Source organism: Vombatus ursinus, unplaced genomic scaffold, assembly GCF_900497805.2.
Source record: "Vombatus ursinus unplaced genomic scaffold, bare-nosed wombat genome assembly UNPS02014832.1, whole genome shotgun sequence".
Lineage (NCBI taxonomy): Eukaryota > Metazoa > Chordata > Mammalia > Diprotodontia > Vombatidae > Vombatus > Vombatus ursinus.
In genome coordinates, this window is record NW_020954610.1 from 51784475 (window position 1) to 51928653 (window position 144179).

Genomic DNA, 144179 nt, shown 5'->3' on the forward strand with positions numbered 1-144179 from the left:
TAATACTCTTCTCAAAAGGGGATAGGCAACTCCAGTAAAGCACATACTGTGACATTCCAAGGTTTGGTGTGGTCAGGTAAAACCTGGGTTATGCCTGAGACTATAAATAACAAAATTCAAGCTCTCCCTACTCTTACTACAATAAAAATGCTGCAAATATCTTTATGATTGTTGGAATACTGGAGGGGTTTCCTCCTCCCCCTGTTCATTTTTGCTCAATGCTTACATCCACTCTATCCAATCATAAGGAAGGGGGCTGAGTGGGAATGAACAACAAAATGCCTTCATGAAAGCTAAGATTGGTAGCATAAGTTAGTGTACTACATATCACAGACCCTAGGCTCCTATATGAATTAGATATTGCTTCATTTAATTAGGGATTTGTTGAGCTCTGTGGCATCACATCCAACCTTGCACATTGCAGACTGTTGGATTCTGGTCCTAACTGTTTAAGGGATCTGAAAGGCTATTTACTTTGCTAGAAAAACAACTGCTAACTGCTTTTCAGCCTTCCAACAAGAGATGTCCCTCAGTGGCCCTTTGAACATCTATACCTGTTAATGGGTAGATTGAGAATTGTTTGACAAAGCCCCCTTCTGTGGTTACACAAACTCCTACCCTGATTAAATGGCACACTTAGCTCAGTAGAGCTTTTTGTCCAATTACATGATATTCAAAAAATTATTGCTGATTATGCTCTTATCCACCTGGCTACTGCACTGTTATTGTTATGTAATATAATTACCCAGTACATAGACTGGGTACATTGTGTGGTAGATGAGGAACAATGCTAAAAAAAAAGAAAGAATCAATCTGGGGAAGACCTTCAGGGTTTCTGTAATTATTTCTATTCCTATTTAAGCAATATGGAAATAGGTTTTAGATGATTGCATATATATAACCTATATCAAATTGCTTACCACCTTAAGGAAGGAGGGAGGGAAGACAGGGAGAGAGAAAATTTAGAACTAGAAATTTTATAAAAACAAATATTAAAAATTGTCTTTACATGTGTGAGAGGTAAGAAATGATTATATTTCCATATAAGGAAATTGAGAGAAACGGTAGCTCTAGGTCAGAGGTTCTAGAACTGGCTGAAAGTGGATGAAACTGGTTGTTTGGTTAAAGAGGCTGGAAGTAGGACAAAAGTTAAACTTTACTTAGAGTGCATATGCATAATAGGTTCATTAATACTAAATTCTCCACCCAGAAGGGAGCAATAGCATAAAATTAGGCACATTATATATATATTAAGGGGAGGGAAGACTTGTTAAGGAGTAATATGAAGTTGGGGTATCAGGAAGATTGTAAAACCCAGAAAGGCCTGGACCAATCCTGGCTCTGAAGGGAGGGACAAGAAGGAACTAACTGCATAAAAGGCTTGCTCTGGCTTCTGTTGGTGTGCGAGTCCCTTCAGGGTATCCATACACCTGCTTCTTGCAAGAATTGTAAATAAACGCTTCTTTCCCTCACTTTGGTTCAGTTTTGTTTCCTAAAGGAGAACAGAACTCTGACGGTTTGCAACTAGGGAAGCAGTGGGCTTCCCTTGTCCGTTCAGCTTGTCCATACCTCCCTAACTCTACCAAGGAGTGTCTAAACCCCGTTTCTAACACATGTAATTGGAAAAAAATAAAAATACAATTAAAAAGAAAAAAAAAGAAATATGGGCCATCTAGAGGTGAGATAGATAAGAGATAAATTCAAGAATAACCAGGTGATTTGCTATGCTTTGGTGGATAACAATAGGTCCCAGCCTAAGCCCCACTGGTCATTGTTTGGGCCCTGATAGCAGCAGAGTGAATGTAAATAGCAATTGTTTCTATTTTGGCCAAAACCCCTGAGGGTCTTCTCCTCCCAGATTTTTTTTTTTGACTAGGTAAAAGTGGCCATTCTTTGCCTTATTTCTTACCTAGCCTTAATCACTGAATGGGGTTGCCTCAGTTAAACTGAGACCTGTTAAAGCCCTTAGTTTAAAAAGGCCAAGGTCTCCCCCTGCATCCAGGGCCATCTCCAGTTTTCCTGATCTATATCCTGTCACTGGACCCAGATGGCTTCAGAGAAGAAAGTGAGGCTAGTGACTTTGCATAGCCCTCCCTCACTTAAATCCAATTCACTTTCAAGTTATGGCATCATCTTCTTGATACCATGGTCGGCTTCAAGAATGAAGGACAAACAATAACAACAAGAGCTATAATTTAATCAGCATGAGAGTTCCTGCTATCAACGAAAATGACATACAGAGAGAATTGATGAACTCTGAGCACAGATTGAAGCATATTTTTTCACTTATAAAAATGAATGTTAAAATCATATCACATCCATGTTTTCTCATCTTTGTTTCTCCATAAATCAGCCAAAGAACATCCCTTGGACACCTGAGCATGGTGGAGTGAGAAGAATTCAGGGGCTGAAAGGAAATGCATGAATCAGAGGCGGAAGCTCAAATTTCACCTCCCTAAACAAATGGTTAAAGTGTACAACTAGTAAATTGCCTATTGCCTGGAGTTGTAAATCTGGGACTTTGTGATTCTTAAAAGAGAAATGCTAGGTAGAAACAAGAAGCTATGTTGTCACTTTTATGATTCTCCTTAAAATAACATTTTTTCTTCCTGAATGAAAATTGCCAAAGTGATGTATGTTTCAAAATTAAAACAGTATCAAACCAAATAGTAATCTGCTGGAAGATTTAAGTTGTTTATTACCTCCCTTGCACTCCTCAAATGCAATATGGACCTTTTTTATGCATTTAGTTAAAGGAATACTATTTTTCAAACATTTGGCTTTACCTTTCTCTTGTCCTGCGGTCATATTTTAGCCTCATGCTCCATCTTCTGGAGAAGAAACAATGTGTAGTGACTATACAACATATTGGCTAACATTCAAAATCTCTCTCTGGATCTGTCAAACAATTCCTTTCAATGTCTCATGGTGAGTTTATTTTCTTCTGTTGGAAATTATTTCACTTCTCTTGGGATGTTATTTATTTTCTCTCTCAAAGAATTTGAGGGTGCAGTAACAGTAGATTTCCCTTCTATACCTACATTTTTTTTTTCCTCAGTGAAAGACCAAGTGAAATAATTTTTTTCCTCCTACTATGAACTTTCTTTGATCTACAATATCAGTAAATAGGTACTATGAATTATTTTCTCACTCTCTTGAGAAATCAACTTCTCTGCCCTTTTGTTACATTTTATTCGTGCAGACTTTATTCCACAGTTCCTTTGTGAATGCAAATTTTAGGAAATGTTATATTTGCTTCGTATCCTTGAAGAAACCAATATTGATCAATTATTTTTTTTCCTAATTTTCAGTGTACAGGCTAAGGGCTTCCTGTAAACAGAGGAGATTCGGAGAATAGATTGGTCCTGTCAGTAAACTTGTAACCACGTTAGGAATTTATAAAGTTTCAGAGTATGTCCACTCTGCTTTAATAAACCTGAGTGTAAAGTGATTTTTTTTTTAAAGCTCTCTCCTCTTCTGTTACATATGCTCTAACTAAGGAAACTGCATTTTGGAGCTATAACTACCCAAATTTGCTAACTAATTTTCCAATTAATTTTGCATTACATATTTTATTACATTACTTTTAGAAGTACAGCTAGCGCCTGTTTAGTTTAGAATAATGTATCCTATGAAATGGTCACATTATTCAAATTCTGTCTGTAAATTTTCATTGGGCCACAACCAATGACTATATTTTACGTAGCTATAACTTTGAATAGTGTGAAGTTTAACATATGTGACCACTTTATGGCATTTGTTATTTGTACTAACCAGGCCCTAGCAATACTGAAGTACTTTTACCAGGCTAGGCAAACTGAGGTTCTCTCCTAGGACACTGAAATTTATAGATCCCTAGGACTTACATTCCTTAAGCAGCTGGAAACAAATCATTTTAGTGCATGAATAATTAGTTAAAATGGGAAGCTCCCCAAAAAACTGGAAACAAAGTTTTTTGTTGTAGTTTGTCCTTTGTTTTTAAAAAGGACCAATGACATCACTTAAATCCAATTCACTCATGAGTCATGACATTACACAATGGTATCATAACTCATGAGTGAATTGGATTTAAATGAGTTGTGAGAAGTCTCACTCTTCCAAAGTCTCAGTCTTCCAGAGTCATCAAAGTCCAGTGGCAAGACAAAAGTCAGGATGACTGGTGTTGGCCCAGGATACAGTGGATGACCTCAGCATCTTTGATGTCTGACCAAGCTCTAAGTGGTCACAGCTCCTGCTTCAGCTGCCTTCATCTCAGGAAGCAAATTCTTCTTACCCACTCATTCTGCTGGGGGATGTCTTCTCATGCTTGGGGAAGCCACCCACCAACTCACCAATGAGTTTGAGGCCTGTCAGTTACCCTCAACCTGGTTTGGCCTGTCCGCTGAGACAGTTTACCAGGGTGTGGCCACTAAGCAAGCTGTAGCTTCTTGGAACCACAGGTGAGAGTTGAGTGCTAGGTGGACACCAAAGATTGATAAGTAGGGCTGAAAAAGGGTTGGCAAGCCCTAAAACCAGAAGTGCTAGTCTTCCTTGAACACTCTATTCACCCCATGAAAACAAAGTAGATGCCCAACGACTGAGGAATGGATATACAAATTGGGGTTCATGAAAGCATTGGAATATTACTGAATTGTAAGAAATAATAAGTATGAAGAATTTAGAGAAATATAGACATAAATTGATGCAGAGTGATGGAAGCAGGTATAAAAAAATACACAACGATAATAAGGTGAATGGAAACAACAACAACAAAAATGCAGCTAAATACTTGTAATTTTAATGACCAAGCTTGGTTTTGGAGAAAATTTGAGAAAATGTACTTCCTTCCCATCAATGCAAAAGTGGGGGACTTTGTGAGTGTAATATTGCATATACCACTAGATACAGTTGATATGCTGACACAGTGCCTAGCACACAGTAAATGCTTAATAAATGTTTACTGATTATTAGTTTTGCTGAATAGCATGCTTTTTCTCCTTTCATTTTTCAGTCCTGATTGCAAGAAACATATTTCTAGCTAGGAGAGGAGGAAGGGATGTATTTTGAAATGAACATGATATTTATATCATTACATCATAATCATTGATACAAATAAAAATAAGATAAAAACAAATAGTAGTCATTCATTATTTTAAAAAAATAACACTTTGTTTTTTCACAATTACGTTATCAAGACAATTTTTAGCATTCATTTTTTACAAAATTTTGAGTTCCAAATTTTCCTCCTTTCCTCCCTTCCCTCCCCTATTCTGAAAATGGTAGGCAATTTGGTATAGGTTATACATGTGCTATGATGTTAAATGTATTTCCATATTAGTCAGAGTTGTGTATACCGGCCGCACGCCGACCTTCTGCCAGCCGTACGCCGGTACCCACTCCTTCTATAAGGAGCACACTACCAGAGTCTTACTTACATTCGAGTCTTCGGTCCTCTGCCGGATAACCACACAGAGACGAGCCATCGGGAGGCGCCAATACCAGAGCTTTATTCAGAGGCCAACACAGCAAGCCATCATAGCAAGCCCAAGCAGCAAGGCCAGAGCAACAGGGCAGGAGCCAGGGGAGAGCGCGTGTGTGATCTGACCACGCTTGTTCTAAGTACCTACTTAGCCCCTCCTCCCCAGCCCGCTTACTAGCCAAAGATTGTAGGGTCAGATACCGGAAGGGGCTGTCTGAGTTTAGCACACCAAGGGGGAGGGAGTGACGTAGGAGGCTAGGACCGGATACGGGGAGGAGGCATCTGGGATTGGCACATAGACAGAGTACATGACCTAGGAAGTCAGACTCAGGAGGGGTCTGGGGTCAGTGCTGCACAAAGGGACCCAGGAAGTCAGGAAGGTCACAAGAGGCGTCTGGGGATGACGTTGCATATAGGGAGGGGACTAAGCAAAGGGAACTCAGTCTTCTCAAGCTCCGGCTACTTCCTTGTACCCAGCTTATCTCACAAGCACCGCCCATTGCCTCAGGGCTTCTCCGTATCCAGCCCATCCCAGTTCACCACGACTCTGCCTACCACAGCCCCTGCCTCGACTTCCAAAATACCCAGATCTTACCCTACCCTTGCCACAGCGCCCAACCTGGTAGCTGCCAACATCAGACAGTCCCTCACAACTCCCCCTTTTTGTTTAATAGAGGGGTGGAGACAGGGTCTCCATACTAGGCCTTCGGTTCCGAGTGTCTCTACAAAACCTCTAAAAATCCTAAGAAAACCTCCTAAAATAGTGGGTAGTAACAATAACAGTATGAATGCAAAAAGAGTTATAAATGCCTAATGGGTTACAAAGGAGGGGATGGGGAAAGACGTATGCTTAATCCAGTCACTAAGGTGATGAACAATATCATCAGTCTCGTGTTGGTGCCAAGTGTCAGATATGTTCTGCGCCAGTCTAATTAACACCCGCAAAGCCTGGAGTACAGAGGAAAGATTTGTAGCCTAGATCTGGAAAAAGGCACGGGTAACATTACATCAAATAGAAAAGAAAAGAGAGTGTCATTATACTTTGTGAAACGGTGTCACAAGTGGCGTTATGGTTTAAGGGTGTTACTCAAATGGATCAATATCAGCCATCGCATGGCAACTGCTGTCTCAATTCCAGCTACATAAGTTCATTCCCAATGTCCTGAGTAGCCAATGCTACTTTTTTGAATCTGCTCCTCCAGCTGCTGATCAATATCAGCCTGCACTTGGAGGGCTTGGGCGAATTTATTGGCCAGTTCCTCTGTTTTTGAGGCAAGCAATTGCTGTCCACTATATAAGTCCTGTATCTGGAACTCCTCGAAGATGGATGCTGCCAACGCCAAGTGCCCCCAGCCATTCTCTCGTGTCTCAGGGCACTGGAGCTGACGCAACCTGTGGCAAAGTCCTGATCGCGCAAAAAGTGAGAACAGTTTACTCAGTTTAGACATCCTAATTGTCTTTTCTTTCTGCTCTCTCTGAATTTTCTGTTGACTGTGTTTCTTCTCCCATCCTTGTTGTCTCTCCCGGGGCTTCTTCAACTCGTTTTGTTCTTCTTTCTGGTACCCAGTGGCTCTGGCCATCAGAATCTGTAAGACACAAATACCCCGGCCCTCTCCACAACACTACAGATGGGCCTTGCCAGTTTCCCTCATCATCCTTCCAGAGGACTTTCTGGTTAAGGGATGGTGCATGTAGTGCTGTTTTTAAGGGGCCAGATGAATTACAAGTGGGTGGTGTTATTAGCTGTAGCATGCTAGGGGATAGGCCTGTGTCTCTATCTAGACAGAAAAAATCGTATGTATATAAAGCTTTATCCACATCTGCTTGGGTAGGCCACTGCCCAGAGCCTCGACCTCCTACTCCTCCTTTTTGTTTACTGAGGGTAGCTTTCAAGGTACTATGGGCTCGCTCAACAATAGCCTGACCTGTGGGGTTATAGGGGATCCCTGTAACATGCTTAATGCCAAAGGATATAAAAAAGGCAGTCATTTGTGTAGATAAATAGGCAGGCCCGTTGTCAGTTTTAATGACATGAGGGATCCCCACAGAGGCAAAACAATGGTACAGATGCTTAATAACTGATGGGGTGTTCTCCTTACTGGATACAGTGGCCATTATAAATTTGGAAAAAGTATCAATGCAGACATGGATAGTGACACGGCCAAGATGAGTGACATCCATTTGCCACAAGTCATTGGGAAAAAGACCTCGTGGGTTAATCCCCTTACTGGGTGGAGGGGGCAGAAAAGGAACACAGCACACACATCGCCTCACAATTTGTCGAGCCTGTTCACGAGTTAAACCATACAGGCGTCTCAGGGAGCTCGCTGGTAGGTGTAAAAAATCATGGGCTTGCTCACGAGGAGTGAGGACCGGCAGTAGGGAGCACTGTAAGGCAAGATCCGCTACATTATTGCCTTCAAAAATGCCTCCTGAGGTGGACTGATGAGAAAGAAGAAACAGATCAAAAGGGAAAAAAAAACATGAAGGAGAATAAAGTAAGTGAAAAAAAAATGTGCTTCCATCTGCATTCAGAGTCCATCAGTTCGTTATCTGGATGTGGATAACATTTTCCTTTGTGAGTCCTTTGTACATGTCTTGGATCATTCTGTTACTGAGAAGAACTGAGTCTTTCATAGTTGATCATCACATAATGTTGCTGATACTGTATACAATGTTTCCTTGGTCCTGCTCATTTCATTTTGCATTCATTTGTGCAAGTCTTCCTGGGTTTTTCTGAAATCTGCCTGTTCATCATTTCTTATTGCACAATAATATTCTATTACATTCATATACTACAGCTCATTCAGTCATTCCCCAATTGATGGGCATTCTCTCAATTTCCAATATTTTCCTACCATGAAAAGGGCTACTATAAATATTTTTGCACTGAAGGTCCTTTTTCCTTTTTTATGATCTCTTTGGGACACAGACCTAATAGTGGTGTTGCTGGATCAAAGGGTATGCATGATTTGGTTGCCCTTTGAGTATAGTCCCAAATTACTCTTCAGAATGGTTGGATTAGTTCACATCTTCACCAACAGTACATTAGTATCCCACTTTTTCCACATCCATTCCAACATCTATCATTTCCCTTTTTGTCATATTAGCCAATCTGATAGGTATGAGGTGGTACCTCAGAGTTGTTTTAATTTGCATTCCTCTAATCAAAAGTAATTTAGAGTATTTCTTCATATGTGTATAGATAGCTTTGATTTCTTCATGTGAAAACTGCCTATTCACATCCTTTGTGCATTTATCAATTAGGGAATGGAAATTTGACTCAGTTTTCTATATATTTGAGAAATGAGGCCTTTATCAGAGACACTTGCTATAAAGATTGTTTCCCAGCCTCTGTTTTCTTTCTAATTTTGGTGGCATTGGTTTTGTTTGTACAAAAGCTTTTTAATTTAATATAACCAAAGTTATCTATTTTACATTTCCTAATGTAAATGTGCTCTCTATCTTTTGTATTGTCATGAAATCTTCCCCTCCCCATAGATCAGACAGGTAGACTATTCCTTGCTCTTCTAATCTGCTTATAGTATCAGTCTTTATGTCCAAATCATGCACCCATTTTGACCTTATCTTGGTATATAATGTGAGATGTTGGTCTATACCTAGTTTGTGTCCTACTGTTTTCCAGTTTTCTCAGAAGTTTTTCTCAAATAGTGAGTTCTTATCCCAAAAGCTGGGTTCTTTGGATTTATCAAACACTAGGTTGCTATGGTCCTTGATTACTGTGTCTTGTGTACCCAATCTATTCCACTCTGTTTTTTAGCCAGTACCAGAGTGTTTTGATGATTGCTCCATTATAATACAGTTTAAGATTTGGTATTGCTAGGCCACCTTCTTTTGTATTTTTTTTTCATCAATTCCCTCGATATTCTTGACTTTTTGTTCTTCCAGGTGAATTTTGTTGTTACTTTTTTTTTTAGCTTGATCAAATAATTTTTTGGTAGTTTGATTGGTATGATACTGAATAAGTAGATTAATTTAAGCATTTTTTTATATCCTACCTTTCCAGTTGTTTAGATCTGACTTTATTTGTGTGAAAAGTGTTTTGTAATTTTGTTCATATAATTTCTGAGTTTGTCTTGGTAGGTAGACTCTCAAGTATTGTATATTGCTTACAGTTTTTTAAAAATGGAATTTCTCTTTATATTTCCTGCTGCTCAGCTTTGTTGATCATAAACAGAAATGCTGATGTTTTAGGTGGGTTTATCTTATGTCCTGCAACTTTGCTGAAGTTGTTATTTATTTCAAGTGGTTTTTTTTAGTGGATCCTCCAGAGTTTTCTAAGTATACCATCATCATCTACAAAGGGTGATAGTTTTGTTTCCTCATTGCCTATTCTGATTACTTCAATTTCTTTCTCTTCTCTTATTGCCATAGTTAACATTGGTAGTACTATATTGAATAATAGTGGTGATAATGGACATCCTTGCTTCACCTGATCTTACTGGGAAGGCTTCCAGCTTATTCCCATTACAGATTATGCTTGCTAATGGTTCTAGGTAGATGCTGCTTATCATTTTAAGGAACACTACCTTTATTCCTATGCTCTCTAGTGTTTTTAATAGGAATGGGTGCTGTTTTTTGTCAAAAGCTTTTCCAGCATCTATTGTGATAATCATATGATTTCTGTTGGTTTTATTATTGATATGGTCAATTACGCTGATAGGTTTCCTAATATTGAACCAACCCTTCATTCCTGTATAAATCCCACCTGGTCATAGTGTATAATCCTTGTGATATAGTGCTGTAATTGCCTTGCTAGTATTTGTTTAAAAATCTTGCATCAATGTTCATTTGGGAAATTGGTCTATAATTTTCTTTGTTTTGGCTCTTCCTGGTTTGGGTATCAGCACCATATTTGCATCATAAAAGGAGTTTGATAGGACTTTTTCTTTGCCTATTTTGCCAGATAGTTTGTATAGTACTGGAATTAGTTGTTCTTTAAATGTTTGGTAGAATTCACTCATGAACCCATCTGGCCTTGGGGATTTTTTCATAGGGAGTTCATTATTCAATTTTTTGTTCAATTTCTTTTTTGAAGATGGAGTTTTTTAGGCATTCTATTTCCTGATCTATTAATCTAGGTAATTTATTTTTTTGTAAATATTTGTTGATTTTGCTCAGATTGTCAGATTTATTGGCATATAATTGTGCAAAATATTTCCTAATGATTGCTTTCATTTCTTCTACATTGGTGGTGATTTCACTCTTTTAATCTTTATATTGGGTATTTGGTTTTCTTCTTTCTTTTTTTTTAAATCAAATCAAAAGTTTATCTATTTTATTTTTTCCCATAAAACCAGCTCTTAGATTTATTTATTAACTCAGTTTTTTTTTAAACTCTCAGTCTTATAATCTCACCTTTGATTTTCAGGATTTCTAATTTTGTGCTCAATTGGGGATTTTAAATTTGTTCTTTTTCAAGTTTTTTTTTTAGTTGCATGCTCAATTCATTGATCTGTTCTTTTTCTATTTTGTTGATGTAAGAATTTACAGAAATGAATTTCCCCCTAAGTACTGCTTTTGCTGCATCCCATAAATTTTGATATGTTGTCTTATTGTTGTCATTTTCTTTAATGAAATTATTAATTGTTCCTATGATTTATTCTTTGACCCACATATTTTTTAGGATTAGGTTATTTAATTTTCAATTAATTTTTAATCTGTTTTCCCACTGCCCTATGTTGAGCATAATTTTTATTGCATTATTATCTGAAAAGAATACATATAATATTTATGCCTTTCTGCATTTGATTTTGAGGTATTTATGCCCTATCACATGATCAATTTTTGTGTAGGTTCCATATGCTGCTGAGAAAAATGTATATTCATTTCTGTTCCCCTTCAGTTTTCTCCAAAGGTCTGTCATATCTTTTCTAATATTCTATTTACCTCCTTAGTTTCTTTCTTGTTCATTTTTGCACTGGATTTATTGTGTTCTGAGAGGGAACAGTTGAGGATTTCCACTAGTATAGTTTTGCTGTCTATTTCTTCCCGTAAATCACTTAACATCTCCTTTGAGAATTTGGATGGTATACCACTTAGTGCATATATGTTTAGTATTGATATTGCTTCATTATCTATGTTACTTTTAAGTAAGATGTAGTTTCCTTCCTTATCTTTTTTAATTAGGTCTATTTTTGCCTTTGCTTTGTCTGAGATCAGGATTGTTGCCCCTGCTTTTTTTTTTTTATTTCAGCTGTAGCATAATAGATTCTGTTCCAGCCTCTTACCTCTATTCTGAGTGTGTTTCTTGTAAATAACATATTGTAGGATCCTGGTTTCTGATCCACTCTGCTATCTGTTTCTTTTCTTCTGGGAGATTTCATCCCATGCACATTCACAGTCATAATTACTACCTGTGTATTTCCCTCCATCCTCTTCTTCCTCCCATTTGTCCTCTCCTTTCTTTTGTTCTTTCCCCGCTTGACAGTGTTTTGCTTCTGTCTACCACTTCTCCTGGTCTGCCCTCTCTTCTTTCAGTTCCCTTTCCCCTGTCACCTTTACTTATTCTCCTCCCCTCTTACTTTCTTGTAGGGTAAGATAGATTTCTATATTCAACTGATTGTGTATATTATTCCCTGTTTGAACCAATATTGATGAGAGTAAGGTTCAATCTATGCCCATCGCCCACCCTTCCATCTTCCCCTCCACTGTAATAGGTCTTTTGCACCTGTTTATGTGAAATAATTTACTCCATTCTATCTCTCCCTTCCTTCTGCACCCAGTGTATTCCTCTTTCTCATCCTTCAATTTTTTTTATGTCATTCCCTCAAATTCACCTTATACCCGTACTCTCTGTCTATGTACATTCCTTCTAGCTGTACTAGAGATGAAAACAATTTTGCTTTATTGAATCTCTAATGTTTTATTTTCCTTTTTTACTTGGTTATGCTTATTTTAGGTACTGATATTGGAGATCATATTTTTGATTTAATTCTAGTCTTCTTATGAAAGCTTGAAATTATTCTATTTCATTGAATGGGCATTTTCCCCCTTGATGTATTATGCTTAATTTTTCCAGGTAAGTGATTTTTGGTTGTAGCCCTAGCTCCTTTGCTTTCCAGAATATCATGTTTGATGACCTCCTATCTTTTAATATTCCAGCTACCAAGCCCTGTGCAATCCTGATTGTGACTTCTCAATATTTGAATTATTTCTCTCTGGCCACTTGTAATATTTTTTCTCAACCAGATAGTTCTGAAATGTGGCTACAGTGTTCCTCGGAGTTATTTTGGAATCTCTTTCCTGAGGTGATCAGTGGATTCTTTTATTGCATATTTTGCCCTCTGGTTCCTGGACATCAGGGCAGTTTTTCTTGATACTTTCTTGAAAGATGCTGTGCAGGTTCTCCTTTTGATTATGGCTTTCAGGTAGTCCAGTGATTCTGATATTGTCTCTTCTGGATCTATTTTCCAGGTCCATTGTTTTTTCCATGAGTATTTTACATTTTCTTCCATTTTTTTCATTGTTTTCAATTTGGTTGATTCTTGATGTCTTATAGAGCCATTAGCTTCCAGTTGCCCAATTCTCACTTTTAAGATGTTGTTTTCCTCAATTAGCTTTTGTGCTTTCTTTTCTATTTGGCCAATTGTACTCTTAAGGAGTTATTTTCTTCAGTGGATTTTTGTATCTCCTTTTCCATTTGGCTAATTCTACTTTTTAAGCAGTTGTTTTCTTTTTCCAAACTGTTGACTCTTTTTTCATAGTTCTCTTGCATCACTCTCATTTCTTTTGCCAATTTTTCTTCTACGTCTCTTAAATGATTTTTAAGCTCCTTTTTGAGCTCTTCCAATGAGTTCTTTCTGGACTTGAGATCACTTCCATTTTCCTTTGGGATTTTTGACAATATTATTCTCTTCTACATTTGTGTCTTGATATTCCCTGTCACCATAATAACTTTCTATGGTCAGGTTTTTTTGTTTGTTTGTTTGTTATTTTTTGCTTATCTTTTTTGGCCTTTTTCCTTTCTTTTAAATTTGAACTCTTTACCACTTCTAGGTCTGTATCCCAAAGAGATCATATGAATGAGAAAAGGACCCACATGTAGAAAAACATTTCTAGCAGCTCTTTTTGTGGTGGCAAAGATTTGGAAATTGAGGGGATGCCCATCAGTTGGTGAATGGCTGAACAAGTTGTGGTATATGAATGTAATGGAATACTATTGTGCTGTAAGAAATGATGAGCAGACAGACTTTAGAAAAACCTGGAAAGACTTAAATGATCTGATGCTGAGTGAAGTGAGCAGAACTAGGAGAACATTGTACATAGTAACAGTCACATTATGTGACGATTAACTTTGATAGACTTAGCTCTTCTCAGCAATGCAAGGATCTAAGGCAACTCCAAAAGACTCATGATGGAAAATGCTGTCCACACCCAGAAAAAGAACTATGGAGTTTGAAAGCAGATCAAAGCATATTATTTGTTCTCTCTGTCTCTCTGTCTCTCTCTCTCTCTCTCATTTGTTTCCTCTTTCTCATGGTTTCTCCCATTGGCTCTAATTCTTCTTTACAACATGACTGATGTGAAAATAGGTTTAACACGAATGTATACATTGAGCCTACATCAATTTACATGTTGTCTTGGAGTGGGGGAGGGGAGAGATGGGGATAAATTTGGAACTCAAAATCTTATGGAAGTGAATGTCGAAAACTAGAAATAAATAAATAAATTTATTTAAAAACAAACAAACAAACAAAAAAATAAATTTGAACTCTTCTCCCAGGGTAGAAGGGGCATTGTCTCAGGTTTCTTGTGCCAGGGGCTCTAGACACTGGCTGTTTACCTGGTGCTGCATTAATATTGCCCTGAGACCCGCTCAGTCCCCTAGTGTCTGGTGTTGCACTGAGGAGGTGGAGTGGGGGTGGCTGGTGCTGCTGGAGGCAATAGGGATCTAGCAGCTTATCTGGTGCTGAGCTGGGATCCTAGTGATGGTGTCTGGCATGTGTTGAGGCTGGTGGGGTATTTTTGTATCTCCTTGGGACTACAATGAAGCAGTGGCATTCTGGCTGCTGGTGGCTGTCTATTTGCCCAGCTTCAGCTTATGCTGAAGCGCCGGTAGCTGCCTATTTATTTAGGTACCTGTAGGGTTGGTATCTACCTTTTTGCCCAGGACTACACTGAAGCCCATGGAGTCTGGTCACTGGAGGTTGTCTCTTTGCCTGGGGTTATGCTAAAGTACATGGTGGTTCTCAGAGCTGGAGTCTGCCTGTTCTCTTGCCCATGCTAAGGCATGTGCGGGATCCTGGTGTTGTCTTTTGCCTGTTTCACCACACTGGGGCTCAGGATCTACTGCTGGTTTACTGAGATGATGCATCTCGGCTCCCAGAAGTCTCTGTTAATTTTTCAAAAAATACGTAACTACTATATGACATACTTGTCTCCCTACCCCCTTAACCAGGTTTTATGACTCAGGGTACATCTTCATCCAACTGGATTCTTCTTAAGAATTTGATATGAGGGTATGTTTCCTACTGTTTGCTGTGGGATATTTTGTGAAATTTACCCAACATTCCAAAATTGATTGTTATAGTTCTTGTCAGGGCTGAAAGAGACCTTTTAACTATCTGTGAAATGAAGAAAATTAAAACAAAGGTTAGCTTGAGAAGCTCCTGATGAAAGCTAAAAGTAAACACTGCAAGAAGAATAGAATTAGAATTCTCCGTTGCTCTGATGTCAGGGTTCTACAACCTCTGAGTAAAGTTTCTGAGAGTTCAGAAACAGGCATGTCTGCAAGGAAAGGACTCAGAATGTGTTGTCAAAGACATTAATATCTCTGTCTTTGTGTTACAGTGTCATTCTCCTCCAGCCCTCTGTGTTAAAGCTTTATGGGAGCTTATAGCCCAGTGAGATATTATGTCACAGATACTTAGTCAGCTAGGTGACCCAGTGGATAAGGGGTTGGATCTGGAGTCAGGAAGACCTAAGCTGAGATCCTACCACAGACACTTACTAACTGAGTGACCTTGGGCAAGTCACTTACCTCCATTTGCCTCAGTTTCCTCATTCATAAAATAGAGATAGTAATAGCACCTACTAGCAAGGGTTGTCGTGAGAATCAAATGAGATAACATATACCAAGCTTTGAAAACCTTGAAGCATAATATAGATGCTATTATTATTAAATTGTAATTTAACATACTAGCTTTGCAAACCTGGGCAAATTACTTAACCCTATTTGCCTCAGTTTCTTCAACTATAAAATGAGCTGGAGAAGGAAATAGCAAACTACTCCAGTGTCTCTGACAAGAAAAACCCAAATGGGGTCACAAAGAGCCAGGCACAACTGAAATGACTGAACAATCATAAAATTAAATTATGCATAAGATTTCCCTAGGAAACATACAACATAGGGGAAAACAAACAGACATAGAGGGAAAGTTATTCAAGTAACCAGACTCCTGGCCACACTACTTTGTTATGAATAGCTTTCACTTGGTTCTCTTGCTTTTCATTTTCTATTGGTAATAGCTGTTCCTTTCCTGATTCCACACATTGTGGGCTCTGCCCACCTAGTTGTGGCAACACTATAAATGTAGTGGAGAAAGCAATGGACTTGGATACAGAAGAAATGGGTTTGATTTGTGTCTGTGCTAATGATAAGAAACATGGTCTGACATAAATCAATTTCTCTAACATTTAGTTTACTCTCCTACAAAATAGATAGGATATCAGTTTCACAATATTAGTGTAAGTATCATTATTGCTAATCCTTCATTTCAATGACCAATGACCTCACGGGATGCTGTCTTGAGTGTGAGTTGGACTTAAGTAAGGCAGAGTTGCACAAAGTCATCAGTCTCACTCTCTCTTCCAGAGTCACAAAAGTCCAGTGGCAAGACAAAAGTCAAGATGACTTGGCAATGGCCCAGGATGCAGTGTGTGACCTTGGCATATTTAATATCTGATCAAGCTCTAAGCGCTCTACAGTGCTTGCTTATGCTGCCTTCTTAGCCAAGCAAATTGTTCTCATTTGCCCATTCTGCCAAGTGAAGTCTTCACATGCTTGGAGTAGACACCCCCTTAACTCACCAACAGATTTGAAACCTGTCAGTTACCCTGGTTTAACCTATCTACTGAGATGGTTTATTGGGGTGTAGCTGTTATCATGCTACAGCTTCTTGGAGCCACAGGTGAGAGTTGGATGAAACATGGACCCCAAAGGTGGATGGGCAGGGCTGAAAAGGGGTTGGCAACCCCTCACACCAGAGGTGCTAGTTCTCCCTGAACACCTCATACATCCCTGATAATATCAAATGAGATCATGTATATGGAAACTCTTTGTGAATTGTGGAGAACCATATTGATATAAAAAGTTGTTGCTTGTGATAATTACAATGCTCAGTTTATTGCTGTGAGTATTAAAGTTGGATACTTTTTGTTGCTGTATGTTAATGCTCATTCAAACTTACATCTTGTAAACTGGATGGCCCATTTCCACCATATTTTGACATTTTCCCTATAGCATCTGGACTGTCCTTTACTCACCAACATTGGCACAATCCAAAAAATGACTTTTTTTTTTTTAACAAGGAGTGGTAGTAGAATCTTGCTGAGCTATCCTCTGGTTCTATTTATTCAACCTTGTGGCCAGTGTCATTCATTTGCAAGAAAGAAGTCATGAGTACTATCTTTATACTATATATAGTATATCTATCTATCTATCTATCTATCTATCTATCTATATGATGTTTATACTATATGTACTATCAGAGAAGAGTTTTGTTTTGTTTTGTTTTCTTGAAAGAACTAATCTAATTCTCAGATTAGAACATTGGGATGAAGCTAATAGGATGTAATTGAATTTGAGGAAATATAAGTCTTGCATTTGGGTTCAAAATATCAACTTTGCAAGTACAAGATGACAGGGGGGTAGATAAATAACAGTTTATTTAAAGAAATTCTATCAGTTTTGCAAGCTTGACATGAATTAACAGCATGATACTACTGTTAAGGAAGCCATTGTGATCTTAAATTCCATCAAGAGAAGTCTAGTGTCCATGGTGTCCAGAACTTGGGAGGTGATAGTCCTGTATTCCGCACTGTCACACTACATCGTAAGAATGGCACTTCAGTTCTGGGTGTCCCATTTTAGGAAGGACATTGATAAGCCTGATAATATCTAGACAAGGGCTGACTTGAGAGGTAGGGAGAATTCTCCCTGATTAGAAATCTTCAATCAAAAGTTGAATGTATGCTTGTTAGGTATGTTGAAGAGAGGATTCTCATTTAGGAATCAAATAGTCTAGATGACCTTGCAGAGTGCTTCCAATTCAGAGGTTCTGTGGTTACATGATTCTGTAAAATGGCAAGTTTAGCAATGACCTTATTAACACCAACGCAACTAACACAATTTTGGTCTATAAAGACCATTTAATGAAATTTCACAAGAAACACTTTAAAATGCTCATTTTACACACAAAACAAACCTTAATCTGTTTTTTGACTCTTATTCTTAAATATATCCAATTGTTTACTGAGCTGAGCCATGTCTTTTTCTAGCACACCTCAATAAAGTTTCCCCATCATGAAATAATTGGTCCACTCACCCAGATAGTTTTGGTTTGTTTTTTTTTTTTCAAATCCGAGAGTGAAGGACAAATATACCTTTTTCTAATGCAATAAAATGCTATATAAGCAAGCAAGCAATATAGAAATCTTCCAAGTGGAAAGTATTTAATATAAGATCCTTGATAGCTTTTTATCCCCAAGGAATCAAGGTAAAGCATTACAGTAAGTCCTTCGTACCTTGCTCCTAGGTAGCCAACATAATGAAGAGTGGATATATAAGTTAAAAAAAAACACAACAAATTAAACAATATAGGGCAATTTTCCATTGTTGAAGCTGTATCTAGCTTTTGTGAAGCATAATTGTTTTCATCAGATAAAACTGACTAATTAGTTAGGCCAGGCTGCTGATAGTCATTGTATCCAAGTCACATAGAGTGGGTCCTATTGAAGAATAGATTTAATACTTTTCATTTTCTTGCTTAGCCAAGGCATTCTTTGCTACTTGTCACTTCAAGGGAATAGAAGGACTATAAATAGATTAATAAGTGCCACATACAAGCTATCCATTGAACCAGGTAAAATGTAAACATTTTATTGTCTTTTGAACTGAATTGGGAATATAAGAGAAAAGTGGAAGTAGTCGAGAGTTGGAAGACAAATGAGGCTTGCAAGTAACACATTATGAGGATATGGTTACAGCAATTGAACAAGATCAGAGTTTCCCATGAGAAACCAAATTCTTATAGTCCTTCTGGGTAGAAGTGTCTAACCTATCCATAACCTTTTGCAGTAATGTTATGCTTTCTAGAAGCACAACAAAATATAGTCCAGGAGCCTAATTCTACAGTCCAATTCTGATAGGATTTCTCAGAACTGTTGGAGGTGTATGTGGGGTGGATATAATGGATTTCATCTTTTAAGCTGAGGCTAAGCAGAAAAGAACTTAGGTCAATTATAGCCAGAAACTTGAACTCTAAAGCACATTTTTGTCTGTTGATGATCTGCCTTTCCAGACCTTCCCCACTCCCTCTTCCAACTGATGAGCAGGAATAGTATTGTTTTTCCTTTCTCTCCTGACCCTGATCTCCTTTCTTCTTGAACTTACTTCCCATTTACTGTATCTACTTCCCCCTAGATCCTGAACTCTAAGTTTCTGGAAATCTATTCTGACCCCAACTGCTGGTAAGCTGACCCCCAGCTCTTAGTTCTCTTTGCTTGATAGTTTGGTTGTAGCATCATTGACTCTGGATTGTATCTCAATTTCAATGCATCTAGTCACAGCAGGTTAGCAAGAAAGACCTAAACCCCTAGGGTAAATGGAAAAAGTACGTTCCTGACTTAAATGTTGTCAACTCATATGGCCCGAGTGAATTATATCTTGTGTTACTGAAGAAACAAAACAAAGGGCAGCTAGGTGGTGCAGTGGATAAGATACTGGCCCTGGAGTCAGGAGGACCTGAATTCAAATCCGGCCTCAGACACATAATACTCACTAGCTGTGTGACTCTGGGCAAATCACTTAACCCCAATTGCCTCACCAAAAAAAAAAAAAAAAAAAAAAGAAACAAAACCCACCACCACTCAAACCAGGGGTGGGGAACCTGTGGCCTCTTCCTCTAAGCCTCATGTGGCTTTCTAGGTACTTGGATGTCTTTATCATTCTCTTTGTTTTCTAATGTGCATATGTTAATGTTCTCTCTTTGATATTTAAATTCTGAATTAAAAAAATATATAGTGCGTGGAGTAAGAGGGGTCAAGTGATAGTTCAATTATACTATATCCTAGTCAAACTTGATCTGGAATATTTTGTTCAGTTTCTTACCCCACATTTTAGAAGATATTTGCACAAATGGGAGTGCATCCCAAAGAAGGTGACCAGGGTGGTGAGGGAACTCAAAATTATATAATGTGAGAATCAGTTAAAGAAATTAGAGTTGTTTAGCCTGGCAAAAAGAGGATGGGGTGACACAAGCAATTGTTAATGCTAAAGTAAGGGCAACATAATAGATCATCTTTATGTAATTGAAGGGTTAACAGGTGGAAGAGAGATTAGATGTTCTGCTAGGTATCAAATAACAAAACTAGGTCCAGTGAAGGAATTTAGAGGGAGGGATGTTTGAGGGAAAGTCTCAGCAATTGGAACTCTCCAGTAGTCAATGTTTTTTGGTCCTTAGGTTTCAACTTACCTTTCCAGTCCTTTTCAGCCAAAATGAATTTCTTGCTATTCCAAGAATACTCCCCACAATTTTCACTTTCTCTCTTCTGTCCCTGGATCTTGGGAAGGTGTGAGTGATGGATAAGAACTAGAGGGATCTCAGAAATTCCTCTCCTCTTGTTTTCAGTTTGTTGTATTATGCCTGTTCTGGGAAAATATTGCTTTGACTTATGTTTTCTCATGTCTTCAACATTCTAAGATGTTCTGAGTCTTTAATATCCTCAATCAAAATAACTTGAGATCTGGAAGATATCATCTGGTCAAGACATTATTTTATAGATAAGGAAACTAAGGTCCATAAAAGGAAGGGATTTCTCCAAGATCATGTAACTAAAATCCCTTGTGGCAGTGGCATTAGAACCCAAACCTCCTACCTCTCTATCCAGTGTTATTTCTATTAGAACCAAAAATGTTCCTTAATGCCTGACATACTTCAAAATGGAAAGCTCCATAAAAGCAAGGGCCTTGTCTTAATTATCTTATCATAGATCTGGAACTGGAAGGGAACTCAGAGGACATTATCCCAATCTTCTCACCTTCAGATGGGGAAACTGAGGCATAAAAAGGGTAAGTAATTTGTCTAAGGTCATAAAGGCAGGATTTGAACCCAGTTCCTCTGACTCCACTGCTATTGTGTTCTCTTCCCTGTACTATTCTGTCCCTTGTCTCCTATCACCTACCATAATATGACAATAGTAGATGGTTAATAGCTCATTTTGTGGTGGTAAAGAATTCGAAACTAAGGAGTTGCCCATCAATTGAAGAATGGGTCAACAAATTATGGTACATGAATGTAATGCAATAATATTGTGGTCTAAGAAATAGTGAAAGAAATAGTTTCAGAGAAACATAGAAGATTTTTATGGACCTTTTATGAATGCAGAGTAAAGTGAGTAGAACCAGGAGAACAATTTATAACATAACAACATCATTGTAAAAAGAAACAATTTTGAAAGACTTAAAAATTCTGACCATGCAATGCAGTGGTCATCTATAATTTCAGAGGATCAGTGATGAAGCATGCTGCCTATTTCCTGACAGAGAGGTGATAAACTAAATACACAGAATGAAACTCACATTTTTGGACATGGACAATATGAGGATTTGTTTTGCTTGACTACAGATATTTATTACAAAGGTTTTCTTTTTCTTTTTCTTTTTCTTTTTCCAAATAAGAAGAAGTGGGAGAGAGAGGAGAAAAAAACTTAGTAATTGAAAAAGAAAATTGAAAACCAGTAGAGGCTTAAGAGATGATTGTTAAAAGGACACTGAGTATCCTTCATCCAGAAAACCTGGGTTACAGCCCTATCTCTTTGGCTTACTAGCTGTTGCACTTTAGACAAGTGCTTCAGTTTCCTAGTTGGTGCAGTGAATAGAGTGAAGGGCCTGGAGTCAAGAAGACCTGAGTTCAAATACAGCTTCAGACATTTGCTAACTGTCTGACCATGGGAAAGTCACTTAATTATATTTGCCTCAGTTTCCTCACCTGTAAAATGAACTAGAAAAGGAAATGACAATCCACTCTAGTATCTTTGCCAAGAAAACCCTAAATGGATTCATGAAGAGTCAGACAGGACTGAAATGACTGAACAACAACAATAAAATGCAGGCAAAAATACCTACACAGTATATACCACACAGTGTTGCTGGGAGAAAAAAATTGTAAATGGTAAAAATGCTCTATAAATATCAACTATTAATATGGTTATTATTTTTTTGGCTTCCTGATAAAGGTGGTGTCTGGAACGGCCAGTGCAGAAACTTTCTTTGTTGACACAGCTGGGCAACTACTCTGTTGCTTAGAAAAATAAGAAGTTTCCTGGGGCACTGAGAGGTTAAATGACTTACCCATGATGAAATGGCTAGCATGTGGTAGAGGCAAGAATTGAACTCTGGTCTTTTTGACTCTGACAGCTGGCCCTGTATCCATTATGCCACACTACCTCTCTTGTCATTTGTATGATGATTACAAATTAATGTCTGCCCCTAGAGATTTCTGTTGGCTTATCTCTAGTCAAGGGAGGCCCAATTTCTGAGGCTGCAAATAACTCAGCACTGCCTTCCAGCTTCCCTTTTTTACACTGGCTTTTAAGTCCATGCTTTGCACACGGCTGCATAAAATAGATTGGACAAAATGACTTCCATTATTCAGTCTTGATCCACTTCATTGAGAGGGAATAGAATGAACTGGAAACAGTGCTCACTTAAAAACAAAAGGCAATTCATGCTCACATTTTTCAGATTTCTACAAAGCACAAGGTCAACGAAATAACACAAACATTGAAGATTCAGACAAACGTCCTTGAGGTTGGATGTTTATGTTTAGATAATCACAGGATACCACCCCAAATCACATTTCTTTGGGCTAAACTCAGATATTTGAATTAATGTGATCCTAAAACAACACTATTGGGCTGAGATGACCTTCAAAAGCCATCTGAGAAAATTCTAGTGATGTCATGCCACTGGGCTGAGTTTCCAGGGAAGCAGATCCATCCTCATTCTCTTCCCTCTGAGGTTACCTTCCACTCATGCTATATATATCTTCCTCTACACGTTGCCATTCCCCATTAGAAATTGAGCTCCTTAAGTGTGAGGACCAGGTGTTCACATTTTTTTTTCTTTTTTTAAATCCTAAGTGCTTAGCATAGGGCCTGGCACATAATGAGCACTTAATAAATGCTTGTCAACTGACTGATTCTCTCACCTAGTCAGAAAAATATCGGCAAGTTCTTTCTCCTCTATTGTCTGTAGTTTAAAATCCAAACTACGTTGCTTAACATCCCAGGTCTTCCCTGACCACTAGGTACTGCTATCAGTACTAAGGCACACCTTGGTTAGGCCAGACTTAGCCATGGCCCTGCCAGTCTCCCTACCGCTAGACTTAATGGGTCCATTACTCTCTTCACCTTCTCTCCCAGTGAGATCACCTATCTTTCAAGATATCAATTTTATTTTGATAGAGTCAGAGACAAAACTACAGTCAAGATGCTCCCCATTTCTTGGGGCCTGATCTTATTATCCTGTAACCAGGAGACAGCTCTCTCTCATCACTGAGATCCACCCCAGCTTCTTCATAAGAGAGCTTTCAGGGTCTCTAGAATTTCTGCCATGGTCCCACCTCATTGCCTCATTACCTTCTATTTCTGGTTCTGCCAGTTACCTAGTGAACTCATCGCTATGTTTAGTTCGCCACTCAGTCAATCTAGGTATTCTCTTCACAGAAGGTTTTGAAACCATCTGCTGAAGTGTGGAAGGTTTGTGATCTGTGTGTGTCTAATTAGTACCCCTAGTGAGTGTTGTATAGTTAAAAAACAAAACAAAAATCTGAAGTTAAAGACCCTTGATCTGGATTCTGGTTCTAATACTTTCTCCCTATGTGATCTTGGGTAAGTCCTTAACTTGAGGGATAAACCTTGTTATCTATAAAATGTAGATGGCAGATTAGATGACCTCTAATGTCTTTTTCAGCTCTGAAATCCATGGAAAATGACATTTTAAGCGTGCCTCTTTAAAAACTCTTAACCTTAGAGGGTAATGTAGATGACCTAAAAACAAAAGATGTCTATAAAAATTGATATCTTAAAGGAGCTGATCTGCCCTCTCAAGGAGTCACGCTGCTCAGGAAATTCCTTTTCTCTAGTTAGAAAGCCAAATTTCAGGACTCTTGAAGTTGGGATTTCTTTCAGGCATCTCAGGAGGCTGGTGCTATGCATGTAATCTTCCTTCTATTGCTAGAAGGCTAGATTCTGGGATCCCCCCACTGGGATCCCGTTTCTGGTACAGGAGCAATACTGTTCAGGATCTCCTCTCTTGGTCCTTTTAGGTGAATGTGTATCACTTCTAAATGCTTTTCCAGTATATTCCACCACTTTCCTATCTGCTATCATATTTTATAGATGAGGAAACTGAGCCAAACAGGGTTAAGTGACAGGGTCACAAAGCTAGAAAGTGTCTGAGGCCAAATTTGAATTGAGGTCAGGAAAGTCCTATTCTCAGATTTCCTGTCTGCCCTGAACTCAGGAAAAAAAAAAGAAAAGAAAAGGAAGAAAGAAAGAAAGAAAGAAAGAAAGAAAGAAAGAAAGAAAGAAAGAAAATTAGGAGTAAGCCAAAAACTGTCCTCTTCTATGTATGGGTGAACACATGGAGCTCCAAGGGCTTTTTCCCCAAGGGATCCATGAATGACTCCTGGGACCGGGAAGAAATATCTTCCTTCTTCTCCCTCCCTTCCCTACCCCCATATCTTCAGAAGAAAGGTAGAAAGAAAAAAAAAGCTAAAAAAATAATGACCAGTAGGGTCTATCAGTTCCATTTTCTGAAGAAAGAGGATGTGACCTTTGGAAAGAAGATGTGCCCTTCAGAAAGAGGATGTAGCCTTTGGAAAGAGGATGCAGCCTTTTGAAATAGTCTGAGCCAACCAATTCATCTAGGGTATCACCAGGAGTTCTCTTTTACTCTCTTAAAAAGAGAGGTAGCCTGACCTATGATTCTTGCTGCTGTGGAGGCTGAGGCTGAGGCTGGTGGAGCCCTTGAATTTGGGAGTTTGCAGCCGCAGTAGGACAGTCTACATTAAGTCTGGCAGCAGCACGGTGAGCCTCCAGGACTGGAAGGTCAACAAAGTATGTAAGGATGGACAAACTGTTCCAGGTTGGGAAGGAAGCAGATCAAAGCTTCCTTGTTAATAATAATTTTCCTCCCTGACAATTTTATGATTAATGAGGTGATAGAGTCTTAGTGAACTGGAGGGGCAGTTAGGTGGCACAGTGGATAAAAGCACCAGGCCTGCAGGCTGGATTACCTAATACCTTCAATTTCTTTTTCTTCTCTTATTGCTAAAGCTAATGTTTCCAGTACAATATTGAACAACAGTGGTGATAATGAACATCCTTGCTTCACTCCCAATCTTATTAGAAATGCTTCTAGCTTGTCTCCATTACATATGATGCTGAAGGTTTTAGGTAGATGCTATTTATTATTTTAAGGAAGACTCCATTTATTCCTATGCTCTCTAGTGTTTTTAATAGGAATAGGTGCTGTATTTTGTCAAAAGTTTTTTCTGCATCTATTGAGATGATCATGTGGTTTCTGTTAGTTTTGTTGTTAATATAATTAATAAACTATGCTGATAGTTTTCCTAATATTGAATATTCTTCTTGTGATAAGTTGCTGTAATCTATTTGCTAATATTTTATTTAAAAATTTTGTATCTATACTCATTAGGAAAATTGGTTTATAATTTTCTTTCTCTGTTTTGACTCTCCCAGTTTAGGTATCAGCACTATATTTGTATCATAAAAAGAATTTGGTAAGACTCCTTCTTCACCTATTTTCCCAAATAGTCTATATGGTATTGGAATTAATTGTTCTGTAAATGTCTGATAGAATTTGCTTGTAAATCCATCTGCCCTGGAGATTTTTTTCCTAGGGAGTTCATCAATGGCCTGTTCAATTTCTTTTTCTGAGATGGGGTTATTTAAGTATTTTACTCCCTCTTCTGTTAATCTGGGCAATTTGTATTTTTGTAAATATGTATCCATTTCACTAAGATTGTCAAATTTATTGGCATACAGTTGGGCAAAATAGTGTTTTCTTTTGTATAACTAACTGCATTGTAAGAAGCAGCCATTTTTTTCTCTTTCTTCATCTCATGTAATGTACAAATATTGTGTTGTTCTCATGCAATGAGAGAGTGAATTCAGGGAGTAAAAGATTACCCAAGAGCTGGACTTATTTCTCAATGGATGAAGCTTTATTGTCGCAAAAGCAAACGGAACCAAGCTGTGTAAGGAAGCTGGTTGTTTGGGTGGAAGGGGCATGTGGACTTGCTTATATCAGAGCTAAAGGGGGAGTAACTTATGGAAATTTGCAATGGCATAATCTTTGTGCTATGCAAGCAAAAAATAAATAAATAAATAAAAAAGACTTGCGCCTGTGCTTTACTGGGTCTTCCGGGTGGCTATGGTAAAATAGCTATACTTTCACTCTCGAGAGTCCCTTCATTGCCATATTCATAAGAAGTTAATGGAGACTTCAACATTACATAAGTTACTATGGGGCACTGAGGAGTCTTATTGCACTTATTCGGTCTTGGGAAAGCCCCTTGACCACAAGGTCACTGGCAATAGGGTGGGCTGAGGGTCTCTAGACCACAGGATCACTGGTGAAAGAGTGGGCTATGGAGTGGGGGGGTTGCCTATTCAGCATATGGGGAAGTAGTTGTCTGCTCAGCATATAAGGCTAAGAATATAGGGGAAAGGGTTGCCTAATCAGGATATAGGGAAAGGATGGGGCCTCAGTGCTCTGGGGGAAAATTAGAACTTTACTGTCCCTACTCCACTTATTCAGTCATTTTTCAGTCACATCCAACTCTTTGTGACCTCATTTGGAGTTTTTTTGGCAAAGATAATGGAGTGGTTTGCCATTTCCTTCTCCAGCTCATTTTATAGACGAGAAGATTGAGGCAAACAAGTCATTTATAATGACTTACCTAGGGTCACACAGCTAGCAAGTGTCTGAGGACATATTTGAACTAAGGAAGATGAGTTTTCTTGATTCCAGATCCGATACTCTATCCATTGTGCCACCTAGCAGCCCTCCAAATATTACTAGCTGAATTGTAAAGGATACTGTATCCTTCCACTTGATGGTGGACTGTATCTCCCTCTGAATGAATAAACTGCCATAATCTTGTCTCCATGTATGCTGAATAGTTTATTGGAAGTAGTTTATCAACAGATTCAGGAAAAACTCACAATAGTAACAATGGCAGACTCTGATGTTTAAGTGTTCATGCTGAGAATTTAACAATGGGCTCAAGTTGATGTAGTGATTGAAATTGATAAAGACTGAGGAAATGAAGTTCTGCAATCGGAAAAGCTAGCAACTGCCAATAAATGGGATCCAAGGTTCCTCAGAAACCAAGGATGCCATCTGGGAGTAAACAAAGCATTCTTACAAATAATAATGAGGAAAATAAAAGAAGAATGAAATTACAAAGTCACAGGCATTATTGAAAGTAGGGAATTGAGAGTCAGAAATTAAGGAATTAATCCGTTTATACAATCTCAGGCAACAATCATTCCTTTTCACTTATCAGTTGAGATAGTATAAAAGCTTTTGATTAATGTAATATTTTACATCAATATCTTTTGATAGCAACTATCTTGTATAAATTTCTCTGAAACATGTGTAAAGCTTCTGACAGGAATAGAGAACTCTAAATGGGGAACTATTCTCAGAGCGATGTCAACAAAGCTTTTACAGGAACAGATTAATTCAAGAATATAGATTGCAAAATGGAGAACAATGACAAGATGGGAGTCCGATGATTAATCTAATAATCAAAGTGAATTAAATTTAGATTTCACACTGGTGGGTACTAATTGGCTCTAGCACACCCTTGCATCCATGCCACAAAAAAGGTTAAGAACCCCTGTCATAGAAGAAATATGGAGCCACTGAGGGGTGTTTGGCAATGGTCAGATTGGCAAAGTGACATAGTCGGATTTGTGCTTTAGGTAGACTATTTTGGCAGCTGGGTAGGGAGAGAATGGAAGCTAGGAGTCTAGGTCGGAGCCTGTGGCAGTAGTCGAGTTGAGAGGTGATGAGGGCCTGAACGTCCACGTTTTTGTTTCTTCTGACGTCCTGCTGAGTGAGGACCCTTCTGTTCTTTGGCTCATACACCCCCCTTCTAAGGAATATTTCCAGAACCCAAAATCAGGACACATGGTGAAACTTGTGTTTGTTTTGCAAAACCCCCCCTCCCCCCAGCCCCAAAAAAGCATGCTTTCTGTTCCCTACAGTTTCCCTGGAGTCCAGTACCAATACTACTTTAATGGCTCCTTTCACCCTCCCCCTTCTAGCTCTACTCCCAGCCCCACAGCTAAATTCTTATTCCTTCAGTGTGCAGAACTCAACCAGAGATTAGGAGCCAAATAATCCAATTTATCTGATATAGGAGGATTCATTAGAATTGCTATGACCCTCAGAGGGCCAAAAAATGGATTACAATTGGTTTGTGGTGCTTTGGGGGTAGACATTAATCAGACCTCTGGCATAGATGACTGAGAGTATGTTGGCTGAAGATATGATCCATTGTCTTATTGCAAGAGGAGAGAAAGAAGCAATATATGTTACAAAAAAAGCTTAAATTTGGTGAAGCCATTTAAGTTCACTTATACTAACCTGATGTAATTTATTTGAGTTCAAAGACAATCTTTGGTGTGAAGACAGGATGGTAAACATCCAGATGAAAAGTGAAAAATTCTGCCAGTCATCCAGATGTAGCCAAAAATCAAGGTTTTTGACATTGTGTAGATAACCATCTTGGTGATGAAAGGAATTCGTGTTATGTATGTGTTCTATACTAGTCTCCTGCCCTCAGTTTTCTAAGATATGGCACAAAAGAAGTTTCAGCCACCTATACAATCTTCATTTTGTGTTTGAGTGCTTTTGCTGAGTCCTTGTCTCTTCTCCTACTATAGTATTAGAGGCAGGCCTAACACTAGCACCTTGTTAATTTAGGTATGGTATTGGGTCAGACGAGTCATTGAGCAATTAATAAAAGGAGATTTTCTTTTCCCTAACCCAGCAATGATATGGTGGCATTTCACTTCTCTGGATGCAGCCCTTCTCTCCATATGGAACTGTGCCTGGTCAGCAGGGCAAGGTATGGTGACTTTTGTGGTCTTTAGAAACCCACAGAGCAAGTTGGAGAGATACTGACAACAGGGAGGACCCAGGTCCTGTCATACCTGGTGAATTGCCATCAACAGCCAAGCAGGAAACCTGAAGCTAACTTCTCTTTCCTTTAGCCTTTAGCAGACCTTGAATAATTAATTCCTCAATTTCTCTCCTTAGGGACCTGTCTGATTCTTTAGCTCTCTGGGCCATTTGCCCAAGGCCAAAAGACACTCCGCTACCACGCTCCCAGAAAAGTAACCAGCAATCCAAAAAAGTTACATAGCTTTCTCATAAAACTTAGTTTTATAATACAGAGCTACGGACTGGACTTATTATTTTATTAGTATAGGACCATTGGGGAAGATTATATAAAGAGTAGGTGAATAATAATAATAATAACAATGATAACAATAACTAACATTTCTGTAGCACTTATTGTAGTCTAAGTACTGTGCTAAGTATTTTACAATTATTATCTCAATTGATCCTTAAAACAAACCTGAGAGGTAGGTGCTATTCTTATACAGATATATTTTTTTAATAGATAAAGAAACTGAGATGAACAGGGATTAAGTGACTTGTACAGGATAATATAGCTACTAAGTGTCTTGAGGTTGGATTTGAGCTCAGTTACTGAGCCCAGACCCAGCACTCTATCCACTGAACTACCTAGGTAGATGGTGCCATAGCTAGAAAAATGGATTTGGAGTATGGAATGACTGAATTAGAATCCTACTCCTGTCATTTACTAGCTGCGTGACCCTCAATAAGTCACCTATCTCACTTAGACTCAGTTTCCTCATATGTAAAATGTAAAGTGCTTTATCAACCTTAAAATATTATAGAAATTCTAGCTATGAGTCTTAGAGTTGAAAGTGGCTTTAGAAAACACTGAGTTCAATTCCTTCATTTTACAGAAGAGGAAACTGAGGCAGATAGAGGTTAAGTGTAGTAGGTGTCCAAGGGAGGATTTGAACTCCAGTATTCCTGACACTGGGGCAGCTAAGTGGCAGGCCGGTAGTCAGAAAGAATCATCTTTGCAAGTCAAATCTGGCCTCTGATATTTACTAACTGTGTGATCCTGGGCAAGTCACTTATCCCTATTTGCCTCAGGTTCCTCATCTGTAAAATGAACTTTAGAAGGAAATTGCAAACCACTCCAATATCTTTGTTAAAAAACAAACAGATAACAGCAACAACAACAACAACAAAAACCAAACCCGAATGGAGTCACAAAGAGTCAGATACTACTCAGACAACTGGTCAACAACAATTCCTGACACTACCACTTAGCTGCCTAAATAAGTTCTTGGATGAACAAACCCTCTCTACATTGTCATTGTTGTCATGTTCTAATGACGGTGGTTTTTTTTTTTTTTTTTTTGGTGGGTGGAGGTGGGGGAGGAGGGAGAGGAGGCAATCTGGGTTAAGTGACTTGCTCAGGGTCATACAACTAGTAATTGTCTGAGGCCACATTTGAACTCAGGTTCTCCTGCCTCCACAGGCCTGTGCTTTTTCCACTGTTCCACCTTGCTGCCCCCTAATTATGTTTTCATGACCCAGTCTGCTGCTAATAAGTGAGTCATTCTTGCAAATAAGAATAATATTTCCAAGTTTGTACTCATAGTACATTTTATATTATTTAGGAAACTAAATGGTACATTGGATAAAGTGCTGTTACTGTAGCGAGAAAGTCTGGAGATCAAATCTCAGACCCGGGCAAGTCACTTAATCTGTTACTTTCAGTTTCCTCATGTGTAAAATGAACATAATAATAGTACCTGCCTCCTAGCGTTGTTGTGAGGATCAAATGAGATATTTGTAAAGCACTTAGCACAGTACTTGGCACATAGTAAGCACTATATAAATGCTAGCTATTATTATTATACAAATTCTATGAGTGGTGTTTCAAGAAATAACAAGTTTGGGAAACAAAGTAAGCTCTTAAATTGTAATTTCTGTGTAGTGACGTTCATTTTGCTAGGAGATCAAGTGTTACATTATTAGAAGACTACCTAATAATGTTCACTGGCATTTTCCAGGGTTTGAATATTTGCAATAGGTTACAATGTTTTGTAAAAACTACTAAACTTAATATTTCTTATTTATTAAACACATCTTTAAAAGATATCCATATAAAGAATAAAGTGTATGAAGACCGTCATTCTGAAGAAGATAAAGGAAAGCAGTCAACTTATTGCCAGATATGTTTTAATAGCCAACATTTATATAGTATTTACTCTACATCAGGCAATGTGCAAAGCGCTTTACAATTATTATATATTGAATTGTTGTCATAAAATATTGGTTTATAACAATAAATCATACAATATTAAGATATGGATTTTTAGTAAAACTCCTGAAACTTTTAGTATAACCCTATCACATAAAAGGGACAGCTAGTGGTACAATAAATAGAGTACTGGGTCTGAAGTCAGAAAGATATATCTTCCTGAGTTCAAATCTAGCCTCAAACATTTACTAGCTTTGTGACCCTGGGCAAATCACTTTCCTGTTTGCCTCAGTTTTCTCATCCATAAAGTGAGCTGGAGAAGCAAATGGCAAACCACTTCAGCATCTCTGTCAAGAAAACCCCACATGGGGTCATGAAGAATTGGACATGATTAAAACAACTGAACAAAACCAAATATTACATGAAAATTATTATGGCCACTCATTATTACCTAGTAACATATAAACAAGATGTTATGAAAAATACAGAATTTATGACTCGAGGAATTTCCAGGAATTTAAATCTCTCATTCTAGAATCCTGAAGATTATTATCTATTGGGAATTTGGAAATACTAGTTTCCTCTGTCACCCCTACTGTCTCACTAATCTTTAATTGCTTTCTTTCTATTGGCTGTTTTCCTGTTGACTATAAACATGACCATGTCTTCCCTATCCCCCCAAAACCTCACTAGACACATCCATTCCTACTAGCTAGTATCCTATGTCTTTCCTTCTTTTTGTGGCTAAATTCCTTGAGAAGGTCATCTACAATAGAATCCTCCACTTTTTTTCCCCTCACTCTTTTCTTAACTCTTTGTAGGCTGACTTCTGATCTAACCATTCAACAGATAATATTTCCTTCAGACTCTCAGTTTGAGTAGGACACCCAGTGAATGTACCTCATCATTTTCTACCTGGCTTACCTTCTAAATTTCATCATCTCTAGAAACTCATCATTCTGCAAAATGAAATAAACTCTGAAAACTCATACATCTTTAACATCCCCTGCCCTTCGCATTCCTCCCTCTCTCTGACTGGAGAAGGAGAAGATTGGACATTGGAGATGAATTCAACTTTAACTCACACCTCCTCAAATCATTTCCCACCCCCCTCCAGGACTTCATCACATTCCCACACTGTGTACTCTCACCAGACCCTCCCCCCCAGCTTCTTTTTATGTATTATCTTCCCCCATTAGATTATGGACTCCTTGAAGGCAAGAACTGTAATACCTTTCTTTGTATTCCCAGGCATAGTGCCTGGCACATAGTAAGCACTTAATAAATGTTTATTGACTCTAACTCTATTATGGATTTTCCTTTTATTTTGGCTATCCACTTTATTAGATCTCAAGTCATACAGATCTGCTGGTGGGTAAGATTCTTTCTGGGCAATCAAATCAGTCAGGTTGAGAACTAATGCAACCAGCAGAAACACCATATCCAACAGGGTATTTCCAGAAATTGAGTTCCCAACATCAGTGGTATCAAATTCAAACAAAAACATGGACCTTAAACCATATGTAAAGATCCTTGTGGGAGCATATTAACTTAGAAAACCACATATTAACATTATCTGTGTTTCATTGTACTTTTATTTATTTTGTTAAATATTTCCCAATTAAATTTTAATCTGGTCCCCTGGTCTACTTGGAAGTGTTGTAAATTGCACGTGGCTGATTGGTGGCATGTTAGACACTGTCTTTCATTAACAAAAATCTCAGATCTGGAGCAATAAGCATATACCTAAACAACAACAATAATAACAAGCATTTATATAGCATTTTGAGGTTTGCCAAGCACTCTACATGTATTGCCTCATTTGATTCTCTGCATCATTTCACAGAAGTCTTCTCAGGACTCTCTGAAATTATTCCTTTTGTCATCTCTTATGACATAATAGTATTTGATTATATTCACATGCCATAATTTGGTTAGCCATTCCACAACTGATGGGCTTCATAAAATCTTTTGGAGAATGACCTATGTGGGTTTTCTGACCTTTATCTTTTCACTCTCCAAAAGGGGTAAAATAGAAGTCCCCTCAATGTTATCTGGAGTTACTAGATTACTTTTACTCTCAGAGTATGAACCTGTGGGCATTCCTTCTCTGCTTCCACTCCTCCTAAAGACATAAAAGAGAGGGCCTTTCAATGGCATTGGAAATATTGTGGTCTCTGTTTTTAAAATGTTCTGTTGCGAGCATGTTAACTCAAGGAGAAGGGAGGAGGCTAGGCTGCTCACTGAATGGAGAAGGATTATCATAGAAAAAGCAGATAATTGGAGAATTATTGTGGGATGGCTGGAGATACTAAAAGTGAGACGTATGTGAGTTTACAGGCCTAGATGAAAAGCTACCTGTATGCATGATAGGGATATAGGGTCCAGGGTGATAGCTAAGGAGAAATTAAGCAGTAAATGAACAAGCACTTACTACACATATACATTATGCACTGTTAGGTGCTGAGTATACAAATATAAAAATGAAAATATCCCTGCCTTCAAGGAAGGCATTGTTCTGGGAGGTGAAGGAATATAATAATATCTTCATAGATAAATAAATGAAGGATATATAAGTGCAAGGTAGGGGGAGCTCTTCCCTCCAAGAGGCCCCATTCCCAGTCTAATATAGATTGAGTTTAGTACTGGAGGAGCCTGAGTGTTCTCTCTCTCTCTCTCTCTCTCTCTCTCTCTCTCTCTCTCTCTCTCTCCCTCTCTCTCTCTCCCTCTCTCTTTCTCATCTAATGCTTTCCTTCTTCCATTTCTTTCTTTCTTTCTTCCCTTCTTTCCTTGTAAATAATCAACAGGCAAGGTGCTAGTATTAAGGGGAAAGATGAGAAGGGAGAGAATTCCAGGCATGAAGAATGGCCAATAAAAATGCAGAGAGGGGCAGCTAGTTGGTGCAGTGGATAGAGCACCGGCCCTGAAGTCAGGAGGACCCGAGGTCAAATCTGGCCTCAGACTAAACATTTGACACTTACTAGCTGTGTGACCCTGGGCAAGTCACTTAACCCCAATTGCCTAAAAAAAAAAAGTGCAGAGAATCCAGAGATGGAGGATTTATGAGAGGAACAACAGAGGCCAATCACTGGATTGTGCAATATGTAGGGTGGCGGCAGGAAGGTATAAAGAGAAAGGAAAAGTCAAGGGGAAGGAGGTAATGAAGGATATGGAGTAGGTAGATGAACATGAGTACTGTGAGTTTGGGGAAAACATCTCCATAAATAAAGTAATCTCTGAGGTGACTTCCTCCCTATCGTCAACATCAGGATGAACTAGAATGATTCTATTTTAAAACGGGCCTCCACTGTCTTAGAGATTTCAGGCCAGTGCAGGAAATCCTGATAAGACGACCACAGAGAAATATATTTCCCACAGGAACAAACCTGACCTTTATCAGCTCCTGCAATCCCAAAGCATACACGCTGTAGTTGTTGTTGCTCAGTCATTTCAGTTGTGTCCAACTCTTTGCGACCTCATTCCTTGGCAGAGATACCAGAGTGGTTTGCCATTTCCTTCTTCAGCTCATTTTACAGGTGAGGAAACTGAGGCAAAAAGGGTTAAGTGACTTGCCCAGGGTCACACAGCTAATAAGTGTCTGAGGTCAGATTTGAACTCAGGTCTCCCTGACTACTGACCTAGCACTCTACCCACTGCTCCACCTAGCTGCCCAAAGCTCACGTACTTCCTTCATTTTTTTTCTGCCTCAGAATTCACTGATTGCCCTAAACAACTGAATAGTAAACCATTTTCTACACTGATGCACAAAGTGAAAATTGTCTACTCCTTCTGAAGAGTCATAATCTCCTTTTCCTCTACTTTCCTAGCCTAGAAAGAGGGCACAGTCACTTTGTGATTCACAGTCTGAGTGGTAGACATGATGCCATGCTTATCTTAAGTAGTCCTTAGAAGCACCTGGACAATGACTGCAAGCTCTTGCTAGGCTTTGTAGATGTCTCGATGATCCAAATGGGACACGTTCTACACAGTTGTTTTCTCTCTCTACCCTGTCAGTAGCTCTACATATTAACTGTGCTTATCTTCTTTACTCTCTTGGTTCTTAGAGGTTTTTTTTTTAATTAAAAGAATTTTTAAAAATGTTTTGTTGATGCCTTTGTCTTTACGTTAAAGTCACCCCTCCCCCTGCATAATAATAGCCAGTATTTATATAATGCTTTAAGGTCTGCAAAGTACAACTAGTATCTCATTTGATCCTCACTACAGCCTTGAGAGGTAGATGTTATTATGACCCTCATTTGTAAAATGAAGAAACTGAGGCTGTGAGAGGTAAACTCACTTGTATAGGGTCACTTAGCTAGTAAGTGTCTGAGACTGGATTCAAACTCAGTTCACCCTGACTCTGAGGTTAACATAACATCCTCTATGTCACCTAGCTTGCCCTTCCCTCCTATGCGACAAAATAAAATAAAATAAAGACCTCCAAAGTAATGACTATATCTGACAATGTATATAATATTCTGTCCTATTTGGCCTCTATTTCTCTTACATGATAAACACAGAGGCAAATTCCATTATCTGTTCTTCAAGACCTTCTTTGTTGCTTTTTTCCCCCTCATTACTCAAAGTCCAACCTCCTTTTTGTGACTTTTTTCATTTTTAGTTATTATCCCTTTCACATTGTCGGGGTTTGGGGTGTGGCTCCCCCATGATCTGTAAGATCCATGTGAAAGTTTTGGGCCCTCCTTTTGTAGCAGAGAAGAAGTCTGATTTTTTTTTTCTTTTATGAGTTGTTTACAGTACCTTGTTGCAAATTTTAGGTTAAGTATTAAGAAATTGTATATATTAAAAGATAAAATATATTGATATTATGTAATACTATACATATGTTTTATGCATTTCTGAATCTCCAAACTTTTCCTGTGTCATCTGCTGACCTTTGCATGTCATCTGTGGCTTCTACAAAACTTCCCCAAATTTCTCATTTAATTTCTTATGTTTACCCGTAACATTCCAAAACTGTGAAGGGGAAAGTTATATGTGGAAGGTATAACTGTACATTATCACAATTGTATATATTATTCTCATTTCGTTCTGTGACTATTCATACAAATCTTTTCATGCTTTTCTGAATTCTTTTTTTCACTTCTTAGTACAAAATAATTTTGATTATATTCATATGCCATAGTTTTTCAGTCATCCTCCAACTGATACTGTTGCACTAGAATTGAGAATAAGCCAAGGAAATAAATTCAAGTAAATCAATTTATTGGCAAAGGCATGTAATTTGCCACAAATCATGTCTTCAGCTACTCAGTAAGCAAAAAAGATCATGGGGTGGGGCTTACATGACTTCTTATAGTTTAGGGAAGTAAAAAAAAAAACAGAACAAGATGTAGGCAGGACATAGGCTCAAGTCATCTAACTTCTATCGATGGAGAGGATGATAGTTTTTTCTTATCTCTATGGAATGCTGATTGGTTGTGCCCACCTGCATCCTACAAGGATGGTTAGTAGTACAGAGATAACAGTTTTCCTTGACATAAAATGGAAGACTGAACTTGTGAACTTAACTCAGAGACAAAGAAATATGACTTAGGCAGTTAAACAAAATGTCAGTGGAGATACAGAATAAAATCAATTACAAAATAAAATCAATAGAAGAATCAACTTGATTTTATCAGTTTTTCAATGGGCACCCACCTTGTTTCCAGTTCTTAGCTATTCCAAGGAATTCTGCTATGACTATGTTGGCATATATTCAGGCTTTGTTTCTGTCTTTGACTTTTTTGTGGTCTATGTCCAATAGTAAGATCATTGTGTCAAAGGGTTTTTTTTTTGTACAGATCTGAAATGATGTCCACAATGGTTTGTCTGCTTCACAATTCCATAATTGCTGTATTCATATGCCTATTTTCCCACAGCCCCATTGACTATTTCCATTTTTTTCCAGTGTTCATCAATCTGCATGGTGAAACCTCAAAGACATATGAATTTTCATTTCTCTTATTATTAATGTTTTGGAATATTATTTTCATGTGGTTATTATTAATTTGCCCCCCCCCCTTTTTGGTAAAAACTATTTGTTCAAATTGTGAGAAGTGGGTAGATAAGGTACCAAGAAGGACATAAACATCACAAGTCAGGTAGTTTATTACTCACATGAAAGACATGCAAGTATGTGGTTCTTCAGTCCTTCTGTCCCATAGTTAAGCAGGGGTTTTGATGTACAGTTGTGCCGGTCGCGCCGTGCACTCTCCTTCTAACAGGAGCAGGCTGACAAGGTCATACTTACCAGTCTTCGGAGCCCACCCGGATAAACATAGAGATGAGCCGATCGGGAAGTGCAAGCACTCGAACTTTATTCAGAGACCATCACAGCAAGGCCAAGCAGGAAAGCAAGAGCAGGAGCAAGAGCAAGAGAGAGCGAGCTCTGACCCCTACCGCCCCTATATACCTTCCTAGCCCCTCCTCCTCAGCCTGCCTACCAGTGAATGATTGTAGGATCAGATACCGGAAGGGGATGTCTGGGGTTAGCACTGCACCAAGGGAGAGTACGTGACACAGGAAGCTAGGCCTGGATACAGGAAGGAGACGTCTGGGGTTACCGCTGCACAAAGGGAGAGTACGTGACACAGGAAGCTAGGCCCGGATACCAGAAGGAGACGTCTGGGGTTAGCGCTGCACCTAGGGAGAGGACTAGACAAAGGGAGCTCGTTCTCTGCCGTCCCACTCCCACATGGCACAGCCCCCTGCCTCAGGAGCACATGCTCCGGCTACTTCCCCGTATCCTGTTCCTGCCCCAGTTCACCACGGCTCCACGTGGCACAGCCTCCTGCCTCAGGAGCGTGAGCTCCGGTTACTTCCCTGTATCCAGTTCCTATCCCAGTTCACCACAACTCCACATGGCACAGCCCCCTGCCTCGGGAGCATGAGCTCCGGTTACTTCCTAATATCTTGTCCCTGCCCCATCTTGCCACAACCCCCACGTGGCATGTAGCCAACATCAGACAATCCCTCACATACAGTAGGATTCATTTGCCAGTCAAGAGCTCAGAACTCTGGATATGTCTTTATATTGAATTTCTGTGGCTGAGCTGATTCATAAAGACTTAATGAGAAGAGATCCTTTGGGTAAATCAATCAGTAAGCGGTCTGACTTGACCTCCCTCCTCAGCCATAAGGGCATCATGATTAGGAGAGCCTTACATCCCTTACATACCTGGCCTACAATAGGTCCCAGCCCAAGCACCACTTAATGGTCATTGTTTGGGCCCTGATGGCTCAGAGTGAATGTAAAAAGTAATTTGTTTCTGTTTTAGTCAGAAGTCCCAAGGGTTTTTTCCTCCTAGATTGATTTTTTTTTTGGTTAGATAAAAGATAAAAGATCATTCCTGGGCTCATTTCTTAATCAGCCTTAATCACTGAATGGACATTGCTTCTGTCAAAATGAGAACTTGAAAGACCTTAGCTTAAAAAGGCCAAGATCTACCACTGTACGGGGCCATCTCCAGTCATCCTGACCTATACCTTGCCACTAGATCCAGATGGCTCTGGAGGAGAAAGTGAGGCTGGTGACTTTGCATAGCCCTCCCTTCACTTGCAAGTCATGGCATCATCCTCCTGATGTCATGGTCCTCTTCAAGAATGAAGGACAAACAACAACAATAACAACAACATCAACAACAACAACAACCTGGCCTTGATGAAGTTTGCTAAACTGATTATGAATAGGACAGCCTTTCATGTCTTGCCTAAATGAAGCTGGCTAAACCCATTATTCGGCACATAGGAGATTCCCAAAACATAGGTGGTCCAATTAGTGGTCAAACAAGGAGCTGCTTATGTCATCTAGGGCCTAGAGATAGGCTAATCCTCTCACATATCCTTTTTAACCATTTACCTATTGAGGAATGGTTCCCTGTATTATATATTTGCATCACATTCTTATATATTTTGGATATCTGACTTTTATCAGCGATATTGAAGCAAATATTTTCTTATTCTTCTATTTCTCTTCAATTATTAATTTTATGTAAACAAGGCTTTCTACATATGTGCCGTCAAAATTGTGTGTTTTATAAGAATATTACTCCTAGTCACAGTTTTGAAAGATAATTGATCTTTTTCTCTTCTAATCTATTTATGGCATGACTTTTTATATACCTATTGCATAAAGATACAAAATTTCCCCTAAGAACTGCTTTAGTTTTGTCACATAAATTTTGGTATGTGATCCCAATGTTGTCACTTTATTTGATGACATTTTCCATTTCTATGATTTGTTCCCTGACCCATTAATTCTTTATGATTGTTTAGTCTCCTTATTTTTAATTCTTCCTTCAAAGACAATTTATTAAATATAATATTTATTGTGCTATGTTTAGTAAATGATGTGTTTACTAGTTTTGCTTTTCTGCATTTTTGATGAGGTTTTTAATGTAACATTATCTGCATCATGAATCCAACCACTGTTTGTTTTTTTTTTTTTAATTCACCAGCAGCATAAGAGGTTTTGCTTCAGCCTCTCATTTCAAGTCTACATGAATATTTCCGCTTTAGGTACATTTCTTGTAAACCATATATTGTTGGATTCCGCCTTCTAATCCATACTGCTATTCTCTTTTTTTTAATGAATGAGTTCTTCCTATTCACATTCACAGTTATGATTATGTTATATATTTCCCTTTACCCTGTCCTCATACTTTCCCCCTCTCTTTGTCTCTTTCCCCTTTACAAATAAAAAGGTTCACCTAGCACTTTTGATCTACAAATTAAATGGTCTGTTCACTCTTGGTTGCTCCCCTTCTCTTTTTTTTCCCCCATTGTAGGTTTTTGCTTTCTTCCTTTCCTTTTAATCCTTCCTTCACAGTTGCCTCCAGTGTTGAAGATTTTTTGCTTATGATTATTTCCTTAAACTCCTTCCCTCTCTCTTAAATTGTTCTTTTCCTCTCTCCCTATCCCTCTATATTTCCCTTTTGAACCATACTCAAAGATGGTTATTCAACCTTCCTTTATCTATTTCAGATGAAAGTAAGGTATATGGAATGCTTCCACACCCACTCTTTCCTCATTGTATGAATATATTTCATAACATGTACCACTATTATGTGAGGGAATGAGTTTCCTTACCCACCTCCTCCTTTTCACTCCAATATAGTCCCCTATCCCTCCCATTTCGATCTTTTCCTAAGACCATCAAAATAGAACAAAATTACCCCCAGGTGTTGTCCCTATCTTATTTAATTTTATTTATGGCCTTTGTAATCATTAGGAATCAGAGATGGCATTTGTTTCTCTTCCTGTCATTGTAAACATGTGTGTACTTTCTACAGTCCTATTGACTCCTACATTTCAATTTCAAAATATCTCCTCAATTTTGGCCTTTTCATAAGAAATGTTTAGAAATATTGATTCATTGGAAATAATAATAGCTAGCATCTATATAGCATTTAAGGTTTTCAAAATGTTTTACAAAGATTATCTCATTTGATCCTCACAACAATCCTGGGATGGAGGTGCTATTATTATCCCCATTTTACATAAAAGGAAACTGAGGCAGAGAGTGGTTAAAGTGTTTAAGATCACATTTGAACTCAGGACTTCCTGACTGAAAGTCCAGGGCTCTATCCACTATACTACCTAGCAAAGAACATTGGATTTGAAATCAGAACAATCCTGTTCCTGGTATTTACTAATATGTGACCTTGGGCAAGTCACTTAACTTTTCTATGCTTCAGTTTCTTCATCTAAAAATGAGTCAGATAATACTTATAACAACAATAACTCAAATTTATCACTTCAGATTACAACCTACTTCAGCGTTTTGGTTTTTTTTTTTTTTTGCGAGGGACATAAAATAATAAAAATGTATTCTACAATCAGATGATGTAGCCAGGAGCTCACTTGTGTCACTTGTTTCTTTCATTCTAAAGAATTCCAAAATCTTTAACATCTTCATATAAAGTCAGCTGCTGATCTTGCTGAGGCCCTTTAGAGAGACAATGAGAGACAATTTCTGTCTATCAGGGCTGGACAGATATATGGTTCATTCAGTGTGTACATTATTCCCATATATTAATTTTCTGTCTAGGACAACAGTCTAACCAGATGAAGGAAACACGGGGAGCAATTAAAAATATGGCACATTCTGGTCAAAGAAATCCAGAGAAAAATAATTGCAAAACTGATTCCAAATGCGTTGCCAAAAGATGACTCATATCAGAAAAATAAAAATCTGTAGGTCAAGTGGGAGAGAAATAGAAATGTCTGAACAGAGCAGAGTAAGAGGCCAGAAAAGAAAGGAAGAAAAATGAATCCACTAGTAGGCAGTTAATAAATGCTTGTTGACTCACACAGGAACGTGAACACCGATGAACAGAGGCATCAAGCGTGTGATAGAAAGAAGCTCAGGGGCTTAAGCAATTAGGCAAAAGTCCAGATGAAAAGGTCGGAGGCTGTTAAGGATTTGGCAGCTCAAGTAAACCACATGCTTTGTCTGTGATTTATTGCAAATAAGTATTATCAAGAAGGGAGTGTGTACAAGTGTACCTGCAGCTTGCTTGTGAAGAAGAGAGAAAGTCAGTGGGCACAGATCCTTCCCCTTATGGCAGGGATTCTTTATCTGGGGTATAAAGACCATGGGTTGGTGAACTTGGATGGGAAAAAAATTACGTCTTTTTTCCACTACATTTTGGTTTTCTTTATAATCCTATGCATTTTATTTTATGAATTTAAAAACATTATACTAAAAAGGCATCCATAGACTTCACCAGATCACCAAAGGCATCCATAACACAAAAAATGTTAGAAAATCTGTAATTTTAGGAATGGTTTTAGTGTAGTGCTGGTCCAATGGTGAGTTGTGCTGATGTCTGTGGAAGGTATTCAGCTATATGAGGAACTAGGAAAGAGAAAGGTATTTGTTGTGGGGAAAAGGTGGAGATATTTGCTCTGATTTTACTGATGGAAACTCCGCATTCAAAACCTGAAAACAGTAAGTTACTATGCCTAGGCAAGAGAATTGAGTCTCTCCTCTAGGAAGTTTTGTCTGATCCTTCATGGTTGGAAATAACCATTTCTTTTTCCAACCCCAAGTGGAATTTTGTGCCTGTCCTTAACCTTTGGTTGTGCTTTCTTTTACATTATATAGTCAATAAATAATTTGCATATTTGTGTGTATGTGTTGTACTTACCCTGCTAGATTGTGAGCTTTATGAAGGCAGATACCATAGATTAATCATCTTTTTGAAATCTCCCTACCACAATACTTTGCACGCAATAGGCACTCAATAAATGATTTTGAAATGAATGACAGAATCCTCAAACTTATGATCTTATGTGAATTGGTAGAAGAAAGAAGGGAACACAGCCCCAATAAGGGAAAGAACATTAGATTTGTAGTCAAAAGACCTGGGTTCAAGTCTTATTGCTATTATTTACTTCTTCCATGACTTTAGGCAGGTCACTTAATCCCTATGAGTCTAAGTTTCTTCACCTGTAAAATGGGTATAGTAATGCTTATTGTATCTACCTTGCAGGGAATGCATGAGTAGCACCCCGGATACTCCCTTTCACATATGGGTCCCTTGGAAAATGAACCTCAGTATTGAGGCACTTTGTGGATCAGCACTCAATCAAAACCATAGCTTATGAGCCCCATTGATGAAATTATATTTAAACAGTTACCAGAAGATACGTTAGCTCAAAGCAAGTGATCTTTAATCAAAGAACAGAGCAAATAAAGAGACAAGAAGAAAACCTCCTTATACACATGGAATACATTTTCCATAGGCTACCATAGCACGAGTGAGGGGAGACTATACTTGTTTGGAACACATATGACCACATAGAGTATACGGTTGCTGACCTTCTGCTGTTATATTTCAAGCTTTAATTCTTAAAAATTATCTGATAGGTTTTCAATTCTCATTTGCTAAGGAGTAGGGATTAGAAAGCCTCTCCCTGATAAGCTCAGGTCACCGGCTCTTCAAACATAGCCAATGACACCTAGCTAAGGGGAGTCAGCAAAAACCAACCATAGTGCTCTTGACTGAGATTGTCTATTATTTGGACTGTCTGTGTTTGGGAATGATTTAAGATTTTTTTTTCCCCAAACAATTATCTGGTTTAGGGTTGGAGCATCCTTATGATCCATTTAATGATTTATGGAGATCCTGTATCCTCTAAGCCCATTTTAGAGAGATGTGATCCCTTCAAACAAGAACAACAATAATGACAACAAACAAAAAAACCAACCCATGAGAATATGTAGTACCAGTTTTGTAGTTAGAAGAACAGAGATCAAATTCCAAGTAGTAGTTACAGCGACGAGCCCATCTTTGCTCCCCAAATTGTCTTTGGCGTGCAGTAGACCTTGAGCAAGAACAAAAGTTAAGGTGGAAGGCAAGGTCCAAATGACAACTTTTTACATGTATAGCTTCAAGTAACAACAAGAACAATAAAGCTGATTTTTGTGCTGTATTCTAGCCAGCAGAAACCTTTCTACCTCCCTATGTACATGCAACAGTACCTCTAGTTCAGGGGAGGTTGGGCATCCACTTCTAAGGGCTCTCAGATCTTATACGAAAGCTCATACAAACTTCTTCCAGTCCTGGGAGAACCCTGACCTCTAAAGAGATGGTTCTGGCTTTTTCTTGTTGTCTTTGGATCATTATGTCCTCACTAAAGAGTAGAACTCTGATGAGAATCACATAATTAAAGTGTAGGTTTGACTCAAGTCTAGGATCTCCCCGAAAGATATTAATAGGGTCCCTTCCAGAAAGGTATTCAGTGTACAAAGCAGACCAGGTGTAAGGCAGTTATTTGTTCACTCCAAACCAAAAGAAATGTTTAAAAACAAAAGACTTATCAAAATATATTGACAAATGCTTAAGACATGAAACCATAACTCATATCTCCTACTACACTCTCATAAGAGGTTGATATTGAAAACATCAGAATATAACCCATTCCATGGGAATGGTGAACAAACATGTTTCCCTTCACCTTAGATCTGCATTGTCTGAGCAACTCACTTAAGATCTATAACATCTGACCACAAAGTATTTACGACTCATTCTCCTGTTCGAGGTTTCCTCTGAGAAAGTGTAGCTACTGGTAGTAAGTCACATTGACCTCTCAATGATGCTGGGTCTCTTCAGTCCACAAAGTAGCCACCAAGGCTAAAAAATATTATTTCAACATTACTGTCTCAAGAGGCAGTGAGGCTATTGTTATCCAGTCTTAGGCTCATCTAGACAAGCACATATTGTTGCTGCCATGTAAGAACAGCCCTGGTAGCTACTTGGCACGAACGAGAGACTTGGAGAGTCCCAACACACTTACCATATGATAAAAGGGAGAGCTTGAGAAGAAAGTCACTCTTTTTAAAGCTTACTGAGTGAACTGCTCCTCCTGTTTCAATGTCCTGGTTCAACGTACTATTCTCTGTTACAGCCCTCTCACATACCCTGCCATGGCCGTGGCAAGGAATGAACCATTAAGATTTGGCTGCAGTGTCATCCCAATTTGGAAATCCTTCAGCTCTGAGTAAGAAAACGTGTCACCAGAAGTGGCCAGGAGAGCTCAATTCAGACCATTCCCCTTCCCCCATCCCCTTCCCTGGCTCTCGCCTCCACCACCACCCCACACACACACACACACACACACACACACACACACTGTAGGGTAGGGTAAACCTTAGGTCCATTCCCATGAATGAGCTATGGGTTTTACTCCGGCTGGAACAAATGGTGGTTGGAGGTGGGAGAGAATGTCTGAGCAATTACTACCATCACAAGCATAAATGCTTCATAAAATTTAAAGAATTATAGAAATAGTAGTAATCATTATTGGTGATTATTAAATATTAATAAAACACCATATAAATTACATATTGATGACGATTGATATGATAATTAATAATGTTAACTATTATTGTAATTATTACTGTTATTTCCCCTGAGCCCTAAAAGAACCTAGTCAGCTGTCTTGATCTTCAGATAAGGTCCGTTTAGCACCTTTACTTCAAGTGAGACCTTTGTTCTGTGACTATATGATATCTTTCTGTTCCAGAAAAACCTTTGCCATCTATGAGATTTGACGTCTGTGCTTACTCCTTCTACGTGGTCTGGGTAAGATTTCCCACTGAGCCTAGTGTGTGATACCAAAGACAGTTGGGCTTGCCCCAAATATTTTTGCCTCTTGGATGACCAAGAGATTAACCGGGACCATCTTATTTACTTCACGGTTTTTGTCTGGAATTCATTATCATGATGCAGTGGACATCTGTCCTAGAATAATCTTTCTTTGTCTCTAGTTTTATTCTGTTCACCTTAATTCCATCTAACGAGTATTTTTTTTTCAATTCAACTAAAAAACATTTATTGAGTACTTAATATGTGTAAGATACTATTCAAAGATGAACAGAGATACAATTTCTGGCCTCAGTGAGCTTACAATATAGCAGGAGGGAAAGACATACACAAGTTAGCCACAAAACTAATTTAAATGTGGTAAGTGCATGGGAGAGGTAAAACAGAGAGGAATGAGATCCTTGAGGAGGAGGAAGCACTTTTCACTGGGAGAATCAGGGAAGGCTTCATGAAAGAGATAATACCTGGGGGCAGCTAGATGGCGCTGTGGATAAAGCACCGACTCTGGAGTCAGGAGGACCTGAGTTCAAAATCGGTCTCAAACTGTGTGACCCTGACCAAGTAACTTAACCCCAAATGCCGAGAGAGAGAGAGAGAGAGAGACAGACAGACAGAGACAGAGAGAGAGAATACCTGAACTAAGCCTTGAAAGAAGGAAAAGACTGCAACAGGAAGAGATGTGAAGGGATGCCTACTGGCATCAACATCTGTGAATGCATGGGAGAAAGGGCAGAATGAGATCAAGGATGGTTAGTAATCTTGTTTGTATTGAACTTTAGAGCTTTCAGTATTTCTACTTAATAGTGTGCAATTACCCAGGATGTTTTGAAAATCCTCTTACTCCTCAAAGCTTTCCCCATGCCTCAGGTGTTTTATGGACAGACCTAAGGAGATGCCCTTTATATGTGAGCACAGGAACTGATGAAGTTGAGCACTTACTGAAATTACTTTCTCTCATCAGGAAGAGAAATATTCATGAGGCCAGGCATAATGACTTACCCTGGAAAAGGTGATGAGTCAATGTTGTTGCAGCCCACATCAGCCCTTGCTGGGTATCAAGCTAAGCTGGCAGCAGTTGCTTTTGCAAATTTATGGGTTTTTTTTTGTTTTGTTTTGTTTTGTTTTTGCTAAAGGCAGGGACCAGAGGACAATTCGGGATCTCTCTGTCTCTGTTTCTTAGTCTCTGTCTTTGTCTCTCTGTTTCTGTCTCTGTCTCTCTTCCTCTCTTGGTCTCTCTCTGACTCTCCCTCTCTCTCTATGTCTCTGTCTCTGTCTTTCTATCACATATTCCCTGTTTCTGTGAAACCTGGAAAGAACTCATGTCAATCAAGGTAATTACTACCAGGTCTTTTTCTTTGAGGAGGCTGGATTTAATTAATAATTAAACCAACAATTATTATTCTTCCAAAAGAGAGGCAGGATGGTTTAGGGGCTAGAGAGCTAGTCTAGAAACCAGTAACACTTGGGTCCAAGTCCCACTTCTGATACATCCTGGGCTCGCCACTCAACCGCTCAATGCCCTAGGCAAAAGTCTGACTATTCATACCCCTTAGAACACGGACCTTGCTTCCAGACTGGTCCTTGTGACCACTATTGTGAAAAGTAGCCTTTGTGGAGCAGGGGCCTGCTATACCGTCTTTCATTAACACCAACCACTGACCACCTGTTAAGAGCTCCCCCAATTCCTGCTTTCAGTCTGGCAATGATTATCTAAAGGAACAAACTTTGTGTAAACAGGTCCCACCATCCCCACAACCACCAGCAGCAACTGCTAACCAACTGACACTGACAGGAAGGTAAGCCCCAAAGCTCAAGAGTAGCACCCTCAGACTGTTTCCAGCCTGGCTTAGTTGGGGAACAGGCCTCATTTCTTACCTAGCCTTAATCGCTGAATGGGTGTTGCCTCAGACAAACTGAGACTTGGGAAAGACCTTGGCTTAACAAAATCAAGGTCTCCCATTGCATTGGGGCCATCACCAGTCATCCTGATCTATATCTTGCCACTGGACCTAGATGGCTCCAGAGGAGAAAATGAGACTGGTGTCTTTGCACAACCTTCCTTCACTTGAATCCAATTCACTTGCAAGTCAAGACATCACGTTCCTGATGTCATTGGTCCTTGTCAAGAATGAAGGACAAACAACAACAACAACAGTTGGGGAACAAGCCTGATGGCAATTGTCTTTTCAGACGCTGTAGCTCCTGCCTCCTCGGTAGCCACAGCTCCTAAAGACAAAACAAACCTCTCATCACCAAAGTCCTTGGCACCATCAAGTGGCTCAACAGTAGAAACTGATGTTTAATGGAAATAACTTTAACAAAAATGATTACCATCCACTCCGTCACTGCACCCTAAGGAGCACGTGGCTTTTTCATCTGACATCTCTTACGTATGTTGTCTCCTCTTATTTGAATATGAATTCCTTGAGAGTCAGTCTTATAGCATGCAGATGTTTCCTGCCTATTTTCAGTCCAAGCTGCTGTGTGGATGACTCGAGGTTTTGTATCAGGTCATGACAAAAACCTCTCTAATTGGCTGCTCCTTCTATTCTTCTCCCTTGAGCAGTGGCCAGTGGAAACTCCCATCCACATCCCCAATTACATCGTTTTTGTTGCTAACAATGTGTATCCAGTTGCCTGTCTCCAATTTTGAGTAAAGGAAAATCTTGCCTCAAGATACACACACACATACACACACACACACACACACACACACACACACACACACACACACAATAGGCCAGGTACTGAGATAGGGGTTGCCAATATAAAGATAGAAGAAGAAATAATCCCTTTCCTGAAGGAGCTTACGTTCTATTGGGAGGAGGGGAGGAGAAATGACCCCCCAAAAATAAGTATATACAAAACATACACAGAATATACATAGTATATACAGAACATATAAAGAAGGGAATATGGAAAAGTCTCATGAGGAGGTGACACTTACATTATGCTTTGAAGGATTTTAGGATTTAGAGGTCATCTGGTCCAACCTGCTTATTTTACAGATTAGGAAATGGAAGCCTGGAGAGTTAAATGACTATTCCTAGGTCACATAGGGAACAAGTGTCAAAGGTTGGATTTGAACACAGGCCATCTGACTCCAAAGTCAGTGGAGATGAGGAGGGAGAACATTCCAGGAATGGAGGACAGTGAGCAAAAGGAAATAGAGATAGGAAATGAATGGAATGTATGGAAGAATGGCAAGTGGGCTGGGTTGGGATGTCGAAGGAATGAAGAGGGGTAAGGTGGAATTGGTTTAGAAAGATTGCAACCAGACTGTGAAATGTGTCACACATAGACAATGATGAACTCTTGCTCTGTCTACTTTTGTTCCTTGTCTTCCGTGAAGACAGAGAATTTCTAGTGAGAGCTGTACACTTTTCTTCAACTTGAGAATCATCTCATTATCATTACACATTGTGACTGGGAGGCCTTGTGGTGTCCTCTGCCCCCACTGCTTCATGTCTCCTCTGGTCCACTATTTTAGGTTGGCCCTAGTAACACAACTTCATTCCTTATCTCCCCAATTCTGACACTAAGATCAAAACAACTTTGCCTTGTTCCTTGAAAGGCTGTCTCAATCTAAGGTCCCACTGAAAGAAACACTTCTTAATTAAGATAATATTGATTATCCTATTGATTTATCTTAGTTTATTAGGCCTAATTAAGATAGCTTAAAGATTTATAGTTGATACAGTAAAAGAATAAGTTCCCTATTTATGCAGAGCTGAGCACCTGCAAAGCTGAATTGGCATGCCCAATGCTCTATTTTGGGTGAGTGAAAGTTCCCTATTTAAGGTTAAATTCCACATTTTCTGTTAGTTCTTTTAGTTTCAGCTAGCTCAGTAATTGCATGATGTCAATTATCCCACTTGTCACAATTTTTGTAATGCTATAAACCAACCAGATAGAAGTGTTTACTGTTTGATGATTATCATGCCCACGAACATATCCAGCAGCTTGATATTGCAAATCACCCAAATTTCTCCTTCCAAGATTAGTTAATCCCTAACCAATCAGAAATTAAAGACTTTGTAGTCTTTTGATTCCTCTCTATTGACTATAAAAATGCTCTCTGTAAACTCCTAAGTTTGTAGGACAAACTACTAGGACAAAGGCTACTAAGGATGGCAATTGCTAGCCTTGCTAATAAATCATTCATGCTTGGAACTCTGTGCCTCAGTTTCTCTTTATCACAGATTTTTATTGTGACATCGCTCACCATCTCTCTAAGCTAAGAGCCCTTCCCTTGCCACTATTCCCCTATAAGAATGTAAGTGCCTCAAGTGAAATGTTTTTGCTTTTTGTATTTGTATCTCTAGCACTTAAGATTGTGTTTAGCACAAGGTAAGCACTTAATAAATTTTTTTTATTCATTCATTCACTCATTTATTCATTCATTCATCCATCTATTCATTTATATGTTTCTGATGATAAGAGCTTAGATTTGTCATCAGAGCACCCGGGTTTAAATCCTGGCTTTGCCACTTACTACTTGTGTGACCTTGGAGAAAATCTTTTAACCTATTTGTATTTCCTTTTCTGTAAAATAAAGATGCTCCCTTAGTTAAATCTATAGGATCCTAGGATTGGCTATAGATATGTGACTTAGGGTCTAGAAAGCACCACAGAGTTCACGCTTAAAATTAAACTTCTAATTGGCTGTCATCTAGTGATCACGATCGTTTTGACATTTAATAATAGATGCTCACATTAGCTTGCATCTATAATATAATGTATCTGCTGATTTTAATAGTTTGTTGTTAACCACCAGGGCCCATATTTCCTCCCTTTCTCCCTGCAATACGATTCTCATATCTTTTTTGCATCTCAGAGGTCCTCAGATCAGTATGTCTTAGAAGTCTAACATGAACCTTCCTGGGCTCCTTTATTTCTCCTCCCTTCACGCTTCCCTGAGGCCATTACTCATCCTTTTTTTTTTTTTTGGCTGCACTATGATAATGAGGCTGTCCTTCCCACACTAAACCTATGTATAGACTAGCACATGAAGCCGTATTAGACAGCCCTAGCTTGAGTGGACCACTACAGTAAAAGACTTTGAACAGTCAAGGAGCAGAGTAAAAGAACTGTGTACACAGGAAAAGGCTCATAATAATACAGTGGTTACCATATGCCAGAGATGTGCTAAGTGCTTTACAGTTGTTGTTGTTTGTCCTTTGCTCTGGAAGAGGACCAACATAAGTCTTGACTTGCAAGCGAATTGGATTTAAGTGAGGCAGAGCTGTACAGAGTCATTAGCCTCACTCTCTCCTCCAGAGTCATCAAAGTCCAATGTCGAGACCAAAATATATCCCAGGCAATGGCCTGAGTGACTTCGGCCTTTCTAAATTAATGTCTTTCCCAGGTCTCATTTTGCTGAGGCAATGCCCATTCAATGACTAAGGGCCACGGAAGAATTGAGACCCAAGATGGCCTATTTTACCATGACAAAAATATCAATCTTGGAGGGGAAGTTTCTGGCTAGAACAGAAAAAGTGACTAATTACATTCATTCTAAGCCTAGCTACATTCATTCTAATAAAAATTTAAAAAAAAAATCTCGTTTGATCCTCACAACAACCCTGGGAGGTAAGTACTCTTGTTATTTCTTTTTTGCAGATGAGGAAACTGAGGCAGAGAGGTTAAGTGATTTGTCCCAGGGTCACAAAGCTATGAAGTATTCAGATCTTCCTGATCCCAGGCCCAGTGCTCTATCCACTGCATTACCTAGCTGCCACTAGAAAGAAAGAAAAACCCTAATGGACTCTAAAAACAACTTCCACCTATTTACTAATTTTTCCTATGACTGGTTTTGATCTTATTGAATCGGTGTGTGCCAATTCCTCCTAACAATTTAAAATTCAAATTTAAAGGGGTTTTCCTCATCCCCCTCCCAGTGCTAGACCTCCTCTTCTGCCCTTATTACTCTCTCTCTTCTTCACAGTTTATCAGTCCTCTTCTCCTGGTATTCTCTTCCTTCTTGTCATTTAAATGCTTTGATGTGTTCCTGACCCTCTCTGGGCATAAAATTCTGTGATGCACTGGGTAGGCTTTCTCCAGTGAGCAAAATTGGCTCAGCATTTTGCAATTGTTATCTGAAATGACAATGTGGGGGTTTCAATCTAATCTGTGTGCCAGTCCTTTCCAATATACTTAACAGGTTGCCTGATGAACTGACTTCAGAAACATCAAATTACCCTTGCACAATACTACAATATGTGCTCCCTCAGCTGGCGGGAGAGATGAGATGGCTAAAAACGGCTGGAGTTTGTGAAACCCATAAAAAAAGAAATCTAAGCTAGCAATGCATATTAGCATTCATTCTGCACTTAATGAAACCAGCAGTGGCAGCCGTATCTAAACAAGGAACATAATGAACTCCACTCTTCTCTTCCAATTCCTTTTCAATATCAAGGGAATGGGTGTTTGCCAGGTGGGGATGGCCTTATATATAGACAGAGTAGGTGGCTGCTTACATAGGGATGCTAGAATGTATGCTAAAAGGCACCCTTCTTGAATTCCAGGATTAGAGATTCTTTTGTCACTGTGAATTTCCTAAGTACTAATGGTCTGTCTCCTTAGCCTCAATACTGCTGTAAAATTGCTCTGTAGAAGTGGTTTTGTTAAGCCCCAATTTAGCAGGCAATTCTTATCATAGGCTGACCTCCACTAACCCTAACTCCACTATCAAAGTTTGGCCTATAGACTGACTGGTTGATGCTTATCTTCCATTATGAGCAGATAAACAGAGTTCCACAAAGGTCTCCTAGGGAACATTGATGCAACGACTTTTCCAGTTGCTGAACCAGTGGCCTAATGTGTCCACCTCAGACAGACACATTGACTCCCATGCTGTGAAGATGTTAACAGCCTTTCAAGAGGGGATACAGAGTAGCCAGTTGGTACAGTTTGGGGATCAGTATCTCCACAAAGAGAGCTCAATAGCTTTAGAAACATTTGCAAGCAATTCAACCCCATTGGATAGGGAATTCCATGTAGGATATGTAATGGGAGATTATAAAGCCAAGGCTTGTGGGTGATAGATACCAACCCTTCCATCATTCTGTAGTAGCCCAGTAAAGATTATAGCAAGGATGAGAGAGACCAGTGAATGAATTACCTTGTGGCCTGCAGAAGAGTCCATGGTGTCTTGGAAAAAGCCAGGTTTCCTCTTATCCTTAGATGAGTGCTTTTTCCTCCTCCTTTATTTGAGGGAATGGGTTTCTATCACACTCCAAGGCTTTGTTTTGTTCTCTCTCCCTGGGAAAGTAGGCATACTAATTGCATTGCATCTACCCAAGGCTGCAGAAATGGTTAATGAATGGAATTTATGACACCAGCATTTCCAAGGAGAATCAGCCCATAAGAATAATAACGTTCAGCTAAGCAATCAAGCATTTATTAAGTACAGTCAATACTCAACATTACTCTGTTTTCACCCTGTGTCTCATGTGTACATATATGTATATGTAGCTGCCCTGCAGCAGAAGAAAATAGGCTGGAGGAAATGCATAGTTAGTAATCGTAACTGTGAATGTAAATGGGATGAACTCACAATTACAATAAGGGGCTACAGCAGAATCTATTATACTTTACCTAAAGGTAAAAAGGCAGGGGTAGCAATCATGATCTCAGATAAAACAAAAGCAAAAAGAGACCTAATTAAAAGAGATAAGCAGGGAAACTATATTTTGTTAAAAGGTACCATAAACAATGAGGTAATATCAATACTAAACATATGCACCATATGAGGTATCTAGGTGGCACAGTAGATAGAGTACCAGGCCTGGAATCAGGTAGATTAACTTTCCTGAGTTCAAATCTGACCTCAGACACTTACTAGTTGTACGACCCTGTGCAAGTCATTTAACCTTGTTTGCCTCTGTTTCCTCACCTATAAAATGAGCTGAAGAAGAAAATAATAAACCATTCTAGCATCTTTGCCAAGAAAACCCCAAATGGGGTCACAGAGAGTCAGACATGACTGAAAAATGACTAGACAAAAACAACTGAACAATAACAACAGAATCAAAATGTGCCGAATAGCATTGCAGACAAATTCTTAAAGGAAAAGTTAAATGAATAACAAGAGGAAGTAGTAAAACTATACTAGTATAATACAACTTCCCCCTCTCAGAGCTAGATAAATCTAACCATAAAATAAATAAGGAAGAAGTTAAGGACATGAATAAAATCTTAGAAAAGTTAGATATAATAGAACTCTGGAAAAAACAATGGAATAAAAAGGTATATACCTTTTTAACTAGCTTTACATGGCACCTACACAAAAATTGACTTTGTATTAGGGCATAAAAACCTCACAACTAAATGTAGAAAAGTAGAAATAGTAAATGCATCCTTTCCAGACCAAAATCATAGAAATAGTCAATAATTTCATCAAAGAGTATGACAACAATGAGACAACATACTGGAATTTGTGGGATGTAGCCAAAGCAATACTTAAGGGAAAATTTCTATCCCTAAACACATACATCAATAAAAGAAAGAACAGATTAATGCTGTGCCATGTGATAGACAAGATACATCATGTGATGGACACACCATGCATGCAATGTGACTGATGCACCACATCATGCAACAAGCATGATGTGCCATGTGATGGGCTGGCACATCATGTAATTACATGCTTTGACATGTCATTGACATGCCATGTAACAAATACTGTATCGGTGACCAACATGTCATGTCATGGACATACTACACAGCAGGTTATATCACGCAGCGAAATGTGATGACATGTGATTGTCATGTTACATGATGCAATGACATGATCTGTCATGTAATTGACATAGACCATGCGTCAAACACACTATGTCATTGATAAACATGTCATGTAGCAGGCACTCTTCACAACACACTGCATCACATGGTAAACATGCCACATCATGTGGTAGGCATGCTATTTCACAGAATGGCATACTCTGTCATGTGATGTATATACTTCATCATGTTTTAGACACACAACCATGTGACAAGCACACGGTGTTGTTTGACAAACACACCATATCATGTGATAAACACATCACACAACATGCTATGTCATGTAACTGAATGCCATATCATGTGATGAACATGTCATGTCACATGGCTGCTGGCATTTTGTCATGTTATGGGCACACACTTCATCATGTTATAGGCAGTCTAGTCACATAACAGATCACAAACGTGCTACATTATGTGATATGCTTTGCCATGTGTTGACATGCTTTGTCATGTGGTAGAATAATACATCATGTCATAACCCACACACCATAATAAGGAGTGGGTATTTGTTGGCCTGGAATGATTCCATATCAAGATTCGGTCAACATTCTTTAACATTTACCCAAAATGTACTTCAAGAAAATTTAAACTCTAAATTACAAAGGGTTAAGTAAAGAATAAACGGTGAATCTTTGTAGACATTGGGTGTAGACAACATTTTTTTTTTCAAAAGTTTGTCTTTGAAGGAGGAAGAGAGAGACAGGACAATCCTTGGAAAAGGTAGGAAGGTCAAAGGAAGGTTGTTTAAGTTTGAGGACATGGTAGCACATTGGTCACCAAATAAATCAGTAGAAAGGAAAAGACTGAACATGCATGAGAGAGGAGGAATGATTGTTGGGATTGGGTCCTAGAGAACAGTAGTTCACATTTATATCACATTTTAAGGTTTGCAAACCACTTTAAATATGTTATATCATTTGATCCTCACACAACTTTTGTGAGGTAGGTTTTATTATTATCCCCTTTGTACAGATGAGGAAACTGAGTCCGAGTGAGGATAAGTGACTTGTCTAAGGTGACCCAGCTACTCCATGTCTGGGGTGGGATTCAAACTCAGTCCTTCCTGACTCTGTCCAGCATACCCTCCACTGTATTGAGAAAACACCAATAAAGAGTTTTCCCAGAGCAAAGAATAGTGATACATCTTCTTCTGTGAACAGGGAAGGAGGAAGGAAAGGTGATGATTTTGAAAAATGGGAATTAAGGATGGGAATTGAGACGGCTATCTCAGTCTCCACAGTAAAGAACGAGACTAAGTTGTCAGTTGTTAAGTGTGGGGATTAGGAACTTTGGGGAAGAGGAAAGGGTTTGGAACAGCTACTGTGGGGAGTGAGATAGTGAGTCATAATAGGAGAGTAGTGGAATGACTGAATAGCCACGAGGGCACGGCTAAGGCTATGCCCCATAGAGTTTTAGTGAGTGAGCTCCTTAGGCTTAAACATTACTCAGGCAGTCCTTGAACTCATGAAATTAAAGGCTCCTTCCTAGATCCACTAGGCTGTGTCTTATTTTACACTTAACAAAAGAGAATTGAGTTCTTGCTGAAATTTTGGCTTCAGCACCCAGAATTTAAATTTATACTTCTGTTGAGGAGTCTATACTATTATAGAAATAGAAATATAGAATTTTGAGTGGGAAGGAATGAGAGAGCAGTCAGCCCACTCTCTTCATATTACAGATGAGGAAATTCAGGCCCAGAGAGACTACACTTAATTCAGCAACTCAATTCAACAAACATTATTTAGCATCTATGATGTGCCAAGAACTGTGCTAGAGAGACACAAAGAAGAAAATGGTAATAGTCATTGACTTTAGGGAACTTACACTTACTGGGGATACATCCCTAAGTCCTGCCAGCTATTTCCCAAATGTGTCCTCAGTCACAAGAATCAGCAATTCATTTCTTAAGGCTCTGCTAATGTGCCAGGCTCTGAATTAGATGTTGGAGAATTCAAAAACAAAAAACAAAACAAACAAAAAAACAAGCCATGCTTTGTAAAAACATATTTTTTATTTTAAGAGGCAGTGTTGCCTAATGGATAGAGGGTTAGAGTCAGAAAGACTGGGATTAAAATCCTACTTACTACTTTTGTGATCCTGTACAAGTCACTTGGTTACTCTCAGTTTTAGGTTCCTCATCTATAAAATTGAGATAATTACAGTATCTACTTCACAAAGCTGTTGTGAGGATCAAATGATAATATGTGTAAAACATTTTTCAAACTTTACAGCACTATATAAATATGATGATGATGATGATGATGATGATGATGATGATGATGATGATGATATCAGTGGAGTGAGCGGAAGGTAGCAGGTCCTGTGGTCGGTGTAGATTCTGTCTTTTATGCTTACCACCTGCATGACTTGAAAATATAAAAATTAATATTACCTCCAATTTTTCCTGTATTGATTTCTATTGTATTAATTCTACAATGTAACTGATTTTATGCTGTATTAATTTCATAATTAGATCTGTATCCACTTGGCTTGAGTTGAGCTTGGGAATCCAGCTTAGAGATAGTTTAAAAGAAAGGTTATCCCTCATGTGATATCCTGCAGGATACTTCATGGATATCCCTTTGTTTAGCCCCACAAAATTACAATCCTTAAAAAATATGTTGTCTGTCCTTTCCAATCTTTGTGTAGTTAAGGGAGTTTTTAATCTCTTCCAAGGAGACAGAAAGTCTGTTAGTTGTGATCCCCTAGCAAAGACTACAAGATACAGATGGGTCCCATAAAACAATTAACATTTCTTAATTGTTACAGAGGGGTGTGATTAGTCTCACCTGAATGCCAGTCTGCCTTTCTCAGTATAGTCAATTGTAAAGTTCCTGTTCCAACCCTACAATCTACTGTATTTCACCACATAATCGTCATACCTTATGTTGTTGTTGTTGTTTCCAGTCCAAAAATTGGATTATACATCATCATGTGATAGTCTCATGGTATAATTCTGTTTGTCACACTGCTTCAAAGATAAATAGAGCAGCAATGCATTCACCAGTGGCATATGGATATACATTTATCTCTCACCCATTGCGAACCTCAAACCTAGAATTCTCAGCAAGGTGCATTGTCAGTATTCAATTTTAATGTATATTCACGAGTATTTTGTACATCCTAATCTTGCAACAAAGACAGTTTAATAATAAATGATTTTTAAATAATACCGGCACAAGTTTAAAAAAAAGTTTCACATACTGATCACACCCTACTTTTTGCAATAAAAAAAATTGGCATAAAATCTATGATGATTATGTGGTGAAATATGGTATCACCTTTTCTCCATGCTTACCAAGACTCCTTCTTTGTTCTATGTTAATAAAAAGGGTCCCCTCCTTCTCTGGAGGTCACTGGCATTGGTGAAGTTGCCAGTATGACCCATTTTGTTAACAGTTAAACTGATCTTGCTTGGAATCTGTATCTCAATCTACCTTGATTAAATTTACTCGAGACAGACTCTAGGCAAGTCACTTAACCTCTCTGATCTTAGTTTCTTCATCTGTAAAATGAGGGAGTTATATTTGATGGTGTCTAAAGTCACTTTAAGCTCTCAATCTACAATCCTACTGTACCAAGTATGAGTTGTAATGACTTGGTGTAAATCCATCCCCATTACTGGGGAAACAAAAACAGCCCAAAGAAAGCTTGCTATTGAGAGTGAGTCAAAAACAATGTTCTACTTCCCTGGAAAGGACAGTCAGCATAGGAATGATAAAAATCAGGATGGTGGCAGGGGGAAGGCCCCTTAATCTACCCTGGGGAGAATAAGCCATTTTGTTGCCATATTGGCTAATCCCAATGATTAGGCAGTTCTTTGTTGTGAAGTTGTTGGCATCATTGCTCCTGACAATTGAATCTGCTCCCAGACCTGTCACTGGCTTCATAAATCATCACAATTCCAAGCTCTGGCAAGGCTGCCTAGAAAAAAAGAATTGTTCATTCCCCTGGGGGGGTGCCCTTTGAAGTCTGTGAACAGAACTGGCTTTTGTGGCATTTTCAGTGATTCATTCCAGACATCAGTAAGCCTATGCAATGGCATAACTAATGTAGCAGCAGTATAATGCCCAGCAAAGAGCAAGACATTGGCAAAGATGTTGGAGGACACCTCTAGTTTCCCCAGAGAGACTGTTGGATTTTCCATTCCTGTTTTAATCCTTGTCTAGAGAATTGAAATATTTATTTGATACCTGGTGTTTATTGGTTAGTCATTCCACTAGGTCCCAGTGGGGGTAATGAACTAAAGTCAGTATGAACAGAATTTGTATTTGCTGAAGACCTCCAGCAGGCCTTGGTATGATGTGGCACCAATTAAGTATTAAAAGTACAGTGTCTCCTGGGGAGAATGTTTTCACAAATATATACAGTTACTGGACAAACCTATTGTTATATAAATTCTGGTAAGCTAAGTGAAATCTCATCCTAAGCTAAGTCCTAACCAAGGCTTGTCCTATGCATAGGAGAGTGGAAGCTTTCCTGCTATGATTTGAGAATGGTACCTTCCTGACCACTAAAAATCTGATCCAGTCCCACCTTCTCAAAGAGAGTCACCAACTCTTAGAGTTGTAAGTGACCTCAAAAGTCATCTAAACCAGTCCATGTCCGAACAAGAATCTAATGTATGATATAATTGACAAGATGTTGTTCATTTGCCTCAAGGCCTCCAATGATAAAGGCAGACTGTTCCACTTTTGAATAGTCTTAATCTTTAGGCAACGTTTCCTCTTAAATCACTTAACTTCTCAGATTTAGTTTCCTCATTTTTTAATTTGTTTCTATGCAACTGCTCTCTTACATTAAATTTTATTTTTGATGAACAGAAATCTATTTTCTCTACTTCCCAACATCCACCCCACTGGAAAAAAAAAAGAAATTTCTTGTAACAAAATGCATTGTCAAGCAAAACAAATTCATTGGCTGTGTCTAAAAACAAACAAACACTTCATTCTGTACCCTATATCTATCACTTTTGTTGGAAGGTGGATATAACACTTCATCAATAGTCCTCTGGAACCATGGATGCTTTGATCAACATAGTTCCTTTGGTTATTGCTTTAATCACAGTTTTTACAATCTTTAAGTTTCTTTGTTTTTACACTGTTGTAATTGTATACATTTGGTTTTGCTCATTTCATTCTTCATCAGTTTACACATATGTTCAAAATTCTTCATTTTTACACTACTGGTGTTGTAGTTCTTCATTGATGTACTTCATTGTTCTCCTGGTTCTTACTTCATTCTGTATCAATTCATACACATCTTTCCATGTCTCTTTGAAATTATCTGTTTCCTCCTTTCTTAAAGCACAATAGCAAATCGTGGCACGTTAATGGAATGGAATGATATTGTGTTTTAGACCCTTTAATTAATGTTGGTGTCTTCCTTCTGTTTGTTATCTCCAATTTATTCTATATGTATCTAGTTTGTACGTAGCTTTTTTTATGTTATTTCTCCCATTAGATTGTGAACTTCTTGAGATTAGGGACTCTTTTGCCTTTCTTTATATCCCTAGCACACAGTAGGTCCTTAATAAATGCTTGTTGTTGATTGACTGACCAACTGTCAATTCCACCAATTGTATTCACTTTCTGGGGCCAATCAGAATAGGTCTTATCCAGGGGTGGTGAATTTGTGGCCTCAAGGCCACTAGTGGCCTTCTAGGTCCTTGGGTGTGGCCTTTTGAGTGAGTCTAAGTTTTAGAGAACAAATTCTTTTATTAAGGGGATTTGTTCTCTGAAGTTTGGATTCAGTCAAAGGGCTGAACTTGACCACTTAGAAGGCCACGTGTAGCCTCTAGGCCACAGTTCCCCACCACCTGGTCTAACCTCTCTGCCACCAGGACAGCATTTTAAATATGTAAAGATTAGCACAGTGAATGACTCCAGCTTCCTCCCACCTCCCAAAATAAAACAAAACAATTCCTCTATTCCACCCTCAAAAAAAACCTCTTCTGTTCTCCAGGCTAAATATTTCCAGTTAATATGGCAAGAGAGACAACTTGGTGAAGAAGATAAAGTGATAGACTTGGAATCAGGAAGACTGGGGTTTGAATCCCAACTTTTACACTTAGTAATTATGTGACCATGAGCAAATCTCTTATCCTTTCTGTTTTCAAGTTTCCTCATCTATAAATGAATATATAAATATAAATATTGAAATATCTAAAGTACTTACCCTAACAGAGTTGTTAGGGATCAGATAATAAAAAATATATAAAGCACTTTAAACATTAAAATTAATATATAACACATATATTATGTATATGTGATATATAATATATTATATTTATATATGTGCAATATATAATATAATATATAATATTATACTAAGATTAAAGTGTAATATAAATGCCCATGAGACAATGAGAGGCATTGTGGTATAGTGGATAGAGAGGTGGTAGCAGTTGGGAAGAACTGGGTTCTAGTTCTGCCTTTGAGATACTGGCTCCATGACCCTGAAGAAATCACCTAAGCTTCTTAGTGCTCCAGGAAATCCTCTCAGACTAAAAACAGCAAAACAGCTGGCAGATCTCCACAGACAGAGAGAATTTACCCATTCAGAGTTTCCATAGGTCTGGACCAAAAAATAAAAGTGAAAAAGAATGTCTATTTTTATCTTATGGAAATTTTTAAATTTCCTTTTATTATTTGTGTCATTCCTCCTGCAAATTTTGTTTAGCTAAGTCTGTCTTGATATTAACCTCACTTGACCAAAACCTGACCTATAGGATGTGAGAATTTACTTAGAGCCTTAAACATTCCTTAGATAAGAAGCCAGAGGGATACTCTGAGCTGTCCCTGACTCCTTGGTGACATGTACATCTTCTACTTCAATCAGCCTATTTGTGGAACCTCTAAATGTAGCTTAATTAGTAACCTGACTTAGTTTCCTATAGAGTTTGTTTGACAAAGTTTGTTTCCTTAGGGGAAATTATGACTCTATTTATCTAAGTTTGTTCAACTTTTATAGCATTGAAGGATTTATGGAATAATGGATCTATTTTCTCTTTAACTTTTATGGCCCAAGAGGAATGTACAAGATTGCAATATGTAAAAGGATGATTTTTCTGTCATTCTGACACAATTTTGCTATAAGAAGCCTTGCCAGAATCTCCAGATTATTTAGGTTTTTTCTGAGACCTGAACAAATGCTTTTCATTGTTCCGATGTTTTTCAGTTGTGCATGGGAGTGTAGGGTATGTTCAGGGAAGACTATTACCTCTCTGGTGTGAGAGCTGCCAAGCCCTTTCCACCTTTGGTGTCCTCCTGATCCACCTAACTCTCACCTGTGGCTCCAAGAAGCTGTGGCATGCACAGTGGCCACACCCCAGCAAACTGTTTCAGTAGATGGCCTAAACCAGGTTGAGGGTAACTGAGGGGTCGCAAACCCATCAGTGAGTTATCAGAGTGTCTACCCCAAACATGAGAAGTCTTCCCTGGTGGAATGGGTGGATGAGAACAATTTATTCCAACTGCCATGAAGGCAGCTGAAGCAAGTGCTGTGGAGTGCTTGAAACTTGGTTAGACATCAAAGACACTAGGGTCATCCACTGCATCTTGAGCCATCACGAGTCATCTTGACTCTATAATGCCACTGGACTGTGATGACTCTGGAAAAGAGAGTGATGCCAACAACTTTGTGCAATTCTACCTCACTTAGATCCAATTTACACATGAATCAAAAGATATAACCCATATCATTTTACCATTTTTATCTATCTTAAAGTCCTGTGGTGACAGGCAAGTGACGAAGCAGCAGGTGTGGATACACTGGGAGCTGTAGTCACAAACCTGCACACAGGCAGCCTAGGCCATAGGATTGTTTTCTTGTTATAAGCAGCAGTGGGATTCAGCAGCCCCCAGGTGTCTGTGCAGCCTTTTAAGGATTGCACTGCTCACTTCCTGGTGTGAGGAAGGGGCTAGAAAAGGTGTCCTAAAAATTGTCTGCTTACCCAACCCTGGCCTGATTACTATGGGAGGCAGGGATCCCATCCTGTGGTTGAAACACAAAAAAATGTACAAAAACTTCTGCAAAGATGATTCCACTCAACATTGGTATGTGGAATGTGCACACACTTATAGACGACACAAAATCTAGTGGACCTGAAAGACGAACAACTCTTGTTGTGAGAGAACTAAGTAGGCATCACGTCCAAATAGCAGCCCTGAATGAAACAAGGCTGGCAAATAAAAGCCAGCTTACTGAAGTCAGAGCTGGATATATGTTTTTCTGGAGTGGCCACAGTGAAGGGGAGCCCTGATGGTGAAGGTTTTGTAATCAAAACGAATCTAGTCAACAAACTTATATGCCTACCAAAAGGAGTAAATGACAGGCTTATGACGATGCAATTGCCACTTGCAGGAAAATGCCTTGCCCCCATCATCAGTGCCTATGCTCCACCATGATAATGCATGATGAGGTTAAAAAGAATTATGAAGACCTGGAGACCCCTATCAGCTTATAATTCTGGGCGACTAAAGCTAGAGTAGGCTCAGACTACCAGACACAGCAAGGAGCCCTTGGGAGGAATGGAGTTGGAAACAGCAACCGCAATGGTCCCTTACTACTGAAGACTTGTGCACCTCTTAACCTTCTCATTACCAACACTGTGTTTTGGTTGTAGACTATGTAATTGTAAGGGTAAGAGACAGACAAGATGTGAGAGTGACAAAGGCAATGTGTCATACAGAGAGGTGGACTGATCATAGATTTATTCTCTCCAAGCTAAATATTCACATTTAACAAAAGCAGTGGCCCCAAGGCAAAATGAATACCAGAGGAATTAATGTCAACATATTAGAGCACTTCTCTGAGCATGAATAATTTGCTGCTAACTTGGAGAGAAAATTGAGCCAACACACAATTGTCAACAATGGAGCAGAAAAAGAGTGGGCAGTTTTCAGAGATTTGATGTACAGTATTTACTTATCTGAGTCAGAACACTCACAAACATCAAGACTGGTTTGACCAAAATGATGGGGAAATTCAGAAACTCCTAAAAGAAAAATGAGAATTCTACAGGATTTACAAGCAAAACAATCCATCCATCTCTAAGAAGGCAGCATTTAATTCCATCAAAAGTAAAGTACAAACAAAGCTGAGAAATGCTCAGTAAGAGTAATGACTCAGTAAGAAGGCAGATGAAATTCAGTTTTATGCTAATAGTAACAATCCAAAGTGCTTTTATGATGCCCTGAAGGGTATTTGTGGGTCAAAGACCTATGGTGAATCTCAATTACTCAGTGCTGATGGTGCCACATTAATTAGTGATACAGACGTGAACCTAGAGAGATAGGTTGAACATTTCCATAGTGTTCTCAACAGATCATTATCAATCAATGCTGAAGCCATAGACCATTAACCTCAGGTTGAAGTCAATCCCTAACTAGTCAAACTTTGAACTAAAAAATTTTTGAATGCCATTTGGCTCCTCTAGTATGGCACTGGATTATATGGTAAGAGGATGTTATCCTCTAGTTTAAGGACACCTCCATTGTCCATCTCTATAAAAGTACAGGAAATAGATTGTCTTGTGACAATCATGGCGGGTTGGGGAGTAAGGGGTCTCTCTCTTAGTCATTCCTGGCAAGATTCTTGCCAGAGTCCTCCTCAATAGGCTGATCCTTCACCTGGAAGATGCTCATCTACCTGAGAGCCAGTGTGGCTTCAGAAAGGGCCAAGAAATGGTCGATATGGTGTTTGCTGCCTTACAACTCCAGTAGAAATACCAGGAGCTGAACAGAGGTCTGAACACAACATTTGTAGATCTGACCAAGGCCTTTGATACTATCAGTCATGAGGGTTTATGGAAAATTATGTCAAAATTTGGTTGCCTGAATAAGTTCATCAGTATGGTGGGTCAATTTTAGGGAGGCATCCTTGCCTAGATTTTGAATAATGGAGGCTGCTCTCCTGCTTTCCCAGTCACCAATGGAGTGAAACAAGAATGTGTGCTTGCTCCCATGCTTTTTAGTAAGATGTTTTCAGCTATGTTGTCAAAAACCTTTAATGAGGATGAACACCGGCATCAAGGTCAGCTACTGCACAGATGGTAAATTCTTCAACTTGAAAAGGCTACAAGCCAAGACTAAAGGGGAGGGAGTGTTGGTGCATGATCTTTTGTTTGCAGATGATTGTGCATAACTGCAGGCTCTGAAGCTGAGATACACAAGATATGGATTGATTCTCTGCTGCTTGTGCTAATTTTGGCCTGATAATTAACATCAAGAAAACACCGATGTTCCATCAGCCAGCACCATACTATCTGTATGTGGAACCATCAGTTACAACAAATAGAGGAATTTTAAATAGTTTGGATAAAATCACTTACCTTGGCAGTATACTTTCCAGGGATGTACACATTAATTGATGAAGGCATTGTCAGAGCTAGCTCAGTGTTTGGCAGGCTCCAAAGGAAAGTGTGGGAGAAAAGAGGTATTAGATTGAGAATGGGGGCAGAGCCAAGTTGATGGAGGGAAAGCAGTGACTTGCTTTCCCTCAAACCCCTCCAAATACCTATAAAAAACGGCTCTAAACAAAATCTAAAGCAGCAGAACCCACAAAAAAATCCAGAGTAAAACAAATTTCCAGCCCAAGACAACCTGGATGGCTGATTGGAAAGGCATATTGTGCCGGATGGGGAGAGGAGTGCAGTTTGGCGTGGGCATGCAGGCTGCAGCAAACCTGGAGCAGGCCTCAGAGGACTGAATCATGGGCAGCTGTGGCAGTTTCCAGACTTCTCAACCCAGGAACTCCAAAGACAACTTAGACGGTCAGTGGGAAAAGTCTGTGACTGAGGTAAGAGAAAAAGCCAGGTCTCAGCCACCCCTAGGGCAGCGGCTGCCTCCTGCGCTTCCAGCCCACAGACTGATGGGGGAACTGAGTGACTGATCAGAGGGGGATCGCAAGGATGTCTTTGCCAGTGCTGAGGCAGAAATCTCTTGCTTTGCCGGTGCTTGGATCTGGGTCACAGTTCTGAGGGGTGGTCCTGGGGTGAGGAGGAGCTCTGGTGTGGTGGAGGTTGTTGTGGCGGTGGAGAGGAAATACCTTGCCCCTTATCATACCACCTTGGAAGAACTGAAAATTTTCAGGTCCCTAGAAGTATCTCTGAAAACAGCCGTACAAACCCCCGAAACTTGGGACAGTACATTCTCCACATTGGAAGCAGACTCTTACCTTAACAAAGAGTTTAAAACTCAAGTAATTTGTTGGGATCATGAGAAAGCACAAAAAGAGTCAGAATATATTATCTTACTTTGGTGACAAAGATCCAAACATACAACCAGAAGAAGAAAACAAAGTCAAAGCTCCTACATCCAAAGCCTCCAAGAAAAATATGAATCAGTCCCAGGCCTTGGAAGAGCTCAAAAGGGATTTTGAGAAGCAAGTAAGAGAAGTAGAGGAAAAACTGGGAAGAGAAATGAGAGTGATGCAAGGAAATCATGAAAAGCAAGTTAACAGCTTGCTAAAAGAAACCCAAAAAAATATTGAAGAAAATAACACCTTAAAAAATAGCCTAACCCATATGGAAAAAGAGGTCCAAAAAGCCGATGAGGAGAAGAATGCCCTAAAAAGCAAAATTGGCCAAATGGAAAAGGAAGTCCAAAAGATTACTGAAGAAAATACTTCCTTAAAAATTAGAATAGAGCAATTGGAAGCTAGTGACTTTATGAGAAATCAAGACACTGTACAACAAATCCAAAAGAATGAAAAATTAGAAAACAATGTGAAATATCTCATGGAAAAACAACTGACCTGGAAAATAGATCCAGGAGAGAGAATTTAAAAATTATTGGACTATGTGAAAGTCATGACAAAAAAGAGCCTAGACATCATCTTTCAAGAAATGATCAAGGAAAACTGCCCTGATATTTTAGAACCAGAGGGCAAAATAGAAATTGAAAGAATCCACCAATCTCCTCCAGAAAGAGATCCCCAAAGAAAAACTCCTAGGAATATTTTAGCCAAATTCCAGAGTTCCCAGGTCAAGGAGAAAATATTACAAGCAGCCAGAAAGAAACAATTCAAGTATTGTGAAAACACAATCAGGATAACACAAGATTCAGCAGCTTCTCCATTAAGGAACCACAGGGCATGGAATATAATATTCTGGAAGGCAAAGGAGATAGGATTACAACCAAAAATCACCTACCCAGCAAAACTGAGTATAATCCTTCAGGGGAAAAAATGGTCATTCAGTGAAATAGAGGACTTTCAAGCATTCTTGATAAAAAGACCAGAGCTGAATAGAAAATTTGACTTTCCAATACAAGACTCAAGTGGAACATGAAGAGCAGGACAAGGATCTAAGACATCTCCAAAGGCCTCATGATGGAAAATGCTATCCACATCCAAAGAAAGAAGTATGGAGTTTGAATGCAGATCGAAGCGTACTATTTGCAATTTTTTTTTCTTCTGTTGTGTTTTGTTTCCTTTTTCTGGTGGTTCCTCCTATTGGTTTTAATTCTTACTTACAACATCACTAATGTGAAAATATGTTTAACAGGAATGTGTATGTATAGCCTATATCAGATTGCGTGCCATCTTGGGGAGGTAGGTGGGGAGGGAGGGGGAGAAAATTTTAAAACTCAAGAGCCTATGGAAGTGATGGTTGATAAATCAAAAAAATTAATTAAAAAAAAAGAATGAAATCAGTGGGGCCTGAGCCCAATAGTATGAGTACCATGACATTGTTAGGGGACATTGGTCCTGTAGTATCATAATCATAAGAGTTGTCCCTTCAAATGTGTGTTCCAGGCACACATGTTCCTTACACATGTGTTCTATCCATTTTTTTGGACATGACCAATGAGGGAATTTGATTTGCTTCATTATGATTACTACAAAGCTTTCATTTTCCTTTTTCAATGGGAAGACAGTGTAGGTAGGAGGGTGGGAGGGAGAGAAGGTGGATTTTTGTTCATTAAAAAAATTTTTTTTAAATGTCAAAAAAACCAAAGGTATTAGGTTGACTACCAAACTGAAGGTCTATAGAACCATTATGCTGACCTCTTTGTTGTATGCCTATGAAACCTGCACAGTATGCCAGCACCATTCTAGGAAACTGAATGACTTCCATTTGAATTATCTTAGGAAGATTCTGAAGATCACCTGGCAGGATAATATACCAGGCACTGAGGTCCTTTCTTGAACTGAACTGCTAAGTGTTCAAACTCTACTATAGAAAGTGTAACTCTGATGGGCTGGCCAGGATCAAATGCCAAACGTACACTTGCTTAAAAAACTATTTTATGGAGAACTCACACAGGACAAGCTTTCACGCAAGGTTCAGAAAAATTGATACAAGGAACACTCTCAAGGTCTCTCTTAAGAACATTGGAATTGTTTGTATGACATGGGAGACACTGGCACAGGATTACCCAGTATGGCATCAGAGATGGTGCTGTGCTATATGATCAAAGCAGAATTGAAGTAGTTCAAAAACAACTCGAGATGCACAAATTTAGAGAATCCATCCCAAATGTTCACACAGACTATTTGTGCCTGACCTGTGGTAGAGCATTCTGATCTTATAATGGTCTGATCAGCCACAGTCGACACTCTGTGACTTGACTCTAACATAGCCATCTCATTTTGGTCCTCTTTGAGAATGGGGTTTTCTTAGCAAAGATATTGGAGTGGTTTGTCATTTCCTTCCTCAGTTTATTTTACTGATGAGGAAACTGAGGCAACCAGGGTTAAGTGACTTGACCCAGGTCACACAGCAAGTAAGCCTCAGAGGTGAAATTTTGATGAGATTCAAATAGAGCGGTCAAGAGAAGTTTAGGAGACAATGATATTCAAGTAAGCTGGCCAATGAAATCCAGAAACTAACAGGGACTCCTCCACCCCTGTGGTGAACAATGGAGGAATAATAATAATGATAATGATAATGATAATAATAATAATAATGATAATAATAATAATAATAAATAATGCCTGAAACTCTGAAACTACTGTCCCTGATTACCTCATCTCCCCACCCCCTAGCTTAGGTGTCTCTGGTCACCTCATCTCCCCGAAGGTTTTACTGTATGAGAATCCCTAGCCTCTCCTGGCTAGTGGGCATCTTCCTTAATTGTAGGCCATCCTCCTTAATTGAGTGTCTTCCCTTCTCCGTTGGGAGCATTCCGTTTGTTCTAAAGACTCCAGACTCAATTCAGAATTCAGCCCAGGACTGGGCTTGCTGAATTCCCTCAAACAAGAGTGCCGTGTAACTCCTGTGTTTGCGTTGTAATATCTTTGTTTCTATAGAGTCTGTGAAAGCCGATCTTCTCCTCATCCTGTTTGCACATTTGTATAAACCAATAAACCAATTCCCCCCCCTTCAACCCCCTACCCCCCCCGTCCTGTTTTCCTATCGAATCTGTGGGAACCAAACTGTTAGCATTTCTTACACCCTCTCCCTGGGTGGGTAGGGGTGGGGAAATTGCCTTCAGCTGTGGTCTCCCTTGAGCTGCGTCTCCGTTAAGGGGCAGAGGAACCTACTTGGTGTGTGTTGTGTTGTGTTACCTCCAATAAATGGAAAATTATACTTGATTTGGAAACAGCTCGAGCAAATTCTTTTGGGATAACCTCACACCCAAACATTTTGGGGTGATGCTGAATCTCCTCAATTTCAACTCAGGTCTTCCCAAATCTAGGCCTGATGCTCTACCTACTATAATACCTAGTTGCCCCTAACTATCTATGACTTAATTCCAAATTCTTTTTCTCCTCAGGTCCTTCAGTTCAAATCTTTCTCATTTAACACTAGTCCTTCTCCTTCCTCTTCGACTTGACTCCCCAGATTTCTCCGCCATAGTTCCTGGCCACTTCCCACCTCTAATCCTATCTAGACTCTCCCTTGGCCACATGGTCCAGGTCCCTGGCATTCAGTTACTTCATAGTCACCCCAGCTTACTGGCTACTCCCATCCAGCTCCTCTCTAGACTCCTCACAGTCACCTCAGACTACTTGGTCACTCCTAGATCCCTCCCACAGTCTTTCTATATATGAGATCCATCTTATCTTCATTAAGGTGCTCAGATTCTTAAAATCTAGCCAATAGCACAGACTCACTAGGAAGCTCTCTCGCCTCAATCAATGTTCTAATAAACTTTGTCTTTGGCTTGGGTTGAATTCATTCGGGCAAGACCTGTGTCAATATTTCAGGGTCCCAGCACCCCTAAACCTCAACACTAACAACGTAATAAGTATTAATAGAAAGAGTCCCATAATGGGAGCAGAATTTCAACTAAGAAGCAAAGAATTTTATAGTTGAAAGGCCTACAGAAATCACTGAGTCCTGTTTTTTCCTTGAAGAACATAACCACTGTAACACACTTGATATATTTCTGGTGATTAATCCATCCATCGATCAACAAGTATTTTTTTAGTTAAAAATATTTATCCTATTGGGAAATTCTCTTATTATATTGTTAGTATATTAGGCATTGATCAAAAATATGTAGTTTTTCATGCCCAGAACAGGGTCTTATATGCTGCGCTTGTGGGGCCGTCTCAAAGAATTCAGATTCAGACCACCTCCAGTCTAGGCAAAGGCATTTATTGGGAGTGATACCTCTAACAGGCTGAATTCCAAGAGGAACCAGCAATTTAGTAAGACAAGACAGGTAATTTTATAGTGTAATGATGCTGATTACACAACAGAAATTATGAATATTTAAAAAGCAGGAAGGGTTTATCAAGTGTAATAGGGTAATAGGTAATAGTACTAGCCAGAGTAGAACTGCACATGTGATTACCCACAATGCATACAGAAAAACCTAAATGGGGAGGGGGCATTTACTTATGATAATGATATCATAATAAGCCTCTCTACAACATAAGTTTGCTCTAGGTCAGTTCTTTACTATAACTGCCCAGGCACTATCTTAGGGGAAGCCCCTTCTACGGTACTGTGGTTAAACATCCTGGTCTATATCCTGGTGCTGCTGCTTTCTGATTGCCTAGCTATTGTGATCCTGTCTGGTCAAGATGGACAGTTAGGTATTGAGGTCCTGTCTTGGGATAAATAGATGATGTGATTGTGGTTGAGTGCGTGGGCACATCTGTTTAAACATGAGAATTGGATCTGGAGGCAGAGGCTAGATAGAGTCAATGACTGTATTGAGTCTGAGGGCCTGAGAATACTGGGGCTGGGGGGCAGCTTTATTAGGATTCCGTCATTATACACAGTATGCATTTTGTGTCTCTTCCCTCTCCAACCTTATTTTTCATCTTCCTTCTCTCTTCCATAGGATCATAAATTTAGAAATGGAAAGTAACTTTGAGGCCAACTAGCTCAACATGTTTACACATGAAGACATTAAAGCTCATGGAAGGTAATTGACTGCTTAGGAGAGGCGTATCAGCCAGTGAAGGTCTGATGACTGTAGGTCAAAGATAGGAGGCCAGATTTGAACGTAAGGAAATTTATAAGCATGCTAAGAAATCTGCTCTCACTAATAGTAAATTCAGATTCCTGGGGTATACATTTTTTTTTATGATGTTTCAGGCCTGTTTAGAGTAATAGCCAATCAGCAGCATTTGGGCAGAATGGACATAGGGAGAACATATTAACTTTGAGGTCTTAGGTGTTGCCAAAGATCAAGATTGTTTCAGTGGGAAATGCATTTCTTTGAGATTAGATTTATCAGAATTCCTGTTTGAGCAAGAAATTTCTTGTTGTTGTTTTTTTTTTTTGGCTAGGCAATGGGGTTAAGTGACTTGCCCAGGGTCACACAGCTAGTAAGTGTTATATATCTGAGGTTGCGTTTGAACTCAGGTCCTCTTGACTCCAGAGCCGGTGCTCTATCCACTGCGCCACCTAGCTGCCCCTGAGCAAGAAATTTGTAAGATATTGAAGTCCTCCTTCAAGACAGAATCAGTTGGACATCCTGTTGTCAAGAAGAATGTGAATAAAATACAGCCTTGGTGGTGGGGGTGGGGTGGAGGAGGTGTCTGTCTCTATTTGCACAATCCTGTAGCTCTGTTTCTTTGATCTCAGATACTGCTTTTCTGGGAAGTAGATGTTTTCCCCAAACTCCCAGTACATAGGTTTATTCACCTTACCCACAATCACCATGACTGGAATTCTATCTCTCCTCCAGCCTGTTGGCTTCCTACAAGTCTCAGCTAAAATTCTACCTTCTGCGAAACACTTTTCTCAGTCCTTTTTAATGTCACTGCCATCCCTCTGAGTTTATGTCCAATTTATCCTGAATATAGCACAGTGCCTGGCACACAGTATGCACTTACCACATGCTGGCTGATTTTAAATTTGTTTTTATTTTGAATTTAAATACACTTCTCAATTCCTTAAGTCACTTCTTGCTGCATAATAATTCCCATTACTTTCATATACAATTTTTTTCAGCCATTCCCCAAACAATGGGCATTCACTTAGTTTCCTGTTCTTTGTTATGTACTACTGTGAATGTTTTGGCATATACCAGAACTTTGTTTCTGTTGTCAATCCTGAAAACAAATGAACAAAGAGTCATAGAGGTTTTGCAACTGCTATTAACTCTAAAAATACCAAAGAACTCACATAGGTTATCACAACCACAGTTAACTCTGAAAAATAAAATAAACAAAATAAAACCAAATAAAACCAAAGAACTCACAGTAGTCATAAGCACTTATTAAACATTATTTTGTTGGAGGAGTAAACTAGACACGTATGTCGGCGTCGCCTCTAGTAGGAGACCCACTTCAGTGTTGGCAAATCTCAATACATGTACTAGTGGCTATACAATGAACTGTAGCCCTGACAATGATGGGTAACAGCAACAATGAGACAGTTTGATTCATAGCAGGACTTCACGACTGGAACATGGGTACTATAGTTGCTTGTCTGAACTCATGGGCCAACTGTTGCTGGTGTGAAACAACTCTGGGATTTTGCTGAGACTGAAATCATCCAGAGGGTGAGTGCAAAACATTATTGTTATGGCAAGCTTGCTTGCTGGGCCTTAGCTCTGAAAAACAGGATGTCTCCTAATAGTAAAAAGAAAGGAGTAAAAAGAGAGGGGTGGTCTTGGCATGGGGATCCTGACATTCTCTTTGATTTTCTTGGGAGTATATGCCCAATAGTGTGATTGCTGGATCATAAGATATGTTCAGTGGTATGACTTTTCTTGTATGAAAATTCATCAATTAATCATCAATCATTTATTGAATACCTACTACATGCCAGGAACATGCTGCCCCACCAAAATGACATCATCAAAACTATCTATCCACAATTGTCTAGCATTAACTATTCCTATCTTTGCCAATTTGCTTAGCGTAAAGCAAAACTTCAGAATCATTTTAATCTCTCTCTATCTCTTTCTCTCTCTCAGATCTGTGATTTCTTTGGTGTAGGGAATTCTAAGTGAGGAGACCCCCTCTACCAACAGCGACTAACAACTTTTAGAAAGTTTCCTGGGGTATTGTGAAGTTCAATAACTTATTCAGACTCACGCAGTGAGTATATGGCAGAGGCAAAATTTGAACCCAGCTCTTCCTGACTAAAAAGCCCAATTCTTTATTCCCATGGTACTATACAATGTTACTTCTTGTTTCATTTTTTTCTTATTGTTATTGAGAAATGGGAAGTGGGAGCTAACTCCAACCTGGACAGGTGTAACTGTAACACACTCCCCAATCCTCATTCCATCAGATCCAATGGGTACTTCAAAGTGCTGTTTAAATGGTATTGTTATTATTCCCCCATGTGATACATTTCCAACTATATCTATCTGTTCATTTGCAACTGAAAATTATGCATATATCCTCTGAAGGTTTTATCTCTCATTGAAGACGGAGGTTAAGGAGGAGACTGGAAAAGAGAATGGGTTTTAAATGTGAACACCAGTTTGGTAATAGCCATCCTGGCTCACAAGTATGGTTCTTCTCTTGTCAGGAATGGCAGTTCATTTGTTTTATGAGCCCATAACTGTTTCTCTTATTCATCCTGGAGTAGCCAAGTTCCGCAAGGTTTCTTAAATAAACATTTGAATTGATTATTACCAAATGAATGATTCCTCTTACTAGAAGCCCTAACCAGAGCTGTAACATGCAAGTAAAATAGCTAAGATAGTCCCCAATTTGCGATGGTAGGGATTCCTTACTGATCATTTAAAAAAAAAGTTTTATTTTAAAAATATTAAACATCAATACAACCAATTAAATTTACATGGTACTATTTGCATTGAAATTAATTAACTTAGACATTTAAAGTATAAGAACTTCAAAAAATTATTTTTTCTCATGAATTTGACCACCAACAAAATACAAACATTCTAACACATAAAGACTCAAAAAGAGAATTGCATATGCAGTGGTAAACTTCTAATCAATGCATTTTAAAAGAAGATATACAGTTCATTTAGTTAAGAAATTCAGGTACTCATCACATTTACTTTTTGATCTTTGACTTTCCTCTTTGACAGATTTCCCTAGGGGTGCCAATTGACCCCAGAGGTGTGATTTGAGGGCACCCTGGTAGCTTTATTCCTTGAGGGGGTGGTGCTTAGAGGAAGAAAGGGAGGAAGAGGGAAGGAAGAAAAGAAGGAAGACAGGAAGGAGGGAGGGAAAAAAGGAAAGAAAGAAAGAAGGATAGAAGGAAGAATAAAGAGGATGGAGGGAAGGAAGAAGGGAAAAAGGGAAAGAGAGAATAAAGGAAGGAAGGAAAGAAGGAATGAAGGAACTATCTTAGCAAAAAAAAAAAGGGAATTTCTGAAAGTCTTAGTGTGGAATTTCAGTGATAGACTATCATCTTCCCCTCCCCCCCAAGGAGGGATGAAACACAACAGGAAAGCAATGGGACCCCTGCTTGAGATGGGATTGGAAATGATAGAGAAATAAGAGATTTTACTCAAATCAACTACTTGAACAACTTGGCCAAGGACTCCCCTCCCTAAATCGTTTTCAGAATACTCTGCTTTTTTTTTTTTTTTTTTTGCTCTCTGTACCATTTCTCTGAGAGATGCAGTTTTTATTATTGCATGATGTAAGGGCCTTCTACCTTATTCTGCCCTGGGTAACTGGGCAAGGTTTTTTATTCTCTCTCAGGGCAAGAGCCTGAGTAACTTGGTTCAGGTTTACCTTATGTTCTACCCTCAGGTATAAGCGTCACCTCTCCCCTCCTTTAAACACTTAATTTTTCATTTGCTTGCACAGGAAACTCATCTCCAACTAACTTAGATTTAAAAGAAAGAATACATGTAAAGATTCAAGGCAATGTAGGTAACAAAGGATGACTATAAGATGATGGCGAAGGACTATATAAAAAGTGTCTGGTTCCTAAAGCATAGGATATACTGGTGGACAGAGAGTCTTTAGTAGTGTTGAAACAGCAGTCAGGCATGACTTGTGTGGGTCAGCTCACTGGATGAATCAGCTTGGGATGACCTCAGAAACCCTTTAATGCTTAAAAAAATTAAAACTACAGAATTAATGGATTAAATCTGAAAAAAGAAATGCTCAACAATACACTACAAAATGAAGATATTAATTATATTAAGACTTAAAACTCAGAAAAAAGTTGGCTAAAAATGGAACTCAGAAAGAGGAAGAATAAGGAATTAGTGGGGACTGGGAAAGTTTCCAAAATTGTACCCTTTCCCATGTTTGAAAACTGTTGCCTTTGTATGCTCTTGTATGCTTGAAATTTTGAGCCTTCATTGTAAAACACTCAACTTGACAATGTAAAATAATACCTACGTGCCATGGAGGATAGAATTTCCTTGTATGTAAAATATGTGTGTTTGTAAAAAGTAATATTGAGGAGGTGTACCTACATTAGTCAGCCAGAAAAAACTGCGGAGGGGTAAGGCAATTTAAATGCTGACATGCTCTTGGCATTGAATTCTTTTGGATGAATTGACTTCCAATGCTATTACTTGTCTTCCTGCTTTTGAAGGTCAAGTTGAGGGACCTGAAGGGACACAATGGAGTTTGGGGCTCTGCTCATCCCCCTACCCCTACCCTGATTAGCATTAGATTCATGGGTAGTCAGGCAATGCTAGAAATATCTGGGTGGGTGGGTGGAACCCGTAGAGGAACTTGAGGTTCATCCCATTCCAGTGCTGGGTAGCCGAGAAAGGCAAAAATCACAAAGTTCTACATCCTGGAAAGTTTTGCTCCTCAGACCCTCAAGCTGGCACCCTGGTTTCCCATTTGCCTAGGTAGCTGCAACCGTGACAATAATTTTTTATTGTGCTTTCTAAACCAGTCCTGAGGTAACTGAAGGTATCCAGCTCCTATTTAACAGGTAGAGAAGGGGGATAGGGGGATGGAGAACAAGGGAGAGGGGAGACAGGCGGGAGAAAGAGGAGTGAAGGGTCAAATCTAGGCACTAAAGTTGGAGGGGAAATTAGAGCAGCTTTATTATGAAGCTAAATAAATAGCAATTATCAGAGTATGCATGCATAAGCAATCTGCATAGTATTACTGTTGTAGTTTCATGGTTTGTTATGGGGGTCATCTTGAATGAATTCTCAGAGTTGGACCACCTCTAATTCAAGTAAAGTCATTTATTGAGAATGTCGCCTCTAACAGGCTGAGTTCCAAGAGAAGCCAGCAACTCAGTAAGACAACACAGGCAGATTTTATAGTGTGATGATACTGATTACACAACAGAAATTATGAATATTAAAAAGGGCTGGAGAGGTTTGTTAAAGGATTAGGTAATGGAGGAAGGGTCCTAGACTGTGTGCATGTGATTACTCACAATGCATACAGAAAAAACCTGTTGGGGGAGGTGCTTGTATGTATGATAATGATATTATAATAAGCCTCTCTGCATCATAAGTTCACCTAAAGGACAGCTTTTGCTATTACTGTGCAGGTGCCTGTTATCTTTATCAATATCACAAGTTCCATGAAGCCATTGTTGAATCAGAAAGAACTTTATTAATGACCTGGGAAGGCCAGGCTTCCTGCATGTGTGAGAGCACAAATTTAAGAGCACATCTATCAACAAATGCACACCTTTTTATTCCCTATTCCCCATTCGAATTTCCTTCCCCTGTTTCCCCACTCACTGGATACTATAGAAGTTACAGCCTATCCGAAGCACCTAATTTCCCCACATGAGTCTCCGCCCCTAATTACATCTCCCACTCCCCTCAATTTGGGCAACCCCACCCTTATTTGGGAACACCCTTTTTGATGTTAATCTGTACCTAACGTTGGAACTGGTTTCCCACCAGTTAGTCTATTCACCACCAAGAGTGTTTTCTTATTCTAAAATGACTCCCTTTGTTCAACCTCCACCTAGGGCCCCCCCCCAATGCATTTCTTTCCACTAGACTTTTTTGTGGAAAAACTATTTCTCTGACTCCAGCCTCTGATTGAGTGATATACAGAAGCAACATCCATATATCCCACAATACTGCTTAGGGAAAATTCCTCCTATGGTTTTTGGGGTCCTCATCCTGCTTGGACATCCTGGTGGTACTCCTTTCTTCCTTCCTTCCTTTTTAAAAAATAACTAATTAATTTATTTTTAGTTTTCAACATTCACTTCCATAAGATTTTGAGTTTTAAATTTTCTCCCCCTCCCTTTCCTCCCCCCTCCCCAAGATGGTGTGTAATCTGATAGAAGCTCTACTTATACATTCATATTAAATATATTTTCACATTAGTCATGATGTAAAGAAGAATGAGAACTAATGGGAGGAACCACAAGAAAGAAGAAACAAAACGAAATAACAGAAGAAAAGAAGAGCTAATAGTATGCTTTCAATTGCATTCAGACTCCAAAATTCTTTCTCTGGATGTGGATAGCATTTTCCATCTTGAGTCTTTTGGAGTTGTCTAAGGTCCATGCATTGCTGAGAAGAACTAAGTCTATCAAAGTCAGTTATTGCACAATGTGACTCCATTAGGTAATAGAGGAGGGGTCCTCCTGGTTCTACTGGTTCTAATCATTTCACTCAGCATCAGTTTGTATAAGTCTTCCAGGTTTTTGAACAACAGATTGGAGGATTATGGTCCTTAACCCACTCTGCTATCTGCGTCCGTTTTATGGGAGAATTCATCCCATTCACATTGATAATTATAATTACTATCTGTGTCTTTTCATCCTATTCCTCACCCTGCCCCCTTGCCACCCCCACCCCTGTCTATGCTTTTCTCTCTCCTTTCTTCTTTCCCCTTCTGACTAGGGTTTTGCTTTTGACCACCACCTCCCTCAGTCTCCCCTACCTTCTGTCAGCCCCCTCCCTTTTCTTCCCTTTTACCCTTACTACTTCTTCCCTCCCTTGTATCCATCCCCTCCCTTTTCTTTCACCTTTTCCCTCCTACTTCCTATAGGGTTAGATTTTTATACCTAGCTAATTATATTATTCCCTCTTTCAGCCAAATCTGAAGAGAGTAAGGTTCAAACAATGCTCATCTCCCTCCCTTCTTTCCCTCTACTGTAATGGGTTTTTGTTCCTTTTCATGTGATGTAATTTACCCTTGTCTGCCTCCTCCTTTTTTCTCCTCCCAGTACAATCCCTTTTTACCACTTAATTAGATTTTTTATCATCTCATCAAAGTTAACTTATACCTATGCCCTCTGTCTATGAATAGCCCTTTTAAATATCTTAACAACAGTACAGTTTTCAAGAGTTACAAGTGTCATCTTCCCTTGTAGGGATGTAAACAGTTTGCCCTTATTAATAACATGTTGTTTTTTTCTTTCCTGTTTATCTTTTTATGTGTCTCTTGAATCTTGCATTTGAAGATCAAATTTTCTATTGAGCTTTGGTCTTTTCATCGGGAAGGTTTGGAAGTCCCCTATTTCATTGAATGTCCATCTCCTCCCCTGAAAGATTATGCTCACTTTCACTGGGTAGTTGATCCTTGGTTGTAATCCAAGTTCCTTTGCCTTATGAAGTATCATATTCCATGCCCTCTGATCTTTTAATGTAGAAGCTGCAAGGTCCTTCATAATCCTGGCTGTGGTTCCATGATATTTAAATTGTTTCTTTCAGGATGCTTTCAGTATTTTCTCTATAACCTGGTAATTTTGACCTGGCTATAATATTCTTTGGCATTTTCAATTTGGGATTTCTTTCAGGAGTTGATTGGTAGATTCTTTTGATGACTATTTTACCTTCTGGTTCTAGGACCTCAGGGAAGTTTTCCTTGGTGATTTCCTGAAAGATACTGTCCACGTTCTTTTTTTCATCATGCTTTTCAGGTAGACTAATAATTTTTAAATTGTTTCTCCTGGATCTATTTTCCAGGTCAGTTGTTATATCAATGAGGTATTTTATGTTTTCTTCTATTTTTTCATTCTTTTGTTTCTGCTTGACTGATTTTTGATCTCTCATAGAGTCATTAGCTTCCACTTGCCCAATTCTAATTTTTAACAAATAGTTTCCTTTTATTAGATTTTGTACCTCCTTTTCCATTTGGCCAATTCTACTTTTTAATAAGTTAATTTCTTCAGTGTAATTTTCCCCCATCTGGCCAATTGTATTTTTTAATGTAGAGGCTGCAAGGTCCTGTGTAATCCTGACTGTGGTTCCATGATATTTAAATTGTTTCTTTCTGGCTGCTTGCAGTAATTTTTCTTTAATCTGGTAATTTTGGAATTTAGCTATTATATTCCTTGGCTTTTTCAATTTGGGATCTCTTTCAGGTGGGAAGTGGTGGATTCTTTCTATAGTTATTTTACCTTCAGGTTCTAGGACTTCAGGGCAGTTTTCCTTTATGATTTCCTGAAGGATATTGTCCAGGCTCTTTTTTTCATCATGATTTTCAGGTATGCCTATAGTTTTTAAATTGTCTCTCCTGGATCGATTTTCCAGGTCAGTTGTTTTACCCATGAGGTATTTTACATCTTCATCTATTTTTTCATTTTTTTGTTTGTTTGACTGATCTTGCTCTCTCATAGAGTCATTAGTTTCCATTTGTTCAATTCTAATTTTTAACATATTGTTTTCTTCTGTTAGATTTTGTACTTTCTTGTCCAATTGGTCAATTGTATTTTTAAGGGATTTGTTTTCTTCACTGTAATTTTTTTTTCCAGTTGGCCAATTGTGTTTTTTAGGAACTTGTTTTCTCCAGTGTACTTTTTTTCCAATTGGCCAATTGTACTTTTTAAAGACTCCTCTACCTCTCTCATTTGACTTTTAAAATCCTTCTAGAGTTCTTCTAAGAAGGCTTTTTGGGCTTCAGACCAGTTCATATTCCCTTTTGATGTTGCAGATGTGGGTTTGATGACACTGTTGTCCTCTTCAGAATTTCTGTCTTGATCTTCACTCTTCTCATAATATGAATCTATTGTACATTTCTTCTTACTCATGGTGTTTCTTTATTCCCTGGCCTTTAAAGAGATTATGCTCTCTTGCTGGGGAGCAGAGGGCACTGACCCAAGCTTCTTGTGTTGGGAGCCTAGGTCTTGGTCACTGACTTTGTGTGCTGGGGCCTCTTATGTTGGCAATTGGAGGCTGTAGGGTTCTGGCAGCTTACCTGGTGTTGGGCTAGAATCAGCAAGGCTGGAACTTTCAAGCAAATCTAGGTTGCCTGCTTTTCCTTTCCTTTAGCTTTGTTCAACTCCTTTTAGATGGCTGTTGCCAGGTGTTTATCTGCCTGGGGCCCCTTGCAGTGCTGTCTCCCTTAGTTCTGTTGAAGCACTGGGAAACTCCTTTGTTGTAGAATGCCGAGGCACCTGGTGGTTTTCTGAGCTGGTTTCCACCAGTTCCCCCACCCTCACTGAGGCACTCGAAGGTCCAGCTGTTGGTGTTTGCCTGCTCGACCACCTGGGCTTCGGGATCTCCTCCTGGTTGTCAGTTGGAGGCTATAGGGTTCTGACAGCTTACCTGGTGTTGGGCTGGAATCAACAAGGCTGGAACTTGAGGGCAACTCCAGGTTGCTTTCTTCAGCTCCTTTCAGACGAATGCTGCAGGGTGCTTATCAACCTGGGGTCCTTTGTAGTGCTGCTTCCCTTATTTTTGCTGAGGCACTGGGAGACCCGTTTGCTGTAGAATGCCGAGGCACTAGAATCTCCTCCTGGTGTGCTAAAGTGGATCTTTCCACTAGCTGGCTGGGCTACTCCTGGTTCCGTACTGTTCTTCTTCCTCTAGGGTAAGAGGGGCCTTTTCCAGTAAACCCTCTAGCTACCTGGGCTACTGCACTGCTGCACCCCATCTTTCTTCTGGTTCAGCTGTTCCAGGGTTTTTTCTGGGGTGATATTTTCTGGGTTTTCAGAGGTTGATAGGGGAGGGTGAGAGTGACTACTTTTTTACTCTGCCGTCTTGGCTTCTGGAAGCCCTTCTGCCAATTGTATTTTTTAAGGACTTGTTTTCTACTGTTAATTTTCGTCCTTCCTTTTCCAAGCTATTGACTCTCTCTTGAATACTTCTCATTTCCTTTCCCAATTTTTCTTCTACCTCTCTTATGTGACTTTTAAAATCCTTCTTGAGTATTTCTAAGAAGAGTTTTTGAGACTAGTTCATATTTCCCTTTGAGGTTTTGAATGTGGGTATACTGACAATGTTGTCCTCTTCTGAATCTGTGCCTTGATCTTCCCTGACCCCATAATAAAAATCTATAGTCATTGTCTGTTTCTGCTTTCTGCTCATGGTGTTTGCCTATTTCCTGACTTTTAAAGTTGAGCTCTTCTACTGGAGTGCAGGGGGCACTGACCCAAGCTTCTTGTGCTGGGAGCCTGGGCCCTGGTTACTGGCTTTGTGTGCTGGAGCCTCACATGCTGGCAGCTGGAGGCTGTAGGGGTCTGGCAGCTTATATGGTGCACGGGGTCAGCAGCACTGGAGCTCTTGGAGTGGGGTGGGGATTCTGGCCCCTGGAGGACACCTACTCACCCGGGCTTCTTTAAAGCACTCAAATGTTTGGCTGCTGAAGGATGTCTGCCAGCCTGAAGTTGTGCTGAAGCACCAGGAGATTTGGTTGCTAGAGAATGCCAGCGCATGTGGTGGTTTTCCAAGCTGGTATTTACTCATTCCCCTGCCTGTGCTGAGGCACTTGGGGGTCCTGGTGTTGGCACTTGCCTGCTCCACCACCCTGGGGCTTCGGATCTCTTCCTGGTTTGCTGAGGTGGGGCTTGCTACTGGCTTGCTCGGATGCCTCCTGTCCTGCACTGCTCCCCATTCCCCAGAGCACAAGGCACCTTTCCATTCATCTGCCTAGCTTCCTGGGCTACAACACTGCTGCATTGCATCTTTCTGCTGGCTCAACTGTTCCAGGGTTTTTCCTGGGGTTATATTTTCTGGGCTTTTGGAGGTCAACAAGGAAGGGTGAGAGCAAATTACTTTTTACTCCACCATCTTGGCTTGTGTTGCTGCTTTCTGATTGGTTGGCCATTGTAGTCCTGTCTGAGATTAGATGGGTGTGGTTGTGGTTGAGTGCATGGACACACCTGTTGTTTCTGTGGGAAATATGAGGAATGGGTCCGGGGCCAATGGCTAGTTAGAGGCAGTGGTTGGGATCCTATCACTTAGATATGCCTGCTGTTTCTATGAGAAATAGGAGTTCACGGATACACCTGTTCTGGTGAGGCAATGAGGCACATATCAAGAAGTTAGAATATTGATTTTTTTTTTTGGTTTTTGTTTTTTAGTTAGGCAATGGGGTTAAGTGACTTGCCCAAGGTCACACATCTAGAAAGTGTTATGTGTCTGAGGTCACATTTGAACTCAGGTACTCCTGAATCCAAGCCCGGTGCTCTATCCACTGCGCCACCTAGCTGTCCCAGAAGTTAGAATATTGAGTTGGGGTTGGGGGCGGTGGTTAGGTAGTGGCAGTGGGCCTGCTGTTCAGTAGGGCCTATAATTGAGTCTGGGGGCCTGTGGTGTGGTTAAATCAGGACATCCCTGCTGTTCAGTGGGGCCCATAAGAAAGTTAGAGTGTTGGGGTTGGGGGCAACTTTATTAGGATTCCATCACAAGCGTCTCATCAGTTCCAGCAGTTGCAGGCATCTTGAAAAGTAAAGGTCAGTGGTATGTCAAACAGCCCTGGGCTTCAGAAGTCCTCCTGATTGGCTAGTTGTGCTATGCTGTTGTCTGGCTGCCCCGTGAAAAAGGAAAGCTCTGACATATCCAACCAGTTAGTATAGTCATTCTAGAGCCCATGTTTATAGTATACAATTAAAACATTCCTGGGTTTGGGGAGAAGTTGTGAAATTTGTTAGTGAGAATTTTGACTCTTGCAAAATTCATGGGGCCATCAAAGGGGTTGGAATCCTTAAGTGGATAAGGAACAGGGACAAGTTAGAGGAACTTTACAAAATGCAGTCACTTTGGTTACTTTGCTACTGACAGAAAAAAAATTGTAAATATAATGACAGAAAAATTGTTAATATCAAATGTAGCATCACCTTCCACTCCCTCTTCATGATCCTAATGATGTCGGAATTCCAGTAATTCCAGTAATCCTTGCATTCCTACCCTTAAGATATTTTGATTAGGTTCGGTTGAACCACACCTTAAGTCCTTACTTTCTTTGTAAACAAAACCAGCTTGAGCCAGACCAACTTCCAGAGTGGCTTCTGAGGTCCTTACCCCTTTCCACTGGGATTCTTGGCATGAAGGACAAAATAGCCAGAATGATGTGATTTTCTTTGCTTGGTTTGCAGAGGGTGGCTGGTGTCTCATGACCAGGCCTTGCTCCCTAATATGACTGCCTCCCACTTTTCTCCTAAAAGCATAAGAACTTTTCCTGTAAGTTTCTTAGTGGGACATCCACTAAGAGACAGATTCGCTACACTGTTATCTCAGTTAAAGATATTTTATTCCTTCACTTACCTGTTTGATTTATTTCAGGACTTGACACTACCTACAATAGAGAGAGTGGAAAGGGGAAAAAGAGAGAGAAGGAGAAGAAGAAAGAAAGAGAAAGTGGAAAGGGGGAGAGAGAGTATCCAAGTCTAGTTTAAAGTCAGTCAGTCAATAAGCATTTATTAAGCTCCTTCTGAATAACAGGCAATGTACTAAGCAGCTGGAGATATGAAGAAAAACAAAAGGCAGTCCTCGTCCTCTAGAAATTCACAATGAGGGAGACAAGGAAACAGATAAGCATAAACAAGCTACATACAGAATAAATATGAAATAATTAATTGAAGGAAGGCACTAACATTAGGGGGTTTGGGAAAGGCTTTCTGTTGAAGGTGGGATTTTAGTTGAGACTTCAAGGAAGCCAGAGAAACAGGGAGCAGAGATGAGGAGGAGAATATTCCAAGCCTGGCGGACAGCTAGAGAAAATGTCTGGAGCCAAGAGAAGTGGTCCAGCAAGGAGGCCAGTGTCTGTGGATCTCAGAGTGCTTTAGGGGTATAAAGTATAAGAAGACTTGAAAGATGGGGAGTGGGGAGGGACTGGGTTATGAGGGACTTTGAACACTGAATGGGATATAACCTCTGTGAAGACTTCTCAGAGTGGTGATGAAAAGACTGTCTCGAAACTAGAGATAGGCTCTGAGAGAATGAACAGGCCGTAAGTTTAATTCGGCCCTAAACCCTCTCCTGATCGCCACTGCCACGTCAGCATTAGGTATACTAGATAAGGACAAGTATGTTTGGATTGGCTACACCCTGTTTCCTTGTTCTTCGGCAATGGGAAAGATTTTTGGGCCTAGAATGTAAGCCCTCCTCCCAGCCAATGGGAGTAAGGGATAGTGGCGGGGTGGGAGTTTCTTGTTCGCGTTAAGATCTATGACCTTGCTTTGTCCTTTGTGCCTCGCCTCTCTCCTGCTGGTAGTGTACTCGAGGAGTAGATGCCCCTTCTCGAGAGATTGTATTAAAGAGTAACTTTTTGCTTCCACTGTGAGAAGTCTCTGAATTTAACTGTGTTAGAGCCGCTGTACCACACAACACCAACGTGAGATTTTGTATTTGATCCTGAAGGTGATAGACAGTTTATTGAACACAGTGGTAGCATGGTACAGCCTGCGTTTTAGGAAAATCACTTTAGCAGCTGCATGATGGATTGATAGGAGTGGGGAGGGACTTGTGTCAGGTAGCCCAATCAGCAGGCTATAACACTAGTCCAGGCATGAGGTGATAAGGGCCTGTACCAGAGTTGGAGAGACGGGAGCATATCAGAGAGATATTACAAAGGTGAAATTGACAGGCCTTGGCAACAGATGGCATGTGGGAGGTAAGCAATGATGAGGAGTAGAGAATGACATCTAACTTGCCATCCTGGGAGACTGGGAGGAGGGTGGTACCCTCGACAATAATAGGTAATTTGGAAGGCAGAAGGGTTTAGGCGGAAAGATAATAAGTTCAGTTTTCAACATGATGAATTGAAGATGTGTACTGGGTGTTCAGCTAGAGATGTCTGAAAGGCTTTCTAAACTAGTCTTGAATTTACTGTAGGTATCCATATTCCATTTAACAGGTAGACAAGTAGGTAGTAGGTAGAGTAGGTAGAAAAGAATGGTAGTACTGTGTGTTACTACATTGTAGGAGAGATTAAAAGTCAGCAGAGAAATTAGGATTGGTTAAGTAAATCAGGACTGGTTAGGTAAATTTCAGCATAAAGATAATAATTGAATCCATGAGAGCTGATGAAATCACTAGGTGAAATAGTATACTAGAGGAAGAAGAGAACAGGACCCAGGACAGAAACCTGAGGGACACCTATGGTCAGCGTACATGATCTGGATGAGGATCCAGCAAAGGAGAATGGAAGGAGTGATCAGATAGGTAAGAGGAGAACCAAGAGAGATTGCTATCCTGAAAATTCTCGAAGACAGTATCAAGGAGAAGAGGGTGATTGTCAGTGTCAAAGGTTACGGAGAGGTCAAGAAAAATGAGAACTGAGGAAAGGCCATTAGATTTTGCAATTAGGAGATCATTGGTAACTTTGGAGAGAGCAGTTTTGGTGGAATGATGAGGTCAGAAGCTGTATTATAAGAGTTTAAGAAGAGGATGAGATGAGAGGAAATGACTGTCTTTTCAAGAAGTTTTCCCATTAAAGCCAGAAGAAATATATGGTGACAGTACTTTGGAAGGATAAAAGGGTTTCCACTCCAGGGGAGGGAAGATCTAGGGATTAAATAGAATGTAGTGTATTACACGGGAGTAATACTTCTGTTTCTATTTTCCTTTTGTTTAATCCAAATAAATTATTTAAGAAAATGACCCCATGAGTAGACCTTTTTCATGGTCAAACCACTGTGAGAAGAGAAAGGAGAGTGGTTAGTTGGATGGCAGCAAAATGAAAATCTATATACAAACACCTGGATTATTTAAGAGCCAAGGAGATGGAGTGAGTATGTGGAGTCTCTGGGTGACTGCCAGCCCTCATGCACCTTGGTTGTTAAGGATTTTAGATGACTAGGCAGCTGGTTGTACCCTCCCACTATGTCACCCAACATTTACAGGAATAAAACAGCTAATGCTAACGCACTGTTGTCTGGCATTATGAAATTTACAAAATGCTAGTGCAAGGATTGTTCTCTTCCTTTGAAAGAAGAGGACGTTGAAGCTCAGAGAAATTAAGTGACTTGACCATAGTCACAAAACTTTTAAGTGTTGATAATGGGGTTCAAACGCTTATCTCCTGACTCCAGCTAACTATACTTCCTGAACTTTATTTTGTCCAGGAATGCATTTTACAAAGTAAATAACTTTGCAAAAATGCTGATTAGATTATATATATTAGATTATATAACCTTTGAGGCTCAGTTGAACAAAATAGCACACAAGGAAAAACTGGGGAAAGGAAACAAATTTTTATATGAAGAGCATTTGGGGAAATAGAATTTGCTCTTCACAGTGCATTAAAGAGAAAAGAGTACTACCCTCTGAGTCAAGGAACAAGGATTTGAGTTCAGGATCATCTATGCATTAGCCATCACGACCTTGGGTAAGTCATTCCATCTTTTTGAGGTTCAGTCTCTTCGTCTCCAATATCAATGCGCTGGACTAGATAATCTTTATTTTATAGTCCCTTCTGCCTGTACTGTTCTATGATTTTGTGAAAATGTTGTTTGCCCAGTTAGAATATGTAGACTAATATTTTAGATCAGGTTTGCAAAGTCCAGAGAAATTGTCTATTAACCTATGAAGTGAGCGTTAATCTGATAAGTGACTGTCAGGTTTTGTGATGAGGAACTGTTTTTAAGCAGTAAAAAACAAAACCCCCAAATTTTAACATTTAAATCCAGAGGAGTTTTATTTTATAGAAGATTTCTGGGAATATTTGTAATGAGTTTAGAAGAAACTTTAAGCTAGTTGTATAATTTGATGCAATAACAAATTTTTGTCCCTAAAAATCACCAATACTTAGGTATTGACTGAATTAAAAATATTTATAATTAATAAAAGTAACCATACAATTCACATTTTGAATTAATCCTGATTTAAGAAAAAGACATACCTTCAATAAACTTTTACAACAGAAATATTCTTTGTCAGACCAGGTGACCCAATTTTTGGTATAGACAATATAGTTATTGTTAGAAATTTGACAAGCAGTGATATCTGTAATAATTGTGTATGTGTGTGTGTGTGTGTGTACATACATGTGTGTGAGTGCATGTGTGGTCTTTCTGGCTTTTATTTTTCAAAGAAAAAACTTTTAAAATATAGTAGGTTTAGTTGTTTGGGAGGTTTAGATTTTTGGCTCTCTGGCGCTCTTCTGTTTATAATACGAGTAGCTTGGAATAAGATGTTGACATGTCCTGTTTTGCACCTTGATTCAAAGAACTAGCTTAAGCACAATAATCTGGGTTCAATGGACAAACATGAATAACTTAGGACCTGCCCTAGAGCCCTAGGAACAGCACTATTGCCAGTCAATGCTTATGCCCCATCCCAGCTCCTCTCTATTGCCCCAAGCCCTATATAGGTTCTATTCCTTCCCAAAACAGTGTGACTCTACCAGAATGGGAGTATCATCCTTACTAGCAAACCCAACAAACCTTGTATTTCTTCAAAGTTTTAGTTCACTTACCTGGTTATTCCCACCCATAAGCTTAAATAGATTAATAGCTCAAAACTATGATTTTTGGGACATCCAGTATAAAAACTGAAAATTAGGTTTTCTACTATTTGGAGGATGTTAACACAAATGATATTCCTTGTTTTGAGCACAAATTATTCCATCATGTGGCATCTGTCCTTAATAAAAGTATGATTGGAAATAATAATTCATATGATAATAGATTCAGAGTTGGAAGGAACTTTAGAAGCTATTTAGGTCAGGGGTCCTTAATCTTTTTTGTGTCACAGACTCTTTGAAACCTCTGGACCCTTCTCAGAATAATATTTCAAATGCATAAAGTAAAGCATATATGATTTAAAAAAATTCATATTGAAAAATAGTTATATAATTTTTTTAAAAAGTTCACAAACCCCAGATTAAGAACCCCTGGTCTGGCCCAACCCTCTCAATTTTACAGATGAGGAAACTGAAGCCCAAAGGGATTGAGTCTTGCTCAAGGTCGTGCAGGTTTAGTATCTAAGCAGGAATTCAAACCCAGACCTTCTGACCCTAGGTCCATTCCCCTTTCTATTGTGCTATAATAAACATAATAAATTTAAAGGTTACTGTCACTTAGGAACTATTGTTATTTTTCATATAGAGAACTTAGACACTATTTTATATATACACATATACATATACATATACATATATATATGAAACCAACCTTCAGAATTTGGTTTAAAAGGTGACTAACAAATTAGGCCATATATGTCCTGTTTATTTCCTTTAAGTTAGTGAAAACATATCTATGGGAGTCAGAATAATCTGACTCAAAGAAAAGCCTGCTGAAGGAGTCTTTATACCCTTAGAGCTAGAGCAGGGAAATATTTCCAACTCTCCCCCCACCGCAACCCTCTACCCCCTGACTCAGGATGCCTGTGTCAGTGAAAATTATAGTTTCCATATCTGTCAGCCATAAACATGGGGTTGTCATAAAACATGGATATCATAACAGGATAGTGTCTATAAAATATCAAGATAAGAAAAGTCCCATTATTCAAGATAGCGTCTTTAACCAAGGGCCATAAAACAACAAGATAAGGGAAAAGTCTGATTCAAGGTGCCTGGTCTTTGTCAGAAGAATGTTCCCAGTCAGCTAAATCCAGCAGGAGAGCTTCAGGTTCACTCAGAGCACATGGAAAGCATGATGGTTATGCCAATCCAGGGTGAGCCAAAAATGTCCCTTTCTGATTGGTTAGTCCAGGTTTTAGCCCCCTTTGAGTGTTGGGGGGCTCAAATGGTGAGAGAGAGAGAGAGAGAGTTCACCAAAGAATTGATTATATGGCGACCGTCTTCTTGGTAGTGAGTCTCTCTGCAAAGACTTTTGGATACCCAATATAAAAGCTGAAAATTAGGTTATTTTGTTAAGTTAGGCTATTCCTGTAACAGTCAACTCAGCCTGTCTCTGGGACTGTGTCTTTATCATGATAGAAACTGCTAGAGCTTTTCTTTCTATAATAGCACAACTTTCAAGAATAAAGGTACCATTGGTGCCTCAGTAGGGATTTTGAGTAGGGGCTTTCTCTTCAAAAAGAAGCATTTGAATTTTCACATAAATGATCTCTTCATTCTGTTAGAAGATAAGGATACCATGAGGGTAAAGTTGGGGCTTATTATATTGTATGGCCTCAGAGAAGAAAATAGCAAAAATTTTATACCACCTCTTCCCTAACACAAAAGTTCCACAAAGATTTCCATTCTACTTGCTTATTGAGAGACTTGGCTCCCACTTTTGTTTTTGTTTGTTTGTTTGCTTGTTTGTTTGTTTTTGGGCCACAGATCCTTTTTCCTGTTCTAATCCTCGTCCATATTATTTGGTTATCTCTTTTTCAGGCTGGAGCTATTCTGTCCTATTCTGCACTGGTCCCTGGTTTCACCTTTCCTTAGCTGCTCTTTCTCCAAGAAGCCTCGAACAATGTGAATAAGCTTCCATGCATCTATCTGTGTTTGTTAATCCCTTCTCAGGTAGGGGAAGTATGGTACAGCAGAAAGTGCTTGGGTTTTGAGTCAGAGAACCTGGATTCCAGTCCTAGCACTACCACTTATTAGCTGTGGGATCTTGGGCAAGTCATTGCAGCTGTTTGTCTCAGTTTCGTCATTTGTAAAATTAAAGAGTTGATCTCAGAGAGTTCTAATGATCTTTCTAGCTTTCTAACTATAACTAGATCCTTCTAGTTCATATACAAAATTAATGTAGACAGAAAAAAACACAAGGTAGTTAGTTTGTATATGCTTATGTGGTATAATTATTGCTTTCCACATAGAATCTAGGTACATTGAGAATAGAGATTATTTCAATTTTTTTTCTTTGCCCAGTGGCTGTCACATAAGAGGTGCTTAATAAATGTCGATTGGTTGAACGCAGACCTATTTTATCTCTCAGCATGAACACATATAAATGAGCAATGGAAGGAAGGAAAGAAGGAAGGAAGGATTTATTAAGGACATAATATGTGCCAGGCAATGTGCTAAGTGCTTTACAAATATCTCATCTGATCCTCACAACAACTTTAGAAGGTAGATGCTATGTATTATTATCCCCATTTTACAGATGATGAAACTGAGGCAGACAAATGTGAAGTAGCTTGCTCAGGGTTCTATAGATAGAAAGTGTTTGAAGTCAGGTTTGAACTGAAGTCTTCTTGATTCCAGGCTCAATGCTCTATCTACTGCACCACCTAGTTGTGCTTATTATATCTAAGATAAAAATGAACTAAGCCAGAAAAAACTAGGCAAATTCGGTCTGTAATTTCAGAACCAAATTTTGTCAGAATACAATCTACAGTAGGTCTGCACAGGTGTCCTTTTCTTCTTCCTCCATAAATTAGGCTGGTCCTTGAAGAAATGTTCATAATGATCTTTTGTACAGTTATCTAACTTGCCTTTGTAGCAAAGAAACATGTATTTGCAAGGCCAAACTGGCCTTGGCATTCCAAACTGGAATATAATGAGACATAACAGAACAAATAATACTCTTATTCATCCCTACCATGGGAAAATAGAGAGTGCAATGGTATCTATGCAGTCTGCAGTTTAACAAACTATTTTTTTTTGTCATGGTAGGAAATTTCTTTTTTCTATCTCTTGGTACTACTTTTTATTACAGTGAAAAAATCAAACTCACTCCATGTTATGAACAGTCTTCATTTTGAGACTTAAAGTTCTGTATACCAGTACAAAACTTTGTTCATATGATTTCAGGGAAATCAGATCATACTAACTGCAAAATGTTCTTGGAAATAATGGTACAACTTGTGGTTAGCACCCTTTGTTTTTGTCATGCTTAACCAATCGGAAAGAAGAGACACCCTTGTTGCTCAAGATTGTGTGTAACTTGATTTGCTCCTCATTGTTGACTATAAGAAAGCTTTTTTAACTGCCATTTGAGGTCCTTGTGCCTGCTGAGGGGCCTGGGATCAAATTTACTGTATAACTGCTAGCCTTACTAAAAATTAATTTGCTTGGAATTCATTTCCTCAGTTTTTTTTTCAAATTCACCTGAGATAAGGGGAAGAGCAATTCTGTGTTGGATTTTTTTTTTCTCAATCTGTTTTGAAGAGGAAGTCCCAGTCCTTTTTTTTTTTTAACCAGATCTCTTTCCCTTTCTTTGAGAAATGAAAGCCTGAGAACTTCTTTTGCTTTTCCCACTTAATCAGTAATTCTAATGAACATACACCTGGAATGAACTCATGGTATCCAGGGGAAAGTATATTTATTGCTTTGGACAACCAGCATGGTATAGTGGATAGGCAGTCAGTTAATCAATCAATAAGCATTTTAAAATACTCATTATGTGCCAGGCACTTTGCTAAGTTCTAGAGACAAAGAAAAAAAAAGGCAAAAGAAAGTTCCTGCTCTCAAGGAGCTCACAGTCTAATGGGAGAGACTCTATGAGAAGGGAGCCTCTCTTTATGAGAAGGTAGAGACTACATGAAAATAATTATTTACAGACAAGATATAAATGGAATAAATTGGAAAAAAATCAGTAGAGGGAAAACACCACATTAAGGGGGATCAGGGAAGTCTATGGAAGGGTGGGATTTTAGATAAGACTCAAAAGAAGCCAGAAAAGCCAAGAGGCAGACATGAGGAGGAAGAGAATTATAGACATGGAAGACAGCCAGTGGAAATGCCCAGAGTCCAGAGATGACTTGTTCAAGTCTTGTTCAAGGAGCAGTAAGAAGATGAGTACCATGGGATTGTAGAGTATGTGCCAAACGGTAAGGTCTAAGAAATCTGTAAGGTAGAAGGTAAGGAGATTGTTTAGGGTTTTGAATGCTAAACAGAGGATATTATATTTGATCTTGGAGGTAATAGTCACTGGAGTTTATTGAATAAGAGGGATTAACATGGTCAGATCTGTGCTTTTGGAAGATTAATTTGACAGATGAATGGAGGATGGACTGGAGTGGGGAGAGATGTGGCAGGCAGATCAATCAGTAGGCTGTTGCAGTAGTTCAAAGGTGAGATGATGAGGGCCTATACCACTATAGCAGCAGTATCTGAAGAGAAAGGGGTCATATACAACTGATACTATAAAGATAAAATTGACAGACCTTGGCAACAGATTTGATATGGGAGGTGAGAAAGAGGAGTTTAGGAGGACACCAGTCCCTACATGACTGGGACAATGGTGGTCCCCTCAACAGTCAAAGGGGAAATTTGGAAGGCGTGGTGGTGTTTTAAAGGAAAGATGAGTTCAGTTTCGGACATGTTGATTTTAAGCTGTCTACAGGACATCAGTTTTGAAGAGAAGAGAATAAGCATTCATTAAGCATCTGCTATGTTCTGGGTGCTGTGCTAAATGCTTTACAAACCTCATTTGATCCACACAACAACTTTGGGAGGGAGATGCTATTATAATCCCCATTTTATAGTTGAGGAAACTTAATTAGATAGAAGTTAGGTGACTTGCCTAGGGTCACACAGCTAGGAAGTATCTGAGAGCAAATATGAACTCAGATCTTGGCTCCAGGCCCAGCACTCTATCCACTGCACTACCCAGCTGCATCTGATCTTGATTTGTCCAATAGTCAGTTGGAGATGTGGGGTTAGGATATAGGTTAGGGCTGAATAAGTAGACATGGGAATCATCAGCATAGATGTGATAATTGAAATCATAAGAGTTGATGAGCTCGTCAAGCAAAATAGCATAGAGAGAAAAAAAGAAGACTCAGGACACCCACAGTGGACATGACCTGGGTGAAGATTCAGCAAAGGAGAAAGAAAATTGTTCAGACAGGTAATATGACATGCAGAAGAGAGCAGTGTCACAAAAACCTAGAATAAGAATAAGAGTACCAAGGAGAAGAGAGTGACTGATAGTGTCAAAGGCTACAGAGAGTTCAAGAAAGATGAGGACTGAGAAAAGGCCATTAGATTTAACAATTAGAGATCAATAGTAACTTTGGACATAACAGTTTCAGTTGAATGATGAAGTCAGAAGCTAGATGGGAGACTGTTAAGAAGAGAGTGAAGGGAAAGGGAGTGAAGATATCTATTATAGATGACTTTCTTAAATAGTTTAGCCACAAAAAAGAGGTGAGATATGGAATAGCCAGTGGGTATGACAGAACTCTAGACTTATGGTTAGGAAAATGTGAGTTCAAATATTGTTTCAGATATTAACAAGCTCTGTGACCAAAGGTGAGGCTAATGATAGCACTTATCTTACATATACTGTGAGGCATTTATGACCAAACAAGAAATAGAGAGCATTATGGGGTATAAAATGGGCAATTTTGATTACATCAACTTGAAATGGTTTTGCACAAACAAAACCAATGCAGCCAAGATTAGAAAGAGATCAAGAAACTGGGAATAATTTTTTTTTTTTGCAAAAAGTTTCTCTGATAAAGGACTCATTTGTCAAATATATAACTAAGTCAAATTTATAAGAATACAAGTCATTCTTCAATTGATAAATGATCAAAGGATATGAACAGGCAGTTTTCAAAAGAAGAAATCAAAGCTATCTTTAGTTATATATAAAAATAATCTAAATCACTATTGATTAGAGAAATGCAAATTAAAGTAACTCTGAGGTACCACCTCATACCTATTAGATTGGCTAATAAGACAGAAAAGGAAAATTGCAAATGTTGGAGGGGATATGGAAAAATAAGGACACTAGCACTTTGTTGGTGGAGTTGTGAACTGACCTTTCTGGAGAGCAATTTGGAACTATGCTCAAAGGGCTATAAAACTGTGCATATCTTTTTGACTAAGCAATACCACTACTAGGTCTGTACCCCAAGGAAACTAAAGAAGAGGGAAAGGAACTATATGTACGCAAATATTTATAGCAGCTCTTTCAGAGGTGACAAAGAATTGGAATTTGAGGGGATTTCCATCAGTTGGGGAAGGGCTGAACAAATTGTGGTATATATGATTGTGATGGAATACTAGTGTGCTATAAGAAATGATGAGCAGGATGGTTTCACAAAAACCTGAGAAAACTTACATAAACTGATAGAAAGTGAAGTGAGCAGAACCAGGAGAACATTATACACAGTAACAGCCATATCGTATGATGATCAACTGTGAATGACTTAGCTATTCTCAGATATACAATGATCCAAAGCTATTCTGAAGGACTTATGATATAAAATGCTATTCATCTCTAGAGAAAGAGCTGACAGAGTCCAAATGTGCACTGAAGAAGATCTTTCTTACTTTATTTTTCTTGACTTTTTTGGAGTCCTACATTTTCTTGTGCAACATGGCTAATATGAAAAAGTTTTGCACAACTGCATAAGTATAATCTATATCAAATTACTTGCCTTTTCTAGAAGGGGTGTGGGGAGGGATGGAGGGAGTGAATTGGGAACTCAAATTTTTTCAAATGAATGTTAAAAATGTTTTACACGTACTTGAGAAAAAATAAAATGAAAATTAAATGTTAAAAAATTGGGGAATAGCTGAATAGATTATAGTATATGAAAGGAATAGAATAATATTGTGCTGTAAGAAATGAGAAACTTAGGAAGACATGTATGAACTGATGCAGAGTGAAGAACCAAGAGAACAATCCATACAATGATAACATTGTAAAATTGAACAATTTTGAAAGACTTAAGAACTTTGTTTAATGAAATAATCAACTATGATAACAGAGGAATGATGATGCAGAATACTAACTACCTCCTGACAGAGACATAAAAAACCAATATGCATAACAAAACATACACACTTGAACATGGAAAATATAGGAATTTATTTTTGCTTGATTCTGTATATTTTTACAAAGACAAAAACAGAGAGTTTACCTATGATTTCTAAGGCTCCTTCCAATTTTAAATTTATGACCCTATGGTCCCATAATATCAAGGCAATGGTATTTGACCAAGCTTATATAGGCAGTGTTATTAACAAAAGAAAAAAAAATCCTAGAGGCAAACTTTGACCAATTAATTATGTGTTTTTTATATAACTAGCCTTTATTTCCCAAGTGTTTTTATAGGATATTAAAGTAATATATTTAAGAGTCTCCCTCTACTTATATATTACTCATTACCTGTAGAGACAGTAGTCTTGCTAATTTGCTATACTTTCAATGAGGCACAGAATCTCAGCAATGGAAGGAATCTTGGAGTTCATTACAGCAATGGGAAAACCATTAGCTCCTATGATATATTGTTACACTTTTGAGCAAGTCTAATTTTTAAGCTTTTCCTTGCATTCAATAGAAACTAGATTCTCTACACCTTCCAATCACAACTATACTCCATGAGGTCAAGTAAAACAGATTCACTCCTTCCACAAAACAGCATTTCAAATACTTGAAGACAGCTATCATGTTCTCACTAAATCTCCTGTCTCAAGTTCCTTTCAAGGATCTTCATATTGTGCAGGATATCTCTGAGAAAGAGAAAGGATGGTAAGGGTTGAAGTCCAGAGCTTAGTTGCCTTGGGCACAGGTATTCCCTGCATATGTGCCTTCCGGCTCTTCAGATGGCAAAGCAGGCTCTAAAATCTTGTGATGTCTGTTTTGACTCACTGCTCCAAAGCAAGGTCTCTTATGTAAAATTACTCACCACTATCTTTTGTTTGAAAATCAAAATGCACATTTCCACCAACCAAGTAACATTTAGGTAGTATATAGTTGTCCCACAGTCACCAAACAGTTCTAGAAATCAAGGTTTCACAATTATCAAAGTCCTCATATCAATCATATGCAAATTAGATGCTGGGAAACAGACACTTTGGCCATCTCTGCCCTGATTAAGTGTCTTCATTTTTCTCACAACTGTCCTGATTTCTGTCCCTTTCTATTAATAAAATTGTCTGAATCAGAAATGAGTACCACCTTAAAATAATAACTAACATTCCCACCAAGTTGTACTCTTCTAGACTTGCCATAACCCAGAAGGCTCTTCATCCTGGAAGATCACTTTATCCTTAGAATTCTGACAATTACAAATGTTCAAGAGACATTGTTTCTGGGTAATTTAATCATTTTATTAATAAGGCCAGCAAGTTATTGATAAAAGGATGGTCATTTGGCCATCTCTCTTAGACCAAAGACAATCATGGTGGTGAGTTCACAGTTTATATATCCTTTGAAAGAGTAGGTGGTCAATGAGGGGCTGAGAGTGACCCTTGGACAGAGAAATTATATTTATACTCAGACCCCTCCCAACCTTGGGCTATCTAGACAAAAGGATCTGTCTCCACCTAAGCTTGAGTAGAACACTGGAGTTCCTCACCTTAGATTAAATTTCTAGTAAGGTTGGGTGGATCTTACCAAGACAGAGGAGAGTTAATGCAATCTCATTATCAGTAATGTCCTTCAAAAGACTGAATTTTTTAAAATCAGGAATTTGGAAGAAGGGGAGAGCTTCTGAATCTCTAAGATATTGGTTATTAATAATCATTTCTCTCAGAATTTACACCTCAAAAATATCTTCTGCCTCTGGGCTCTTCCCCTTTGACTAGAGGCTGGAGGGCTTCTCCCAGAACACTTTTTTAAGGAGGGGAACAATAGATTGTTTTGGTCTACCCATGATCTATTAATATTTCTCCAATTGTTTAGATCTGATTTGATTTGTATGAAGTGTTTTGTAATTGTGTTCATATAGTTGTAGGGTTTGTCTTGTCAGGTAGATATCTTGATTCACCGTTTTCATTTATAATACTGGTAATTTGGTTTTCTTTCTTTTTAAAATCAAATTAAAATCAAATCACATTAAATTAAATTAACCAGTGGTTTATCTATTTTATTGCCCCCCCCATAAAACCAGCTCCTAGCTTTATTTATTACTTCAATGGTTTTCTTGCTTTCTTTTCTTTTCTTTTTTTTTTTTTGTGCATGAAGGCAGTCATGGTTAAGTGACTTGTCCAGGGTCACACAGCTAGTAAATGTCTGAGACTGGATTTGAACTCAGCCTTTCCTGACTCCAGAGCTAAAACTCTATCCACTGCACCACCTAGCTGCCTCCTCTTACTTTCAATTTTATTTATCTCTCCTTTGATTTTCAGATTTCCAATTTGGTGTTCAACTGAGGTTTTGTTCTTTTACTAGTTTTTTTTTTTAGTTGCATGCCCTATTCATTGATTTGCTCTTCCCCAATTTTATTGATGTAAACCTTTAGAGATGTACATTTTCCTGTAAGTACTGCTTTGGATGCATCTCATAAATTTTGGTATGTTGTCTCATTGTTATCATTATCTTTAAAAAGGTTATTGATTGTTGCTGTGATTTGTTCTTTGACCCACTCATCCTTTAGGATTAGATTATTTAGTTTCCAGTAATTTATTTTCCTAATTTTTCCTCTATCTCTTTTATTTGATTTTGAAACTCCTTTTTGTGATCTTCTTGGAATTCTTGTGTCCAAGAGGGCTTGTGTCCAATTCACACATATATATTTTTTTCTTTTAGGCCTTGCTTTTAACTATTTTGACATTGTCGTCTTTTTTCTGAGTTTGAGTCTCTATCTTTCCTGTCACCATAGTAACTTTTTATGGTCAAGTTATTTTTTTGTTGTTTACTCATTTTTTTTTCTATCCTATTTCTTGACTTCTAACTTTCTGTTAAAGTTAGGCTTTTCTCCAGGGGTGGAAGGGCACTGTCCCAAGCTTCAGATTTTTCATGCTGCTATTTTCACACTAGTTCTGGGAGTCTGTAGATGTTTGGTGCCTCCAAAGTAGTATGATATAACAAAATTTGTGGTTGTGGCTCTCCTGGCCTGTGTTCTGGTTTTTAACCAGGAACGGACCTTGTTCCCCTGTAGCCACTAGTGCTAGCACTCCTCCAGGCTCTGGAACTGTGACCAGGCTCCCTGCTCTCCTGCAATTGCAATCATCGGTGCTCTTTTCTGCCTTGGAATTGAGTCCAGGGTCCCTACTCCTTTGTGAGCTACCACAGCACTTTTCTTCACCCTGGAACTATGATCAGGGTGGTCTGTTCCTTTGAGGTCCCAAATGTTAGTGCTCTTCTTCACCCTGGAACTGCAACCCAGAAATGTGTGTGGACATTGCAACAAGGACTTGAACCCAGCACCAGCAAATGGTCCCCTGTAATCCCTTTCTGACTAGCTATTCAACCTCTTTATCATCTGTGGGTTGAAAGCTCCCAAAGTTGCTGCCATCACTGAAGCAGCTGCCATCAAGGCCTGCTGCTGGTGCTATGGACAACCACCATTCCAATGTGAGAGGCCTCTCCTGCTGACCTTCTAAGTTGTATTGGGCTGGAAAATTGTTTCACCTGATCTTTTGTTGGTTCTGCCTCTTCTGAATTAGATTTGAGGCATTATTTTGAAATTATTTGGAGGAAAATTTGGGAGAACTCAGGTGAGTTCCTGCCTCTACTCTGCCATCTTCTCTCTGCTTTTCCCACAGTCATTCCCTAATTGATGAGAACCTTTTCAGTTTTGATGTTAGTGACTCCATTTTGCTTTTATTCACTATTTTGTGAAGTTTCAACTCCATGTAAGTCACCTGATTTAGGAGGTTTGGCGAGTGTACTACCCCATCCCGCTGTCACTTGACTTAAAGAATGTCACAAGAATTCCTTTCTTCCTCTTATCTCGGCATTTCCTGATCCCCGTCTACCAATGAGAAGCCAGATATCTCAGGTACTATAGTCTCATTTTTCCTGTTTTTCACTCCCTGCAAATTGTATATTGACTGTGAGAAATCAAGCTTTAGGGTCTTTGGCTACCAAGAGCCTTAGTCCTGGTTTATTCTGCAACCACATGCATTGCCAAACAAATCATTGCCTGGATGTAATTACTTGGTTTTTTAATTCCATTGTAATTGTGTCCAGTTCTTTGCCATTACAAAAAAAAGCTGCTATAAATTATGCACACACACACACACACACACACACACACACACACTACATATAGGACCTTTTTCTCTTTTTTGATGTCTTTGGGTCATTGGCCTACTAATGGTGTCACTGGGTTGAAGGCTATCTACAGTTTAATAACTTTAAGGGCATAATTTTGAATTGCTTTTCAGAATGTTTATACCAATTTACAGTTTCATGAACAATGCAGCAACATGCCTGTTTTCCTGCAGCCCCTCCAATATGTCATTTTCCTTTGTGCCAACTTTTCCAATCTCATGAGTGTGAGGTGAAAATACTTTAATTTCCTCTCTTATTATTATTAGAGCATTTTTACATGGCTATAGATAGCTTAGATTTCTTCCCTTGACAACTGCCTGTTCATCTCCTTTGACTACTTATCAACTAGCAAATCTCTTTTATTAGAAATTAGAATCAGTTCTTCATATATATTGGAAATTAGACCTTTGCCAGAGAAACACATTACAAATTTTTCTCACTCATTAACTGTTTCCTGACTAATTTTAGCTTCATTGATTTTGTCTATGCAAAAAAATTTTCAATTTTATGTAATCAAAATTATTCATTTAATCTTCTTTAATTTTTTGTGACCTTTTTTATCTAGGTCATGTATCCATTTGGCATTTAGCTTGGTATGTGGAAAGAGTTGTCAATCTAAAACTAATTTCTAAAAGACTGATGTCCATTTTCCCCCAAAGTTGTTGTCAAATAGTGAATTCTTAGCCCAGTAGCAAGGTTCTTTGGGTTTATTGAACATTAGGCTATTAGATTTGTTTGCTCTGGTGTTTCATGCACCTGTTCACTGATTGACCTACCTGTTTCTTAACCAGTACCAATTACTTTTTTTGATTACTGTTTTATTTATAGTTTGAGATCTGGTACTGCTAAGCACCTTTTCTTTCTATTTTCATCCCCATTATATCCTTTCAGATTCTTAATTTTATATTCCTCTAGATTAATTTCATTATTATTTTTCTAGTTTTATAAATTAATCCCTTTGTAATGTGATTGTTATGGCACTGAATAAGTAAATTCATTTAGGTAGTATTACTGTTTCTTATATTGGCCCAACCTCTTCATTTTGCAAATGAAGAACTGAGTACAAGTGACTTGCACTAATTAAGAAAGGTAATTATTAATTTAATTGGCTTATTAATTTAATGGCAGAACCAGGATTTGATTCCACATCCTCTGACTCAAAATTCAGCAATCTTTTCACCTTGCCACACTGCTTGCTTCTCCAAGAATAGGTAAATGTTCCGTTTTTAACTATCAAAGAAAAAGGAGGTAAATGTAATTCTCTTATAGAATGCAGATGATGTAATGATGACTGCTGAATCCAAGTAAAATACGATCTTATTTTTGGGGACAAATCAGGAATGCCACCTCCTAAAACTGAAGCTAAAAAATAGAATGTATATGATTAATATACTTCTGATAAAAGAAGTGTCCTTCTTGAATGCCAGTAAGGCATGTAAGGTATCACCCTAAAAAGGAAGGAATCAATTTAAAATACACCAAGATAAGCTGTAATCTTGGAAACTGCAACAGTGTCTTTCCTGAGGAAGTGTTATCATAACAGATGTTTTAGTGAATGGGTAAGGAATACTGAAAAAGAAAATCTGTTTAGTAAGAATTTGTCAGGGTTCCTTGAACACCGTATAGGGGTGAGAGTCCCTTACATCTAGATAATCAATTCTAGACTTTAGGCAAAAAATATCCTCATGCTGGAAAAGAGGGATTCATCAAAATACTTCATTTTGAAAAATATAAGATGGAAGAGTTGTGGCTGTATAAAAAAGTTCATTTTGAAAAAAGATCTGAGAGTTTTAGTGGACAGCAAGATAAAAGTCCAGAGTTTGATATGGCAGGCAAAAAAGAAAAACAAAAACAAACAACCTAAGGGTGTTAACGTCTGTATTGAGAAAAGTATCTAGAATAAAGGATATTACAGTTTTGCCATCCTTTACCCTCTTCAAACCACACATGAAGTGTTTTATTCACTTCCGGGTGTCACATATTTTTTTTCTTTTTGACTAGGCAATTGGGTTAAGTGACTTGCCTAGAGTCACACAGCTAGTAAGTGTCAAGTGTCTGAGGCTAGATTTGAATTCAGGTCCTCCTGACTCCAAGGCCAGAGCTCTATCCACTGCACCACCTAGCTGCCCCTGGGTGCCACATTTTAAGAAGGATATTGGTAAGTTGCAGGGTCTAGAGGATGGTAACTGGGATGGTCAAAATTTTTGAGAACATGTTACATGAAGATCGGTTGAAGTAACTGAAGATTTTTAGCCTGGAGAAGAAAAGATTAACTTGGGACATGATAAATATCTTCAAGCATTTGAAAAGTTGTTATATGGAAGAGAGATTAGACTTATTCTACTTGGCCCTCGAGGACACATTTAGGTATCATAGATCAAAGTTGTGGAGTCATATTTAAGTTCATTGTAGCCAATCAATTAATCAACAATCATTTATTGAACCTACTCTGTACCAGAAACTCTGCTAGGAACTGGGGATATAAAGAGAGATATGAAACAGTCCCTTCCCTTAAAAATATTATATTTTATAATAGGGAGAAACATGTAAACACACAAGAATAAACAAAATAAATACAGTTTCAAGGTGGGGGTATTAACAATTGGGGTGGGAGGATCAGGGAAGGGAATCATACAAAAGGTGTTTCTTGAGCTGAGTTTTGGAGGATATTGGGGCTTGCAGATGCAGAGATGAGGAGGGAGTATATTCCAGGCGTGGTAAACAGAATGAGTAAAGATACAGAGAGAGGAAGTGAAATGATTTATATCAGAAGAAGCAAGAAGACCAATTTGCCTAGGTTATAGAGTTTAATGAAGTAGAAGGAATTTTTTTTTTTACTTCATTGTTACTTATTTTTCACATTCTTTTTGAAAAAATGCTTTTGAGTTTTAAATTCTCTTCCATCCTCCTGCCCCTCCTTGACCCATTGAGAAGGCAAGAAATATGTCAGTTTTACATACGAAATCAGGCAAAATATTTTTCATATTAGCTATGCTGGAAAAAAAACCCAGAAAATTAAGGAAAATGAAAAAAAATATACTTCAATCCATACTCAGAGTTCATCAGTTCTCTTTCTAGAGGTGGATGGTTTTTTCATTATTATCTTGGATTGTATCATTGTCTTGGATCATTATATTATCAGAGTAGTTAAGTATCTTATAGTTGATAATTGTTACGATATTGCCATTACTGTGTACAATGTTCTCCTGGTTCTGCTCACTTCACTTTCATTGGTTCACATAAGTCATCCTGAAATGATTCTGATAGTGTTTCTTACAGCACAATAGTGTTCCATCAAATTCATATAGTACGACTTGTTCAGCCATTCCCCAACTGATGGACATCCCTTCAGTTTCCAATTCTTTGCCACCACAAAATGAATTACTATAGATATTTTTGTATATATAACTCCTTTTCCTTTGATTTCTTTGGGATATAAACCTAGTAGTGGTATTGCTGAATCAAAGGGTATGTGCAGTTTTATAGCCCTTTGGGCCATAGTTACAAATTGTTCTCCAGAATGTTTGGATCAGTTCACAACTACACAAATGGTACATTAGTGCTTATTAATGCATTATTAGGGCATCAATCTCAATTTTTCCAAATCCTCTTCTGCATTTGTCATTTTCCTTTTCTATCATGTTAACCAATTTCATATGTGTGAGGCAGTGCCTCAGAGTTGTTTTAATTAGCATTTATCCAATCAAGTGATTTAGAATTTTTTTTTTCATATGACTATAGATAGCTTTGATTTCTTCTTCTGAAAACTGTTCATATCCTTGACCATTTATCAATTGGGGAATGGCTCTTATTTTTAAGATTTAACTCAATTCCCTATATGTTTAAGACATGAGGCCTTTATAAGAGAAATGTGCTGTAAGTCTCTCTCCCCCTTCCAGTTTCCTACTTTCCTTCTAATTTTTTTCTGCATTGGTTTTATTTGTACAAAACCTTTTTAATTTCACTTAATTAAAATTATCCATTATATTTCCTGTGATCCTCCCTATCTCTTATTTGGTCACAAATTCTTCCCTTATCCATAGATCTGACAAGCAAAGTTTTTTTTTTTAATGCTTTCTTAATTTGGTTATGTAACTTTTTATATCTAAATCATGTACTCATTTTGACCTTATTTTAGCATATAGTGTGGGATGTTGGTCTGTACCTAGATTCTGTCAAACTGCTTTCCAGTTTTCCCAGCAATTTTTGTCAAATAGTGAGTTTTTGTCCCCAAAGCTTGGATCTTTGGGTTTATCAAACACTCATTTATTACTGTGCGTTGTATATCTAACCACTCCATTTCTTAGCCAGTACCACATTGTTCTGTTGGTTGCCACTTTGTAATATCGTTTGAAATATAGTGCTGCTAGGTCACCTTCCATTACATTTTTTTTCATTGATTCCTTTGATATTTTTGACCTTTTGTTCTTCCATACGAATTTTGTTTGTTATCTTTTTTTCTAGCTCTACAAAATAATTTTTGATAGTTTGATTGGTATGGCACTGAAGAAAGAAATTAATTCAAGTAGAATTGCCATTTATATTATATTGGTTTAGCCTACCCAAGAGCAATTAATATTTCTCCAGTTGTTTAAAGCAGTCCTTATTTGTGTAAAAAGTGTTTTGTAAAGGTGTTCATATAGTTCCTGGGTTTATCTTGGTAGCTAGACTCCCTTGTATTTTCTATTGTCTGCAATTATTTTAAATAGAATTTCCTTTTCTATCTTTTCCTTACTGGACTTTGTTGGTAATATATAGAAATGCTGATGATTTATGTGGGTTTATTTTATATCCTGCAGCTTTGCTAAAGTTGTTCATCATTTCAACTAGTTTTTTAGTTGATTATTTAAGATTCTCTAAGTATACCATCATATCATCTGCAAAGACTGATAGTTTTGTTTCCTCATTGACCATTCTTGTTCCTTCAATTTCTTTTTTCTTGTCTTTTTGCTATAGCTAGCATTTCTATATCGAATAAGAGTGGTGATAATGGGTATCCTTACTTCACCCCTTATTGTACTGGGAAGGTTTCTAGTTTATCCCCATTAGAGATAATGCTTGTTCTTGGGTTTGAATTCTACTTATCATTTTAAGTAAAGCTCCATTGATTCTTATGCTTTCTAGTGTTTTTTTTCCCCTCAATAGGAATAAGTATGGTATTTTGTTAAAAGGTTTTTTTGCATCTATTGAGATAATCATATGATTTTTGTTGTTTTTACTATTGATGTGGCCAATTATGCTTATAGTTTTCCTAGTATTGAGCCTGTCCTGCCTTCCTGGTATAAATCTGACCTGGTTATATCGTATGATATTTGTGATGTATTGCTATCATATTCTTACTAGTATTTTATTAAAAATTCTTGCATCAATATTCATTAGGGAAAATTATCTATAGTTTTTTTTTTCCTCTGTTTTTGCTTTTCCTGATTTAGGTATCAAAACCATATTTGTGTCATAGAAGGAATTTAGTAGGACTCTTTCTTTACCTATTTTCCCAAATAGTTTATGTAGTATTAGAATTAATTATTTTTTAAATGTTTAGTAGAATTCACTTGTAAATACATCTAATCCTGGAAATTTTTTCTTAGGAAGTTCATTGATGGCTTGTTTAATTTCTTTTCCTGAATTGGGGTTATTTAAATATTCTACTTCCTCTTTTGTTAATCGGGGCAATTTATATATATATATATGTAAATATTCATCTATTTCACTTAGTCAGATTTATTTACATGTAATTTGGCAAATTGGCTTCTAATACTTGCTTATATTTCATTTTCATTGGTGGTACATTCACCCTTTTTGTTTTTGATACTGGTAATTTGATTTTCTTCTTTCTTTTTTTAAAATCAAATTAAATTTTATTGTTTTCTTCCCATAAAACCAACCAGCTCCTAGTTTTATTTATTAGTTCAATGTTGTCTTTTTTTTAAACTTTCAATTTTATTAATTTCTCCTTTGGCTTTTGGGCTTTCCAATTTGGTGTTTAACTGAGGGGATTATTTAATTTGTTCTTTTCTAGTTTTTTTTTAAATTGCATGCCCAATTCATTGATCAGCTTTTTTTCTTTTTTAATTGATATTAGCATTTACAAATATATATTTCCTCCTAATTATTGCTTTGGCTGTATCTCATAAATTTTGGTATGTTGTCTCATTGTTGTCATTATATTTAAAGAAATTATTGACTATTTTTATGATTTATTCTTTTACAGATAAAACCAAACATTAAGAAATTTGCCCAAGACCACGGGTCACAAAGATGAGTCTTCCTGACTTTAGGCCCAGCACTCTATCCACTGTGCCACCTAGCTGCTCTGTGGAAACCATACTGAAAGGCAATTGAACTCATGAATTGTAATGCTCCTGGAGAATGGATGATGTACTTTCCTTGTCCTGGTAAAGAGATGAGGGACTATGGAGGTAGAATGCTGCACAATCTGCTAAAAGTTGTCATTGTATTGATTTGTTGGTTTTGCTTAATTTTATTTTCTGTGGTACAAAAGCAAGAATCAGTGGTGGTAGTGGAGCTGGGTGGAAGGAAAACTAAGATGTAAAAAGAAAATATGTCAACAAAACATGTTTTTGCTTTTTAAAAATGTCTTGTCCCTGTAAACTTCTCAAGAATCAGTGAAGTCTAGTAATTTCCCTAGTTTGTGACACCATTATAAATTGTCAGTTGTGATTACTTTCACAAGTAAAAGTATTTATTAATTATATTAATTATGAAAGTAGTTATTCATTATAAAATCTGTTTAATTATTGTATAAAATCAATCCAACCAACTGGAAAGGTTTTTAATTATCAAGTGAGTATGAATATATGGCCAACCATGAAAATATTCCTATGTGAATCTGGGTCAATGTAAATCTGTGGTGTAGAAATCAGAGCATGTTGGAGTGTTGGTTCTGCCATTCACCAGTTGTGTGGTCTTGGGCAAATTTCTGAGCATTTGATTTTATCTGTAAAATAGGGTTAGTAATATTCTCCCTACTAACTTTACAGATTTTTTTTTAAACCTGCTTCTGATATCTTCCCTGCAGGGAAATTCAATTAGGAAATTCCTTTCACTGATACAGATTAAAGATCCATGCTTGCTCTGAAACTTTGTTTTAGAGTTGCCTGGAGATAATGAGTTTAAATGACTTGCCCAAGGCTCATAGGGAAGGGGTTGGGTGAGCCAGCACATTCAGGGGAAATAGGAAAATACCAATAAGAATACTCCTTGAGAGTGTGCTGGGATACTAAGGCCATAAACTTCGCATGCCCATGCAAGGGCAATGTAGCTAGTAAGTATCAGAAGTGACACTGAAACCAAGCTCCTTGTGACTCTGACACTAGCCCTCTTTGTTTACTACATCATAACTGTTTCCAAATACTGGGGAAGAGCAAATTACAGAAGATATGGAAAGAACTTAAACCCTACAAGAATCTGTGTTGCAACTGATGCAAAGATAGCCCATGTACTTTATCAGAGGTGCTCTATGATTTGCTGTGGCCAAAAAAATTCATTGCCTCCTGTTGAAGTCTTCAGAAATAAGTGTAAAGTGTCATTGTTGTTATTGTTACAGTGAAATGTAATGGGAGAGTGGCCAATAGAGCCATAGTCCTTAGAGCATACACATTATATTCTGCATGTTATGAACCAACCCGGAGGTTTGTTGAGCTTGGGCAAGTGTATTGAAGGGGCTCTTTCCCTATTCAGATCAAGCATGAGTATTTTCTGACTGTTTAGTTTCTGCTTACTGCAGGGAGATGAAAAGCCTGGTTACTGGCTTCTGAGCCAGAAAAGATCATGCATATAAAAGGCACAAATCCTGGTAGTTTTCAAATAAGGAGCAGGAAGAAATGCTGCCAGACCTCCTAGGTGGGTGGGTGGGGGCAGGGAGAGATAATATCAGCATGCATGCTGCAGGTTCCTTATCTCCTTACTGAGGGCCACCATGTAGCTTGGAACACATGATACCTATGTTTTTTTTCTATTCTTTTTGTGTGAACCCTTTTCTGATAGTGTTGCTGTTCAGTCCTTTCAGCCTATGTCCAATTATTCTTGCCCTTGTTTGGGATTTTCTTGGCAAAGATACTGGAGTGATGCACCATTTCCTTCTCCAGCTCATTTTACAGATAAGGAAAAGGATAGGATAAATAGGATCAAGTGACTTGCCCAAGGTCATATAGCTAGTGAGTGTCTGAGATTGAATTTGAACTCAAGTCTTCCTGATTCCAGGGCCTGTACTCTATCCACAGCAACACTTAGCTGTCCCTGATCTTAGGTTATTGAATATCAGAGATAGAACAAACCAGATTACAATCTTGTGAGCTTTGAAAAGCCAGAAGAGCCACCAGAAATACAGTAGCTAGAGTCCACAGCAGAATCTGCTGGTAGTTTTGCATAGCCAGTCCTGGTAAGGAATCGGCCCTGAGGAGCAAGCTATTTGACTCAAGCCCCAGTAAATCAACTCAGCATCCCAGATATCATGCAAGAGAAGGAGTGGATTTCAGTTGTGTCCAACTCTTTATAACCTCATTTGGGGTTTTTTTGGGAGAGATTTAAGAGTGGTTTGCCAGCCACATCTTTCACCAGCTCATTTTACAGGTGAAGAAACTGAGGCAAACAGAATCAAGTGACTTGCCCAGAGTCACACAGCTCGTAAGTGTCTGAGGCCAGATTTGAACACATGAAGATGAGTCTTGTTGACTCCAGGCCCAGCAATATATCCACTGTGCCACGTAGCTGCCTTGTTGAAACTATACTGAGAGGCAATTGAACTCTGATGAATTGTAATGCTCCTAGAGAATGGATGAGTGATGCAATGTGCTTTCCTTTTCCTGATAATGTGCTTGTCCTTGTCCAGAGTTCATCCATTAGCTATGTCATAACTAAATGTGTACTGGGGTTGAGGATGGGGGGAGGTGTTTCATAGCAAACACTTAGAGTCTGTTCTACCTGTGGATTCAGGTGATAGGAGGGTAGGCTCCTGATTTGGGATGGTTTGTTTGGTGCTCGGTAAATATCCCTTTGCAAAACCTCATTTGTGTTAATTGGTTAATTGATAGAGAGGAGAGCTCAATTGGCCAAATCTGTGTTGGGGGCAGTGATAATTGGTTAAATGATATTGAGGATATGGTAACTGGTCAACTGATATTGAGGGAGAATATACTAGATGGACACTGTCAAGTGACAGTACCAGAGAGACATCCTCCAACTTCTCAGGGTTGTTCTTAGAATCTTGAGGGGAAATGAAGCCAGCTGAGCTCTGTCTGTGGGTGCAATCTGCTAGTTTCAGTGAGGTTGAAAAAGTGAGCCCAGAGCTTACATGTGCTACCCCCCAAAAATATCATGTACAGCAAAATTTGTGTTTGCATTATAAAGAGTTAGAAAATCCATCAAATGGGCCATCTGTGTGATTCTATTAAACTTACATATGTAGAATAATAGATGCATGGATTGGCAAAACATAATCCAGATGATTGGAGGCATATATATAGATTCGTTCAGATATATCATGATTATCAGGCCTTCCCACTTCTACCTTCTTTCCTTTGGCTACTGCTCTAGAATCAAATATAAACTTTTCTATTTTGTAATTGATTTCATTCTACATCTCTGTTGACATTTTGTATAGCTGCCTAAGTCATGTTTGTTTGTCCCTGAATTAAGTTCAGAAGTTCAGTCTTCCTGCAAATCTGTCTTTGTGTCAAGGGAACCCGTTATCTCGGCACCACTAGCTGTCCTTGCAGGATATAGATGGACACAACCAATCAGCATTACATAGAGACAAGAAGAAACTCTCATTCTTTCCACCAACAGAAGTTAGATGACTTGATCCTAAATCCTGCTCATATCTTGTTCTATTTTTAAACTTCCCTAAACTATGAGAAGTCATGTAAACCCCACCTCATGGTCTTTTTGCTTACTGAAGAGCTAAAGACCAGATTTATTTGCAAACTGCATGCATTTGCCAATAAATTGCTTTGCTCAGACTTAGTTTCTCAGTTGAATTACAACACAGCAAACAAACAAAAAATATAAAGGGTGGAAAATGATTATACACATGACTGTAATTTCCATCATTTTGTTATTGCTGTTTGGTTGTTTTCAGATGAGTCCAACTCTTCATGATCTCATTTAGGGTTTTCTTGGCAAAGATACAGGAATGGTTTGCCATATCCTTTTCTAGTTTATTTTATAGATGAGAAATTTGAGGTAAATAGGGTTAAGTGACTTGCCCATGGTCACACAACTAGTAAGTGTCTGAGGCCAGATTTGAACTTATAAAAATGAGTCTTTTTGACTTCAGGCCCAGCACTCTATCCACTGTGCTACCTAGTTGCCTTCCATTATTTATCAATCATTAATTCTATACCTATGGAATCCATATATTGACTTCATAATATTACCAACATAATTATCATTGTTTCCTGTATATTTTTGGATCCTCTTTATTGTGTGTTCAACATGAATTTTTTGGTGTTATTGTCTTTAATCATGTGGTTGTAGTAAACGTGTATATTTTCTGTTTGGTTTTATTTCTTCATTTTGCACCACTTCATATGTCTTTCCATTAAAAAAAAATTCTTCATATTAACATTATCTTATCACCTCTGGTGTGAGGGCTGGCTGAGCCCTTTTCAGGGCTGCTTATCACCTTTGGTGTCTACCTGGAACTCAACTCTCACCTTTGGCTCCAAGAAGCTGTAGCATGCCCAGCAGGCATATCCTAGTAAATAGTCTCAGCAGATGGGCCAAACCAGATTGAGGGTAACCACTGGGCCTCAAACTCATTGGTGAGTTAAGAGGATGTCTACACCAAACATACGAAGACTTCCCCTGACAGAATAGCGGATAAGTACAATTTGTTCCAACGGCCATGAAGGTGACTCAAGCAGGCTTGGTTGGACATTGAAGGTACCAAGGTCATCCACTGCATCCCAGGCCATCACCAGTTGTCTTCACTTTCATCTTGCCACTGGACTTTGGAGGTAATGAGGCTGATGACTGTGTGCAACTCTGTCTCACTTGAATCCAATTCATGAGCAAGCCAAGACATCATCCGTGATGTCACTAGTCCTTTTTGAAAACGAAGGACAAACAAGAGCAACTCCGTTACATCCACGTACCTTATTTGATTCATCTTCTTAGATTCCTTTTGCTGTCCCTAGAGGTATGGAGCGTAATGATGGAGAAACCTGCATTTATCTGAGTACTTTATTGAGCATGTATAGCTCAAGCTAAAGCTTCAGGAATAGATGCACTTTCATAAAGGTAGCTCAAAGCTTATCCTCTGCTATACTGCTGGCCCCTTCCTTTGCCTGGAAGAGTATGCCTTCTGCTGGACCTCCATAGATGCTGTCATTCTCTTGTCTCCCTCTTTCTGCACAGCTCGGCCTCATTTAAATCCAATTCACTTACAAGTCAAGATATCACCTTCCTGACATCATTGGTCCTTTTTTTTAATTTTTTTTTTTTTGGTGAGGCAATTGGGATTAATGACTTGTCCAGGGTCACACAGCTAGTTAAGTGTCAAGTGTCTGAGGCCAGATTTGAACTCAGGTCTCCCTGACTCCAAGGCTGGAGCTCTATCCACTGCGCCACCTAGCTGCCCCCTTCATTAGTCTTTTTTAAGAAGGACAAACAACTATAAGAACAGCATCTGCCCCCAACCTCACCTCTTTAATTCACTAGATTATGAAATTTAGCCTTGGGGTTATACAGTTCTACTTGGTGAAAAAGAAAATTCACCTAACTCACCACTCTATTTAGCCTGATACAGATCATGTTTCACATCCCAACCAGACATCCACCTCAGGTATCTAACCATTTGTACTGTTGCTGTACATGCAGCCCCTCCCTTCGCATGCCTCAGCTCTGGAAACAATAATTACATTAATACTACCATTGTTTCTGAAAGGGCATGACAATCAACCACCCTAAGATTATGTTGCCATGCCAAAAAATCTTTTCCCTAGCCACCATTTCCCTATGTGTTACTTGCTCCTATTAGAATGGAAGTTACTTGATGAGAGGCCCTATCTCATTTTTATATTTGTATCATCAGTGCATAACACACGCTACCTACATAGTAGATGTTTAATAAATGCTTATTCATTCATACACTCATTAATTCAAGTCTAAAATCCAACTTTCCCTACCTTCATAGACGTGAGCCCATCTCCCATTCACTTTCCATTTCATGATGTTCACAGACATCATTTACTTTCCTCTTCCTATTTCCCCATTTTCCATTCAAACACCTACTCCAGGACGTTCCACTTTAGCTTATGTTTATCACAGTTGGTATGACCTTGCACAAGACCAGTCTTAAGTTCTGTTGTCTTGACAACTCCCCTACTGCGCCTGTGTGTCTAGGCTTTGGTTCATGCTTAGTTCACCTTATCTTAAGTTCTGCTGTTGTTGCATTCCTGTGGTCATTCTTGAGGCTATTTTCTCATTAGTATCCTCTTTGAGGTGTTTGGTATAACTTGTATGTCAGTTGCTAGGATTAATGACCCCATTTCACTTCCTGTCCTGTCTTTCCCTATACCCTTGATGGTGTGCTTAAAATAGTACATCTTTAACATGGAAATAGCTAGACTCACAGACATTCCATTGAGGGGCCCACTTCCTTACATCTTGAGCATAACCTTAATTTCAGGCCCGGTCCTTCATTTTATTTGGTCTTGACCATTTTTCTCCCTCAGCCACTATATCAGTCATTCTCCAATTGACGGAAATGTTGGTTTCTAGTTTGTTACTATTATAAACAGAGATACTAGGGATATTTTTGTGTGGTGTTAAATATAGGTCATTTTTTTTCCTTTCAATTGCCTCTTTGGGTCATAGTCCCAGATGGCTCAAAGAGCATGCGTATGTTTGTAAGGTTGGACTATCACAGCTGTGTATTATCATGTCTGTTTTTAATCAGGATTTTGTCAGAATTGAATTTTGTTTTATGCTATTGTTAGCAATTTCATGGGGGTCATGGGGAATCTGAGAGTTGTTTTAATTTTTATTTTTCTGATTATTAGAAATAATAATAATTTTTCACTTGGTTACTGATAATGTTGTTTATTCCTTCAAGAATTGCCTCTTCAGGGGCAGCTAGGTGGTACAGCGGATAGAACTCCTGCCTTGGAGGTAGGAAGACCTGAGTTTAAATCTGGCCTCAGACACTTGACACTTACTAGCTGTGCGACCCTAGGCAAATCACTTTACCCCAATTGCCTCACCAAAAAACAAATCAAAGAATTACCTCTTCATATTCTTTACCTAGTTGTCAATATGAGAATGGCTCTTACTCTGATACATTTCTGTGGAACTAACACACTGAATCAATTTTGAATATCAGACTTTTATTGGAAGTATTTGATACAAATGTTTTCCCCCAGTTTATTTCTTTGTTCTGGAATGCATTTGCTCTGGATGCATTCCTTTTTGTTTGACAAAATTTTTATATATCAAATTAATGTATTTTTCTCTGAGAATTTCCTCCAAGTCAAAGCTATTTGTACCATAATTCTCCACTTCATTTGATACAGATCTTAACAATAACTCTGGCTTTTTGCTTACCTTGAGTAATATTGTTGATATTTCCCCATCCCAATTCTTTCTCCATGTTCCTTAAACCAATTTCAGGTTATAACACTTCCCTGTTTTTTATTAGCACTGTATGACTTTTACATGGAATCCCCTTTTATTGATTCAGCATTCACTGTTGATTTTAATGCCTAATTTTCCTAACTGGTTTATCCTCTCCAGGAATTAATCAGAAATTTGTTAGCAGGTTTATTTGCACACCAAAGTTCCAGGGTATTTTCCTTTTGTCTTATGAAAATTCTTGGAAATAAGAAATTAAAAAATAATATGTTGTTTACTTTTTTTATTATTTTTTTTCTTAGCTGTGGAGAAGCTAAATATATAAAGACCTGTTTCCCTTGACTTTTTGTGAATCACGCTTCAGCTTTTGGTCAGTTTTCTTGTGATGGATGAATAAGCTTGTATGCTCCCAACATGGGTAACTCAATTGGTGATGCTTTTTTTTTTCTTTGTTCCTTATGAGACTCATCCATAAAACTACAGAATTTCAGTTGAAGATGATGTGTCTGGGTGACCTGAACTGACATTTTGCTGATAGAATTATCTACAAATTTTTTCGATTTGTCACCTTAATATTCCTATTTCTTGGACATTTTCTTGATCAATTTGCTGAAAATGATGCTTTTTTGGCATTGACCTGGTAATCCAATGATTCTTAAATTATCTCTCTGAACTCTATTTTCTAGTTCTATCATCATTGCTTGAAAAATTTTTGAGTCTTTTTCCAACTGAGTTTTATTTGATCTTGGCTTGCTGCCTTTTCAATTCGGTTCAGTTTAATAAGTACCTACTATGTACCTACTATGTGTCAGGCTCGGTAACAGGTACAGGGAATGCAAAGACAAAAATAACAATAATCCTTGCCCTTGATGCAAGTTTTTGCATTCTACTAGGAAGAAATAGCATGTACACACATCTATAAACAAAAATACAATAAAATTAAATATAAGGTAATTTCTAGGGATATTGCTGAGGACTAAGGAAATCAGGAATAGCCTTATTATCCATGACAATAGGCTCTGGGCCAATAGGTTCCAGGCCAAGCTTCACTCGGTCCTTGTTTGGGCTCTGATTGACTCAGAATGAATGTAAATAACAATTATTTCTGTTTTGGCCAGAAACCCTAAGGGTCTTCCCCTCCCAGAATTATTTATTTATTTATTTATTGACTAGGTGAAGAGGCCATTTTCGGTTTCATATCTTGTAGTAGCCTTAATCACTGAACAGGCTTTGCCTTAAGTCAAACTGAGACCTGTTAAAGATCTTAGCTTAAAAAGGCCACAGTCTCCCACTGCATCAAAGGCCATCTCCAATCATCCTGATCTATATCTTACCACTGGACTCAGATGGCTCTGGAGGAGAAAGTGAGGCTGCACAGCCCTCCCTCACTTAAATCCAATTCACTTGCATGTCATGGCATCACCTCCCTGATGTCATGGTCCTCTTTGAGAATGAAGGACAGACAATAATATCCAAGATGGAATAACCTTTGAAGGAAGAAAGGTTGCTGAATGATAGTGGCAAGAGGAAAATCTGCAAGTGATTAAGAAAAGAAAGGACTAATAAGTATATCCAGGTACTAGAGAGGGTGGCTAGAGATGCAGTGTCTTTTGGGAAAAGTTGAATTTCTGTGATTGTAAGAAAATTGAAGTATGAAAAAAATTGGCCTAAGAAGAGTAGCTTGTTAATAGTATAGCAATGGTTCCATAGGACACAATAAGAGAAAAGAGAAGAGCAAGAGAGGGATACGATAAGGTTAGGGATGAGCTGGATGGGGATGAGGGAGTGAAAATAGTTATATGGGAAAGGAGTTTACGCCTGGGAGGGCTTTGACTCTGAACCATGGGGATTCAGTGAAGCGGATAGGGGGAAGAGTTTTTCATCCATAGGACAGTAGATTGTCATGCCTTCCAATAAGAAATGGCAGCCTAGATTCCAACTTAAATGTTAATTTGATTATTCTCCCCCTAAAGAGTTACTGGTACTTGAGTTCTGAGCCAATCTGGTTGGCAGAATAGACATTGTGGGAAGTCTAGTTTCTAGTATTTTGAAAAATCATGTCATAATTTATTTACTTACCCTCCCTCAACAAACAGGCCTACCCTTGGCTCCAGCTCAGATAGTAATTTGACCTTCTTTCCCTTGGTGGGGAAGGTTCTTGTCCTGGGTTGGGTGGCCAGTTGTCTAGAAGTAGGGGACCAGTGAAGATGACTGAAAGTGAATGCCAAAGCAGAGTAGTAGGTGATGGGGTGGGGTGAAAAGTAAAGTTTGTGGTTCAGGCAGGGAGAGGTAAGGTCATAGCTGAGGACACTGGCCTTTGAGGTCTCATTCAGCATCAGAACTATAATTTTGTAAGCATTTTCTATTTATTTTGTACTTTGTATTCACTTTTCCATGTACATATTGTTTTCTCCAGTGGAATATGGAAGGAAGGAAGGAAATACTAATTTTTCAAGTTTATACTATGAACGAGACACTATGCTTAGCACTTGACAAATATTACCTTATTTGATCCTTACAACAACCCTGGGAGGTAGCTGCTATCATTCCCATTTTACAGTTGAGGAAACTGAGGCAGGTAGAGGTTAAGAGATTTGCCAGGGGTCACACAGGTAGTAAGACTTTTAGGCTAAATTCGAACTTAGGTACAGTGTTGGGCATACAAAAAAAAGTAAAAGACAATCCCCACTATTATGGAGTTGATAGTCTAATGGAGTAGAAGACTTTTTTCTGCTTGTTTGTGTTATTTTTGATAGTCCATTATTAGTTAATATTTTACCATTCTCTGAATACTCTGGAGATGCTTGCCTTGGTTAAGCTTCAGGGGTTCACCTTTGAATGCATCCATTCAAATAGTTCTGTAGGCTCTTTAATCTTTCCCACTCCTTACTCTAGTCTCCCTATAAAACACCTTCCAACATTTGATTCTGTGCCTCCATCCTTTGATTATTTTTCCCAAGATAATAAAAACTTTTGCTTTGCTCTATCCATTGAGAAATTCTCACTGATCTGAACAGACTTGGAATCTGCATTGTTCTCTCCCAGGTAACTCCATATAATCGTAACATTTGTTATCCTAGAAAGTATGCATGGGGAAAGGCCTGGGCCCTCATCACTTGTGAAGACATATGTCCTGACCAGGGTACTTCCCACAGGGTTCTGTGCCTGCACTCTGACCACTTCCATCAAAATATATGCTTTGCCCTCTTGGTCAAGAACATACGGAACTAAGAGCATCTCCTTCTCTCTCCTCCTCCTCTTCTCCTGAAGTTATGTGCATGTGGTGGCCTAGAGGAGCCTGAGACTATTAGCTTCTTCTGCTTTCATGTTTCTAATCCTGAGTACAGGTGAATGAATGGAAATCGTGAAAGATGGACTTTTTGAGCCTAATGTCTATCCTGGAAATTCAAATGTTCCTGGGTTCCTCATTCAATGCTGACTGCTTGTAATAGGTACTTTCTCTAGCTTCTACAATGCTTGTTAGATGTCCAATGTTTGGACAATACAGAGCCAAGGTGAAGGTAAAATTGCCTATTCAGTAGTCTTTCAAATTGTTTTATGTTTTGGTGGAAGTACAAGTCTAGGGTGGAAGGATGATACTTCATTTTGAGTTGAGATACATTATTATTGTGCAATTCCTATTTGTTCCTTCACATTCCCCTGAATTATTCTCTTCCTAAAGGGGCCAAAGGGATAGGAATGTGTTATGTCTTGTGTAGCTTTGGGGGATTAACATAAACTGAATTGCCAAAAAAAAAAAAGAAAAAAGGAGTATGTCATACCATCACAAATATGCCGGAAGAGAACCCTAGCGAGTTAAATGGGGAAGCCCCTCTGAGTCATAGCATAGGCGATGGGATTGCAGTGTGGTATGATTACTCATGAAGCCTTGGGTCCAGGCGAGCACAGGATGATGTTAGAGCCATCAGAAAGACCCTCCCAGGATCAACAGACAAATTATACTGGTAGCATAAGTGCAGTGGATTAAACACTTGACTTGGAGACGGAGAATCTAAGTTTGAATTCTATCTCTACTTCTTTTAACCATATCTATTTTTTTTTTACCATTTTAGCCATATTTTTTGTCATTCCTGATGTTTTGGATTCACCTGAGGCATAAGAAATTCTACTCCAACCTTTCATTTTAACTCAGTGTGAAGTTTTAGGTTTCAATTTATGGCTCTGCTTCTTATACCCTATGAGACTTGGGACCACGCATTTGATTTCTCTGAGTCTCACTTATATAATGAGGCTGTTGGACCAGAAGTCCCTTCAAGCTCTGATCTGTGAACCTGTGCCCAGCTTCAGTTTTTGAGCCAATGTTGAAGTTAGTTTTTTTTTCCCTCTTCAGGGTTTTTTGATCCATAGTATGTGTTCATTGTGTTTTTAAGCTTGTTCATTTACTTGTCTTTTCCTTTTCCTTACCTGAGAGGCTTTTTATTTGCCCTTTTTGACTCACTCACTCCTTACTTTCCTCCTTCCCTCCCTTAGTCTTTTCTTTTATCTCTCCCTGTATATTTTAAATATTTTCAGTGTATATTCATGAGTCTTTTGTGTTTTAAGTATTTTAAAGCTTAATTTTCATTGTTCACATTTTCTCTATCATTTTCTTAAGTCTGTTATTGTTCAGTCATGTCCAACTCTTCGTGACCCCCTTTGGGGTTTTCTTGGCAAAGATACTGGAGTGGTTTGCCATTCCCTTTTCCAGCTCATTTTATGGATGAGGAAAGTGAGACAAACAGGGTTCAGTCACTTGCTCATGGTCACACAGCTAGTAAGTGTCTGAGGCTACATTTAAACTTAGGAAGATGAGTCTTCCTGACTCCAGTCCTGGTGCTCTATCCATTGTGCCACCGAGCTGCCCAACATTATTTCCTGTGTAGATACAACTGCATCAATATTGCCAATTTAGGTTCCTAAGTTTCTAGAGGATAGGGTAATGTAATGCTCTCTGTAAGATGCCTAGCTTGGGACCCTGTGATAGGAGGTGCTGAATAAGGGAAATGTCATGGTGGAAAGAAGCATTGGATTGGTGATCAGGAAACCCAGATTCTAGTCCTGGCTTTACCATTAGCTCAGCTATGTGATCTTAGGCATATTTCTTCATGTCTCTGGGGTTTCACTTTCTCATCTGTCAAATGAGGTAGTTGGAATAGCTGCCCTACATGGTCCCTTCCATTTCTAGCATCCTATAGGATAGGGGCTGGACCTGAGATTTGATAGGTATAGTCATCTCCCAGATGAAGAAACTCCCTCTGTAAATGCAAATTGGCATCTTCCAGTTAGCATTTATGTAGCACTTCAGTTTACAAAGCACTTTACAAATATTATCTCATTTGAGACTCACAACAATCTTGGGAGGTAGGTGCTCTTATTTTCCCCATATTATGGATAAGGAAACTGAGGTAGACAGGTTAAGTGATTTCCCCGGGGTCACGAAGCTAGGTAGTATCTGAGGCTCGACTTTCACCCATATCTCCTGAGTCCAGGTGCAGTACTCTATACACTGCACTACCTAGCTGCCCTTTCTTAAGTCTAGGCAACCAATAAGACAATAAACCAAGGCCAACTTGTAACATTTGCTGATTTCCAAGGTGTAAGTAATCATACTGAAAATTTAACAATCAGCTTTAATGAACTAGTTCAAGTTAATTCCAGCATGCCCTTGACACCAAGTTTATCAATGTCCTTTTTAAATTGTAGAGCCCAGGGACAGCTAGGTGATGCAGTGGATAGAGCACCTGCCCTGGACTCAGGAGGACTGGAGTTCAAATCCAGCCTCAGACACATAACACTTACTAGCTGTGTGACCCTGGGCAAGTCACTTAACCCCATTGTCTAGCCAAAATAAATAAATAAATAAATGAATAAATTGTAGATCCCAGAACTGAACATAGTACTCCAGATATAGCCCTACTAGGCCAACATACAATGGGGCTATGTAGTCCTTTTTCCTAAATGCAATGCTTCTCTTAATGGAGCCTAAGGTTTTATTAAGTTATTTTTTTACTGCCTCCATCATATTGCTGAGTCTTAGGGAACTTGAATCCATTAAAATATCCAGATCTTTCTCAAAGTACTGCTTAACTGTGCCTCTCTCATGCTGTGCTTAAAAGGTTGAGTTTTTGAATCCAAATATAGTTACCCCTTTCACATTGCAGGGGTTAGGGATGTGGCACCTTCACAGTCTGGAAAATGAAATTTTTTGGCCCTCTCTCCGTGTCAGAGAAGAAGTCTGAATTATTACGATGTTAAAAAAATAAAATATGTTGATGTTATACAATACTATACATATGCATTTATATATATATAAATGCACTTGTATATATATAAATGCATATATTACGCATTTTTGAATTTCTTGACTTCTTCTATGTTGTCTGCTGGCCTTCTGTGTCACATCTTCAGCTTCTGCAAAGCTCCCCCCAAATTCCCATTTAATTTCTTATGTCAATCTGTGATATATTGAAACCACGATGGGGAAAGTCACAATGTGGAAGGGATAACTATATAAGATTTTACATTTAATTCTATTGAAATTCAAATGAACTAAGTGCTCTAGCATCTCAAGATGTTTTTGGATCCTGATTTAGTTATCCGGAATGTTAGTCATCTCTTCCAGCTTTGTGTAATATACCAATGTGATGAACTTAAAATTGATACCTTTATCTGTTTCATTGATAGTGAACCACTAAACAACCAAAACTAAGAATTCTTTTACCTGGACTCAAAATATCTGATTAGAGTGTGGATGTAGTGGTGACAGCACAGAGGACCTTCTGGCTGAGTTGGGAGTAGGTGGGGATATGGAATAGAGGATAGTACAACAAGGAGTGCAATCACACCAGGAGAAGAAGTGGCCCAAACCCCAGAGAGTTTGGTTCTTGCTCTCTTGGTGTCAGGGTGGGGAAGAAAGGTGAAACCTAGAGGAAGGGTACCACGTAAATAAGGCCTTGAATATGGTAGCTTGGGGCTTACCTGAGAGGCTTTTTATTTGCCCTTTTTGACTCACTCCTTACTTCCCTCCTTCCCTCCCTCAGTCTTTTCTTTTATCTCTCCCTGTTTATTTTAAATATTTTCAGTGTATAGTCTTTTGTGTTTTAAGTATTTTAAAGCTTAATTTTCCTTGTTCACATTTTCTCTATCACTTTCTTAAGTTGTATCACACATGATGTGGCCTAGTAGTGCTACTGGAAGATGGCAATCACTGGGGGAAGCATGCCCCTTCAAGATGGTGGCAGCCTAGAGGCAAATTACTATATGCCTTGGGTCAAATATCTGCTGCCTCCCCCGCCCCCAACACACACTAGGTTGTAGGTTCCTTCTCTAGGAAACACTCAAATTTGAAGCACATTAGGAAGACGAGGAGCCCACAACAGAAACAGATATAGTTTTAGAATTTTAATTTAGGCTCTCAGGCCCACATTAGTCCATTGCTGGTCTGAATATCTTCCATTCCATGGTTTCCCCCCACCCCCAACTCTGCCAAAGTGTCTGCTGGACTGCTGCCAGTACACCCACACTGTAATCAAGTGTTTTAGCCCAGGTAAAAGAGAGATCTATTTGAGTAAATGACTCAAATGAGTACTGAGGATTTTAATGTAAATTTGATTTTTCAGTATTTGAAGAAAAAATCCCCTTCTCTAAATAACCCTTCTAATTTCTCCTAAAGAGGAATATTGGTGGGACATGGCAGTCAGAGTTGTCCTTGTCTATTGGCAGAGTAAGGAAATGATTTGAGGGGCACCAACAAAGGCTGTCTTATTCTTAAATGCCTCCTCACTGATTCCTGAAATTCAGCCATTAGCAATGCATCAGTACATTATCTTTTTTCCTGCCTGATGAATAACAGGAATAATAGGGATAGGGACTGGACCTGTGACTAATTGATATAGGGAACTCCTAGATGATGAAACTCCCTCTATAAATGTAGCTTAACATCTTCTATGTAACATATATATAATCTTAGAAAGTTACCAAGATCACTAAGAGATAGTTACTTGCTCAGGCTCACACAGCTAATATGTATCAGAGACAGGACTGGAACCTAGGTCTCCCTAATACCAAGCTCTCTATTTACTATGCTATTCTGCCTTCTCATAAGAATGATAATTAGTTAATTTTATATACCTTTAAGATTGGTGAAAGACTTTAAATACTTATCATTTGATCTCTACAAAAACCTAGGTAGGTGATATTATTATCCCCACTTTGCAGATGAAAGAACTAAGGCCAAGAGGGATTAAGTACCTTGTCCATGGTCACACAACTAGTATATTTCTGAGAAAAGAATCAAATCCCAAGTCCAGAACTCTGTCTCTGATATAGTCCCTGACACCTACCACCTAGCACAGAGATTTGCTCATCCTACGTGTTTAATAAATGTAAATTGGATTGAATTAAAACGGACGAGTTTATCAGATAGCTGTTCAGGAGACAAAAGAGTCCAAAAGAAGTAAAACACGAAAGAATGAAAGTGTCTGGAATACACAAATTGAGCAACTTTGATCCAATGGGTCAGCCTAGAAGACCAATTTTATTCATAGCTCTAAATCAAATCAGAGGGGATATTCACCTTTATACTGTGATAGAAAGGTCATCTTTACCTGGCAATACAACTGGACTTGGAAATCTGGTAAAACATTTCACTTATTGGACCAAGTCCTGGGATCCAGCCTAACTCTCCATTTTAGTCTGATTTATTCTTCTTCCAAGATCTCATAACACAATGATAGATGGCTCAAAATTACTGATACATCATTAGGATTATTGAATTAAAAAAATTCAAGGAGTTAGGAACATTGGCACTAAGTAGTTTGAATAATTGCCAAATGGCAGAGCATCTCTATTTAAATCAAATGCTTTCCATTCAAGATGATTACTTCCTGTTTTGTTGCCAACCTCTTTCTGAGAGGGGGAGGGAGGATGATGAGACGGGAAGAGAGCAGAGCAGTTTTGTGAGTTAGGAGCCCTGGGTTCTGGGCTTGGCTCTGTCATTAACTCTCTATAGGACCTTGTGTATCCACCTCTCTGGGCCTCATTTTCCTTCACACTCTATGTTGCATCCAAACTGGCCTATTTGCTGCCCCCTTACCCACAACATTCTATCACCCATCTGGGCGCCTTTGCCCAGGCTATTTTCCATGTTTGAAATGTCCTCCACCCTTGCCTCTTCCCCTAGAATCCCTACTTTTCTTCAAAGTTCATTTCATACACTGCATCCTCCAAGAGGCCTTTCCTGATTGCCTCCCTCCCCAGCTGCTGTAGTCTCCTAATGAAATTGCCTTGTATATACTTGGTATATGGCATAGCTAGGTGGCACAATGCTGGTTTTGGACTTAGGAAGACTCATTTTTCTCAGTTCAAATATGGCCTTAGACATGTACTAACTGTGTGATTCTGGGCAAGTCACTTAATGTTGTTTGCCTCAGTTTTCTCATCTGTAAAATGAACTAAGAGGCAGCTAGGTGGTGCAGTGGATAGAGCACCGGCCCTGGATTCAGGAGGACCTGAGTTCAAATCTGGCCTCAGACACATAACACTTACTAGCTGTGTGACTTTGGGCAAGTCACTTAACCCCATTGCCTAGCAAAAAAAAACCAAACAAACAAAGAAAAAACCAAAAAATGAACTAGAGAAAGAAATGGCAAACTACTCCAGTACCTTTGCCAAGAAAGCCTCCAAATGGGGTCATAAAGAGTTGGACATGACTGAAACTACTGAACAACAAAAATACTTGGTATATATTTCCTATACTTTGTCCTTTCATGTGTCCATATTATTTTCTCTGATAGAATATAAGCTTCTTGAGGGCAGAGATGGTTTAATTTTGGTTTTTGTATCTCTAGAGTTCAGCACAATATTTGACACATACTAGTTGATTAAAATGCATGTTGATAGATATATTGATTCCTCTTCTGTAAAATTAGGAGAATGGTTTTAGATGATTTCAAATCCTTTCTTTGATGATAACAAGGAGTCTTGGGTTCCACTCACAGGTGTATGGAGTCCAGAATGAAGGAGGTCATGATCCCCTTGGTCAGACCACATCTAGACTGTCGTCTTCCAGCATTGGGAGCCTCATTTTAAAAAGGGACATTACCAAATCAGAGCAGGCCCTGAGGAAGATGCAGGCATAGTAAGGAGATTTGACACTGTGACATAAGAGGAGTGAGGAGGAGGATCGTTTGCAGAACCTGAAGAAGTTTAGCTTGGAGAGGAGAAGATTAGGAGGGGACATGGTCACCACATTCTATTATTTTGTGGGCTGTATATGTGGAAGAGGGATTAGGAGGGATGTTTTGTTTGGTCCTAGATGACAGAATTAGGAACAAGGAATGTAAATTACATAGAGTTAGATTTGGGCTCCATAGAAGAAAAAAGTTTACAAACAATCAGGGCTTTTCCAAAGTGGAATGGGCTGTCTCACAAAGTGATGAGTTTTCTCTGTGAAGATCTTTAAATCAACCTTTGAGAATTCCTTCTCAGGTTGGACTAGATGAACTCAGAGATCTCTTTCAAGAGCAAGATTCTGTGATTCAAAAATTCCAAGTCATGTGTAGTGGCAACCTCCCTTAGAGGTTTTATTTTTAGATTTTTGAAAGGGGGAAACGCTATGACTAAATTAGTATAGGGAAATTTCAGGTGAGGAACTTCCTCTACTCATGCACTGCACAGCCTTCCTTCCTCCCCAATTTAGAATCAAGAAATTAAATGGTTTGCCCAGTGTCTACACAGTCTGTATATTTCAGAGGCAAAAATTGGACTCGTCTTCTTGACTCTAAGGCCAGCTCTTTGTCCATTGGGCCACTCAGTCTCTCACTGTTTTTCTACCATCCTAATCTTTTTGATACTAAGAACTACAGCTTCTACAGACTAAGAGGCATTTCTTCTTCTCTGACCCCTCATACTCCAAGCCATTTTCCCTCCCCTGCTACCCTATGCCCCTCCCTCCATCTCTCCTCAGCTCTTTCCAGCCCTTCTCCCCATCTCCAGCACATACATATTTGGTTTTCTCCTAGCCTTAGGAGTCAAGGCTGTAAGGGCCTTCGGTCATTCTCTTTGTGTGTTAGATTTATAGCCTGGCCATGGTCCCTGGCCTTGGGGAGGACAGATAGTAGAGGGGAGTAATACCTGCAACTGAGTGGGCTGTGATTCTTAGAAAAAATTGACTTTTCAGTGTTCTACTCCCTAGTCCCCTCCTTCTTCCCACTAGGGAGAATTTCAGTATAAAAGTCATTCTCTTGAGAGCCCTCACACCCCTATTCCTCTCCCTCCTCCCCACCCTTCTCTAACAAGCCATATTCACCTCCCAATCCTCCCCTTGTTTTTGATCTGCTGCCATTGGGATCAGTGGGGTTTGGAAATGTACTCTTCATGTCTGTATTTGCTTCCCAAAGAGCAAGCTGGGGACATGGGGCTAGAGAATCACTAAGGCCCTTCCCAGCTTCTTCCCACTCCCTACTTCAGCGAGCAAGATTCATGCAGGGTGGGGGTGAATTCATCTCCAATAGCTGTATTTGAATGGGAAGGAGAAACCTGAAGTGAAGTGTGTCCTTTTACCTCTCCGGAGGGAAATGGGAAGGCTCTTTTGGTGATGGAAGATGAGTCAGGTATACAGAGCTGGAGAAAAGAGGCAGGGAGCCAGGAAGATAGCTAAATAAAAGAGAGAAAGCTTTTTTTTTTTTTAAGAAGATTGTAATTAGAAACAGGATCAATTTTTTGGCAGGCAAGGAAATAGGCTCAAACAAAGAGCCACAGAGAACAGACTTCTTAGGCAGCTGGGAAAATGATCAGGGAACCAGAGATAAGGAAGCCAACAGCAGACACCTCCAAAACCGGACAAAATTAGATTCTCCATGCATCTGGATTGCCTAATTTCTAAATTACCTGTGCCTTTATTGTTGTTCAGTCATTTCAGTTGTGTTTGACTCTTTGGACCATTTGGGGTTTTCTTGGCAAAGATACTGAAGTGGGTTGCCATTTCCTTCTCTAGATCATTTTACAGATGGGGAAACTGAGGCAAATAGAGTTAAGTGATTTGCCCAGGGTCATACAGCTAGTAATTGTCTGAGGACAGATTTGAACTCAGGATGATGAATCTTCCTAAGTCTAGATCTAGTACTTTATCCACTATGCCACCTAGCTGCCTCACTGGTACCTTTGGTATTCCTTTGAATTCCACAAATGAGGACAGCTAGGTGGTGCAGTGGATAGAGCTCCAGCCTTGGACTCAGGAGGACTTGAGTTCAAATTTGACCTCAGACACTTGACACTTACTAACTGTGTGACCTTGGGCAAGCAACTTAACCCCGATTGTCTCACCAAAAAGGGAAAAAAGAAAGAAAGAAAGAAAAAAGTCAACTGAATTCCACAAACATTTATTAAGTATTTTCCAATGCAGGGCACTAGGAAAACTTTTTTTTTTTGGTCTGAGAAAGCATGTTTTATTTTGTACCTTTAACTCATCACCCTTTCCCTGCCCTCATGGAGCTTCTGTTCAAATTGAGAATGTTAGGTACATAAATAAATAACTCTAACCACTGCTTTTTAGCCCATGCATAATCTATATATCTCTGCTGAGGTTTTGTATATGCAGCACAGAGCACCCTGGCCCCCACAACCTGAAGGCCAAGTAGGTTATGTTTCACCCCATCCCCAGGATTCTCTAGTACCCTTAAGGTGATTGGAGGCGGGGGCGGTGTGTCTAGGCTGTCTTCATATGGCTCCAGCCCTGACTGATATTATTCCTCCAAATGTAGGGGGTGGTCTTCTGTACTCTAGTTCCATTAGCTAGTAACTATCAGACTAGCTTTTCACAGTAATATTTACTTGAGAAAGTATAATCCCAAACATAAAATTTTAAAAATGACACAGTTTCTGACCTCAATGACCTTATAATTCAATGGGGGTAGGTAGAGTCAGGGCAAAGCAATGACCTACACACAAATAAGTATGATATAGGATTGACAACAATAAAGGGCAAAGTAGAGCTCTAGGGAGGGGGAATAAGCAATTATGAGACTTAAGAAATTTATTTTGCTTGACTATGCATATTTGTTACAAGAAATTTATTTATTTTTTCCTGTGGGGTGAGGGGTGGGAGACAAAGAAAATAAATTTCTGCTAACTAAAAAAAATAGAGTACCAGAGATGTGAAATGTTGCATGCACTTTCAGATGAGGTCACTGTACTCTTAGTTTTACTTAACTGTTTTACTTTGTTACAGGAGAACTCACAAAGTGGTAGTAATCTATAAATGTTTGTAATGTAAAAACAAAACACATTAAAAATAACAAAAAAAATGAAAAGTGATTTAGGAAAATTTGGGGAGAGAGTGACTACTTTCATCTGGGAAGATCAAAGGAAGCTTCCTATAGGAAGCGGCATCTTCTCTGGGGCTAAAAGAAAAAAATACGACAGGCCCAAATATGAAGAGGAAGGGAGAGGGGAGAGATGACATGAATGCATAGTGGCAGAAGAGGGTATGAGGAAACTGAGAAACAGATATTTATATTGTACCTGTGACCAAGGATTTACAGGACCATCAGTCTTGGGAGCTTTTGATATATCTTTCCCTTTTAGACATATCAAGCCTCCCCTGGAGCACCAATGTTTATCTCATTTTGTTCCCACCCCAACTCATGTTCCCAATCCAACCCAACCCATGGTTTTCAGAAAAGATGGAAGAGTTCTGAGCTTCTATAACAGCATTCAGGTTAACAATACAGCTAAAATGGATAGACTTTATTTCGGTAAATAGAAAATGCAAAACACAAATGGCACAAAAAGCTTGTAAACAGGATACACAACTCTTTTTTCTTCCCAGTCGGGCCTCCATTCCCCCCAGGGAATAGCTTACCATCAATATCCTTGGTCTCCAAAAAGTGAAAGCCCTTGGGGTCTGGAAAGCCTTTGGAAAACTAACACTTTCTCTTCCAGGTAAGCTTCATTTCCTTTAGGGACCTATACAGATTTATAGTACTTTTCTGTGGCTGAGATTCCCCTCAAGAGGAAAGACTTGGTATTGCCAGAGAGTTAATCCTTTTTCCCCTGGTGAACCCCGTATGTCTCAGGGATCTATACAGTTCTCCACACGTATAGTTCTACCCTGTGGTTAATGGGTCTCTAAAAATGTGAAGTATTTAGGTTCAAAAGGCATTTTGGAATAAATGAATGAATTAAAAAAAACATTTATTAAGCACTTACTATGTACATAGCACTATGTATGGAAAGAAGAAGGGAAGCAACTTGGACAATGTCAGATTGCGGAACTGACAGAGCAACTTTGGGACCAAGATGGAGCTTAGACAAGGAGCTGCAAAGACAGAGCCATGACATGGAGGAGCAAACTCAGACCTTGCCCTTCTTTAATACAGTGAATTATGGTCTTCAGGAAAGGGATTGACTTCCTAAGGACCTCAAATTATGAACCTTTTCATGGAAGCTTCATCCAAAGGGAAGTTTTATTTGTTTGGAGGACTGAGAGACCCCAAGTACTTCCTTCTTTGGGAGACCGCATCAACCTTATTAGAATAGTTCTTGGGGAAATGAAAGCCCATTGGAGAGGAAAGGAGAATTATTTTGCTACTGATGGACCCAGTCTTGGGTCTTTTGTGTTTTGGTTTTTTTTTGTCAGACTTAAAAAACTCTGTTCTATATCCAGTGAACTATTAACCCAAATGATTTCATGGAAACTAAGAGTGATTTTACCTTTTGTATAGACCTGGACACAGGCTTTATTTTCATGTTTCTAGGGGAGAAATTGGGGGTGGAGGGGAAGGTAAAATAAGTCAAATTCTGATGTTCTAGGGGAAACCTGGTGGTGGGAGCATGAGCCAAAAATTAATATGTGAGAAGCCCCTGTCTGAACTTGGTCTCTATTCATTTAGAACTTAATTGCTTCTGGGACATAGAATATATACACAAGTTTCTATAGTGAAGTAGTTTTTTTTGATACACTTAAGAAATTCATTGACACCAATAATCCCAGAAGTCCAATAATGAGGCATGCTACCCACCTCTTGACAGAGAGGTGAGGGACTCAAGGTACAGAATGGGACATATTTTGGGACATTATAAATGCTGCAATTTTGTTTTTTGCTTGACTATTCATACTTGCTTTAAGGATTTTTTCTTTCCTTTTTTCTAATGAGGATGGGGTAAAGTGAGAAGGAGAGAAAAGAATGCTTGTTTATAGAAAAAAATAATTTAAAAAAGAAACCTGTTGAGACTTTGAGTTACTATTGTTAACAGACAGCAAGGAGACAGACTAGATTGTTTTTGTTCAGTCATGTCTGACTCTTAGTGACCCCATTTGGGGTTTTCTTGGCAAAGATGATGGAGTAGTTTGTCATTTCTTTCTCCAACTCATTTTACAGATAAGGAAACTGAGGTTAAAACAGGGTTAAGTGATTTGTTCGGGGTCAGATAGCTAGTAAGTGTCTGGGGCCAGATTTGAACTCACGAAGTCTTCTTGATGCCAGACCTGGCACTCTATCTACTGAGCCACCTAGCTACCCTGACAGAGTAGAGTAGTGGGTAGAAAGGCTACAGTTTTGAGACCATAGCTCCAAGGTTGGCCTCACTCCATAGCCTCTGAATAGTTGTGGTGGATTGATCAATTAATAAGCAATTTATAAAGTACCTACAATGTATCAGGCACTCAGCTAGGGGTTATAGATACAAAGAGGAAGAATGAAATGGGCAGGGAACTAGCAGCTTGCCCACCAAAGCTATATTGTATAGTATAAATGTTAATGAGAAACCCTCAAAATTTAGAGCTCGAAGAAATCTTAGAAATCAGTTAGTTCAACTCTCATTTTATAGGTGAGAAAAGTGAAATAAATAGTCAAACCTGGTGCATGCCTGTAATCCATGCCATTGGAGGCTGAGGCTGGTAGATCACTTGAGCTTGAGGGTTAGGATCTGTAGTTGGCCAATCAGGCATGTGTACTAGGATACTAGGCTGCCGAAGGAGGGGTGAATCATCCTAGGATGGAAAGAGTAGGTCCAAGCTTCCATTCTGATCACTAATAGGATCAAACGTATGAGTGGCTAATACACTTTCAGCCTGAGCGAGATAGAGAGACCCAATTTAAAATATTAAAAAGGAAAGGAAAGGAAAGGAAAGAAAAGAAAGAAAGAAGAAAAAAGAAAGAAAAAAAGAAAAAAGAAGTGAAATGATTTGTCCAATGTCACCTAAGTCACAAGTGAAAGAGCCAGGACTCAAACACAACTTTTCTGACTCCAAATATAGTGCGCTTCCCACTATACCACATTGTCACTTTTCTTACTGGTCCAGATTTACTCTTTAGATTGTACTTCAGGAGTGGGTATATCCACATGCAGCATGGGCATGTGCATACATATGTGCTTGCATACATGGAGGAGGCGGCCAGGAAGGGGGAAAATCAAGCAGGGTGTACAATGTACCAAAAATTGAGAACACTCTGCTATGGGCTCTGTCAGGACCACCTGCGTACAGATTTCTATGAGTGGGCTTGCATGTTTAAAGTGGGAACAAGCAGTTTGTTGGGATGTGGGGGTAGGAGTAGATCCTTTTTTTATTTTTTTGAAATTAGAAATGAGTGTGTGGAGGGGGCTGAAAGGGAAGAGAGTAAGAAGGTCAAGGGATGGAGAATCCAAACACAACCATAATAACAATGCTGATAGCTTCCATTTATAGAGTGTTTTACTGAATGATTTACATCTACACCTCATTTGATGGCATGTTGGAAGAGTAGACAGCCAAATACCTCATTTGTCTGATTTGTTGTCCTTCCTAAAATTCCACCATTAGAGATTTCTTTCTTTTGCTTGTGCCATGAATCTCCAGAATCTTCTGTTAAGATGCAAATGCCTCGTGGTGGAGTTAATCTAATCACTGATGTTGTTGTTCAGTCATTTTTTCAGTCATGTAAGACTCTTTGTGACCCCATTTGGGATTTTCTTGGCAAAGACACTGGAATGGTTTGCCATTTCCTTCTCCAGCTCAGTTTACAGATGAGGAAACTGAAGCAAACATAATTAAGTGACTTGCTCAGGGTCACACAGCTAGTAAGTTTCTGAGGCCAGATTGGAACTCAGGAAGATAATTTTTCCTGACTCCAGTCCTGGCACTCTATCTATTGTACTATCTAGCTGCCCTAAACTAATCATTATTAATCCTTAATGTCTTATTGGAGATGAATTGATAGCTTGCTGTCACTTTGGAAAGGAATAGCAGCATCCTGAAGGAGGGAATGTGTCATAGGATGGGTCATTTTTGGTGGGAGAAAGTAGATCAGAAATGTCTAGACTATTAGGGTGCTTCAGAGGAGAGCATATCCAGACTGGATGGTGATGAGGTAGCAGGGAGGAGAGTTGCATGGAAAGGGCACCGGACCTGGGTTCAAGTTGTGGCTCTGTTACTTGCTACCTTTGTGACTTTATGTGAGTCTCTTTACTTCTCCATGCCTCAGTTTTCTCATCTGCAAAAATTTGGACTAGATCATCTTTAAGGCCCCTTATAGTTGCTAATCCTATAATCCTGAGGTAGTGTTATGTAGCAGATAGAGATACGGACTTGGAGTAAGGAAGACCACTTCAGATACAACTGACTGTGTGACCCTAGGCAAGTCACTAACCTCTCTGGGTCTCAGTTTCATCTGTAAAATGAGAGAGTTGAACTCTATGACTTCCGAGGTTCCTTAGAGTTCTTAATCCAGGCTCCTATGATCTTAGAGAAAAAGGGTGCCTGGGGGAGCAGGGTAGTTAAGGTAAACTATGCCTATTCCACTATAGAGCCTGTGGAGGGCCAAGGAGAGGGCAGAGACCTCCAAAGGATGCAAGAGAATTCTATTCCATAGGTGAATCCTAGCTGTACTGTGTACTGCCACATTAGGTGCCCCTGGCTTTAGCTGGAACTATATAACAAAGATTATACCTTTGACATGATATGACATGATGGCCTCGGGGTGGTGAGATAACTCAGTGGATAGAACACTGGGCTTAGAATCAGAAAGACTCATCTTTGTGAGTTAAAATCCAGCCTCAGACACTTACTAGCTTTGTGACCTTGGGCAAGTCACTTAACCCTCTTTGCCTCTGTTCCTCATCTGTAAGCTGAGCTGGAGAAGGAAATGGCAAACCACTCCAGTATCTGCCAAGGAAACCCTAAAATGGAATCATGGAGAATCATCTGAAACCACTGAACGATAACATAATGGCCTGGTTGATCTAATTACTTATTTTGTACCTGGAAACAAGCATCTGTAAGCCTTGAATTATTGAATGGGGCTTTCAATGAGTGACCATGAGTCATTTTATGACCCATCATTTTCAAGTTGACCTGGAGGAGGAGGCTGTTGCGTTTGGAACACTTCACAAATGTGAACTGTATGCCTGCTTTATCCGCTTACCCTCCTGTGAGAATAGTTGGGCCCAATGTCTCCCCCACCCCACCCCTTGCATCTGCAATCTGTCCTCTTGAGAAGGAAAATCTGTCACAGCTTGGGCAGGGGATGAGTAATTGGAGTTTAGAAAAATAAATATAATGAACATGCTGCATTAGTCTGAGTAAGGCCATGTTCCTTTGTGTTCCTTATTCATATGGTGTGGAGAATTCAGGCCTTCTTATTTGGGAACACTTTTTCTCTCTCCTCTCTTCTTCAGTATATGATATTACCGCTAACATAACAGGCAAAAACTGTTCAGTTTGTTTTAAGGCATACTAAGGCTGAGGAGAAGCCAGTATGTTGTAATGGAAAGGGTATGGTCAGAAGATATTGGTCCTACTCCCAGCTTTGCCACTGTGGGGTCCAAAGTTGCCCAATCTACAAGAAAAAAAAATCACTAAGGCAGAGCTCCAAGCCATTAACCATTTATTAAAAGGACCAGACCCCTTCAATGAATGGGACCTTGGATCTTCCTCGTAATCTGATATGCCTTCAAGGCCCCAGGACTTTGATTTTTATAGAGTTTGAAACCCAGAAGAAGCAAAGTAAAATGTAAAGTCTCAATGGTTGATAGACCTTGTTTTTGAGGGCCAAAAATGATGTATCAGCCAAGAAATGGTGTTATCAACAGGGCGGTCACAGGGGGGTCGAAGCACAGGATATCTCTGGTGACTAACTGATTGTAAGATGGATGGGTTCCTCCTCATGTTGGGCAAGAGATGGTATGGGCAGTACAGAAATATGAAAACAAATTGGGGGGCTTTCCACACTGCTCCACCCACGCTAGTGTTGGATGTGAAATTTGAGCAAAACAAAATGGACGTGTCTTTGTCAGCATTCTTGTGGTTGTGCAAGTGAGCACACTTTAACTGTTAAACAAGTGGTGAACATTGGATTAAAGTCTGAGGCCTACTATAAAGGCCCACTATAAGAACGGATCTTATCTAATTATCCCAATGTATATCCCAATATTATATAAAATATGTATTACTACATGCTTATTCTTGTACTATTATTAGGTAACTGACTAAATGTATATTACTAGATGAGTATGTCACTAATAATTACTAATGATTATTACTCCCTTTATAGAAAGAATCTCACTGAACTGATTAGTTCTGATTGGAATGGAATAGGGCTCCAAACGAATCATTTCTCATACCACTAAATACTTATGACACCCCAGGTAATTAATTCCCTTCACTTTTCTGGGTCTCATCTTTCTTATCTGTAAAATAATCTTTCAGTGTCCTTCTGGAGGAAAGAGTTCATTATAGCTATGGCGATCATATTTTCTGAATCAGACATCAAGAGATGAGGTCTGACAAAAAAGATTCCTTTTTTTTTTCAAACTCTAATTTAAAAGTAGGATGTTCCAAAAGTCTTAGTGTAGTTTTAAGCTATCAAAAAACTATTTAAGTTCTTAAAACTTAAAATTTCACTAAGACCTTTGGAGTGCTCTGTATAAAGAGATGATTTAAATGAATAAAAACAAAAACTATTCCTCAGTTGATATATGGTCAAAGAATATGAAGAGATAATTTTTAAAAGAGTAGACTTAAGCTCTATTTAATAGACATGTTAGAAATGCTCTGTAGAGATATGCAAATTAAAGCAATTCTACCTCATACATCTGTATCTAATCTATGTAGATTAGCAAAGATGACAAAAAGAGAAAAGGACAAATATTGATGAACTACAGGAAAACAGATATATTAATGCACTGTTGGTGGAGCTGTGAATTGGTCTAGTCATTCTGGAAAGCAATTTGGAACTATCCCCTAAAATTCACTAAAGTATACCTGAGATATGACAACTAGGCTTATACCCCAGTGAAATTAAAGAAAGAAGAAAAATATCTATAAATGTACATGTAATCTATAAATATCTAAACTACTTATAACTGTTTTTTTCATAGTAGCAAAAAACTAGAAGTTAAGGGGGTGCCCACCTATTGGGAGGGATGGCTAACAAATTATGGAATATGAATGCAATGGACAACTGTCCATTTTCAGAGGAAACTGGGAAGATGTCTCTGCTTGACTATGAACTGATGCAAAATGAATTTAACAGAACTAGGAGAACAATTTATGCAATGATAATGCTATGAAGAAAAACAACTTTGAAAGACTTAACTCTGTTTAATGCAATGACCAACCACAGTTCCAGACGACCATTGAAGAAGCAGTTACCCATCTCCTGACACAGTGGGACTACAGATGTAGAAGGTGATATACATTTTTGGACATGGCCTATGAAGGAATTTGTTTTGTATGACTATGCATTTTTGTTATGAAGGTTTATTTGGTGTGTGTTTTGTTTTCTTTTCATTTCTTTCGGCTGATAGAGGGAGAGTTGGGAGGGAGAAAAAATGCTTATTAATTGAAAAAAAAACAAGAAATATAAATTTCAAAAAATTGAGTTGAATTACATGGACAACCACATGGCTCACTTACTTAGGGAAGATGACAGTAGAACCTAAAAGGGATTGATCTATTGAATGAGAATTTTGTAAGATCTTAACATCTCTGGAACATAGTCTCTGAAGCTATGGGAGATCCATCCCTTTTCCCCTGTGGTGTGTTGGGCACATTTTTTTTCCCAGAAGGCTGAAGCCACTGGTTCAAAGTCTCGTTTTTTATCTTCTTTGTTACATGGGGAATACAGTCTTATTGTGTGGATTCATTTATCTGCAACAATCAAACAATAAGCAATTATCAAATGCAGTACTGTAGTTAAGCACTGTTCTAGGTGTTGGGGGCACCCAAAGACAAAAATGAAACAGTTCTTGACCTCAAGAAGCTTATATTCTATCAGGGGAGACATTTACATATATATATATATATATATATATATATATATATATATATACATATGTGAAATATAAAGAAAAAAGATACAGTATAATTGGTATTGGATATGGGGGCATGGGATGGGTCAAGAAAGACATCCTATAGAATGTGGCACTTGAATAGATTTCAAAGAAAACATGGGGATTCTAAGAGGCAGAGATGTAGAGGAAGTGAATCTCAAGCATGGGGGACCATCAGCCCAAAGACATTTTGATTGGAAATGGACTGTCATTTATGACAAACAGTAAGAAGGCCAAATTAGCTGTACTATAGAGTTCATGAAAGAGATGAATGTGTAATAAGGCTGGAAGAGTAGATTTGTATCAAATTGTGAAGGACTTTAGATCCCAAACAGAGGAGTTTGTATGGCTGGTGGATCATTGGACTGGGATTTGAATTGACTCACAGAACTCCAGTGATTACTGAAGTGTCAGGCTCTGTGATAACATCTGTATCCACAAGCAATGTAGGCGGATGGAGTATAAGATATCAATTTTTACATTAACTCCAACAGTTACACTTGCTACTTTGTATATATAGTAGGCACCAAACAAGTATCCATTGAATGGTGTTTGTGGACTTAACATAGGCATCTGTGACTGTTCCCTAAGCTTCCTCTCGGGCCATAATCTTTTTCTGAGAATCTTTGAGGTCATAAAAGCTTAGATAGTTTGGGAGGCTCAAGGGCTGAGTAAAGTTCTGAAAATGCTCATTCCCAGAAGGGAGAAAATACCATCCATCTTCACTGGGAATGATTCCTTTCTAGCCCATCTCTTCTGAAGTCCTTTAGAAACTTTGGTCCAGCCTACAGGGAAATTACCTGGAGGTCATATTATGGATACCTTCTGCTACAAAAACACAACATACCTTTCAAAGGCTTTTGCAGCAATAGTCTAAGAGACCACAAGAGGGGGTGTCTACTCCATGGGAGGAGCAGTCCTGGTATTCTTTTCCCTACTCTGTTTTCTCGAGGGCCTCTCTGTTTCTACATCTGTATTTCCGTTTCTTTCTCTTTTTGTCTTTTTTTTGGATCAATTTCACTTCCTCTAAGCATCTCTTGCTCCCCTCCCCTATCACTTTACATGTTTTCTTCTTTCTCTCCTTGCCTTCCTCCCCTTTAACTGGCCATAATAAATATGAAGTATATTAGATTTTTTTAAAAAAATATACATTAAATTGATTTTTATATTCTTTAGGTTTTTAAAAAATTTTTTTTCATGTGTGAACTTCATAATCACAGTGTGTTTATGTGAGCATTTCAGTGTACAAAGAAGAAAACAAGAGGATTGTATATGAAACTGTGAACTGTTTTAGAGTTTTTAAAAAAAGTATGTTAAATTTATTGCCTTGCATTTATGTCCCTTTCAAAACTTTTGTTTTATTCTATGTATTTTTAAATTTTTTATTGGTGTACTTTTCTTTTTTGCATGTAACTTATTATCCATGAATTCTCCCATATCATCCATAGATGATACTCTAGTATCCTCCCTTGTAACAAATATAGTTATGTAAGACAATTGAACAAATTAGCTGTGTCTAATAAAGCAAATATTATTCTGCATTTCTAGTTATCTCTGCCAAGAGGTGAAGAGAATTCTACTCTTCATATCAGATGGATGAGGGGAACATTGTACATTTTATCTCAGGCCGCTAGGTGGCTTAGTGGAGACTTGGAGTCAGCAAGATGTGAGTTCAAATTCCACCTTACATACTTACCCTCTGTTTGTGCCTGGCTAAGTAACATGGCCTCTCATTCTCAGTTTCCTCTCCTGAAAAATGGAGATAGTAATAGTACCTGAAGATGACTCATGTGAAATGTTTCATAAGCCTTAAAACAGTTGTTACTTTTCAGTCACGTTGGACACTTCATGACCCCATTTGGGGTTTTCTTGGCAAAGATAGTGGAGTGGTTTACCATTTTCTTCTCCAGCTCATTTTACAGGTGAGGAAACTGAGGGAGAGTTAAGTGACTTGCCCAGGGCCACACAGCTAGTAAGTGTCTGAGGCCAGATTTGAACTTGGGAAGATGAGTCTTCTTGACTCCAGGCCTGGCACTCTATCCACTGCACCACTTAACTACATATGAAATGCTATATAAAGGCTAATTGTATTATTTATTTTTGTAAAATGAAAAAAAAAAACTAGATTGAAATTTTTCCCCGTGGTGCTTTAAAGATACAACCGTTTCCCACCCAAGGTCTAAACCATGTGGTTCCAAAGACCTTTTATTCTTTCCTTGTCTATCTTAAAATATGAGGACCTCAAACCTCTCTTGAGTCTAATCATGAATTTTATTATGCATATGGCCCAAAAAGTTCTTCACTATATCTAACTGAAATTTCTCCAGCTTTAATTGAATCCATTTCCTCTGAATCGGTCCTCTGTGGACAGAGAGCGTTGCTTAGCCTCCTCATTTGTCATAGTCTGATGGACAATTTTCAAGTTACCCTTTAGCTTTCCCTGAGCTAAAGAACTCTGTATTCCTCTAACTTCTCGGTAAGTGTGGCTCCGCTATTTGCCTTAGGAGGTTTATTGTGCTGGTTATAAGCAACCCTAACGATGTTTCCAGATGAAAATGGCCATTTATCTCGTTCTCTTTCATGATGGAGTTTTGTATTCACTTCAATCTAACAACAGTCTAGTAAGCATTACCCAGAGAACTGTATTGCATCCTTGGGAAGATACAAAGATGAAATAAGATACAGTCTTTACTCTAAAGGAATTTACAGTCTAGTGTAGAGGGATGGGATACCTGCACAAATCACTGTAATGCAAATTCACTAAAAAGCACTGCATAAATGTGTTCTATGAAGTTTGAGGGAGGAAAGGTCATTACTGATCTGGGGGGTGGGGATCAGAGCTATTAAATATTTCCTTGATCCTACTCACATGGGAAACAGTGTAGTATAGCGGAAAGAGTGTTGTATCTAAAGTCCAAAGGCCTAGGCTCAAATTACATCTTTGAAGTTTACTACCTGTGTGGCTGGGCAGCTGGGCTGCGTAGTGGATAGAGTGCCAGGCCTGAAGTCAGGAAAACCCATCTTTCTGAGTTCAAATCTGGCCTCAGACATTTACAAGCTGTGTGACCCTGGGCAAGTCACTTAACCCTATTGGCTTCAGTTCCTCATCTGTAAAATGAGCTGGCAAGAAAATGGCAAACCGCTTTGCCAAGAAAACCCCAAAGGAGGTTGCGAAGAATTGGAAATGACTAAATAGTAACAATAACAACCTATGTGGCTAAATCAATTAGCCTCTCTGGGCTTTAATTTCCTTAACTCTAAAATGAAGGGTTTTGACAAGATGGTCTCTGAGGGCCCTTCTAGCCCTATATATTTGATCCTATGACCCCATTATGCTCCCAAAATAGACTGACTTCTGGGACCAGCTAGATGGTGCAGCAGAAAGACTGTGAGCCTGGAGTCAAGAAGATTCATCTTTGTGAATTCAAATCTGGTCTCAGGCATTTACTAGCTGTGTGACCCTAAGCAAGTCACTTCACCTGGTTTGCCTAAGTTTCCTCATCTGTAAAATAAACTAGAGAAGGAAATGACAAACCACTCTAGTATCGTTGCCAAGAAAACCTCAAATAGGGTTACAAAGAGTCGGACGTGGCTGAAAACAGCTGAACAGCAACAGACTGAGCTCTAGAACGCCTGGCTCTGTGACCCTGGGTAGGTCACTCAACCTCTCATATGTAAAATGGGGATAATAATAGCACTTACATCACCGGGTTATTGTGAGGATCAAATGAGACCTGGATTTGAAGCCTAGCTTTGTCACTAACTCATTGTATTTGAATGTCTCTGGGCTTCACTTTCCCCATCTGTCATCCCTATTTCATAGAGTTGTGCTGGGTTTTAAAAGAGGTAACAAAGGTAAAAGTGCTTTAAGAGTATAACATGCTCTACAAATGGAAAGGATTATTATAGACACCAGTTGTCGGGCAACAAGCTATAACTTACTTCCTCCTGCACTAAGCCTCAATTTCTCCAGCCTCACCCTGCTCCTCAGCATTTGCTCCTCTCCTGAAACTTGGCAGGTGTCTCATGCAGTTATTTTCAGAGGAGTGAGTGGGTAAGAGCGACACCATTTCACTCTGTGTCTGCTTCCCAGAGTGTTTGAGGCGCATCTGCTTTGTTGATAAACCTTTCCCCCTCACTTGTGGTTGGTATTCCATGGATGGCAAAGCAAGCTGTATCCCCGGCTGCTTCCCGCGCCCCACAAATACCCTGACAACTCTGAGTCCCTAGTGCTGGGGATGAGGTAAGTGGCAGTAAGAACACAGTTTTATCTTCAGCTCCCAGGCGGAAGGAACCGGGCTGGATGGCGGAGAGGAAGCACTCAGCTCTTCAGGGTGTCAGCCTAGCTGGCTGGTTTTAGAGGTCATGGAGAGCAAGATGTGGCTTCAGAGGTCAGGAAGAGCAGAGTTCAGAAAAAGAAGGTATTCCTGGGGATCTCCTTCCAGGGGTGGGGAACCTGTGACCTTGAGGTCACATGTGGCCTTCTAGGTCCTGAAGTGTGACTGTTTGACTGAATTTAGCCTCAAGGCTGAAGATTCCCCATCACATAGCAGAATAACTGCACTGCGTCCAGAGATGTAAGGAAAATATTAATGAGCACATACACTCAGCAGCCCACCAAGGAATGTAATTCCTATTGGGAAATGCTCTTAGGCCCAAAAATAGGAATCTAAGCTTTTCTACATTAAAAATTACTGCTTCTTTAGTACTGTTTCCTCTCTCCTCATCCTGGGAAAAGTATATTCAGACACACCATTGATACTAAACCCTAATTGCTAAGGGGAAAAAAAAAACTGCTTTCACAGTGGATTGAACTCATAGGATCATAGATTCATAACTGGAAGGGACCTTGGAGGTCATTAAGTCTAACCCCCTGATTTTACAAATGAGGAAACTGAGGTTGATTGAGTTGGACAGGTTCACACAGCTACCAGGTGTCTAAAGCAGGTTAAGAAGATCTAGGTTCAAATCTTACCTCAAAGCACCAGATGAATGTGTGCTGTCATTATTCCAGTTAGATTGTAAACAACCTTGAGGGCAAGGAGCCCATTTTGCACTTCCTGATCTTCACAGAGTACCTAGCATTGGGTTGACCTATTGTAGACACAACACATTTTTCATTGGATTGAGGAATGGACCCCTGAGAAGCCTAGCCTACCTGTGAACATAATCACTAGTTTGTTCTGAACTATGTAGTGTGTATATCTCTGTCCTCCCTATCTCAGAGCCAATCTAGCTACGTATTTCCCTGAGGTTTCTAGGATTGTAGTGTCTCTTCTTTAATGCCATTGGCTCAAGCTCCTATTATAGAGTTTTTACCAATTCTAGACACCAGTGATTAGCACCCTAGTTCTATCTACCCAATTGGTATCAATTAGCTTTTACAAAAGGATATATTTTTTTAAAGATATAGAAGTATAAACATCTTCTTCCAGCACCTTGGTTGTACATACTTCCCTATACCACTTTGGTCTTTGGAAGAGAATGGACTCAGATTCAATGCAATTTCTACATAGCATTAGTCCCATCAAGGACATGTCCAAATGTGGCGTTGCTGTTGGATCAGCCCTTGTTCTAGCTCCTGCTGGGCTGAATCCTGAAGGTCAAAGGTTACTCCATAGGTCATCGATGCTGAGATGACAGGAAAACCCAGCAGAGATTCAACTTCCAGGCTCCTGGACTTCAGGTAGTTCACTTTCCTGACCTTTCTTAATTCACTAGGTTGTAGCCTCTGGATTAATCTTCTTCACCTAAAACAGAAGAATGAAGACCGAGACAAAGAACCAAGGCCTCCATTTACCAGGCCACATCTCATTCTCAGATGAGGTGGGTCCAAGGCCTCTCCCCTTATAACGTTCTCTCTCTACTATCACTGGAAGATTGACAGTTAGAGAGAAGCTAGCTAACAAGTTAAACCAAGAGATGGGAAAGAAACTGAATTGTGCTTTTTAAGTACACCTCCCCCCGCCCTAATCAAAAAGGTCCAGTTTTACCACAGGGTTAGCCAACTAGAACCAGTTACAGAATGTCTACACATGTTCTAAAGTCTCTCCAAGACATTTCCATTACAAGTCATCATGAATCTTTCAGAAGCTGTCCCCTAAGCTTCTTCCACATGGGGAATTGCATCAGCAGTGTTCTACACATGCTCATAGGACTAGGCCCATAGGCCAGTCACCCATTAGATTTGTCTTCTGTTTCCCCTTCCCCCCCATGGAAATACTATATTGAGGGAGCAGAACATAAAGGTATAAAAAGCATTGGGAGTCAGGAGAAACCTGGGTTTGAGCCCCATCTTTGCTATTTACTAACTGTGCTTTATTTTATTTTTTTGTGTGTGAGGCAATCAAGGTTAGAGGATTTGCCCTGAGACCGGATTTGAACTCAGGCCCTCCTAACTCCAGGGACAGTGTTGTATCCACTGGGCTGCCTAGCTGCCCCAACTGTGCTCTATTATATAGGTCATGGAATCTCAGGATCATAGATTTAGAGCTGGAAGGGACCAAAGAAACCATAAAGTTTTATTCTTTTATTTTGTGGATAAGGAAACTGAGGAGGCCTGAAGACAGTAAATAACTTGCCTAGGAATCACACAGCTAGAAAGTGTCTGAGACAGGATTCAAACTCAGGACTTTTTGACTCCAAGACAGCCTTCTAGCCATTGTTCCACCTTTCTTCCCAGGTGAAAAAACTGAATCTGATAGAGGTTGAATGACTTGATGATATTCACCAATTAATCAATCATTGTTCATTGTTGTTCAGTCATTTCAGTAGTGTCCAATTTTTTGTGACTTCATTTGGAGTTTTCTCAGCAAAAATACAGAAGTGGTTAGCCATTTCCTTCTCCAGCTCCTTTTACAGATGAGGAAACTAAGGCAAAGAGGATTAAATGACTTGCTTAGGGTCACACAGCTAGTACGTGTCTGAGGCCAGATTTGAACTCAGGAAGATGAGTCTTCCTGACTCCAGAACTGGTGCTCTGTTCACTGTGCCACCTACCTGCAATCAATCACTACGATATGTGATTATGGTGTGATCATTGATTAGTCACTTACTTTCTCTCATATTCAGTTTCCTCACCAGTAAAATGGAAATAATGCCTGTGGTAATAATAGCTAACATTTACAAAATGCTTTAAGATTTACCAACATTGCATACAATATTTCACTTTATCTTCACAATAAACTCTATGACTTAGGGACTATTAATTTTTCCTTTTTTTCCAGTGAGGAAATTGAGGTTCAGAGTAGTTAAATGATATACTCAGGGTCACATAGCTACTAAGTATTGGAAGTAAGATTTTCACCAAGGTGTTTCTGGGTGAGACTTTCTTTCAAGTCTGCTGCTCCAGTCTCTGTACCATGACTTAGAAGGTGGTTATTAGCGTCAAATGACCTCATAGATTTAGAAGGACACTTGAAGCCATCTCATCTAACCCCTTCATTTTACAAATGAGGAAGCCCAAGGAAGTTTAATGACTTGTTAAAGTCACTCAAGTAGTAATTAGGATTTGAACCCAGGTCCTCGGAGTCCAGAGACAGATAATGTATGCATATAAGGCATTTTACAAACCTTAAATATTTATCAATAGCAGTAGCTGATATATATACACATATATGTATGTATATGTGTATGTGTGTATATATATACATATATATATACATATTATATATATAGAGAGAGAGAGAGAGAGAGAGAGAGAATTTTATTGTTATCAGACGGCTTTCCTCATAAAACCATTGAGAAGTAGGTAGTACAAGTATCATTTTTTCCTTTTTTCAGAAGAGATAACCAAAATGATTTGCCTGGATTCACACGGCCCGTAAGAGTAAGCTAGGACCCATGAGTTTTTCCATTCCATTGCATTATAGCAAATAGGTTTCTTTTTTCCTTTGCTTCCCTATTCAAGGCCCCAAAGCAAAGGCTTCAGTAGAAAAGTTGTCACACTCTGAGAAAGGCAGGATTAGCTTGATATTCAAAGCATAACACTGTACAATGTTAAGAATGTAGGATTTGGAGTCAAAAGACTTGGTTCAGATGTTGGCTGCAACACTTTCTAGTGGATAAATAATTTCATCTCTCAATCTCAGTTCCCTCATCTGGAAAATAAGGATGATGATGATAATGCTTGTACATGCTATTTACCTTACAGAATTATTGTGGAGAAAAAAGAAACTTTAAACCTTTAGACAAATGTAAGATATTGTTATTCAACTTCTCACATCAAACCAACTTCCTCAAACTATAGTTCATTCATCCATCAAATATTGCACTCCAATCACTTGGACTAACTCTTATGGAAATAGTTTAATCTTTGGCACTTTTCTCTCCTTGTAAGTGATGGGACACAGTATGAAATAGGGTCTTGGACTGGAGTTGCCTTTACAAACCATAGCCTTCTATGACCCTGATTTTTCTTCTCAGAAGAATTGTTAGTGTGTTTTTTAGACAATTTGATTGCTATCTTTTGGAGAAAGCCAGAAAGATCCAAGTTTTCTTTTGATAGAGATAATTTTGTTTCTTTCTGAAAAAGACTTTCAAAATCCTCCATGTCTTAGATAAGGGTCCATCACAGTGTTATCATCAATAGAACTTCTGGAGGTGCGACAAACCCTACAAAACCCCTACAGGGGGTTGTGCTTGAGAGAATAAAATGGTGTTTGGGATTTGGGCCCTGGATCTTCTCAATGGAGATAAATGAGAACCATTCAACTTCAGGGAACATTCTTATTGGTTAATCCCCTCTGGGTGTTGTACTGTGAACATATTTTTGTATTCATCTGCAACCCAAAGCAGGTTAGTGGTCCCACATTCCCAAATGATGGCTTTGTCACAGAGCATGCCTCTGCCCCACATTAATTTACTCCTCTAGGGAGGAAAACATTTCTTTGAGGAGACAAAAAGCACATTAATTTCAGAGTTCTTGGTAGCTTTGCAAGACAACCCCTGAGAACTAATTCTTTTCTCATTAGGCTTTAATGGGAGGAAATCCTACCTCACAAGGTCAGGGTGATAGGAAGGGGTGAGTGTTTGCACCCAGATCTTAAGCATTTCCCATAGCAAGGCTACCTCTGGCTTTTCAATTTATAAAAGATAAGTACAGAAAAGGAAGCAAGGTCAGTTAACTGAAGGTGAATACAAAAGAGTTCAGAAAGAATAGTGTCAGGAGTACTAAAGCTCAGAATTAGATGAGACTAGTAAGGAATACTAAAAACAACAAGAAGTGTTCTTTAAAATGTATGTGGGGGGCAAGAGGAAAATTAAAGAGATACTTCTGCTACTCAAGCTGTGTGGTGTATGGTTGCAGATGGCAAACAAAACAAAAAGAAGACAAAAATCATTCAAAATTACTTGATTTATTTTACCTCTGTTTTTTCTGCCAAGGAGAATATTTCTCAGCCTCAGAAGGATGGAACAAACACGGTTAATAGGGAATTAAAAGCCAAGGTTAATAAAGAGAAGATGGAGTGCAGGGAAAATCTAGCTACCTTCAATGAATTTAAGTCACTAGGCCAGATGAACTATATACTAAAGAAAGAGAAAGTCTTTATAGATAAGATTGCTGAGCCTTTGTCATCTTTGAAAAATCATGGAGAATAGACGTACTATGGGACAAGATAGGTGAGAGATGTAATCTTCAAATTATAAACTGGTTAGCTTTACTTTAATTCTTGACAAAAGTCGAGAATATACTGTTAGTCAGACTTTGTGAGCTCTAAGAAAGGATGTAGATGATCATTAAGAGCCAGTGTAGGTCATCAAAAACAGATCATACCAGAATTCCTTTTTTTTGCTGTAGAAATAGAATATCAAAATTTTGGTTAAGTCTACTAAGAGATCCTTATGCACAAGATGGAGAGATATGGACTGGAAGGTAGCACATTTAAATGAATTCATAACTGGTTGAATAACTACAGCCAATGATCAGTGATTTAACAAATTAATATTAATATAGAGGGGAGTCTAACAAAGAACCTCTAGGTATCTGTCTTTGGATTCATATCAGTATTTTTATCAATGACTAAAATTTCACCTTAGAGAACATGTATTTAGGGAATCTGGGATAGTCTACATATTGGATGGACAGGATCAGGATTGAAAAACATCTCGATAGATTAGAATGATGGTACAAATCTAATAAGATGAAATTCAGTGGGAGTGATGGGATGCTTGGGTGCTTCTACTGGGACCCCAACTCCAAGACCACATTTCTCCCTGGCCTCAGAATGACTATCCCTGGCAATTTTCCCCCAGTCCAAGGACACTATGCCTAGCAATTACTCAAGAGTGGGCCTCAGCAACACACTTATCTCTCTCCCTGGTATAGTTACAAACTATACCTCAAGGAATTATTAGTTTGAACTGGCTTTGCACTGGGTCATAAAGATATTCATACCCACCGAAGTATCTATACCACCTCCCTACCTAATTATCTATATTCTGGACTCCTCATGTGTATTCTAGACTCAAGACATATGTATACTCCCTACATCTATCTTGTCAAATAAGACATTGATTGGTGGCAGACTGGGCAACTCTCAGTTGCCCCTGACTGCTAGTTAACTTAGTGACATAGCAAGCCTAAAACCACACTTTCATATTTCTTCTCCCGCCCCCCTCCCCACCTAGGATAAAATGCCTGCACAGTAGATACAAAAAGTACGTGTTCCTTTAAGAATGGGGCAGCTAGATGGCATAGTGGGTAAAGCTCTGGCCTTGGAGTCAGGAGGACCTGAGTTCAAATCTGACCTCAGACACTTGACACTTTCTAACTGAATGACCCCGGGCAAGTACTGACTGCTCTTTAACTTCTCCCTAATCCCTGCTCTGAATCACCTACCTAGCACATTTGGCATATGTTTTACTATACTTTATCCTATATAAACTTTAGCTGAACCCCTCTAAGGTCGCAGGTTCCTTAAGAATTCCTGCCTGCTGAAAATTGTAACAATAGATCTTTGTCAACTTAACTTAGAGAATGCTTGAGT